The sequence below is a fragment of the Odontesthes bonariensis genome, chromosome 17, assembly GCF_027942865.1.
Source record: "Odontesthes bonariensis isolate fOdoBon6 chromosome 17, fOdoBon6.hap1, whole genome shotgun sequence".
Lineage (NCBI taxonomy): Eukaryota > Metazoa > Chordata > Actinopteri > Atheriniformes > Atherinopsidae > Odontesthes > Odontesthes bonariensis.
The window spans coordinates 34519327-34625169 of record NC_134522.1 but is presented as its reverse complement, the minus strand read 5'-3'; the positions used below and the strand labels follow the sequence as shown (position 1 = coordinate 34625169).

The 105843-nt window shown below is 42.0% G+C and overlaps 1 protein-coding gene across 3 annotated transcripts; it reads right to left on the bottom strand.

Moving 5' to 3' along the window:
• Positions 1–7211: 7211 nt before the first annotated feature.
• On the bottom strand, positions 7212–100243 carry mdga2a (MAM domain containing glycosylphosphatidylinositol anchor 2a). Of its 3 annotated transcripts, none has more exons than XR_012766800.1 (18): positions 100013–100243; positions 90425–90564; positions 86543–86717; positions 82968–83164; positions 79762–79894; positions 67909–68181; positions 60362–60691; positions 50943–51257; positions 48166–48438; positions 46849–46997; positions 44301–44478; positions 32799–32819; positions 32353–32508; positions 17188–17358; positions 16961–17091; positions 13773–13872; positions 12018–12343; positions 7212–9376 (listed from the first exon to the last, which is right to left on the bottom strand). XR_012766800.1 is itself a non-coding variant. In XM_075448243.1 (18 exons), exons 1-18 carry the CDS (start codon positions 100128–100130, stop codon positions 9316–9318), a joined length of 3006 nt encoding a protein of 1001 aa, XP_075304358.1. In that variant the 5' UTR covers positions 100131–100243; the 3' UTR covers positions 7212–9315. The 3 variants fall into 3 exon arrangements, 1 of the variants encoding a protein (XP_075304358.1); XM_075448243.1 differs by having other exon boundaries at positions 12259–12343; XR_012766801.1 differs by lacking the exons at positions 7212–9376; positions 12018–12343; positions 13773–13872; positions 16961–17091 and adding an exon at positions 18406–18511 and having other exon boundaries at positions 17278–17358.
• Between the last annotated feature and the right edge of the window lie 5600 nt (positions 100244–105843).

Genomic DNA, 105843 nt, shown 5'->3' with positions numbered 1-105843 from the left:
AACAACTTGGCTGAGTGATAACACAATCTACGAGGCCCTGAGGAGGGACCCTACAAAAAACCACAAGAAGAAAGTCACAGATTACCTTCAAGACTTGGAAAAGGACAGACTTTGAGGCTACGGCTACACAAAAACGTTTTTCACTGTAACCGATACTTTTGCTTATCGTTTGGCTGTCGAGGCCACACGGAACCGGCGTTCCCACTACCCCAAAACGATAGTTTTGGAGAACGGGTTCCAGAGTGGTAAGATCTGAGAACTGCGTCGTTTCGTTTCCATTGTTACAGCTAAAACGGATTCGTTTACATCTGCGTCACAGCCACATGGCCAACGCCAGTGACGTTTACACATACGTCAGTGACCAGAACAAAAAGCGGCTTCTATTCAAAATCCGGAAGAAGAAGACAACACAACAAGGACAGACAGCGATCATCATGGACCCCACAACATTGATAGTAGCACTGCTGCAGACACTGCTAACTACAGCGGCGTTGTTGAAGGAACAACGTGAGCTTCGCGCTGGTAGAAGTAGGGGCGTACACGCATGCGCATTGCTTCTTCTATTGTTCTGGTGTAACCGGTGGGGGTGGCTTACAGCGCACCTAGAGGTGTTTCGTGTGTACTGCATTGTTTTCAGCAAGCGTCGCGTTTCCATGTTGACACAGAAGCTTTCCTGTGTGGTCGCAATAATTTTCGTACCCGTTTTCAAAAAAACCCTCGTTTCGTTTTCGTGTAGCCGTAGCCTGAGAGTCTGAGGAGGAATCTATGGACTAAAGATACACAAGGAGCCATTAACAGCAGCATCAGTGTGGTCATCCATAACAAGGCGAAACACTGCCTCCAGCTTAGAACCCCTGGTGGCAAGCACTCTGCATCATATACAAACATCCATAGACTTTGTCAAGAAGATCCAACATCTGAATCCAACATTCTTCCTGTTCAAAGGGAGTCGTTCCTTTCCACAGTCGCCTCAGGCACGCTCAGGACGGGAGATTGGACTGAAGACAAGTTTTGGTGCAATCTGTTGGTTTCCTTAGCTAGGAAATTGTTTTTGAATTGGCTCTATATGAATGAATTGGATTATTTTATAAATAATTATGATTACAATTAATTGAATTCCAATTGGCTTGAATTGGACTTTATTATCTAAGTGCCTTGAGATGACATTTGTTGTATTTGGCGCTATATAAATAAAAATTAGTTTAATTGAATCTGGAACGGTCTCCAAGTGAAACCATTGTGCTTCAACGTGACCTCACTTTTTACTTGTTAACCGATTTTCAGCAGGAGTGGAGACTGTCAGGAAATGGCTGCTGCACGATGACTCACTGACCAACAGAACCGACTTCACTCCCGATCAGATCCGTGTCCTGTTGAATCTTTGCCTCTCCACTGCCTACTTTAAATAAAATGACTGTTTCTACAAACAGAAGCACGGCTGTGCCAGGGGATCTCCAGTGTCCCCTACTGTGGCTAATCTTTGTATGGAAGTGAAGAGCAAAGCACTGAGCTCATACAAAGGAACAGCACCAAGCCACTGGTTCAGATGTGTGGACAACACCTGGGTCGAGATCAAAACTCAAGAAGTGGAGGCTGTTGCAGAGTACATCACTTTAGTGGACCGCAACATCAAGTTCCCGAGGGAGGAAGCTAAAGACCACAAGCTGCCTTTTCTGGACTGTGCTGTGCACATTGAAGAGGATGGAAGTCTTAACACTGAGGTTTACAGGAAACCCACACATGCAGAACAGTACCTGCTTTTTGACTCACATCATCCACGAGAACACAAACTGGCTGTCATCAGAACTCTACATCACCGGGCTGAAAGTGTACCTACCAACATCAGCACTCCAAGAAAGCTCGGCCAACCTGTGGATACCCAAACTGGGCCTTTGTCAAATCAGTTAAGAAATCTGGACTGTTAGAATTGGCTTGGTTCTTAGACATTATGTATTCTTTTTCTGTATTCCTCTGATGAACCTATGCTCCCATTTTGTACTTGTCCGGCGTGATCAGATCGCATGACGTCATCACAGCGCCGTAGAAAGCAAACTAGGTCACCTGGAGCGTATCATATAGATGAAGTTGTGCTAAATAAAAAGATACCAAGCATGGCAACCCTTTTTTTGTGGTATATAACGGCAAAATCAAAAGTATTCAAAAACAACCAAAATAGGCTCAGACCCCAGAGGGTTAAATAATAACTGGGTCAGATGAAGCTTCTCTATCGTGTCAGATAGGACTGTTACAATAGATACACGCCTAAAACAACACTCACACGTTGTTTATGACATCCCAAGAACACGACGTGGACAGTGGTTGGCCCGCTCATGTCTGTCTCTGTCGCGTGTAATAACAACCTCTGTGAGATAAAGGTGAACATAAATACAAAATATTTCTGGATATTGGGGCTCGGCTGACGGGTTTCCTGCGAGAGCTCCGTCACTCTGAGTCCGGCGCCGCCATACTTTACCTGTGACCAAGATGAATACAATGTCTGAACTGAAGACTTCTCCGGTTTGTTCTTGGGCTTCCAATGAAAGTATTGGGCTAACAGGACCAAAGCACACAGACAGAGAAGCTACGAAGAACAGCTGACAACATACTGTAATTCCTTATGTGGCAGGAGTCTCAGAGAAACTTAGAAGGATCTTCTCCAAACATTCCAGTGCACTTCAAACCCACCAACACCCTCAGACAGAGAGTGGTTCCCCCAAAGGAAAAAACACCCAAACAAAAACTGAGTGGTTGTATTTATAGATTTATAGAATGCGCCGCTGAGGGTGGCAGCACTTTGGAGTAGCTCTGTACCTGACATTGAGATTTTTTCTTTTTTCTAAATTTCATTCCTGTTTTTTCTTGGAAGAAATTGCATTTTTTAGACAACTGTTCCTTCCTGTCTTGGATGCTGTGCAGCTGGATTGATTTTTCCCAATACTTTTGTATATTTAGCTCTTTTGTTATGATGCATAACCATAGCAACAAGGTGGTTTACAACAGGGAGCAGCTGATTAACATTGGAAAAGCAGAAATAATTCAACAACTGAAGCCAGAAATCCCACTGGAATTGAAGAGGAGGCGTCGTGGATGCAGAGCAGGAGCAAAGAGGAGAGAGAGAAAGAAGAAGTTCAAACCATCTCTGCCATCCATCATCATGGGCAATGTAAGATCGTTAGCTAACAAGTTGGATGAACTTCTAGCCTTGAAAAGGACTCAGCAAGATTATCGGGAATGTAGCATTATGTGTTTTACTGAGACATGGCTGCAGGATCATATCCCCGACTCCAGCGTCTCTCTGCCGGGCTTCCTGACTGTACGAGCAGATCGAGATTTAAAGAGTAGCAGGAAAAGGAAAGGGGGTGGATTGGCAGTGCTTGTCAACAACAGATGGTGTCACCCAGGACATGTTACTATGAAGAGTCGTCTCTGCAGTCCTGACATTGAACTATTGGCAGTAAGTTTTCGTCCATATTATTTGCCAAGAGAGTTCACCAGTGTTGTTTTGGTGGCTGTTTACATTCCACCCTCAGCTGTTGCCGACACTGCATGTGATGTCATCAGTTCCGTTGTTGCTAAGATACAGACACAACACCCCCATTCTTTTGTGGCAATATCTGGTGATTTTAATCATGCCTCACTCTCTGCTACACTGCCAACTTTTCAACAGTTTGTCAGCTGCTCTACCAGAGAAAACAAGACATTGGATTTGTTTTACACAAATGTCAAGGATTCATACATTTCCAAATCAAGACCTCCCCTGGGTAAATCAGATCACAACCTTGTTTTTCTCTGTTCAGCATATAAACCCCTTGTCCAGAGACTACCTGTCACAAAAAGGACTGTTAGAAAGTGGTCACAGGAAGCTGAAGAAGCCTTACAGGATTGTTTTGATGCAACCGATTGGATTTCTCTTTGTAAGACACATGGAGAGGACATTAATGCCATGACTGAGTGTGTGACTGACTATATAAACTTCTGTGTGGACAATACCATCCCCACCAGAACAGTGAGATGCTTCCCTAATAACAAACCCTGGATCACCAGTGAGCTAAAGGAACTATTGAACAAGAAAAAAAGAGCCTTTAGGGAGCGAGACAGGGAGTTACTGAGGAGTATACAGAAGCAGCTCAAAGTCAAGATCAGAGAGAGCAAGGAGGTGTATAGAAAGAAGCTTGAGAGTAAACTGCAGAGGAACAATATCAGCGATGTGTGGTCAGGAATGAAGAAGATCACAGGCCTCAAGCAGAGGGAGGATCGGATGGATGGAAGTCTGGACAGAGCAAATGAGCTGAACATATTCTTCAACAGGTTCAGTTCAGGAACAAGCTCACCATCCTCCCCTCCTGTTCCCAGCCAAAGAGACATCCCACTCTCCTCTGACCCACAGCTTTCCTGTAACATCTCCACCTCAGTCATGGATTCTTCTGCTTCCACTAGTTTGTCTTCAACCAAATCAGGAGATGCTGCTGTCCCCTTTGCCTCCCACTCCCACTTTTCTGTTTCTAGAAGTCAGGTGAAGAGGCAGTTGGAAAGACTGAACCGGAACAAGGCTGCAGGTCCAGATGGTGTCAGCCCCCGAGTCCTGAAGGCCTGTGCAGAGCAGCTCTGTGGGATTCTGCAACACCTTTTCAACCTTAGCTTGACCCAAGAGAAGGTACCACTGTTGTGGAAGACATCCTGTCTGGTTCCGGTACCAAAGAAAACTCATCCTTCAGTCATCAATGACTACAGACCTGTTGCCCTGACATCCCACATCATGAAGGTCCTGGAGAGACTCCTGTTGACCCACCTGTGTAAGCAAATCAGCACATATCAGGACCCCCTGCAGTTTGCTTATCGCCATGGAGTTGGAGTTGAAGACGCTATCATACACCTGCTTCAACAAACCCACTGTCATCTGGACAAAGCAGGCAGCACTGTGAGGATCATGTTCTTTGATTTCTCCAGTGCATTTAACACAATTCAGCCTGATCTGCTTCGTCTGAAACTCCAGAAGACTCAGATGGAGGCCTCAACAATCACCTAGATTAATGACTACCTGACAAACAGACCACAGTTTGTCAGACTGAAGAATTGTGTGTCTAACCAGGTGATCAGCAGCACAGGAGCACCACAGGGGACTGTACTCTCACCATTCCTTTTCACTCTGTACACTTCAGACTTCCAGTACAAGTCAGACTCCTGTCATCCACAGAAATATTCAGATGACTCTGCAGTTGTCGGGTGTATCAGAGATGGACAAGAAGCTGAGTACAGAAAGCTGGTGGATCGCTTTGTGACATGGTGTGGGAACAATCATCTCATCTTGAATGTTAACAAAACAAAGGAGATGATTGTAGATTTCAGGAGAAACAGGGTCAGATCAAACCCTGTTTCCATCATGGGAGAAGAAGTGGAGGTGGTTGAGGAATATAAATACCTTGGTGTTCATCTGGACAACAGACTGGACTGGAGACACAACAGTGAAGCCATCTACAAGAAAGACAGAGCAGACTGTACTTCTTGAGGAAGCTAAGGTCCTTCAAGGTTTGCAGCAAGATGTTGCAGATCTTCTACAAGTCTGTTGTTGAGAGCGTCATCTGTTGGGGCAGCAGTATCAGAACCAGGGACCTAAAAAGACTCAACAACCTGATAAGGAAGGCTGGTTCTGTTCTGTGGACGACTGTGGAACCCCTGGAGACAATAATGCAAAGAAGGATTTTGCATAAAATCAAGAGAATTATGGACAACCCTGAACATCCTCTCCATGAGACTGTTATCGGAAAACAGAGTCTCTTCAGTCAAAGGCTTCTTCAGTTTGGATGCAAAACGGACCGCTACAGGAAATCTTTCCTGCCCACAGCCATCAGCATCTATAATAACTCCTTGATTTATTGAGTTACATCAACATTTAATTTCCCTCTGGGATAAATAAAGTATTTTTGAATTGAGTTTGAATTGAATTGAATTGAATTGTATGTAGTGCACAGCTTTGTCTCTCCTCTATAGGAGAGCCAGCTCCTCAGGTCCAGACTCAGCAGGGCACCTCCATCTGAAGGAGAAGGGACACTCTGAGGACAGTAACGTCCACATTCTGGACAGAGAAGACAGATGGTTTGAGAGGAGTCAAGGAAGCCATCTATGTTAAACTGGAAAAGGCATCTTTAAACAGAGGAGGTGGTCTCAGGTACCACCTTCCAGCACCTACAGAGCAGCATCGTCTCTCCTTCTCAGGCAGCTTCTCAGCCATTCCCACCTTGGATCCTATGACTGAAACTCGCCCTTTCAGGCAGGCAAACATGCACATTGGGCAGGGTGTTCAGTGACACATGTGACTGTAAAGATCCTCTCTGCTTATCAGCTGACACTCCCCACCATCTGGTTCAGAACTGAAGAAGCCTGTTGGATGAGAGGTGAAACGTCTTCAAGATCCAAGAAGAAGTCCATTCGCCCTTATTCCAGCTCTTAGGATCATCAAGTAAAGGTCTCCTCACCAAAACAAGAATCCATTCTAAACCAGCTCATGGCACCTTCAGTTATTATGGTTCTGTTCTCTGGAACTCTGTTCAAATAAAACTCAACTGACAAATGCGGTCTCTGTGCTGGGGCCTTGTCTGGAGCTCTTTGAGCTGGTTGTAGAAAGAAGAATGAAGCACAAACTTGTCAACATAATGGAAAACACTGCACACCCTTTCTACAACGCAGTGAGAGCGTGTTTAGTGTGATCAGCCACAGAAGCTTCTTCATCTCCGCTGCAAAAAAAGACCAGTTAGGACATCATTCCTCCGCACTGCAATGGCCTTATGTGGTGATAATCTGTAATGAATGTTCTTATTTTAGAACTTTAATTGAACTTTTCCTTTGGTCAGGAATAATTTCCATCCATCCATTTTATATACCTGCTTAATCCACTGTTAGGGAGCCCATTCAGCCCATTAACAAGGTCCTTTTCAATCTCATTTACTTTTCTTTTTTTTTGTCAAAGTGTTTGTACCTAAAAATGTGGTTCTCAATGCCTCTCTAAAAATTCCGAATATAACCTTTGTATTGTGTCCTTGAATGGATTTTTGGATAATATGAATTCAAATGTTGAGAAACTCTGTGGTTTCAAAATGACAACAAACAGCTGACCATCATCAAGACTATTTTCATTTTTTATAAAACTATTAATATACAAACCAAGATCTGTAGGCTCCTTGTTACAATGATACAATTTTACTAAACGGCAAAAAAAACAATTCAATTCATAAATGAAATTAGGTAAATAAATCAATTTTATATCTTTTCAGGATAAAATGAAAACCAGGTCAGAATTATTGCTCAAAACAAAAAAATTAACTATGACTAACTTTAAAGGTAACAACTAAAAATAAAATGTCCTCATGATGCAAGTTAAAACTTAATCTTCTTTTTATTTGTTGGAGTATCTAAAACAGCTGAATATCACCAGAAAACATCTAATCAATCAGTTTGTCTACATTTTCAAAACATAGTCGTGTCCCAATCCAATGGCAAACTGTCCATAGGCTGTTGTTTTCTGCAATGCAGCGTTAATGTCACATGATGAGAACTGCAACCCATCAGTAGTAAAATATGTATTCAGTGATTTGTTTTCCATAAGCTATCCAACTTCATCACTCTCAGGGATGTAGAGTTTGAGCCTAACCCAGCGGCTGCAGCCATTTCGTTTTTTGTAATTGTCCCACCATGCATTTTATAAAACCTAAACCTAACCATGTACTTTTATCACCCATCCCAACCTGGAGAGTGACAGCGCAGTATTAAGGAGGGAATCCCCAGCAGGAGGGACGTAGAACAGTTCAGGGGTCGGTGAACAGGATGAGTCTCAGGCTCGTGTGCTCTGCAGTCCCCATCTGGACGAGTGGATGCCATCACAGAGACAGATTATGGAGATGTAGGATGCTGAGGTACTGACAAAAACAAACTTCAATCGCATCAACTCAGCAACAGAGTAACTGTAGCAAAGTGCATCTTTTATGGGGCAGCTGTGGCCTAGTGGTTAGGGAGGTGGACTTAAGATCAGAGGGTTGCAAGTTCAAATCCCACCATTACCTCTCCCTACACCTCTATCCATGGCTGAAGTGCCCTTGAGCAAGGCACCTAACCCCACATTGCTCCAGGGGCTGTAACCAATACCCTGTATCTAAATAGCTGTAAGTTGCTTTGGATAAAAAGTGTCAGCTAAGTGTAATGTAATATGCAGTGGACCAGTGGGCTGTTCCACTTTCTGACTCGGGATTGGTTCGCTCAGAATTCTAACAACATAGTGATCTTTATCATGCTAATGTTTGATCTAGTTTTTCTTTTCCATGGTCAGTGATGAATCTTTAAATTTGTCAGAATGCCTTTCTACACATTTGTATCTGAATGATTCTTTTTAATATTCAGGTTGACTTTGTTATATTTGCCATTGACTTTAAAATAACTATCTTACCAGCATGAAGTCTGTCAAACCTGTCCACCCTCCAGTCTCCCAACAATGTGAAATAAATAAATAAAATAAATCACTCTTCAAATGGAATATTTTTCTTCAGTTTTTACACAAATCTTGAAATAACAAACAACGACTGAGACCACCTCTGCCCTGGTTGGAAACAACAGAACTAAAGATATGAGAAGGGTTGAAAGTTGATCTATCTTTATATGACAGGACCAATGTCAGCTTTGATTTCACATCACACTTGGTGTCCCAAAGGTCCGGCGGATTTTCTAATTTAAGGTAACTGAAGGTGTCATGGAGTTTCAAAGTCTGCACCACCTTATGAATCTTCTTAAGATGAAATACTAACACAGTTCAGAAATACCCAATGCTTGAATCCAGTTGGGTGAGAGCCAAAGATTGTCCAACAGGAAGTCCTTTTATTTTGACATATCCAGTCCCAGACCATAAAATAATCTTGGTGAAATCTTCTTTTACTTTTTAAATAAGTAGGAGAACTTCTTGTCCGTATTCAGAGTCTCTTACCTGGCCAGGGACCCTTCGTCGCCGTCTCTTTTTCAAAGCCATTCACTTTGTTCATATTTAATCAAAATAAAATATTTTCATCTCAAAAAAGAAAGAAAATGTAAGAAATTGTCCCTCTGCATACAAAAAGCAGGATATTTATTTTAGATTATTGGTTATTTTTTTTCCGATAGTTAGGAAAGAGCAATCTCCAACAGCGTTTCTGTGAAGACAAGCAGGTCTTGGTCAATATTTCTCTCTGTGTTTGAAGGCACTTCACGTCATGGCAGAGGGTGAACTCTTCTTCTCTGTCTGCCGCAGACAGACAATCAAAATATCATAAAAAAATATAACATTTAAAAGTATCTGTGTCACTCAAAAGAAAGAAAGACTGCCGTTTGCCTGTCCATCTTGCAGTACAGTACTGTTGATCTGTGGAGTAGGATGATGGAGAGGTGTGAAAGGGATGATGAGTTGGGATAGTGGGATGGGGAGGAAGATTGACATTCAAGCTGTTATTTCCTCTCTTATAATCTGCTGAACTTGGTGACAAAAAGGTCAAATTGTTCCGATATAAAGCTGAAATCAGATGAGGGGCGGGTTTGTCAGTTTGTTCACTTTATAAACTCTGCCCATCTCCATGAACCCTTCCTGACCTGATTACACTAACTTCCACAGGAGACATTCAGATGAAGAACATAGCTACAGGTCACCCGTGGAAGCGCTCCGAACCCAGAGAGTTGGGTAAAATGTGTTCTATCATTAATGAAACAAGCAACAGAAAACTGAATCTGAAACGCTTTCTGTGCAGTTGCTAAACATCTTGGAAGGTCAGCCCTAAGTGGTTTGAATGATGGGTCTGGACCAGGCCTTCCAGCTAACACGCACCCCAGAATTTCTGTAAACATTTCAAGCCACACATCAAAATCCTTAGAGTGCGCTCTAATGTAATATAACGTACACTGGTCAGACCCAACTTATATGACATTTTCTACTCTTATGTAGCATACAGCTGCTCAGGGGCGGTTCTAGGGGCCGGCAGACCGGGCAGGTGCCCGGGGGAGCATCGCGGGAGGGTGAAAAAAAAAAAAAAAAAAAAAAATTGTCAAAGCACCGGGTTTCGCCCGGGGCGTAAATCAGTGTCGGACCGCCACTGCAGCTGCTGTAGGTATTCAGAACCAACAAATCACTGACTTCCTCCTCATTTTTACGCCTTTTTCAGCACAGCAGCTTTGTGCTACAGCACGGATGGATCGATGGTGGAACTCAAACCTTTTTTTCAGCCCAAACTCTTCTTGGAGAATTCTAGAACCCCAATCAGTTTTTGAACGCTACAGCTTTTCTGGAATTCTGAAGACATTCTTGTGCAGTGGGATTATTTGAGGCTTTTCGACTCGACTTAACCATTAGCAGGTAACCGTCCAGGCAGATGGCTGCCCTTCCTGAACCTGGATCTGCCTGCCACAAGTCTCTTCCTGTTCTTTTCTCCACTGTTGCCTGCCAGTCTGTGCAAAATCAGAATGGGCGAAGAATAAAATTGAAGATTAGATGTGACGCGTTCCTTTTGAACTTTTTTAAAATACATTTCTAAGGGAAGGTGCTGAGAAAAACCACAGGAGATCATTTTCTGGCTGTTTTACTCGGCTAATTTAGTCTGTGCGTCTTTCTTTAGTCTTTTTTTTTCAGTGTTTTCAGTGTTCACCTAGTTTGTGTCCATCTCATGCTATTGATTTTAATTGTTGCTGCTGGATAGCCCAATTAGTTGAGCAAATGGCCCGTTTAAGGAGAATGAAATGGACTTTTACTGCATGCCATTCCCCTTTGTTACAGGACAGGTGTTACTGATGGGATACAAAAACTTTGTGCTCAGCTAGTTTACAGCTAATATCCGTGTAACTGGTTCATTAGCTGTTCAAAATGAATAAACACTCAGACAATCCAGAAGTCAAATATGTGGACATGCACAAAGAGAACTGGTTCTACAGAAGCTTTTCATTCTTATCATTTTGTGTCTTCTTGGTGTCTGCTCGGAGAATGTGCCACTTGTGTGCAAAATAACTGAATTGACAAAAAGAGGCATTCTCACTCCAGATTAAAGGATAAGAACGGTTTTTTGACATTGGGCCCTTAATTTCACATTATAACATGATGTTCTGCTCACCCCTGCTTGTTGTTGAACATTTGGAGCTGTTCCGAAGATATTCGAGAGGCGTCTGGCTGCTCTCTTGAGATATTCGGCCATGAAACGGTTTCCTATGGGCAAGCTTATACAGGCACAAACTATGCTGTTTATAATTTATTAATTACTGTACACTAGCACTGATAACGTGGAGGTGCGTCGCTTACTTAAAAAAATCCAGGTTATTGTAATTTAGATTTTTTTGTCGTAAAGTGGGTGTTACTGACTCCTCGTCGTGCTACTGCCACAGGCAGCCCACAGACCTGCTGCCTATTTATTCATTCGGCTAAAATTCAAAATTAGTAACCCGGATTTTTTTAAGTAAGCGACGCACCTCCACGTTATCAGTGCTAGTGTACAGTAATTAATAAATTATAAACAGCATAGTTTGTGCCTGTATAAGCTTGCCCATAGGAAACCGTTTCATGGCCCAATATCTCAAGAGAGCAGCCAGACGCCTCGCGAATATCTTCGGAACAGCTCCAAATGTTCAACAACAAGCAGGGGTGAGTAGAACATCATGTTATAATGTGAAATCAAGGGCCCAATGTAAAAAAACCGATCTTATCCTTTAAGTCTTCCCTGAAATAACAAAATGGAAGGCACACAGACATCCACATAGAACACAACGTCTGATGACATCATTGACTTCACATGGATCCTAAAGGAATCCGGCTTTCTGGGGAGGTGTAAGGCAACAAAGTAATCCTACAATCTGTCCCGTGACCTTTATGCAGCTCCCTGTTAATTGTCCGATATAAACATATCCATTTTAGACTTTATTTACACAATGTAAATAGTTTTTGGAGCAGATAAAGACATATTGTTTTAGCAACATTTAGCACTGAATTCAAACAAACTGACTTATGAGTGGACTGCTGACTAGCTACTTACCTAGTTAGTTAACAACATTATTTTGAAAGCTTGGTCTTCTCTTTTTTCTAGTTTTGGATGAACTGAGGCTCTCCTTCTGCTTTTACTCTCTGCTGAACTACAATTAGCATGCCCTGGACACCAAGGATGAAACTGGATGAGGAGATTTAGGGACCAGAGGATTCAAACGTTGTGTGTCCAAACTGGAGAGGGGTGGAGTGGGGAATGAGGGGTGGGGGTGGGGTGGGGCGGGGGTGGTCACCTCTGCCGGCAAATCAGAGCCAAACTTAGAGTGATGCAAAGTTGCCATATACAGTGTGACGAGGGTGGGGCAAATGACCTGAGATCTGTGTGGGACAGAAACAAAGAGAAAAGGATACATTAAATATTTCAAAGAAGAAAATAGTGTCACTTTCAATCTTTGGAATAAGATATAAAATCAACTTTTTTATAAAATTCAACTTCTTTTTTTCAACCTTCAAATAGTGGCAAGACCACATAACATATCTGCCTTATGTTGTATCCTGGGATATTTCAAAGTCTGAGACTGTAAGCCTCTGGGTAAAAATAAAACAAACAACAACAAAAAATAAATAAAATGGAACCTTAATGCTTAGATTTTGTAAATTCCTAGAAGTCCACAGGATCGTAATTATGTTAATCCCCATTTCTGAGTAAGTGAGCCAAGATAATCCCTTGCTTTGATATATTCAGACTGCTCTAAATATGTAGCTAGTATATTATTATTAATTCTATTACTATGTAATATTTCCTATCTATCTATCTATCTATCTATCTATCTATCTATCTATCTATCTATCTATCTATCTATCTATCTATATAGTGTTTGTAGATGTATGTAAACATAATAGACTTTACCACAGCACTGTATAAATGAAAGTGCAAAAAGGGATAAAAAAAATGTATTCAACACTTCCATCCATCTAGCTTTTTGACTCCATATGCAGCAGCCGTTTCCTCTTGATTATGAAATTCTCTATTCAATATTTACTACATTCAGATTGAGAAATAATTTTATTAATTGAAAAACACCACTGCTTTATAAACTATTCACTAAAACTTGGATTAATGGTTGCTAATAATTCAAAGAACTGCAATTTTAAGATAAAGCTTAATTTTGGTTAATTAAGTTTTCTTATTTTCACTATTCACTCTGCTGTGTCATAGTACAAGTTCATGACAATGTTTTGGTTAGGTTCAACCAAAACTCAAGATCAAGAATTAGGTCTGGCATTAAAACTACTAGGTTAGATTTAAGAACCAGAGCCATGTGGTCAGGAAAAGACAGTGGTCAGGTTTTTACCATAAACATGGCTTTTTATGTAATGTTTGATTGAATATGAGAAAAAAAAATGATCAAAAGGTAAACCTTACATTAATAAAATCTGAACAGAAGCTGTATCTCTTAGACTGAAGTCCTCAATTTTGAGAGAATTTAATAAAATCAATAAAACAAAATATTATAGTCAGGATGTAAAATTCAATAACCCATTAAAATCTTACTTAAAGGTGTTCTGAGAGGTTTGGTTGGTTAAAAAATGGATGAATCAAAGTATTTCATAGGAATACCTCTGCCTAAATTTAGAAGCTTGGTGTATTACCAGCAGTAAGGATGAATTAATATGCAATTTAAGGGGATTTAATATTAGTAATTAGTATTAAGATACTAATAGCTCTTCATGAGAACAAAACATGATAGAAAGAGCAACGGTGTCTTTGTATTTTGCTTTATTGCTACACTGTGATGGTGCTCACTGTTTGGTGGAGGGTCTTTGCATTCACCCTCCTCGATCATGACATCATCGATAGCAATATCTCCTTCGACACCAGAGCCTCGGACTCCCTCCATCACCATCTACAAGAAAGAAGAGAGCAATTACAGTTTCTCAACTTTTCTTGATCAACTACGTGTAATGCAGTTGATGCAGTTTGTAATAAGGTACATATCAAACCATATGCACTTTATTACATATGGTTTGATATTCAGTCAGGATCATCGTCTCCACACCCATCAGTTTGAAGACGGGCATGGATAACGTGATCTTTTGGATTAGATAGCCTTCGCAAAGGTGGAACCTACCTTGCATGGAAACACACGGCTTTCCTTTTAGTGTTCCAAACACCTCCGCACAATCACCACCTTAACGTGGTGGAGCGGTTTGAGTATCCCCATGATCCTGAGAGCTGTGCTGTCGGCGGCGTTAGCCCCTGGTAGGGTCTCCCATGGCAAATTGGTCTCAGGGAAGGGGTCAGACTTAGTGAAATTCAAAGACCTTGATGGAGCGGCACCAGAGGAATTTAGTTACCTTGTCCGGAGAAGGGAAACCGGGGTTCGGCTGAATGCCTCCGCGTTGGAGTTCTCCCCGGTAAGCGAGAGGGTCGCCTCATTTGCCCAGAGATGCTAAAGGCTCTGGATGTGGGGGGGCTGTCTTGGCTGACACGCCTCTTCAATGTCGCATGGAGGTCTAGGTCAACACCTATTGAGTGGCAGACCAGGGTGGTGGTTCCCATTTTCAAGAAAGGGGACTGGAGAGTGAGTTCCAACTACAGGGGGATCACATTACTCAGCCTCTCTTTATAACCAAAGCAAGAGCTGTCCGCATTCTTGGCACTAATTCGAACTTGTTTGCAGTGCGTGTTGGACTCCGCCAGGGCTGCACCAATCCTGTTTGTGATGGATATGATCTCAAGGTGTAGTCATGGAGAGAAGGGCGTCGGGTTTGGGAACTATCGCTGCTTTATGCGGATAATGTGGTTCTGTTGGCTTCTTCAGCGCCCTTAAATGGTAAATGGACTGTACTTGTCTTCTAGTCTTCTACTCTAACTGACCACTCAAAGTGATTCAACAGTACATGCCACATTCACTCACACTCATACAGCACGTCTTAGTCTCTAACTATGTGCTTTGGTACGTAATGTGGGGTTCAGTGCCCAAGGACGCTTCGACATGTGGCCCGGGGAAGCCGGAGTCGAACCACCGACCTTCCGATTGGTGGGCGACTGCTCTTCCTCCTGAGCTATATCCGCCCCTTTCCTACCTGAGTGTGAAGCGGCCGGGATGAAGGCCAGCTCTTCCAAATTCGAGGCTTTGGTTCTCAACCGGATAAAGATGAATGCTCTTGCCGGGTTGGGGATGAGTCCTTGCCTCACACTTTTAAGTATCTGGGTATCTTGTTCATGAGTGATGGCAAGTTGGAGGGAGAGATGGAGAGATGGATTGGGTCATTTGGACTATATAAAGATGGCTGAATGATATCAAAGACAGGCAAGGTGATCGTGACTAAAGGGGTTGAACTACCAAAAGGCACCATAGCAGATGTTCTGGACTGCTACAAATATCTTGGGATCCCACAGGCGAATGGCAACCACGAGGAGGCCACAAGGAAGTCAGCCACAACCAACTACCTAAAAAGAGTAAGGTAGGCCTTGAAGAGTCAGATAAATGGAAAGAACAAAGTCAGAGTCATCAACACATAAGCCCTTTTCAGTCACCAGATACCCCACTAGCATAATAATGTGGAGAAGGAGGAGATAGAAGCCACTGATATCAAGACAAGAAAGCTCCTCATAATGCACGGAGAGTTTCACCTCAAGTCCAGCACCCTGAGATTGTGAACTACGCAATAGGAGGGAAGCTAGAGCCTAGTGAGTGTCAGAGCCACTATTCAGGATTAACCAACAAAGATCTAGGAATACATCAGGAAGATGGCCAACAGTGATGAACTGCAAAGTGCGTGTCTCAGTAAGCTGAAACCAAGGGGAGGCAAGGAGGAAGAGGAAGAATCATCATGGAAGAATAAGCCTCTACATGGCATGTACCACCTACAGATTGAAGAAGTGGCTGATATCGACAAGCCTATCAGTGGTTTGAAAAGGCTGGTCTGGGTTAGGGTTAGTACTGAGGCACTATTCATGGAAACTTAAGAACAGGCCTTGAGCACAGCAATAGAGGCTGTTATCTACATCACCACACAGGACCCCAGCCAGGTGTAGTCTGCTCAAAGAGCCCTCTGAGACAGTCCAGTACAATGTGGTGGGGGTGTAAGATGCAGGCAGGTACGGCATACATGAAACGCCTTAACCAAGTGTACAGGAACATCTGTACCAAGTATGGGTTGGAAGTTTCAAAGTCAAAATGGGAGATACCTCCAAAGGTAGTGGAGAATGACAGAGCTAAGATCCTGTGGGACTTCCAGATCCAGACTGATACCCATGTGATAGCTAACCAACCGGACATTGTGGTGGTTGACAAACTACAGAAGAAGGCAGCAGTGACAGATGTAGCAATTTCATGTTACAGTAACATCAAGAAAAAGGAACATGATAAGCTCTAAAAGTTTAAAGATGTGGGAAATGAAGGAAACAGTGGTACCAGTGGTATTTGGAGCCCGACTGTGACCCTGAAACTGGGAGAATGACTCCAGCAGATCTGGGAACAACATCAGAGATCTCTGTCCAGAAGAAGCAGTTCTAGGAACAGCTGAGATACTGCGTAGAACCCTCAAGCTCCTCAAGGTCTCTGGTAGAGGACCCAAGCTTGAAAGGGGAGGGGGGGGGGGTACTGCCCACAAAGATGAGTGTGGAGCTATTATTTTTTAAACTATAATGAATATAGTAATATCACTAAACACCGCAATATTTTTTATCTTTGTGAAAAGTCAACCACCAGAACAAGGATCCGAACGTGACCAATTTACAAATTAAACAAAAAGACAACTATCCATCGATTGATTTAAAAAAAGTCCACTTTTCATTTTTCCCATTTGAACAATACAAATTGAACAAAGCACTGCAAAGTGGATTATCTGTCACTTAAATAATAAAGAGAAACAGTTTAAAGTTTAACAAAATTTCATCGTCCAATAAAGTTCCAGTATCTTTAGTTTGTCTAGCATTTGAGTAAATGTATCAGTAACTATCCACTAGTTGAATATAGTATGTACCTGAAAAGCTGTTGTTGGGTGAATGTTGACCCTGGCCTGTCGCCAATGGTCACCTTGATTACCATTCAGACTCCAGACTGAAGTGTCCTTCACCTTACGACCTTTCTGACGCAAGAAAACGTTCAGAGCTCCTACAGGACAAAGAAACTGTTTTATTTGGGAATTTATGTTATTAACATCTTATATGTACAGCACCTGAGACAGATGGCACCCTGTTGCATTCTTACCTATGTGTTTCCCATACATGTGGTAATAAAAGGCCAAGCAGTAGGTGGGGTTGTTGCTGACAGATGAAAGAGGGGTGGAACTCTTGGAGTTTATGTTGAAGGTGGGAGACAGCAAACGGGCTTTGTCACCTTCCAGCCTTGGCCTTGATGTCTCAATGTACATATAGAAGCCTAAGAGACCACAAAAACAGGTCAGGGTTAGACGACAGCTTTGGGAAATAATTAATTCCAAACGCTCAATCACAGGACACGATTGCGCTGCACTCACAATGAGCAGACTTTTAATGACTTTGAGTGAGGCTACTTCACTTTGTGTAACATCTTACTCTACATTCTGACAAACCTGACGATTAAAGCAAACCTGATATTCCTTCTTGTGAGTGCGAGGTCCCCAGACAATAAAATGGACAAACTTGGAGCACTGACTAAGCCTCAGCAGGGAAACTGGGAATGCCTTATTAAGCGTTTTACATGGATGTAGGAGCATATTTCAGACGACAACGTTGCACCTGACATTCAAACTATTCGAGCAGACAGACTGCTGACCAGGACTGCAGTGCTTGTTAACAACAGATGGAGTTATCCTGGATATGTTACTGTGAATCTCTGCACTCTAAACATTTTGTTGAGTTTTTTCACCCATGTTATCTACCTAGAGTTCAAGTGTGCAGTTTTGTATACCTTCAGCCTCCACTGATGTCGACTGTGATGTCATCAGCTTAGTTGTCACAAGGCAACAAACAAAACACTTGAATGCATTCATCGTACCACCAATTTTCCAACAGTTTACCAACTGCTCTACCAGAGAAAACAAAATTCTATGTAAATAATAGAACAGCTCTTTGCCCCTTCTCCATTCAGCAACGCAGACCATAACCTGGTAAGTTTAAACTCCACATACACACTCATTATTCAACAGAAAAATGTGACCAAAAGGTGGTCAAGGTGAGCTGAAAAAAGAAAAGAAAAGTCTCTGAAGGGGTGCTTTGAGGCCACAGACTGGCATGAACTGTGAGCCACAGGAAAATAGCATCAATGATATGGCTGAGTGTGTGACAGGCTATATCAACTTCTGTGTCAACAGCTCCATCCCCACTGGGACAGTGAGATGCTTCCTCAACTATCAACATGGGTACTATGACATAAATGGATATGATGATCAGATATATTGTGACGGAAACAACCAAGACAGAGTGATAATGTTTAATGTCAATTCACCTTTCTCTCTCGAATGCTCACTCCTGTTTGTTTTATTCAGTAGCTGTTTTCACTCATGAACTACAGGAAAACAGGTCATCAGACAGTGTCCTGGATATGATGTTCACTGTAAAATGAGAAATCTGGTTATTCATATTCCTGAATAGGCTCCATGCCAAAGTGCACCACATCCAGAGCACACTGAGTATGCTCTGCTACCCTTCTTTATCACGCAATACACCCATATATAATACTCAGAGTGGTCATATTTACATTTAACGTGTATTGACTGATTTGTAAAGTTATCTCATCCATCAAGTAAAACGTAGGAAATGATTCCACCTTAAGTGCTGCTAATTCCTTCTGAGCTGCACAATTAATCTATTGGCCTACTGGAGACAATGGAGACAATATACGGATATAATCTTTAACATGAGAGCATAAATTTGTTCTTGTTTAGATTAATGATTTGCAACATGAATATAACAATGTTACATGTGATTGGATGATCTGTTATCGTTAAACTTGCTTGTTAACTTATTATTTAAGTTTTGTCAAAATCGCCCATCTGTGATGATGACTCTAAATCACTTAAGTAAAAAAGACGTTATTCAAAGCGCAGTTAGTTATAACCTCTTTCAAATCATTTCCATTTCTTTCCTTAACTGACATTGGAAATGTGACATCAAACACAGATGAAATAGGTGACCTTGGAGATTGCAGCAATAATATTGGACGGGCAATAAAATTTATTTCACTGAGAGAACACTCCGTTGGCAAAGCCTGCAAACAGACGTTGAACTGTTGGCTGCAAGCTTTTTTCCCATTTTGCCTAACAACAGAGTTACCTGCCGACCTATGTGATGTGACACCATCAGTTAAGTTGTTGTCCAGCTACAAAAACACCTCCCCAGTGCATCCATGGTGATCTCTGAAGATTTCACCTGCATTTCTCTCTCCGTTACACTTTATTGATCTCTTTTTTTTATTTTATTCAACAATTATTTTATTCTGAATTGCTATCTATCTATAACTATATTTTATACAGCAACAATATAGTTACCCCTTGAGGATTATTAGTATTACTCAATTGAACTGAACTGAATTATATTGAATTAATGTAATAATATGATAAGAATGACAAACTCGGGCTTCTGGTTAGGATGCCTCCTGGACGCCTCCCTGGTGAGACACGTCCCACTGGGAGGAGGCCCCGGGGAAGACCCAGGACACGTTGGAGAGACTATGTCTCTCAGCTGGCCTGGGAACGCCTCGGGGTCCCCCCAGAAGAGCTGGAGGAAGTGGCCGGGGACAGGGACGTCTAGGTTTCTCTGCTCAAGCTGCTGCCCCCGCGACCCGATCCCCGGACAAGCGGAAGATAATGGATGGATGGATGGATGGAGAATGACAAACTTCTTTTCATTACATTAAGAATGTCTCACGTCAACTGCTGGAAAAGTATGCTAAGTGCCATTTTGTATTATTTTCTTACTTGTACAAGCAGGTGATTTTTAGTGCAAACTGCAGCTACTACAGGATCCACTATTTTACATGAATCCATCACATAACTCGCCCTTCACTGAATGGTTTCAGAGGTCAGCTAGGGAAAGGGCAAAGGCAAAGTTACAATCAATTACCAAATCTTATTTTTAGTTACTTGGCTAATTACAGTAAATGCTGCATGATTAAGAAAAAGGAAAAACAAGTTCCCTCAAGATTGTCCTGAATCAGGAGCTAACTGTGTTGCTATGGAAAAAAATATTGATGAGACCCTGGAGGACTGTAATTAGATGATGAGTGAAGCTTAATTTGTGGCTCTGTGTTACAAACTATTATGTAGCCGTATACTCTAGGTTTTAGGTAGAGCAAAATTAGATCGCAATCATATTTAGGTCATTATTGATGATCTACATTGCCAGCTGTATGAACACTACAGTCCACTAGTGGCGGTAAAGCTGGGTGATGACCACCAAGAAAAAACCTACTACGTCGGTGATTATGGAAGTGGTTTGGATTCAGTAACTTGTAAGTTAATACAATGTGCAAACTGTTGGTGAACGCCAAAAACGGGAAACACAACTAATATGTTTAATCAACTGGAAAGGTATCACCCCAGCGACCACGCAAAAAGCATAAAAAAGCAGGCCAATAGATACAGGAAAGCATCATCTCATCATTTATGGCTGCTACCCCGTATGAAAAGCATTCAAAATGAGGCAGAGAGATCACAAGAAGTATAATATTTCATTGAAATAGGCATGATTTAAATGTACAAGTCTTGTGATCCAGACTTTTATTTGGAATATGTAATTATGTTACGTTTGTGATTATGTTACATTTATAGTTTCTATTAAACTACAAGGGGAGAAAACTAGCATTGTATTTTTGCACAGCTGAGTGTTTATATGGTGTCACTTAGCTTTGGTTAATAACCTCTGTTCTAATATTCAACTATATTTGTTTTATGTTGTGGTCATTGTTAGTATGTTTTTGAAACTGACAGCATTAACAAACTCTATATCGTGATTAAGATTGATCAATATAGAAAATATTGTGATAATATTTTTTGTCATATCGCCCAGCCCGAGTTGTAAGTGCTACAAAAAGAATACATCTGTAAGAATAAGAAAATGAATTGGGATATATATGAAATTTTTTTTATAAAGAATGAAGGAATGGGCTGCAGCCTCGAAAACACTCCAATCAGTGCAATCAAAGCAGGCTTGTAATTCCACTTTGGTGTCGTCGGTCCATCTCCTCACCGTCTTGACCACAGGCTTAGCAGATTTCAGCTTCTGCCTGTAGGTCGGGATAAGATGAACCATTCAGTGATCAGAGAGTCCCAAGGCTGCACGAGGGACAGAGTGGTACGAGTCCTTTAACACAGTGTAGCAATGGTCCAGAGTGTTTGTGTCCCTGGTGGGACACTTAATGTGCTGTCTGTTCGTGACTGAGGTTTGCTCCGTTAAAGTCCCCAAAACAATGAGCAGAGAGTCCGGGTGTTTTTTCTCCACGTTGTATATCTGGTCGGCCAGGTGTTGGAACGCCTCAGTAACACAGGCCTGAAGAGGGATGTAGACTCCGACCAGAATAAACGAGGAAAAGTCCCGCGGTGAATAAACCGGTTTACAGTTTATGAAGAGTGTCTCCAGGGGAGGACTGCATGATTTGTTTAAAACCTTGACATCAGTACACCAACCTTCGTTGATGTAGAAGCAGATTCCAACTCCCCTCGTTTTCCCCGTAAGCTCCGTTCCATGGTCCGCTCGGTGCAAGTGAAATCCAGGCAGGTGGAGAGAAGATGTGCTCACCGAGTCAGGTTTCGGTGAAGCACAAGGCAGCAGATCTGTTTAAGTCCGTGTTGGTTGTGTTGAGGAGCTGCAGTTTGTCCATCATGTTGGCCAGAGAGCGGACGTTAGCCAGGTGATTACACTGGAGCGCAGTGCAAAACCCCCGCTGCCTCAGTCTGAGTAGCGCGCCGGCCCGCTTCCGATGTGTCCGGCATACTCGGCGGAGTCAATAGAGAGCTGCTCCTCCAACAAGTAGCTCTGTAAAACTTACCGGGTCAATGAAAACTGATGAGAAAACTTTACTGGTAAAACTTTATTCCAGTGTTTATGAGTTCTTCTCTGGAGTATATGGCCAGAGAAGGAGCACAAAAGACAGGAAAGATTTGAAGGAAAGGCATTCCTAAGTTATGTCGTATGTACACAGTATCTCTTGGCTAAATGCCTAGACTAGACACTAGCCTTGAGATGCTCCCTTTTAAAAAGCAGGCTCCCGCCCTGAAAAGGCAGGAGTGTGCCATCGGCTAATTGGAACACACATTTCTCCAGATCAGATGCATCTTTTCTGTAAATTTGAGACGGACCTGACGACAGAAATAAAGATTTCTATGTTCGACTAAGTCCGTGTCAGCAGAGTTCTTCACCACTCATTTCTACATCGGCCTCGGCGACCTTCCCTCATATTTACTACACTATGATGGAGGATTTCCGGAAGGGTGGGACAGTGGACTGGGACCCGTTTAAAGTCCTGGTGAAGAGTCCAGCCACTTGGTCTGCGCAGTCCTTCATCACACATGTGGAGACGCCGTCAGGTCCAGCAGCCTTCCTTGGGTTTGCGCCTCACCTCATGCTCCTCCACTATGAGGGTGAGATTGCCACGGGCCGCAGGGTGAAGTGTGGCTGCGTCTGGTTACTCTGCCTCGAAGTCGGCAAAGAAGAGGTTCAGCTCCTCTGCCAGCGAGGCGTCCCCTTCAGCAGCCCCAGAGTTGGTCCTGTAGTTGTTGAGGTGCTGGACTCCCTGCCACACCTGCCTGCTGTTGTTGCTATCCAGTTGGTCTTCAATCCTCCTCCTGTAGTCCGACTTGGCCTCTCTGATGCCTCTCCTCAGGTTATCTCGGGCCGCGCAGTACAGAGCCCTGTCACCAGACCTGAAGGCAATGTTCCTCTCACTCAGCAGCCGCTGGACTTTCCGGTTCATCCAGGGCTTCTGGTTGGGGTAGACCCGGATGTGCTTGTCCAAAGTGACAGTGTCTATGTAGTTCTTAATGTAACACAGAACACTATCCGTGAAAACTCCAAGTCTGAATGTTCAAAGATGTCAGTTTGTCCTGTCGAAACGGTCCTGTCGCTGCTGAGAGGCACCATCTGGCCAGTGTTTTACAGTCTTTGTGATGGTAAGAGCAGTTCACCTGAGGGGGACATATGCAGGGATTAAATGCAGGGAAATGTGATCAGACTGGCCCAGGTGAGATAGTGGCCTAGCTCTGTAGCCTAGCTTGATGTTGGAGTAGACCTTGTCCAGCGTATTGGCTCCTCTAGTCACACATTTCACATGCTGATGCAATGTAGGGAGCACTGTCTTTAAATCTGCATGATTAAACTCCCCTACTAGGATGTCCACAGCGTCAGGATACATGTTCTGATGAATGCTAATTCATCAGGTAGATGTCCGATAGCCAAGTTAGCATTAGCGTCCAGTGGGATGTAAATAGCAGTTTTCATGACCACAGTAAACTCCCTCAGGCCTGCATTTAATAGTCACATTCTCCAGGTCTGGGGAGTGGTGGCTGTCAACAATCACTGTAATCAGAAGAATACAGGCATCCTTCATGCTGTTATTAGTTGCCACCTGTAGCCTCAATTCATCTTGTTGACGAGCGATCTGGCGTTCGTCAGAAAAAGGCTGGGAAGCGGTGGTCTGTGTGGCTGCCTCTGTAGCCTAGCTAGGGCGCCGACCCTGCAGCCTCGCTTCTGCTTCCTCTCCCTGCGTCGCCATCTCACTACGGGGATGGTAACACACAGAGCCGGGGCTCCTTGCTATGTGCACCGTGATCTTGTGTGAGCGGAAAAACTCGGCTGTAACACTCTGCTCATTGCAAACTCCAATCTTAAGGAGATCGTGCCACCTGTAGATGTTGTTCGCCCAACAGAATGTATACAGGACTTAAAACACCACGTACCCAAATAGCCAAACAAAGTACAGACCAAAAAAACACTGAGCTGCTGCAACACTGTGCACCGCCATCTTGATCTTGATCCTGGTCAAGCCATCAAACTCAAGGTCTGTTTCTGTTAAAAGTGCTCCATGCTGCTGTGGTCCACTGGCCTGAGCATCCTCAGAACAAGAGGTCGACCGCTAAGGGTTTGTGGGAGTGTCTGGTGGCTAAGCCTTGATTCCTGGGGCTCGGCTAGGCTCAACCTGCAGAAGCCACAGGATACCATCTTTATGTTCACCACCTGTGGGCAGGAAGTCAGGTGCAGTGTGAGCTGGGTAGCGGGATAGACAGGGGCCTGGGCATGCCGATTTAAAATATATGCATATTGGCTACGAGTTTGATTTAAGACAAAGGGTAATGATTGATTTTTTAGTTTTTTTTGTGGCCAGAACTTCCATTGATGTTTCCAGGAGCTGTGGCAGGAGTGGTCATTGGTACATGTCATAGCTGCAAATGGAGGAGCTGGTGGTAGAGACCAGTAGCGAGAGAAGCTTTCAAGATGGAGAAGGAAGCCTTTTGGGCTTGGTTGTCCATGGGGTAGCTTGTGGTCATCAACTGCCAGGGCAACAGGCCTTCAGCAGGTAAAAAAAGTTCAGACAGGCAGTTGCTATTCACAGGAACTATTGCAAATACCCAGTACATAGATAGAAATAGTAGATAAGTGAATTATCTGTTTTAATCAATGAAGACTCATACATTGAACTAAGATACAATTACAAAATAGATTTGTCAGAGGCAACATTGGCTGAAGATCTAGGGATTGTAGTGTCATGGATAAGGACTATTACAAAACTTCTAATGCACACCAGCGAAAAAAGGTACTTGACTTAAGCTTTAAAAACCTTGAAGTCTAGATATGAAAATGTAAAGTACACCAGCTGGATGACAAGATCTCAACTGCTGTGCCAGAAAAGTTTGATATGGAAAGGAATGTTGGAATTCACTGGGATATTAATTGGACTAAAAGTGTTTATATTGGCCACTTTAAAGTCAAAGTCAAATTTATTCGTATAGCACATTTCATGTACAAAACAATTCAAAGTGCTTTACATAAAATAAAAGCATTGCAGCGGGGAGTGGAAGAAGGATTAAAAATATAAAAAAGAATATAAAGAGAAAAAAATAAAATAATTAAAATGAATTAAAAACAAGCAAAAGTAAAAGATACCGTGCCCCTGACGCGGCGTCGCTATCGCGGATTATCCTGATATATTATCTTTTCGTTTAGCACTAGCTATTGCTAACAGCTTAGGTTGTAAAGACGGTATAAACCAACTTCTAAGGAGTTGTTGCTGTTACTTTTTTAAAGATTACAAATATTCATATGCCATTACTTTAATTGAATGCTCACTAGTTGAATGGTTAAGTTCTGTAATTCGGATAACCCAGAGAAGTGGAGTTAAGGTGTTTTTAGCACACCAGTCCTCACCTCATAGGCAACAGCTGGCAAGACCTAAGGAAGAAGGCCCAGAGACGAGTGCAGTGGAGGACAATCATCGGTGGCCTATGCTCAGGCATGAGTGAGAGTCCTCACCTCACTCTTGTTGCTACATTAAAAGCTATGTTATGCTCTCAGTACGTTAATTTTGCATTATTGGCTTCCTAATAAAGATGGGGGGAGTGAATCCTCTTGTGCAAAAAGAAATTATTAAAACAAAAACTTTAACTGAACAAAAACATCAAACTATTAAATGTGGTTTGCTGAATATCAGATCTCTCCTTTCGAAGTCTCTGTTAGTGAATGAGTTGATTTGTGATCATCATATTGATATATTTTGTCTTACAGAAACCTGGCTGCAGCAGGAGGATCATGTTAGCATTAATGAAGCAACTCCCTCTGACTGTTTAAATGTTCACGTTCCTCGAACCACAGGCAGAGGAGGAGGAGTGGAAGCTATTTTCAGATCAGGGTTACTCATCAGTCCCAGACCCAAGATTAGTTTGAGCTCTTTTGAATCTCTGATTCTCAGTTTTTCCCATGCAAAGTGGAAATCCCAGAAACCTCTTGTGTTTGTTGTTGTGTATCGTCCACCTGGCCCTTATTCTGAGTTTCTGTCTGAATTCTCAGAGTTTTTATCCCAGTTAGTGCTGAGTACAGATAAAGTCATTGTAGTGGGTGACTTTAATATTCATGTAGATGTTGAAAATGACAGCCTGAATATGAGCTTTAATTCTATATTGGACTCTATTGGATTTTCTCAGAGTGTACACAGACCGACTCACTGCCTTAATCACACCCTTGATCTTGTGCTGACTTATGGCATTGAGAGTGAACAGTTAACAGTGTTCCCTCATAACCCTGTCTTATCTGACCATTTTCTGATAACCTTTGAGTTTACATTACTTGACTATACAGTTTCTGAGAAGAAATTTACGTATAGAAGGTGTCTATCAGAGGATGCTGTAACCAGATTTAAAGAATTAATTCCATCATCCTTTTCTTCACTGCCATGTGCAGATATGACAGAGGACGACTACCTAAACTTTACTCCAGCAGCACTTGACTCTCTTGTTGACAGCACTATAGTTTCAATGCGTACAGCACTGGACAGTGTTGCCCCTCTGAAAAGGAAGGTAATCAGTCAGAAGAGGTTGGCTCCTTGGTATAATTCACAGCTGCGTGCTTTAAAGCAGACTGCAAGAAAGCTGGAGAGACAGTGGCGTTCCTCTAATTTAGAAGAGTCTCAGTTAGTCTGGAAAGATAGTTTAATAACGTATAAGAAAGCCCTTCGTAAAGCTAGAACTGCTTATTATTCATCATTGATAGAAGAGAATAAGAATAATCCCAGGTTTCTTTTCAGCACTGTAGCCAGTCTGACTAAGAGTCCGAGCTCTGCTGAGCCAGTTATTCCTTTAACTCTCAGCAGTGATGATTTCATGAGCTTCTTTATTAATAAAATTGTTTCTATCAGAGAGAAGATTGATGGAGTCCTTCCCACTATTATCAGTGATGTATCATCAAGTACAGCAGCTTTAAAAGTATCTTTAGAACCTGATTTGTATTTAGACGGCTTCTGCCCAGTTGATCTCTCTGAACTAACAACAGCAATAGTCTCTTCTAAACCATCAACTTGTGTTTTAGACCCAATCCCAACCAGACTGTTCAAGGAGGTTTTCCCATTAATTGACACTTCCATATTGGATTTGATCAATCTGTCTTTGTTGACAGGATATGTACCTCAGACTTTTAAGGTTGCTGTAATTAAACCTTTACTTAAAAAACCTACTCTTGATTCAGAAGTGTTGGCTCATTATAGACCTATATCCAATCTCCCTTTTATGTCTAAAGTTCTTGAAAAAATAGTTGCAGCTCAGCTTTGTGATCACTTACACAGAAATAATCTGTTTGAAGAGTTTCAGTCAGGATTCAGAGTGCATCATAGCACAGAAACTGCACTGCTGAAAGTTACCAATGATCTCCTCTTAGCCTCTGATAGCGGACTTGTGTCTGTGCTTGTCCTGTTGGATCTCAGTGCTGCATTTGATACGGTCGATCACAGTATCTTATTACACAGACTTGAACATGTTATTGGGATTAAAGGAACTGCATTAGGCTGGTTTAAGTCATATTTATCTGATAGATTTCAGTTTGTTCTTGTAAATGAAGAATCTTCCTCACACACCAGAGTAAGTCATGGAGTTCCCCAGGGTTCTGTGCTTGGACCGATTCTTTTCACTTTATACATGCTTCCATTAGGTAACATTATTAGACAGCATGGCATAAATTTCCATTGCTATGCTGATGATACTCAGCTGTACTTATCTATAAAACCAGATGAACCCAATAGGTTGGTCAGACTACAAGCATGTCTTAAAGACATAAAGACCTGGATGACTCAGAACTGTCTGCTTCTAAATTCAGACAAAACTGAAGTCGTTATCTTTGGACCTGAGCGTTTCAGGGAGAAATTGTCTAGCTATATAGTTACTCTAGATGGTATTTCCTTGGCTTCTAGTTCTACAGTGAGGAACCTTGGAGTTATTTTTGACCAGAACTTATCATTTGACTCCATATAAAACAGGTTTCTAGGACTGCCTTCTTTCACCTTCGTAATATTGTTAAAATCAGGAACATCTTGTCTCAGAGTGATGCAGAAAAACTAATTCATGCATTTGTTACTTCAAGATTGGACTACTGTAATTCTTTATTATTGGGCTGTCCCACATATTCTCTGAAAAACCTTCAGTTGATCCAAAATGCTGCAGCCAGAGTTTTGATGAGAACTAACAGGAGAGATCATATTTCTCCAGTTTTAGCTTCTCTTCATTGGCTCCCTGTTAAATTCAGAATAGAATTTAAGATTCTTCTCCTTACATATAAAGCTCTTAATGACCGAGCTCCATCATATCTTAAAGATCTCATTGTAAGATATTTTCCTAACAGAGCACTTCGTTCCCAAACTGCAGGTTTACTTGAGGTTCCCAGAGTTTCTAAAAGTAGAATGGGAGGCAGAGCCTTCAGTTATCAGGCCCCTCTCTTGTGGAATAAGCTGCCAGTAAATGTCCGGGAAGCAGACACCCTTTCCACTTTTAAGACCAGGCTTAAAACTTTCCTTTTTTATAAAGCTTATAGTTAGGTCTGTTGAATCTGATAGTGTGTCTGCTAGTGTGTCTTGTCCTGCCTCCACCTCTGGCACCCTCTATACTTTCATTACCCCCTACCCGAACCAGGGTTTGAATCCCATTCCCGCTTATCTTACCTCTTTTATTTCTCCCCCTACCCGAACCAGGGTTTGCATCCCCACCCCGCTGTGACTGGTGTGCAGTTGGTGAGAGGCTGAGGTAGCTTGTGGCTGTAAAAAGATGGTTGTTGTGGTGTGAGGAGCAGATCTATATAGGGAGTATAGGGAATTACTCACTGAGTCTGGTCCTTTATTTTATTATTTATTTTTTCGTTAGCACAAGTTTCTTGTGTTTACCTTGAATAGGGATGGCTCAGGTAATCCTGAAACATCCCATAGTTAAGCTGCTATAGGCCTAGACTGCTGGGGGGCCTCATCTGTCACACCTTTCCTCACTTTACTCTCTTTATGTATATGTGATATTATTGTGGTCATTAACTCGTGTTTCCCTGTTCCAACAGATATCCTTTGAATGGTGTTACAGTGCCGCCGCCGCTGCGGCCCTCCCCCCCTTTCTGTCTTCTCAAACCCCAGCTGGTCGAGGCGGATGGCCACCCTTCCTGAGTCTGGTTCTGCCAGAGGTTTCTTCCTGTTAAAAGGGAGTCGTTTCTCTCCACAGTCGCCTCAGGCACGCTCAGGACGGGAGATTGGACCGAAAAACAAAAAGTTTTCAGTGCAATCTGTTGGTTTTCTTAGCTAGGAAATTGTTTTTGAATTGGCTCTATATGAACGAATTGGATTATTTTATGAATTATGATTATTATTAATTAATTGAATTCCAATTGGCTTGAATTGGACTTACTATCTAAGTGCCTTGAGATGACATTTGTTGTATTTGGCGCTATATAAATAAAAATGAATTGAATTGAATTGAATTGAATTGGGTGAGTAGCTGCTCACTCTGTCCCTTCAAATAGTCTCGTCTTTGCAGAGATGTTTCCGTAGGGGTGAACGGCCATTGTGCTTAAACCAAGAGATTTTTTTTTTTACCAAAGCCTATATTATTCATTTCAGTAAGGAAATTGGAAATTGTATCAACTTGTTATAAAAAAAGCACAATATATCATTTTTAAGATTGGATTGGAAGGGTACACAGAAATATGTAAATGTGGAAATTACCATTGCAACTAAATAGAGACACCCATAGAAAATGTTCCAATTAAAGTAAATAGAAATGTATTTGCATGCTTGTATTGCATAAGTGGAGAACAGTCTTAAGAGGAAAGGCTTAAAGAAAGAGGGGAGGAGACCGATTCTTCCTTCGGGGAATGTAAGAAGATAAGTTCTTATCAAAGCCAGTCTCTCAGTCACCTTAGACCCATATCAGTTTGCCTTCAGAGTGAATAAGTCTACAGAAAATGCCACAAAGACTGACAGTGCTCTGTCTTCAGCTAAAACTTCAGCTTTTACAGTGGACGGTTGGTCCATAAAAGCTCACAGATTTAGGTATTTTGTTCCCCATCAGACCAGTGACTTCCTTACTGTCATCTAAAACAATCAGACTAGGCCCACACATCTCAACCATCTTGACACTCTGCACTTGTGTCACACAAGACTGTGTGTTGAGCTTCCTTTGCTAAACCCATGACTACATCCCCATCCATCCTTTCAACACCATCATCGAGTCAGTAGATAACACAACAGTCATTGGACTTAATTCACTAGGTGACGAGACTGCCTACATATAAGGAGTCCTGAAACCAGTGCTCAGAGAACAAACTTACCCTCACATCCTCAAAGACAGAAGAGCTCAGCATAGATCAGAACACACTACACATCCTTGAGGACAGAGTGGAAAGAGTCCTTTCCGTCATTGGTACACACATTGCAGAAGATGTCTTAGACCACCAGCGCCAAAGCAACAATCAGGAAGGAAAAGCAGACACTATTCTGAGGATCCTCCTGCAGTAGAAGCATCCCATGGTTTTTAAATTGCTGCTCAATAAATTAGGTTGTTACACTTGATTTTCAGTCTTTTTTCAGGCAAAATAATTCAAATTAGTAGTGCAGACTCACTTTGGATTCCCAAAACGAGGAGTTATTGAGGACAGTTACCTAGGACAGTCAAACGCATCAAACCATCCCTCTGTTTAGGTGAACATTTGTGTTCCTCTTTATTGTTAATGACCTCAGTCAATAACAATGAAGAACATGTCAGAAACACATACACCAAAAATGTGTAAAATTCAGTGTAAATTTCAACTTTGTAAAACATGCAACCAAAAACCTTTCCTGGTTGCAGCTAACCGTATTATCAATCAGTTTGGTCATTTAATATGCAAAACCTAATCTGGCACCATAAAAAAATCCCCAGACACAGATTTTCAAGGGTTCACGGCAAAGTGTGCGTGCTAGTTAAAGACAGGAAACCTGGGTGGTGCTATTACTTTAAAAAAAAAAAAAAACACTTTCTGCCCTCTTACTTGCCTTTGTTCAACCAGATATACAGAGTTCTGATTTATTTGCAAAAGGCAGACTTTTTACCCATATTGTACATCCATTCAAATATTGTTTCAGTATTGTAAAGAGTTGGTTATAGTTAAGCATTTGTGAAACCAAAAAAGCTCCTATGTTCTTTCTTCAAGGGTTGTTTTAATAGATGACCAATTCTAAAAAAAAAGATAGATATATACAATTATTTCATCAGGTCTATTTCTGTTGTAAGAGCAGCAAGTAATTCTGAGATCTGAAATGCACAACTCTCACAGCAAGGGGTCAGAACAGGCTGGTGTGGTGAAGAACTAAAATGTTTTTCATCTCTTGTATTTGATGAATCACTGATCAAACTTGAAGGTTTAGCTGATTAATCCTGGAGGCACAGAGAACACTGAACTAAATGCTTTAAAGGTTTAAAGGTGTGAAAAATCTACACACAAACTGACTGACAGTGAATGCACAACATCAGTGTCCACTGAAGTGTGGCTTCTTCTGACCAGATTAACATTAAATAAGGGTTGTTCAGAAAAAAGAACTCTCTGAAGACATTTTCTTATTTTCAGAGTATACTCTCAGGGTATCTTAATGCACAGTTGACAAAAAGAGGGATTTAAGAATAAGAATATGAAAATGCATTAAAACACAGCTGTAGCTCTAATGGTGCTCATCATCCCTGTGTGACACAATTCATAAACAAAACTATATCACAAAGTTTACAGTCCTCAAGATCATTTCACTAATATTACAGCTAAAGCCCAATTCGCACGGGATAAGTATTACCTATGGACCCCCCGTAATTCGTAATAATTGCGGAGAATGTCTGAGTTCTTAGTCCTGTGCGAATGCGCCATGTCCGTGATTTGTGGGGTAATAATTCCGCCGCGAATTACCTACTGTATTTCGGCGAAACACAGAAGTCCTGTGGTAATTTAAGTCCCGTCTGAACGCACACCTGTGTGTTCAACCTATGTGTACAACCAGGTACAACGGGGCAAAACAGGAAGTTACGACAATTACGGAATATCCGCTCATGATGTCTGTGATTTCAGTAAATTACAGACTTTTGCTTGTCCCATCCGAATGCGCCACAAAAAATTACAGAGGTGCGGGGGTAGTTGCGAATTACCAGTGATCCATAGGTAATACTTATCCCGTGCGAATTGGACTTAAGACAGTAAAGTCATTTTTTAATGAAATTTTACATGTTTGAATATATGTTTGGATCTTTTTAATGGGAAAACATATCAATTGCATTTTATGTCTTGGGAGAGTCTTTATGTCGCCACATTTTGGAGACTTTGGGAAAAATAAAGGCAGTCTCCATCAGGTACTTGAATAGGTTTCGAGGTGGTTTATGTTGAAATTTTCTTTTTTTTTCATTACGTAGGTGTGTGGAGGTGTGTGTACCCTGTTTGGAGCCAGTGTGGTCGGAGTTTGGTCCTGTGTTTGGTGTGTTTTTGGTGTTCCGTGTGGCAGCACTGCGGCGTGTCCAGTCAAACTCGTCTTCTTTGTCCTGAGAGAACACACACAACGCCTCGTCCTCAAAACCACACTGGAACTCCCCTGAACACACACACACACACACACAAACACATATATACTTAATAATAAGACAACACATGTTACAAATATTAGAAATACAAGAAAAACAGAACATTTCTGATGCCCAAAAGGATAAGCTACCTGTAAGACTCAACTGAGGTAACAGAAGTCTACCGACAGTGCAGATTAATGACAGACTCAGGCTTTAACCAGATACTCAATATAAAACTCCTATTGGAAGTTAGTTGTTTGAAACTAGAGTAGAACGAACAGGGTTGAGTATGTGTGTATCAGAGTGGAGAGATACTTACTGAGATGCGGGTTAACGGGAGCTGTGGAGGATAAAAGAGCAGACCAGCATCAGACCCATTACACCAGCAAATCTCCACAGAAGCAAAACATTCAGCTTCAGAGGTTTCAGTTGCAGAAAAACATTTCAACACACACAAGAAGCAGATGTAATAAAGACAGGGTGGAGAGCAGTGAGGGAAATACGACTCCATGGGACATATTTTTTTTCTTCTTAATACTTTTTTTGAGGGCTTATGTTGAATCAGTAATACTTGTTGGGTTTAGGCAATAAAATCCCTTGGTAAGGGGTTAGAAATCAAAACCATTTAGTTTGGGTAAAAAAAAAAGAAACAAACAAAAACATCATGGTGTCACGGCCATGGGGTTTTCCCCATGTTTTTAGTTTTATGTTGTATCATGTTTTAGGTTTCATGTCTTGGTTTTTGAGTTCTTGTTTTTAGTCTTGCCATTGTTTTTCCCCTCACTTCCCATGCCTGATCATGAGTTCATTCCCTTCACCTGTCCATCGTTCCCCAGCTGCACTCACTCACCCATCACTCTCAGTTCACCATTTAGTTTCCATGCTCCCCTTTCAGTATGGGATTTCTTTCCCCGATCTCACCATTCCCTTGTCACGTCAAGCCACGCAAAGATAAGTGTTTATTTTTTATTTTTTTCCATGTCATGTTAAGTCTTTTGTTTTGTTTTGTTTTGTTGTCACAGTGATATTCATGTTTTATTTTCCACAGATCAGTTTTGATATCCGGCTCAGCCGTGCCTTGTTTTAACCTTTGTTTTATAAATAAACCAAGTTTGCTTTCTCACCTCTGGAGTCCGCATCCGTGTCCTGCCAACCCACCAATACCTGACACGTGGTTAGTGGAATACTTTCTGAAACTCCAACATAAACTTAACAGACGCATATGCCGCTTATGTCACAAAACTCCCAACAACTAGAGGTTGCATACAGTTCAATTCATTTTTATTTGTATAGCGCCAAATACAACAAATGTCATCTCAAGGCACTTAGAGAATAAAGTCCAATTCAAGTCAATTGGAATTCAATTAATTGTAATCATAATTATTCATAAAATAATCCAATTCGTTCATATAGAGCCAATTCAAAAACAATTTCCTAGCTAAGGAAACCAACAGATTGCACTGAAACTTTGTTTTCGGTCCAATCTCCCGTCCTGAGCGTGCCTGAGGCGACTGTAGTTGCCTGCATAAAGAAATGACTGAAGGGGTAGTTCTTTGTAGGAGGAGGGTTTTAAATCTTCGCTGGACTTTCAGTAGCACTATAAGAGTCCTGGTAATGCAAAGGTTTCACCATCCTAATTGTCTTGATTGCCATTTTAAACCTGCGAATAAAAGGCATGTGTGGTGGGAATTGCAGGGTTTATCTGGAGGCTGCCAATGTACCACAACATGCTTTTTTTTTTCACCCCTATTTTTCTAAAATAATATATCAGTTCATCATGATACAGATTGTAAGACAGCCTGGAACATGTTGTTTGGTGCTGAGCTAATGCTTCATGATCAGCCAGAACAAACTGAGTTCTGTGTGTTTCTGTACGTCCAACACTGTGTGGACGGGTTTATGCCGAGTATGTTTCAATTCCTGTATCCAACACCACAATGCAGACATGTCATGTCATATGCTGAGCTTTAGAAGGGTCATGTAATGTAGCGGCATCTGGTGGAAGTGTTTAACCAGATGAACTTCCAGCATGAATCCTTGCTGTGTTTCTATGGGAGATAAAAAGATTTTTAGTGTTTATGTCATCACATTAACTCAACAGCCCAGAGCAGAGCATTTGAACGTTCTTCGACCTTCCTCTTGCACCTTTTGTGTCCTGTGTCTGTCTTCCCCTGCATTTGATTCTGGTTACTTTGTTGAGTACTTGTGCACCTTTTGTTAAAGGGGATAGAGAATCAAAATCATCTTTTTCACGTTTTTGGTGTTAGTTCTGAGTCTCCCCGCTGTGGGGAGTACACACGAAGTGCCAGCAAGTGTCAGAACCTCTGTTTCAAGTACTCCACCTTTTTTGAATTGCCGCCAGAAAAAGTGCCAATCCGTTTTTGAGCAAAAGTGACGTCACTTTTGGCACAATCGCCCCCCCACACCCAAATCCACAGCCACCCCCTTACAGACACGCCCCTTCGGCGAGAAACAGAAACTGGTGTGCCTTCCAAGGCTGTGAAAGCGGACTACGATCCCGGAAAGCAATGTTCGCGATCAATGGCTTTTATTTATTTTTAACAGCATCCCCAGTACATACAACCGCCGACTTTTCCTTTGCGCTGCGCATTTCACGGAGTACAGTTTCACAAACCTTGCACGATTCTGAGCAGGCTTCAGTCGGAATTTAATGCTCAGTAGAGGGTCAGTTCCGACAGGGACAGACACAGACTGCAGCGAGGTGTGTCTCGCTCCGGTGATCACCTGCACGTCTCCAGGACTATGGGGCGAGCAGGTCGGATCACAGCTGACCCTTCTCACCCTGCACATGGACTATTTGCACCGCTCCCCTTGGGGAGGAGGCTTCGGTCCCTTCGGACCAGAACCTCCCGTCACAAAAACAGTTTTTTCCCCCTTGCAGTTGGACTTATGAACACTTCATAATCACCTCATAACCTGCCCCAGTCACTTTACCATCATTAAAATTGCACTAACGAAGCTGCACTTTTGTTGCTCTGTATATTGGATACTGTGTATTGTTGTACACACCTTGTACATTTTATATTAATATATTTTTATTCTTTATTTTTTATTATAATATCCTATGTTACATGTTTGCACCTTACGCTGCAGCAAATTCCTAGTTAGTGAACACTGTTCACTAACAATGGCAATAAAACGAATTCTGATCCTGATGAGCTTTCTTTCCAGTCAGTGTATTACTCTATAGCTCTGTTTTCAGTGAGAGCAAGGGCAGCCAATCAAGCATCGGCAACCGAATAGCGCCAACACCTACCTGCATTTCATAATGAGGTTGCCAGATAAGCTCTGAAACGACGCCAATAAGGGAAAAAGACGCATTCTAAACCCAGCATAGTAACAGCTGTTTCAGAGAGCCTTTTAGGGAGGTTCTGAGCCATTACAGACCCAACCAATTTTTTTTGGGCTACATATCACATCACAGAACAAGGATTAATGCCCCCATTCAACCATTCTCTATCACCTTTAAAGAAATAAGTGTCTGAGATGGACGTCATATGTTGTTATTGAAACATGTTTGTTTATAGTTGTAACGGTACTCCATGATTCTGAGGAGAAAGTAAACGTAATTGTGGACATCTGTATGAAGAGTAGATACAATTTGCTAATCTCATAGACAAAATTTAAATCACAGTAGAACATAAAAACCATCCAATGCTGAAGGCGAGAAATCGTACTACTTTATATAAAATATCGCCTCATCTTGAATTTTATGAAAGCAACATGTCTGAAAACAGTTGGAACAGGTACATGTTTGTCACTGTAGTATCCCCTCATCTGTCTGTGAATGTCTGGGAACTGAGACCAGCTGCTGGACCTTTCAGAGACGAATGTTCTCCCATTCTGGTCTGATAGAGGATTCTAGCTTCACAACAGTCCTGGGTCTCTTTTGTCTTAATTTGTGTTTCATGATGCAGCAAATGTTTTCAGTCGGTGAAAAGTCTGTAATCAGGCCTGGACTCTTCTACCACAAAGCCATGCTGTTGTAATAGATGCAGGATGTGGTTTGGCTTTGTTTTGCTGAAATATGCAAAACCATCTTTGAAAAAGACGTGGCCTGGGTGGGACTGTATGTTGCTCTAAAACCTGGAAATACCTCAGTCCCAAAAGGGCCATTTATATTGACAGTATCAGCTGCGTGAACACAACACAGCGCCATTCAGACATCCAGTCAGTGGTGATTAGGGATGGGAATTGATAAGATTTTTACGATTCCAATTCCATTTTCGATTCTGCTTAACGATTCGGTTCTTTATCGGTTCCCTTATCGATTCTCATTTGGAGAAAAAGGACAACAAACCGGTCGATTAGCATCAACTTTTTTTAGTTTAGAAGTAACACGAGTCATGACCTTACAAACCCAACAACAGTGAGGTCCACATTGGTCTATCATGGCCTGGGTAATTTAAGTCTTCCCTGCTCTGGTGAAAGGAGAAGCTGGAGGTAGACGTGAACTGGGGGTAGTACCACCAGCCTCTGGCTCTGAGCCAGTCAGGCTCTGTCTCTCATGATTTCATCTAAATGTAATGCCTGAGAAGGCATTCATTTAACCTTAACCGTTACTAACAGCAGGTTTTACAATGAGGGAAATGGCGCTGACATGATAGGCAGTGTTTGTTAGTTAGTTAGTTACCTGCAGTGTTAGCTGAGGACATGCTAACGTTGCTAACATTGCTGGGTTCAGATTCACCGACGTTAATCATTCATTCATAGTTATTGCATATTGGTAGTATTTCCTCCCTTTGGTGAAATATTCACTTTGCAAGTTGCCCTGTTGTCGTCTTTTTTAGGGATGTGTAATCAAACTTTCGAGCATTTGTACCGCTTGGGCGCCATGTTTACTGTTGACTGCTGGCTGCACTGGACTCGCCACGCAACGTTGCGTGGTGACGTCATTCATGCTGGAATCGATAAGGGAATCGTTTGCAAAATCGCCAAACGATTCCAAGGAATTGAAACGCAGGGAACCGGTTCTCAACAAGAACCAGTTCTCGATTCCCAGACAATGATTTCTGGAAGTGTTGCTAAGCCATGCAGTGATTTCCATTGCAGAATCATGTCCGATTTTAATGGAGCGCCGTCTGAGGACCAGATCAGGGGCATCCAATCCTGATTTTCAGCTGAGTCTCTAGTGCACAGAGATGTCTCCAGAACTTTGGAATCTTTTGAGGATATTATATGGTGTGAGGAGCAGTGATGGCTGGCATTAGGGGGGTGACTCTGGGATGCCAGTGGTCATTGTCTAGCCTCCTGGAGGTGTCGTGGGCCCAACTAGACGAAACACTGATGAAAGGAGGTTCCCACCTGATGACCCCAATGACATGTTGGTCAGCACTGCTCACTGGTCTATATAGGGAATTACTCACTGAGTCTGGTCCTTTTTATTTATTTATTTTTTCTTTAGCACAAGTTTCATGTGTTTACCTTGAATCCAAATCTAGCCTAGCTAGTGACTGTTGTGAATAGGGAAGCTGACAACAAGGGAAAGACCATGTGACAGATTGGAAAGACAGCTGACAGGAGGCAAAGACCCCAAAGGTGCTGCCATGGGCTAGCAATCCATGGTAGCGGTAGCGAGGCCTAGCAGCTTTGTTACAACCAACATAAGCTACAAACAGATTAAAGAGAATACCCCTAGAGTCAGCGAGAGCAGGGGCGGAAGATGACTCACAGGCAGACTACATAGCAACTGACACTGGAACGAACATTACTATGAGGTGGAGATGTGACTCAGTGAAGGATAGGGGCACGGACCTATTCTCTAGGGCTTGAACTGGGCAGAATGGTTCTCAGAGGAAAGAGAGCGTAGTTGGACATAATAAAAGTGGTAGGCTAGGCAAGTAAGCTCCAGGTTTGTCCTTGTGGCTGGCAGAAAGTAACATCAGTTAGAGGCCTTAAAATGCATCAGGGAAGAAAGAGATGTGTGGTAAAAGAAGGGCAGTGTGGCCGAATCGATCAGTACTTTTTAAGAAGTCAATCGAGTAAGTCGGATGAAGTCCAGCGGCAGGTAGAAAACCACAGTCCGAAGGATGTCAATAACACAGCTACGGAAGTGGAGGAGGTTCTAAGAAGGGATGCAGCTGATACTGAGGTGAACAGGCCAGTTAAAGAGAGAAATATGGAGCAGAAAGCTAGAGTTAAGTGGCCTAGGGCAAATAGTAACAAAGAATGGGAGGCAGTCAATAAAGATTTGTCAATAATATTAGGTAGGTCAGGAGGAAATGCGAGCGATAGGCTAGAGAAGATGGGAGATATAATTTACTCCTATGGTGTAGAAAGATTTGGGGTGCAAGATAGAAAGAGGGTTGAAAGAGTACATTTAGTTAAGTCTAGATGGCAAAAAGAGATGGAAAAATTGATTAAGGAAAGAAGGAATTTAAGAAAGCAGTGGAAAAAAGCTACAGAAGAAGAGAGGGAATTAATGTTTTGCAGGAAGAATTGAGAGGCAGGCTAGCAATACTCAGAAGGGCTGAATGTCTTAGGAAAAAGAGAAAGAAAGAATATACAAGGATGGCATTTTACAGGGACCCGTTCAAGTTTGTTAAAGGATTGTTTAACCAGGAAAAGGGAGGGCAGCTTAAGGCAACAAAGTTAGAGGTGGAAGAGTATCTAAGAAATACATATTCAGATCTTGAGCAGCGTAGAGTAGCAGGCCTTCCACCTGACATGCCACCATTAGGAGAGATAGCTCATAAGATGGATGTTAGACCACCTAGGTGGAAGGAGGTTGAGGAGGTAGTCAGGCGTGCAAAGGCTTCATCGGCCCCAGGGCCAAATGGAGTCCCCTACCGGGTTTATAAAAGTGCACCTGATATCCTAAAGTTTTTGTGGAGGCAATTAATAGTTTGGGAGAAACAGGTTATTCCTAGAGCATGGCGTAGGGCAGGAGGCGTTCTTATTCCAAAGGAGAAAGAGTCCTCGGCCCTGAGTCCGTTCCGGATTATCTCTCTCCTAAATGTAGAGGGGAAGATTTTCTTTAGTGTAGTTGCACAGAGATAAGCTAGTTATTTAGAAAAGAATAGCTTAATAGATACTACTGTGCAGAAGGCAGGAATACCAGGTTTCGCAGGGTGTTTAGAGCACACTAGCATGATTTGGCATCAGATTCAGACAGCCAAGATTGAGAAAAAAGACTTGCATGTTATATTTCTTGATCTAGCAAATGCATTTGGTTCAGTGCCACATAGCCTTATTTGGGAAGCATTTGAGTATTTTAGAGTGCCTGTAGTAGTGGTTAACGTAGTAAGAGCATATTTTCAGGATATTAGACTGTGCCTAAGTACAGCAGGTTTCACAACAGGTTGGCAGAGGCTAGAAATAGGCATTATGGCAGGGTGTACGATTTCTCCATTAGCATTTACAATGGCGATGGAGATAATTATTAGAGCTTCCAAGTGGGTTGTAGGTGGAGAGAGATGTCAGGATGGCATGCGTCTTACACCAATTAGGGCATACATGGATGATATGACGTTAGTGACTACAACAGTGCCATGTATGAAGAGAATACTTGAGAGACTTAATAAAAATCTAAAGTGGGCTGGTATGAAAATCAAACCTACTAAGTCTAGAAGTATCTCAATAAGTAGAGGGAAATTAAGTGATAGAAAGTTTGTAATAGATGAAGAAAACATTCCAATAATTAGGGAAAAGGCAGTAAAGAGTTTAGGCAGGTGGTACCAGGCAGACATGAATGATGGAGAGCAGGCAGTGCAGTTTCGGAAAGATGTTGCTGAGGGACTGGATAGAATAGATAAATCAGAGCTTCCAGGAAAGTTGAAGCTGTGGTGTCTGCAGTTTGGATTGTTTCCTAGGTTGATGTGGCCACTGTCTGTGTATGAGATTCCATTATCTGTTGTAGAGAAAATGGAAAGATTAGTTAGTTTTTATATTAGGAAGTGGCTAGGTGTTCCTAGATGCTTAAGTACTGTGGCACTGTATGGGAAAGGCATACTCCAGCTCCCAGTATCTAGTCTAGTAGAGGAGTTTAAATGTACTAAAGTTAGGACAGAGCTCCTGTTAGCTGGGAGTAAAGATGTGGTAGTTAGTAAGGTGGTTCCAAACCCAACCAAGGGGAGGAAGTGGAAACCAAGATTGGCAGCTCAGGATGCAGAAGCAACTCTTAGACATGCAGAGATTGTGGGTAATGTGCAAATAGGCCGGGGAGGCTTGGGGCTTGGCCCAGGCAAACCAGTTTGGAGTAGAGCAGGTCCCGAGGAGAAGAGAAAGCTAGTTGTTGAGCAGGTTCATAGACAGGAGGAAATGTTAAGGGGTGCAAAGGCAGTGGCTCAGGCTAAGGAAGGACGGTGGTTGAATTGGGAAGGTGTAGAGAAGAAAAGGCTTAGTTGGAAAGAACTGTGGAGTATGGAGGAAAGGAGTATTAGATTTTTGATAGGGGCAACATATGATGTATTGCCAACTCCCCTGAATCTAAAACTCTGGGTAAATAGAGACCCGTTATGTTCGTTATGTTCAGGTACTGCAACTCTAAGGAATATTTTGTCAGGTTGTAAGGTTAGTCTGTCACAAGGCCGGTATACATGGCAACATGACCAAGTATTAAGAAGCTTAGCTGCAGGTATTGAAGATAAACGAAGGCAGGTAAACTTAGGAGGGTCTAAGGTGAAGAGAGGGGCAATTCAGTTTGTTCAAGAGGGGGAGAAAGTTAATAAGACGATAAGGAGGCACGGCAGCTTGGAGGATGCTAGTGACTGGGAGATGCAGGTAAATTTAGGAAATAAGCTTTTTGTTCCCCAGGAGATAGCCTCTACAAATTTAAGGCCTGATATAGTTTTGTGGTCTAGGAGTAGAATGAGAGTCTATTTCATAGAGCTGACTGTTCCTTGGGAGGAATTAGTAGTAGAAGCATATGAAAGGAAAAATCTTAGGTATGTGGAGTTGGGGGCAGAAGCAGAGCAGTGAGGATGGAAGGTTAGAATCTGTCCAGTGGAAGTAGGATGTAGAGGATTTGTTGCAAAGTCTGTTGTCTCATTGTTGAGGGAGCTGGGTGTAAGTGGACAGAGTGTGAGGAAAATAGTGAAGGAAGTGTCAGATGAGGCAGTAAAGTCCAGTCAGTGGATTTGGATAAGAAGAAGCAATAGCAGCTGGGGGGCCAGCAGGGGGAGCACTTAGGGAAAACAGACTCTTGGAAGAAGCAAAGAAGAAATTCAGGATATTTAAGTGGAGGGTTTGGCCCATGTAATCCTTTTGAAATCAGGCGGCCATTTTGGGTGAGTTGGCTTTGAGTGAGTTGTTTGTCTTAGTTTTTGCTGGCATTTTTGCTGATTATAGGACTGTTTAGGTGAGTTTGTCTGCTGAATCTGCTAGTGTGTCTTGTCCTGCCTCCACCTCTGACACGTCTATATTTTCATTACCCCCTACCCGAACCAGGGTTTGAATCCCCACCCCACTGTTACTGGTGTGCAGTTGGTGAAGAGGCTGAGGTAGCTTGTGGCTGTGGGAGGAAAAAAAAATATAAAAATAAGATGGTGGTTGTGGTGTGAGGAGCAGTGATGGCTGGCATTAGGGGGGTGACTCTGGGACACCAGTGGTCATTGTCTAGCCTCCTGGAGGTGTCGTGGGCCCAACTTGACGTAACACTGATGAAAGGAGGTTCCCACCTGATGACCCCAATGACATGTTGGTCAGCACTGCTCACTGGTCTATATTATAGGGAGTATAGGGAATTATTCACTGAGTCTGGTCCTTTTTATTTATTTATTTTTTCTTTAGCACAAGTTTCTTGTGTTTACCTTGAATACTGTGATGATGATGGAAGTCTTCACATTTATACATTGAGGAACATTTTTCTGAAATTGCTCCACAGTTTGTAGATGCATTATTTTGTAGATTGCTTAACGTCTGCCCTTCTTTACTTCTGAGAAGCTCTGCCTTGATAAGGTGCTCTTTTTATTCCCAATCATTTTACTCAACTGTTGCCAATCAACCGAATTAGTTAACGTTCTAATTTGTTTCTTTTTAGTTCCACTTACTTTTCCAGCCTTTTGTTACATCCATGCCAACTTTTTTGAGATGTGTTGCTGCCATAAAATTTAACTTAAGCTAATATATTTCACAAACTAGAACATTTCTCACTTTCAACATTTGATATGTTCTATTCTATATTCTGTTGTGAGTGATTGTTTTGAGATTTAAAAAAGGGTAAGGCTATTTGCACCCCTGGTACAATTAGCACTGTATGCTGATTGTACCCTGGTGCAAATAGAAGTGAATGCTATTCGTACCCCGGTGCACTCAGCAATGTGTTCTATTGATAACCCGTCTGGTGCAAATAGCAGTGAATGCTATTCGTACCCCGGTGCACTCAGCAATGTGTTCTGTTGATACCCCGTCTGGTGCAATTAGAAGTGTATGCTATTTGTACCCCGGTGCAATTAGAAGTGTATGCTATTTGTACCCCGCCAAAATGCCTCTGACCAGGGCTCTACGCTAACTTTTTTTCCAGGAGCACTCGTGCACCTAAATTAAAAAAAAATGCCTCTCTTCCTCTACACATATTTGATCTTGATCGCGAAAATGGAAACATTTCTCAAAACATGGACTTTCTATCCAAACGTGAGGTGATCAATAAAGGGATACCAATGCCAGAGGTCAAAGGTACATGCTTCAAGCAACAGGGCATGAGATATCTCAATCTACTACTCGCATTCAAATTGAACCCCAAGGATGATTATGAAAAAATAAACTGAAATGGCAGCTAAAGTTTTGTTTCATGGTTGCTTTGGTTATATAGCTAATAATCATAACTTTAAGCTTAACGAAAAATGGGAGAGGTGATTTAGCATGAAATGATAGCTAGTTGAACCACTGTCTCCCGTATGGAGGATTACGTCGCTATCCATTAGGCCAGAGATGTCCTCAGCTAAGAGTTAAGAAAGACATCTATATTTCAATTTAAAAATATATTAGTGCCATCAGAATTCTTCGCTTTCTGATGAAGAAAAAAACGAATGTCCGCAATGGCCTTTGTGCTCACGAGCAAGGTGTTTTTGGTGGTAATTCACGGGGTGTGAAGAATCACAGATCTATAAAGAACCTTCTTTATAGATCAGTGGTGTGAATAGTGTAAGGCTATTGTACCAGGGGTGCTAATAGACATTCAGAATAATGTATGCTATTTATAGCAAAGTGTGCTATTTACACCCTGGTGCACTAGCTAATTGTTGCAATCAAAACTTCCGTTTGAGAACTGAATTGTTTTTCAAATTGCGCGCCTTCTCTGCAGAGACGTTGGTATGCGCACTATCACTTCTCACTGCCAAAACGAATCGGGCAAGAATCGAACCCGGGACTCCTGCATCTTTACCCAAATCGCTTACCACTACGCTAGTTGATCCTATAACATATCTGTGGTGTGCAGGTAACTTTATAGTTAATATGGCTGAACGTCATGATCGCGAAATTTCTAAAAACTAACAAACTGACGGTTGTAATGTGTTCACTGAACATCGATTATGAAAATAAAACACGTTTCCATCTAGTTTTTAATTGGAACAGATATTAGTGCCGAAACCTAGCAGTATTCTTCACTTTCTGATGACGAAAAAACGGATGTCTGCCATGCTTTTTTGATCAAGCCAGCAGCTTTTATTTTGGTGTTACGTCACGGGGTGTGAATAGCTCAGCTGTGTGGCCAATGCTATTTGTACCAGGGGTGCAAATAGACACTCCGTTTAAAAAATCATTGCTCTGTGCTGTGCTAATCAAAATGACCCCAACCAGAAATGTTAAGCGAGTGTTCGAATAATAGATTTATTCGTAAATTTACAAGAAAGCTACATACCGCTGTACGTGATGATACGTTCAGTGGCATCTCCCTCCCCGTAGCGGGTGATGGGGGTGAGGCGGACCAGGTAGGACTCGGGTTTGATCAGTTCTGTCAAGTTGTATGTCAGCAGTTCACCCTTCTGAATGGTTCCCTCCATAGGAATTTCCTGCTCCCACCAGCGAGACTGACCCATCTGAGAGACAGAAAAAAGGGCTTTTGTACCTTTCAGGGACCTTCAACCGAAGCAAGACCCCAAGTTTTTTATCAGAATGCTAAATTCCTGAAAACATTGCCTGTGTGAATGCAGTTCGATTTGATTTCACCACAATCACAGAAGTTAAATAAACAGAGACAACAAGAACAAGCCATCTCAAACTGAGAATATATACTTTCATCCGAATAACTATCACCATATTTAAATCAGATGACAAAATATTATTATTAAAATGGATGTGGATCACTGTCATCAGCATTGTTCAATGAATAGACTGATCACACCTGCTGGTTCTGTGGTTCGAGTGGAGCTGGAGTCGGCTGTGGGCCATTGGACTGTATAATAACAATAATAATAAATATCAAACTTATATAGCGCTTTTTTGGACACTCAAAGACTCTTAACGCATGCAAAAAAAAAAAAAAAAAAGCATTAAAGGAAAGCCAGTTTGTACAGGTGGGTTTTGAGGAGCGATTTGAAACAGCACATTGGGGAGGGGGTGGAAGAAGGGGGGCTACTGCCCTACAGATCCATAGCACTTATGGACAAAATGTAGGACTGTGAATGCCTAGAATTCTAACTCGTGTCACTTTATCCTGACAGTACTTTTTCTTTTTACTGTTTGCTAAGTGCTGCTGAGTCCACAATTTTCCTTTAGGATCAATAAAGTACCTACCTAGCTACCTACATCAAGGCTTGCTTTTGCACACCACAGGGCTCTAAAGGTCTGCTATCTGAAGTGAACCATATCATACTGTGGAAACAAAAAGAGCATCTTTTCTCCATCTGGAAACATGTGAAATGCCAAGTTCACTGCTGATTTTGAATATAGCAGAAGTGAGCAAGCACTGAGAGTGAACCACTATTAAACTATTTGGTGCTATACAAATAAAAATGAATTGAATTGAATTGAATTTCAGATTTGCAGTCTGAACAGTGCTTGAGATATGATATAATAATGAATTTGTCAGTGTTATGCTAACATTATCGACTACCATACAAAAAATAAAAAAACTAAATAAAAACAAAACAAACAAACAAAAACATTAATTCTCTAAAATCAGCTTTAAGATATCTGTTGGCTGAATATAAGACCAAATGCCAAAGCCTCCATCCCCCTTTACAGAGAGCACTGCCCAAACACTGGCCAAATGTGATTAATGGCCACAGGAACCTCAGTCATGGTAACCTGTTCCCAGCATGTGATGACAGAGCTAACCACCACACCAGCGTGCAGCCCGATTTCATTCTACTCTCTTATTTTTATTTTGTTCTATTCAAGTTAAGTTTAGTTAATGATCCAATAGTTGCTTTAATTATTTGGTGTTGGAGATGTATTGGAACTGGTGATGGGGTGGAGAGCTAATGAGTTGGTTTTTTCGCCTTTGTGTTGTGTAAAGTAATTTGTTTTACACGTCACTGTATGAAAAGTCCTACACAATAAAGTTTGATTGATTGATTGATTTAAAGAGGTTGTGCCTCTTGCAGTTGGGGGATTGTTGTCCAAAAGCTGGGAATAAGTAACGTTTGGCTAAGCATGTGGCAGTTTTTGTTGCTTGAAATCACTGATGGATTTTCTGACTTCTTGAATTTGCTGCTGTATTTTTATCTGCAAAGCATCCACGATGGAAATCTTGTGATGTGCAAAACCAGAGACTGATTTTCTGACACAGCATAAATTCATCTCATGCATGATATATTCATTGCCATCACATAATAATAGAAATATCATATTCATAACTTACAGCAGTTCTTTGCAGCAATTCTATCAAAAATGGGAATCTTACATATAGTAAGATTCCATCCTGAATTTCCTTGGAGACTTGATGCAGCAGTCAATTGTTACCATGTCTGTCACCTCCAACAAGTTCTTGTAAAGGTGTGGTCACACCAGGACATATCCCACATATCCATATTCAACCAGGACAACACGCTGAGATGCTGACAACAACACTGTGTGTGTACAAATTACATTCCCCTAAATCTCTGAGATTCCAGACACACCAACACTCTACTCAGAACAGAGTAACAGCACAGTTGTCTACAAATAAAGATTGGAATATTAAAGCCAGTAATGATAAGTACCCTTTATATTTGGAGTCTTAATCATCCTGCTGGTGGTTAATCTAAGAGCAATGAATTACACATCTTGCTGCTTTATCAACGAATCACATTGTTGTGTAAAATCATGTTCTATTAGTAACATTTCTTTTAGTTGACAAGTGGATGTAGCAGGGTTTTTCTACAAAGCAAATTGGAACTCAAGTAAGGAACATGTACCCAAAAATTCTATCAAATGTTTTTGATCACAGGCATGTGATCTTGGTGTCTTTGGCTGACAGTACTTACCTGCCTGATACCAAGTCTGTAGGCCAGGATTCGATCCACAGCATTTGGCTCCATCTGAGTCCACTGCAGCTTGAAGCTGTAGACTTGAGGTCTGTTCTGCCATAGATTGTTGTAGGTATCATAGTAAAACTCTGGAGCATAGGCTTTCCCTAAGAAGACATAGGGGTCAGAGGTCAAACAGGCTGGAAATGTTTGCCATTTATATATATATTTAAAAAAAGCATATAGTCCATGCCAAAATCTCCACAAAAGCATCCATTGGCAAGTGAATATAAATAAATAGATGGATAAAAACGTGATATAGATATATTTGACAATGTCTCCAAATTACAAATCACAGCCCATATAGAAATACAAATCCTAAGCTGGAAAAGTAACTAAAAAGAAACAGCAAGAGGAACATGTTGCAACTAATTATGTTAACTGAGACACACCTGTAACTGTGTCACAGGTCAGTGAGTATAAAAAGAGCACCTTAGAGAAAAACTGTTTCTCACACACAAAGATACACAGAGAGGGGAGGGGAGGGCATGTAGAAAGACTTAAGTGTGGCAAATGATGTATGCTTTCCAGTGGTTTATTGAGTAATTGTTATGTGTCAAATATTTTGGGACAATTTCAGACAAGTCCCAAAGTCCTGTCTTCTCCAGGAGAAGTCCAAAGAAAGTGATAAAGGGCAAGTTCTAGGACTTTCAGTGGAAACTGAGGACATGTCAAAGTCAACTTTTGTAGTTTGATTTGAGTATACAAATAAATACGCTTTAAAGTCATCTAAAACAAACTCGTGTTGTAATTTGACAAAGACAAGGCAAAATTAAGACACAGATCCACATTAAATTTTGAATTATTTAAGTCAATTTGTGTTCAGGTTTCAAGCAATTCACAAGAAGTCCAAATCAAGCAGGGTTGACACAGAGATCATCAAGTCTGATTATCTCAAGCAAATCAAGAAAGATATCAAGTAATACGAGTTAAGTTTCAGACGTCAAGTAATTACAATAACATACAATCCAAAGTCAAGTCTTGTTCATACAAATATCTGTATTCAAATCCAACCAAGATGTCAAGTCATTCAAGAGCTGTCCAAGTCAATTGTAGCCGTCTGTGGTCATAAACGTACTAATATTGTCTCAACTAATCCAAGTTCTACTCAACTGTACTCATCTCAAGATTTTAAACACGAGGTCATGTTACACCTTGCCTGAGACATGTAGAATTATTGAGCCAAACCACTGATAACGAACTGTGTTAATACATGTTTTCCAAAGCATGCAGAACCCTAATGAATGAATGAATATAAAGATCAAGCTTTCTCACCTGTAACGAAGAAGGTGCAGCGTCCTGCTCCAGCCTCATTGGTGATGTCACAGGTGTATTTGCCGTAGCCCTCTCGGTTTAGAGCTTTGACTTGGTAGGTGGTTTCAAGTCTTTGGTCAATGAACTCTCCAACGGTGAGGAGGCGAGAGCCCAGCTTCCACTCGTACTGCAGGAGGCGAGCGGGGTGAGCTTCCAGCAGGCGGCAGGTGAGGCTGAAAGCCCGGCCCAGAGCTTGGCGAATTTCTGTGAACACTGGCTCTACTGTTGGAGGGTCTGTAACATAGAGAGAAATAAGATTGAACAGCTGAAAACGGGATAAAAAAAACAAAATGATCATAAGTCACACAAAACAGTTCTTTCTTCAGGGTGTCATGGTATATGGGTTTGGTTGGGTTCGATTTGTTTGCCCTTTCAGTTTACTTTGACCGATGTCTTGATAAGATCTTCTGGTTTCATTGAGTTATTCTTGGCTTTTTGTCACAATTTGAGTTTAACTCAGGTTTGTACCCAAATACAAGACAATTGAGAGAGGCGAAGACGGGTAGATGGTCTTTCATTTTTTCCCCCTCTGTCCTGTCCAGCATCATTGTAGCAGAACTCTAATCTGAATTCCGCAAACACATTTGCTTTGCCAATGGAAGCTTTATGAATGTCGCTGTCATTTTGTGATGAATATAAGGTTTTATAGAAGTCCTTAAAATGGGTGTTATATTCTTCTGAGTCCTTACAGAAGTGATTGTTGTTTTCTCTTTGTTTATCTTCAACCGATTGGCTAGGAATCTTCGAGATTTGTTGCCATGTTCAAAGTTCTCTAAACAAAGCCTTTGTATCAGGAACTGTGTTTTTTGTCAATAACTTAATTTAACTCGAGTTTAATTTTCCTTGTCGTGTAGTGCGCTATAGGTGGTGCGGGGCCTATAACATTTGATGGCTTTTTTTACATTAATTTTACTTTTATACTTTAAGTAGTTTTGAAGCCAGTACTTTTATACTTCTACTTGAGTAAAAAGCTTGAGTTGATACTTCAACTTTTACAGAAGTCTTTTTAAACTCAAGTATCTATACTTCTACTTGGGTAATGAATGTGAATACATTTGACACCTCTGGTGTATACACAATCTGTCAGAGACGGCAGTACAATGAATGCCATAATATTTTGACAGGCTTGCTATTGGAAGGATCCCAGTTCCAGGCCTGTTTCAGGTTAAACAAAGGAGTGCTTTCAGAGGGTTCAGGGAGATGATTATTCATGCAGAGCTTTTAGGTGACAGCAGACATCTGTTTCAGCTTTGTCACTATGACATTACTTGTGATGGTGCTATAACTACCAACATTAAGAGGTCAGTCAGTCTGCTGACACAAGTGGACTTTTCTGTCTTCAACTAGTTCCCCTAACAGCACAAATCAATTTCTCTCTGAAAGATACTTCCAGTCCTTTGCTGGTCTTTTAAAAAAAAAAAAAAAAAAAGCTCGTAATAATAATAATAATAATAAGGCTATGTCTATTATGTGCATGTGTAATTACATATTCAAAGTCTTCACCATCAAAGTTTGTCTTTGGATCCATATTTCTTATAGTTAAAGGACAAGACCGTTTTTTTGACATTGGGCCCTTGATTTCACATTATAACATGATGTTCTACTCACCCCTGCTTGTTGTTGGTAATTTGGAGCTGTTCCGAAGATATTCGAGAGGCGTCTGGCTGCTCTCTTGAGATATTCGGCCATGAAACGGTTTCCTATGGGCAATGTTATACAGGCACAAACTATGCTGTTTATAATTTATTAATTACTGTACACTAGCACTGATAACGTGGAGGTGCGTCGCTTACTTAAAAAAATCCGGGTTACTGTAATTTTGAATTTTTGTCGTAAAGTGGGTGTTACTGACGTCATCGTCGTGCTACTACCACAGACAGCCCACAGACAAACACACACAGACTTTACGACAAAAATTAAAAATTACAGTAACCCGGATTTTTTTTAAGTAAGCGACGCACCTCCACGTTATCAGTGCTAATGTACAGTAATTAATAAATTATAAACAGCATAGTTTGTGCCTGTATAACATTGCCCATAGGAAACCGTTTCATGGCCGAATATCTCAAGAGAGCAGCCAGACCCCTCTCGAATATCTTCGGAACAGCTCCAAATTACCAACAACAAGCAGGGGTGAGTAGAACATCATGCTATAATGTGAAATCAAGGGCCCAATGTCAAAAAACCGGTCTTGTCCTTTAAACCCGTCCAGATCACCCTTACACTACATAACAGCAGAGCTGAGCATTGTTTTTTAAAGTGTATAGAACTCTGATACTGTAACATGTCATTGTAAGGAACAAATAGACAAGAAAAAAAAGTTCTTCCAACATATTTCAACACTTTAAGGGCCTGAGCTGGTTAACTTTCAGGGGCCTTATACCTCAGCCAGCATTCAGCCATCAGGCACGTCTGGAGCATCGGAGAATGCAGTCTGTCATGTCTTAGACTTCTGTTAGACTCCAATGTTTTTCATCCAATTCATGAAGAATCTGCGTCGTGTCTGTCGCTGAGAGAGTTCACTCTGATTGGCTGTTCACCATAATGAAGGAAGTGACAGCAGTGGGAGCAAACGGCTCAACATGTCGAACAATCTCTCTTCGTGTTTCATCTGAAGACGAGCAACACTTCCACAACAACATGGCCATGGAGAGCAGAAACTGAAGACTGAAAAGAGTGCAGCTTTGTGCAGCTCTGTGTGGTGCGTGTGTGTTTGTGTTCGTGTGTGCGTTACCCACACTGCACCAGCAGCTGGATCAGGGCCTCTCTTGGTTTGACGTTGAAGCCGTTGTACTGGCTCGTCTGGCACCGATACGTCCCGCTCAGCTCTTTCGTCACGTTGCTGATTCTCAGGATGCCATCGTAGCTCTCCATCTGAGGGGAGCCATCAGGCATCAGAGCTGCCACTGCTGCTGCCGCCCCGCTCTCCTCCACCCGAGACCACAAAATGATTGGTTTAGGCTTTCCAGAGACCAGACACTGCAGATCTACTGTGTCGCCCTCCTGTGTGATCAGGTGAGACTGCCCCTTGGGGATGCTGAGCTCAGGAGGAACTACAAGGAGAGAGGCAGGATAGTCGATTTAGGATTGCAAATACTGTTAATGTAAAGAAGTGTTTTTCAGGGGTTGAGATTTGCTAAAATGTAGCTAACATGATGCAACTGATTGTGAGTCTAAATTTGCCCTCATCACGTTAGTTCTTTCTTTACTCTTTCACATAAATCAACATCACACTAAATGTATAAATCAGGTCATTTTTCACTGGCCAAATACGAAATTTAATTAAATGTTTAAAAAAAGTACAGAAGAAAGCAAACAAAACCAGGATTGACGCTTGAACAAAAGCTTAAACGAGGGCTGCAGAATAATGTCCAAAAACCTGCAATGCAGAGAGCTGATCAAATATCATGTTAATCAGACAATTTATATCACGACATCATAATCAATGAAATTACATTTGTGAGACGTAAAATGATCCTATGTCTGCATTATTTCACCATTAGCAGTTTTTCCTCCTATTTAGTTTCCCGAACTCATCTTAATCCATGTGTCCATTTTACATTCCTGTCTCTGTTTTTACTTTCTCATATGCATTTCAGCATCAGATGATGGAGGCTGCCTTATTTCAGATTCAGTCATCTATATGGACTTATGTCCATACATATCCAGTAAAAATGTCATAGTTCTGCTGTGACTATTGCCCAAGTGTTCCCTCTCGGCGGGTGTGTGTGTGGGTATATCTTTGGCAGAGGTGAATCACAGCCAGGTGGGATGATTGGCGCACCTATTCTACATTCTCCATCAACTTCTGCTCATAAACTCTGGTCTTCTTGCCATTCCCTGCCAGAAAGTCGACTCTTCCATAGTGGTAACTTGGCCAGCTCTAGCTTTGCCCAGTATAAACTAAACCTGAGTTCTTAGTGCCTGTTGTAGTAAAAACTCTTCTGAGTCTTGCCGAGTCACTTGCCCTGTCCTTCTCTTCCGCAGTTGTCCTGGTGCCCTAATCTGCAGTCGCTCTGCCTCAACACTCGCTGCGCTTCTCTGGACTGTAACCTATAGACGCTTCAGGTTGTGGATCAATGAAAGGCTTTCTATTGAAACTGCTGACGTGTGCTGGTGCTCTGTGTTGGTTCAGTGGGTACGTTTCACAACCTTGACATAAAAGCTATCTATACTAAGAACTATGCCTATAATGATGGATGCGTTATATTTACAAGTGGATGGTGGAGTGCACACAACAACTATGGTGATGATAGTGGCAAACATCATTATTGAGATCAATTTGATAAATGATAAAAGCAATTGGCCACCAATCATTTTACAGCTCAGTTCACCTCAGCAGCGAGAACATGACCTAAGTATTAATCTTATTATCATTCTTTATTGATAATCTCTACAGTAAGTAAAGTACAGATATCCATCACTTTATTAATATTGTGTTCACCACGACAAAGGATGCTTCTTTCTTTTCAAAGTCCTTCAGTTACAGACCTGGATAAAATTGCCTGAAATGCATAACATTTTATTTGAAACCCAAATTTCTATTTTAAGATGCATATATGCTTACAAAAAGGGCAAAAAGGGCCCGGCTGTAGCCACCAGACCATATACCAGCACCAACTAATAAACAGTATGAACAGTGTACACACTAAATGTGTGTATGCGTTCGGATCTCTGTTGGTGTTTTTGTGGGAATGTACGTGGCATCGGTCAAGGTTGTTGTCAGGGCTGAAGTGAGAAGAAAGCGTTTCCAGTTTTCCCTGAAAGACGGTGTGTCATTTTCATGGGGAGCTGTTCTTTTTGCCATTGAAAGCTATTCTGTTATTGAATCGATCCACTGATCCAAACTAAGTGATTTCTTTATTTTTTTTATTTCCAATTTTGCTGAATCATTTTCTTGGTGATAGATACGAGCTGTGCTGTTTGGAGGTCTCCCAATAGGCACAGTGATGTCTGGAAGCTTTCGTGGGAACATCACCCAGAACTCACTGGTGAGCAGGCCCAGACTCAGGCCAGCCCATGGTGCTTTCAGGGCAGACGTCAGTCGACTTTTATTTTGAGTGATATGTGTTCTATAATTTTTAGAAGGGATTAACTGTGGATTAATGTTTGCTGTTGCTGTGAATTTTCTCATAAATAGCTGTTGGGAGTGGGAGGGATGGATATGTCCTGATTCCATTTGATTTTTGGTGCGTATATGGAGTAATATGCTTTGGATTATGATTTATATAATTTAGAAATCAACTTTTAATAAGCTGTGATTTGCATTATCACTTCTGAAAATCAACAGTCTTTTTAATACAAACAGTATGTATTGTATTTTCAATTCTATATCTTTGGGCTAATTCCTTAAATTAGGGATGTCCCGATCCAATCACGTGATCGGAAATCGGAGCCGACCACGTGGTTTCTGACTCGATCGGAATCGGACGTTTCATCCCGATCAGGGATCGGATATATAGCCTATTTATTCTTGTTTTTAAAAAAAAAAAGTTTTAATCAGAACTATAATATTTCATGGGGCGGTCCGTGGCGTAGTGGGTTGAGCAGGCGCCCCGTGTACAGAGGCCACAGTCCTCGTTGGAGCTGGCCCCGCATCGGACGGGCCTTTGCTGCATGTCATTCCCCCTCTCTCTGCCCCCTGCTTCCTGTCTCTCTTCACTGTCCTGTCCATTGAAGGCATAAAAGCCCCCCCAAAAAAAGTATATATAAAAAAAAGAACTATAATATTTCAAAACAAATGGGAAAAAATAACAGCTTAGTATTTACTGTTATGTGGTGGTACAGAGTCAGACCGTCTCAACCATAGACATAATATACGTAGACGCTTATCACAGATAAAATCGCAAAGAGCTTTAAAAGAACAAATAAAGAACAGATAAACAACCCCATAAAACACAACCCTGTAAAAACAGATAAGCAGTAAGCTTAACCAGAAGCAGTTTTAAAGAAATGCGTCTTCAACTGAGACTTAAAGCGGTCTACACTATTGGCAGATCTAATGTTGGCAGTGGGAGGGTTCTGTCCCCACAGGTTTTCAGGCCGGTGCGTGAGACAGACAACAGGTTCTGGTGACTGGATTCAAGTGAAGGACCATTTTATTGAGTGATGAAAACAGAGCGTTACAGTAATCAGTGCGGGATGAGATGAAAGAATGAATGAGTATCTCCATGTCAGCCTGGGAGCCCTCAGTTTGCTAATGTTACGGAGGTGGAGGAAACATGGTTCTCCCAGTGATTTTATGTGTGTGTTGAATGACAGAGAATAGATTTCTCACAACAGGACAGACTGAAGATGATAAGGGCCCAAGATGCTGCATTATTTCAGGAACCAAGTTATTGGCTATAATTAGAACCTCAGTCTTATTAGGATTTAAATGGATGAATTTATCAGCCATCCAGTGCCTTATTGCTGCAACACAATTTAAAAGTCTAGCAAGATTAGACGTCTCAGTTTTCTTAAATGAGAAGAGGAGCTGAATGTCGTCGGCATAGAAGTGATATGTGACATGAAAACTGCGTATGATATGTCCCAAAAGTAGCATATACAGAGTGAATAGTATCGGCCCCAGCACTGATACTTGAGGAACACCACAAGTCAGGGGTGAGGTATCAGAGAGAAAGTCCCTGAGAGAGACAGTAAAACTCCTGTCCTTAAGGTAAGACTTAAACCAGTCGAAGGCTACACCTGATATGCCCTCTCACTCACGTAGTCTATTTATCAGGGTATTGTGATCAACTGTATCAAACGCCGAGCTAAAGTCAAGGAGTACTAGAAGGGAGCAGTGACCAGCATCAGAGGCCATCTGGATGTCGTTATGGGGCAATTATTTTTCCTCTGATAACTGCTTTACTTACTCCCTACAGAGGTGATGCAGACATTTCTGGGGAAATTTAACTATCACAAAGGATGTCTTCTCTCTTTCTATCAACCTCATAAATTCTGGTAACAAAGCATTAAGGTGCCATATGGTGAACAATTTGCAGTTCTGTTCTCAAGAGCCGCATTTGGACAGAGCCGTTCTAAGAACGGTCCTCCTCGAATTCCGTTCTAATAACTGCCCTTCCCCAGGGGAACTGTTTCATTTTGCATTCGTACATGAGTCGGGACCTTGATAGGGACTGATGGGACCCAACCGTCTGTGACAGCGACGTGTTACTTTAGCGCCACACTCAACAACAAAAAAAAAACAAAACAAAACCGGCGAAAAGTAAGGAGAGAAGAAAAAAACACCACCAAGAAGCTAACATGGAGAGCGGGGAGGCCACCGTGTTCATGGTCTGTATGATGGTGATATTAATCATGGACGATCACATCGGGCGTCTAACATGGAGGCTGGAAGAGCTCACAGAGAGAGTCAGGAGACGAAGGATGGAGCGCAGGCCATACTTCTTGGTTTCATGAAGGAAGGAAGCAGAGCGCCGCAGACAAAGGAGACCACGTGGAGGTTTAACTTATTAAACACGCCAAGGTTGTGTCTGTGTCGTATGAGGAAACATTTCAGCCTGACAACATGACAAGGGGCGGAGCTACCAACCACCAAACACCTCCGTCAGATGTGTTCCTATAGAACCCAGAACAGACCCAGCTGAGGAGAAGGAGCTGAAATGGTTCCAGGAACTGAGGGCCGTGGTCCCGAGTTCCTGTATGTCCGAATGAGGGAAAAAACAGGCCCCGTTCCTGAAAAGGTTCCTACAGTGGGAATGCTCCTAATGTTAGATACACAGCTACATGGTTACTGTTGTTAACTCAGTATTATGGTATATTTCCCAAATGTTGTTTGTGCATTACTTATGTAGTCCAATTGAGAGTATGACCGATACTCTGATGAAAAGTATATACATTTTCTGTCTGTTGCATGTGATGTTATCCAATTATCACCAGTACCAATGTCGGTTTATTATGCATCATTTGATTCAAGATGGCGAGGCGCACAGGCGCTGCAGCTCAGAGCTTTTGACCCATTCAGTGCTGTTTTTGTATGTCATTTCCATCACTGAGACTACGGCTGGAGGACAGCAGACTCATCTGGGAATGCTGCACTCTGAACGTGGAGGAGTAAACTATATCTTTACCGTCCAACATCAAGCACAGCACAGACACCATCACCACTGACAAACGCATCCGGGCATATGCCAACCAAAAACCCTGCATGACAAAAGAGGTCAGGACCCTGCTTAGGAACAGAAACACCACCCTCAGGTCTTGTTATGTGGAACTGTACAGTGCAGCCTGGGCGAACCTGAAAAGGGGCATCAGACAGGCCAAGATGGATTATGAAAATAAAATTGAGGACCAACTCCACAGCAACAACTTGAGGCAGGTGTGGCTGGGGGTCCAAAACATCATAAACTACAAACCTAGATTAAACGCTGTGGATGCTGTGCTGACGGAGGAGCTGAACTGTTTCTTCGCCCACTTTGAACAAAAAAAAATACCAGAAGCGGCTACATCGTACCCACCAGCCAACACCAGCCACATCTTAACGGTACGAGAGCATGATGTGACGTGCAAGCTAAGAACAGTAAATCCCAGAAAGGTAGCAGGACCTGATGGGGTCACTGGTAGGGTGCTGAAAGACTGCAGACCAGTTCACACTTTTCAAAAATATTCAACCTGCCCTTAGCACCCTGCCTGAAGCCCTCAGCCATCATCCCTGTCCCAAAAAAAACCGCCATTAGCAGCCTAAATACCTTCCAGCCAGTGGCTCTCACTCCACTCATTATTAAGTGTTTTGAGAAACTGGTGAGAACTCACGTCATTCTCCCACCCCCAATCGACCCCCACCAGTTTATGGACAGGGACAACAAATCGACAGAGGAGTCAATGTAGGGCCCCACCTTTCCCGAGCACTCAACACCGATTCCCCACAGGGATGTGTGCTGAGCCCCCTACTGTACACTGTCTACACACATGACTGCACCCCCACTAACCCAAGCAACTCCATCGTGAAGTTCGCAGACGACACGACAGTGTCCTCACAGGGGGAGATGAGTCTGCATACAGAGATGGGGTGGAATAACTCATCATAATATTGGACTTCAGTGTCAGTGTAGGTGGTGTGAAGAGGACACGGATGCGAATATTCAAAAAAAGCAAACTTGATTTATTTAACAAAAACAAAGTACCAACAGAAAGCGCGGCTGAGCCGGATTCAAAAACCTAAACTGTGGAAAAATATTTAACAAAACAAAAACACTTGGCATAGCATGGAAAAACACTTAACTGGGTCGGGTCATGGCATGGAGGGTGTTGACGGGGAAGGATCTCACAAAGCAATGAGGGGACCAGGAAACTAAAATACTGTGGAGGGTGATTAGGGATTGAGTGCAGCTGATGGGGAAAACACAGGTGAGGGACGTGAGGCTGATGGCAGGGCAGGAGAGGGTGGCTTGACATGAAAAAAAACTAAACACAAGACCTGAACCTAAAACATGAGAAAACTAAGAACTAAACTAAGACATGACTAAAACGTGAAAACCCAAGCATGGCCTAAAACATAGTCCCATGACATTCAGGAGAAACAGATCAGACCCTCAGCCCAAATACATCAATAGGGACTGTGTGGAGGGGGTCCCTAACTTTAAATTTCTCTTTAGAAGATCTGTACAGGTCCCGCTGCCACAGAAAAGCCCGCGGCATCCTGAAGGACACATCCCACCCAGCTCATCACCTGTTCCAACTGTTACCCTCAGGGAGGCGGTACAAGACAATAAAAGCCTAAACAAACATACATATCCCACAGCTGTTGCATTAATAAATGAAGGGGGGCTCTTTTGACCCTTCAATATTTTTCAGCTAAAACAGATGTGCAATCTACAGTATTTTGGTGCAACCGAAAATATTCTTAACTATGGTGCAAAATCAATCATTTTAAACTGTGCAATATGACATGAAAGTATCGCTGCTGAATGTACATTTCTTGTCCATGACAGTCTCTTGTGATGGAAGCATACACGTCTTTATATGCACATTATATATATCTTTATACTGGTCTATTTATTAGTTATTATTTATCTTTGTACATAGGTACACAGTTAGATTGCTCTCTTTGCACTGAATGGGACTGCATTTCATCTTTTATGAACCATAGTCAAAAGATTTGGTCTACTTTTGTATGTGCATGAGAAAACTTGATACTGTTCACATTAAAATTTGACAAATGAGTTTCCTGTAGAAGATGGATATCTGCCTAAATCTTAAGAAGGTAGGTCAAATCTTTTGTCATTTTAGCTTGAGGGTCGATGACAAATTGTTGATTAAATGAGCAAATAGGTTTAAATTTACCTAACATCAAAATTTAGGAAATCTTAAAAAATAAAATGAAAAAAAACACACTAGTGCCAGTGGAGTAATGAGTCAGCACCATGCTCCATTGGAAGATACTTAAAGCGGTATCTGCACGTCACATGACTGCTATTCATTAAAGGGGACATATTATCACTTTTTGCGGTCTTTGTGTTCATATTTGGGCCTCTACTGTTCCTTTAAACACTCCAAGTGCGGAAAAAAACCATCCATCCATTTTCTGTAGGTCAGTAGAAAGACTTTGGTGTCAAGAAAAAAATGCTGCTGTGAGCCATTTGGATGGCTCCCCTATTGTGACGTCACAATACGGGAATTTGCATATACCTGTCGAGTCCCCACCCACTCCCCACCCTCTACATTAGTTGAAGATCCGCCATCTTGTATCGAGCATCGAGCATACGAGCGCAATGGCCACGAAAGGAAAATCACACATGAAGTGTTGTGTTGTTGGCTGCACCTGTGGTGCGTTTCTGGAGACCCAGGTGTCCAGCAGCAGCTCTAGTCTCTGCCGGTGATCCCTCCCGGTGGTTTTCACAGCCATGAACAGGTCAGCCTGTGTGAGCTGCTCCACCGGCTGAGGGGGAGCGCTCCTCCGCGCCGGGCCGCTCACCGCTCTCCTCTCCCGGGCCAGCCGCCTGAAATAAGTTGAAAAACATCCGCGCCCCCTGCAGCTGGCAGCTCCTTCTGGTGTCCGCCAGTGAGCACGAGCATCCCGGCCACCAGCAGACAGTTGATCGCGGTGACAGCAGCGCGAGGTCCCGCTGTTGAGAAAACACTTCTTTTCTGTCCATGAGCGAAGTGGTGAACCCATCCACGCAGTGAACATGTGGAAGCCTGCCAGGGGGACCGAGGCTCGCCTTCAGCTCAGCGGGACCTCGCGCTGCTGTCGCCGCGGTCAGCTGTCTGCTGGTGGCCGGTATGCTCTGATCACTGGCGGACACCAGAAGGAGCTGCCGGCTGCAGGGGGCGCGGATGTTTTCTCAACTTATTTCAGGCGGCTGGCCCGGGAGAAGAGAGCGGTGAGCTGCCCGGCGCGGAGGAGCAGCTCACACAGGATGACCTGTTCGTGGCTGTGAAAACCACCGGGAGGTATCACCAGCAGAGACTGGAGCTGCTGCTGGACACCTGGGTCTCCAGAAACGCACCACAGGTGAGTCAGGCTGGAGACTGCAGAAGCTCTGCACTGAAAACAAATGAACCCTTAATTCATAGGGGATAGATAGATAGATACTTCATTGATCCCGAAGGAAATTCAAGCATCCAGTAGCAAGACATAATAAAGCAATAAAAATGTTTATACAATTATAAACACTTTAAAAACAATCTAAGAATTTAAAAATACACTCTCAGAAAATAAAGTACAGAATTGTACCTTTAAGGGTACGATGGCTTGTCACTGGGGCAGTACCCTCTGAAGGTATAGTTTTGTACCCTTATACTGAAGTAGCCTAACACAGACTGTCTATTGTACCCCAGCATGTAGAAAAAAAAGGTACATATATGAACCTTTTACCACTTGAGTACATATATGTACCTTTTGGACCCTCAAAACAAAAGGGTAAACAGTACACGCAGCCGGAGGCTTCTCATGAGCGGGGCGTGGCCAGCAACAGCTTATTTTCATAAAAGTGACAGAGCCCTTTAAACGGCTCAATTTGGGAGAGACTGAAACTGGCAAGAATAGAGCTGGTGAAATCTCTTTATGTGAGAGTGATTTTGTGCAAAGAACTTCATGAACATGTTTTGTATACAGTAGCCCATAGACCAATTCAAACTTGTTTAAAGAGGTAAAATATGTCTCCTTTAATGTGCCAATATGAACACGTTCGTGCACAAACAGCGGACTCACCTGTGGTGGAAGAAATGTTGACATCAATACTGATCTCTGGGATCCCTCCGTTCCTCAGTGATGCCACGCAGGTGTAGGTGCCAAAGTCAGTGAACTTGAGGTCGATGATGTCAAGATTTGTGGTTCCTGGTGAGACGGTGCTGCCTGTGTGGCTGATGACCATCCGCTCAGAACTTCTAAGAGGGCGACCATTCTTCATCCAGCCAAACTGCAGCTCCTCTGGGGGTGTGGCCTCCACCTGGCAGCTGATCTTAACCTCCCGGCCGATCTGAATGTTGTCTTCATTGTGATACGGGTCTGGTGTGATCCAGAACCGACCTTTACGAAGACCTAAAGAAGTGAACAGATTAAAAAACAACTTCTGACTTGAGAGGGGCAGATTTGTCAGAGTTTGGGGTGTAATGGAAGAGTAACAGATACAATATGACAGTTTCTTCAGCAGTAAAAGTTTTAAAGGCAGGTCACAGCAGGACCAGAGGAAAAAGTGTTCTCACTATTAAATTAAATAAAGCTCGATAAAGGGGCACCATCCTTTGAAGGAAAAAAAAAATTTAAATCATTTATTTTAAAATTAAGAAAAAAAACAACAGGGAACATCGGTTAACATTTGAGTTACTTCATCTAAATGTCTGGTTACTTAACTATCTTTGCTACAGACCACTAGGTGAAAATGTGGCTCCATAGAAAAGTTCGTCATTTTCCTAAATAAGGATTTTTTTCCTTATTATACCAAGTACAATCTTGAAAAAGGTATCAAAATGCAGCTTGTGATATCACTGAAAACCTTAAAGAACCTGTACAAAAGGTATAAAACACATTTAACAGAGTTTTAAAAATCCAACTGAAACTGAATCTGAAGAAAAAAGTTGGCAGAGGTATGACAGATCTGTTTCTTGTCTTGCATGATCAAAGCATATAGGTGTCACCTTTGATTTACATGTCCAGATAAGGAGGAAGAAACGTTTGGTCTGGTTTGGGATTCCTTTGTTCGTTGAGGGAAAGCTTCGCTAGTTGGCATTAGGGCGTTAATGTTTTCCACATAAGTTACAGGACAGGCCTGGTGGGAGAGAGTCCCCCAAATCATCTCCAAAGGACAAAGGTTGTGGTAAATAGAGGACGGTGTCTGTCTCTTCCTGGTATGGAAATCTCCCATCTGTGTCTTTGAACAAACATTACCACACAGGAATGTTACTGGGGCCTCCCAAAGATTAATTTCATATTAAATCCACACTTGAGTTCACTACACATAACGGGACTCTTAAATGAGATATAAGTAAAGGTATGTCGGAACTTGTCAGATTAATTGCTTAGCGTGTCTACAGGCCTCGAAACTGAAGGTAGGCAGGCATGTGGATTAATGGTGAAGCCCACCAATGGCAGTATCCAACTTTCTTTTCCAAACACTAATTGAAGAAAATGAGATCCCAAATTGTTCTGAAATACCAACACCTGAGGTGGCATTTAATCATACCCACTTGAAACACTACAGATTAATGGCCCACGTAATGTATCCTACTCTTGGAAATTGGATCTTGGTTGGGTGATTGTTCATGTTGTGTGCACTAGAGATGTTCACAAACAAGCCTTGGTCAGTTTCTCATAGGCTCTGTCAATAGAGGAAATCCAGTTCCTGGACATTGCAGACAGTATACCAAGAGTGCACAGTGAACACACAGTAAATGTTACTCAGCTTCATGGTCTGGCCTAAAGATCGCCACTTCCAAAGGTTCAAGGCCAACAACCCTGAGAAGGAAATCAGAAATTTTGGTTTTTGGAAATTGCCCTTGCCTGGTGGTGGCTATATACCGTCTCAGTACTACTTCTACTACTTCTTTATTTATAAAGCACTTTAAAACAACAGTAGCTGCGACAAAGTGCTGTACAGACGAAAATCAATAAACATGCAAAATATAAGACAACAGAAACAATAAAACACGATAACAGAAAGTAAGAGCAAAAGTCTCAACATGTGTTAAAAGCCAAAGAATAAAAATGTGTCTTAAGATGAGTTTTAAAAGTGGACAATAAAGGGGCACTTCTAATATTGAACGGCAAATCGTTCCATAGTTTGGGAGCGGCAACACTAAAAGCTCCGTCTCCTCTAAGCTTTAGTTTAGACCTCGGTACCTCCAGGAGCAGCTGATCAGCTGATCTGAGGCAACGAGCGGGACGATAATGGGTGAAGCAGCTCAGAGAGGTAAGATGGGGCAAGACCATCTAAACTTTTAAAAACAAATAAATGAATCTTAAAATGAACCCTAAAATGCACGGGCAGCCAGTGGAGAGAAGCCAGGATAGGGGTGATGTGCTCCCTCTTCTTAAAAGCCGAGCAGCAGCGTTCTGGACCAATTGGAGACGCCTGAGGGAAGACTGGCTAACTCCAAAGTAAAGAGCGTTACAGTAATCGAGCCGAGTTTTAATGAACGCATGAATCAAAGTTTCAAAATCTTGTCTTAAAAGAATTTGCTTAATCTTTGCCAGCTGCCTAAGATGATAGAAACAGGACTTGACCACTGCTCCAACCTGGCGATCTAATTTAAGATCACTGTCTACTTTAAAACCCAAATTGAAAATTGTGTGCTTCAAATAAGACGTCAAGGGGCCCAGATCAATAAGGGATGTTTCACGGAGGCTGCTGGGACAAAACACCTTCACTTCTGTTTTCTGGTCATTAAAATTTAGGAAATTTAAAGCCATCCAGGCTTTAATGTCTTTAAGACATAGAAGTAGGGGCTTGATCGATAAGGCTCCTTTTTTTAGTGGCATGTATATTTGACTGTCGTCAGCATAATAATGAAAGGAGATCCCATGCTTTCTATTACTGTTCTATTATTCTAGTATTGAACCCAAATGAAGCATGAGGATTGAGCCCTGTGGAACCCCATAAAGTAGAGGAGCAGTGGAAGATTCAGAACCAGCTAAGTTTACAGACATGGTTCTGTCTGACAAATAAGACCTAAACCATTTTAATACGGTACCACTAAAACCAAGTTGGGTCTGTAAACGAGATAGTAAAATATTGTGGTCCACTGTATCGAAAGCAGCGGTTAGGTCGAGCAGAACAAGAACAAGAACAACATATTCACCAGAGTCATTTGCCCTGAATATGTCATTAAAAACTCTCACCAAAGCAGACTCTGTGCTGTGCTGAGTTTTAAAACCTGACTGAAAAACCTCCATAATGTTGTGTTAATCTAAAAAGGGCATGACCTGAGAAAGAACAATTTTCTCTAAAACTTTTGAGATAAAAGGCAGCTTAGAGATTGGCCTAAAATTAGCTAAAATAGTTTGATTAAGGCCAGGCTTCTTCAGTAGAGGCTGTACCACAGCATGCTTAAAACTTACAGGGACAACACCTGACATCAAGCTGCTGTTTACAATAGCAAGGATGACCTCACAAGGATCACAAGGAGAACCCAGTGGCTTAATATGTTCAACAATATCCTTTAGAAAGGTCAGATTCACTGGTTCAAATTGATTAAACACAGCTGGACAGGGGATCAAACAAGAAGGGTCACAAGCAGGTGGAGAAATGAGGGCTCTTGCCGCAACAACCTTATCTATGAAAAAGTGCATAAAATCATTACATGTTTCAGAAGATGCTTCCAGGCAGACAGGTTGTGGGGCATTAAGAACAGAGTCCATCAATTTAAACAGCACACGAGAGTTATTTTGATGGGACACAATAATGTTAGAAAGATATTCAGTTTTAGTGTCTTTAACTGTGTTCTGATAATGATGCCATCAGTTTTTGAGGATCTGGAATGAAACCTGCAACCAGCACGATCCAGTAGCTAAGGTCAGAGACATGGTGCGAGACGGTGAGATTCTTCTCAGAAACACCAATACTTCAAAATCCATAATACACATAGATCCAATCATCTGAGCAAACAGAGAAAATTTCTAGAATCCAATTTCATCAGAGAGGAATAGCAGTGTAGAAATGTTTTTGGAGTGTTCATTGGGAATTTGGCTGTACTGTATATGTGAGCACGGGGAGAAAAAGAGAAGAAACCATGTAATAAGTTGGACAAAGCAGTAGCCAGTGTCATCATGAAGCTCTACATACATAAAAAAGGTGTTTTCTGAGATGGTGGCTATAAGGAGTAAGCAGGTATGTTGATGCTGAAAACGTGTGTAGTGTTCTTGTTTTCTCTTCTAATTGGGTAAGGAATGAGCAAATTGATAAAGACCATCATTGATAAGAGACATCCATAATGGCAGTGGAATCAATAAGATCTTATAAATTCTCATCCCTATTTACTTTCTATACAGCCAGATTGTGCTCAGGTACATTTACAATTAGATGAGGTTTTATGTATTTGTACACAACCAAGTTCAAATACCTGGCACAGCACTTTGCTGCAGCAGTGGCAATATGTACGGCAGACAACACCGCAGACAACCCTGCAGACATTGCAAATCCACCTATTGCAGCAAATCATCTAAGAGATGCAATATGGTTGGAGACTCGTTATGTTCAGGTACTGCAACTCTAAGGCATATGTTGTCAGGTTGTAAGGTTAGTCTGTCACAAGGCCGGTATACATGGCAACATGACCAAGTATTAAGAAGCTTAGCTGCAGGTATTGAAGATAAACGAAGGCAGGTAAACTTAGGAGGGTCTAAGGTGAAGAGAGGGGCAATTCAGTTTGTTCAAGAGGGGGAGAAAGTTAATAAGACGATAAGGAGGCACGGCAGCTTGGAGGATGCTTGTGATTAGGAGATGCAGGTAGATTTAGGAAATAAGCTTGTGGTTCCCCAGGAAATAGCCTCTACAAATCTAAGGCCTGATATAGTCTTGTGGTCTAGGAGTAGAATGAGAGTCTATTTCATAGAGCTGACTGTTCCTTGGGAGGAATTAGTAGAGGAAGCATATGAAAGGAAAAAGCTTAGATATGTGGAGTTGGGGGCAGAAGCAGAGCAGCGAGGATGGAAGGTTAGAATGTCCAGTGGAAGTAGGATGTAGAGGATTTGTTGCAAAGTCTGTTGTCTCATTGTTGAGGGAGCTGAGTTAAAGTGGACAGAGTGTGAGGAAAATAGTGAAGGAAGTGTCAGATGAGGCAGTAAAGTCCAGTCAGTGGATTTGGATTAGAAGAAGCAATAGCAGCTGGGGGCCCAGCAGGGGGAACACTTAGGGAAAACAGACTATTGGAAGAAGCAAAGAAGAAATATCTAAGGATATTTAAGTGGAGGGTGTGGCCCATGTGAGCCTTTTGAAACCAGGCGGTCATTTAAGGTGAGTTGGCTTGTATGGCCTTGTTTTTGCTGGCATTGTTAGTAACTGTAGGACTGTTTAGGTGAGTTTGTCTGCTGAATCTGCTAGTGTGTCTTGTCCTGCCTCCACCTCTGGCACCCTCTATACTTTCATTACCCCCTACCCGAACCAGGGTTTGTATCCCCACCCCGCTGTGACTGGTGTGCAGTTGGTGAGAGGCTGGGGTAGCTGGTGGCTGTGGGGAGGGAAAAAAAAAAGAAAAGATGGTTGTTGTGGTGTGAGGAGCAGTGTTAACTGGCATTAGGGGGGTGACTCTGGGACGCCAGTGATCACTCTCTAGCCTCCTGGAAGTGTCGTGGGCCCAACTAGATGAAACACTGATGAAAGGAGGTTCCCACATGATGACCCCAATGACATGTTGGTCAGCACTGCTCACTGATCTATATAGGGAGTGTAGGGAATTATTCACTGAGTGTGGTGCATTTTTTGTTAGCACAAGTTTCTTGTGTTTACCTTAAATATAGTTTACTGGACAAGTATTCTTGTCTCAGCCTTGAGACATGCCACCACCAGGGCAGACATTGGAGCTTTTGGAGCTGAAATCTGACCACAGATGACAACCTTGTCAATGTGTATCAAAATCTTGGATCTCAGCATGTCAACCGATCTCATGCTGAACCTGTCTTGTTCAAGCTGTTAGTGATTTAACTTACATCATTTAGTCCTTCAATAAAAGAAAATGTGACAACTCTGAGGATTATAGGGGTTAGGATCAGAGTCGCACACCCCTCACTGTGGATGTCCTCAGGCAAGGCACAACAGTCAAAGCAATCCAGCATAAGCCTTTGAAAAAGAGCTTCTTGCTTTCAAGAGAGCATCCAATTTTGGTTGTTTTGTCCTTTGAGATATGTAGTTGGAGCCCGCCTTAAAACGGAAAACTCAAGATCCTAATGAGAAATGTCATTGCTGTCCATCTTCGTTCAGTTATCCGAGGTATGAATCCTGGACATATTAACTTCAGTCAGTGATACGCCTGAGTAGTGCATGAGAACAGAGAAAACCAGACTGACGCGCCCCCCCTCTACAAAAACTAACAAACCCCTCAGAACAGGTTTTCCCCTTTACCGCCCCCATAAAACCTTTGTTCACATGATGTGTCTCGAGTTCTTCAGAGCGCCGTCGCTCCAACCCTCTTATATACATGTCTTGCTAACAAACTTATGGCCTCAGAGAGATCTTATAACAAACAGAAAATAGCAGCTCGCTGGCCTTTTTGTATAAATGTCACTTAGCTTTGCACATTTGGTTGCATCTTCTCCAATGGCCTTCCTCGTCTCTTTTTACTGTTAACTTTCAACTAATTTAAGAATTAGCCAACAAGCATGTTACGCCTGAACCACTCATCACATTGTGATGATTTAAGAGGGCACAGTTCCTCAGCTATTAGGATCCCTCACATCTGCTGCTGTTTCACAGAAAATGGGTCTCCGTTGTGTGCTGCAGAGCAGCGGTACGCAGAGTACAGACACCTTTTTTTCTTTGTTCCCCCATTTTTTTCCCCCCTTTTTGACTGCAGCACACTGTTCCAACAGCTACGGGACCCACTGGGAATTCTCCATTTCTATTTATGTTGCACTTTTCAAATGCAACCCAAATCACTTTACAAAGAAAAAAACAACAAAAAATTAATAAATAAATAAACTTCTTCAAGACCAAAACCTAAATATAGCAAAATGCAAATAACAAAATATCAACTAAACTTATCAAAGCAATTTTCAAATAACAAATATTTATGAGAATAGTAAAAGCAAAAAAACAAACAAACATTGAAAGTATATGAAAAACAAAATCAGAGTTTGAAAATAATTCATAATATTTTTTTTCTTATATTTATGCATAGTGACATATTAGCATCTCTAGATTTGACTGAATAACAACATCATAAACATGTTTAATATGAGAACAATAGTAATACCCCTGTCAAAAGTGTATAGACTGTCAAACCAGTATTTGTCAAGACATCTTGGTCTGTAGCTGTACATTTCATTTTAAGACATGCATGTGTAAATTATAGCAGTGTGTGAGCAGCAGTTTTTTTTTTCTAAGTTGGAAGATTTATGTTGATGTTTTTCATTTGATTATCCATTTTAGGTAGTGTATGTCTAAATGTAAAAGCAGACATTTAATTATTCACTAAAGATCTGATTAATCTATTACTTTGGGGTGTATTGGTGGGATATACTCTGCCATTCTGGGTCACAAACCAGCACATTTAGGGCTGAGAGAAGTTTGAGTTTGAGAAGTTTAGACTGAAGAGTTTGCGTCTTACCTCTGACAAGTATGCTGGAGGATTTTTTAGCAGGGTTCCCTACATTGTTGGATGCCACGCAGGTATAAGTGCCTCCGTCGTCCATGTTAACAACAGGGACGGTCAATGTGCCACCACTGACCATGCTCCTCTTCGGAAGTTCCTTTCCTCCCAGTCTCAACCATCTCAGTTTTGGGGGAGGATCTCCATCGAACACCACACAAACCAGAGTGATGGTCTCTCCAGGGTTCACCACCAGAGGGTTGTCCAGAGGGAGTTTAATAGAAGGAGGAGCTGATGAGAAAGAAGAGGATGAAAGGCAATTAAAAAAAAAAAAAAAGAGTTTCAAGTTAGTTTTAATTATCAAGATTTTACCAAGTATGGAATCAGCTAAAATCATGAATGCCCAGTGGGCAATAACATCAAACTGGATATGCTGTCAGGGTCTGTGGTATTTTGTTGCATTTCTCCTATGTATTCCTTCTCTGCGTGGCCCCTGCTTCTCTGCGTGGCCCTGGCTTCTCTGCGTGGCCCTGGCTTCTCTGCGTGGCCCCTGCTTCTCTGCGTGGCCCCGGCTTCTCTGCGTGGCCCCTGCTTCTCTGCGTGGCCCCGGCTTCTCTGCGCGGCCCCTGTTTCTCTGCGTGGCCCCTGCTTCTCTGCGTGGCCCCGGCTTCTCTGCGTGGCCCCTGCTTCTCTGCGTGGCCCCGGCTTCTCTGCGTGGCCTCGGCTTCTCTGCGTGGCCCCGGCTTCTCTGCGTGGCCCCTGCTTCTCTGCGTGGCCCCGGCTTCTCTGCGTGGCCCCTGCTTCTCTGCGTGGCCCTGGCTTCTCTGCGTGGCCCCTGCTTCTCTGCGTGGCCCCGGCTTCTCTGCGTGGCCCCTGCTTCTCTGCGTGGCCCCGGCTTCTCTGCGCGGCCCCTGTTTCTCTGCGTGGCCCCTGCTTCTCTGCGTGGCCCCGGCTTCTCTGCGTGGCCCCTGCTTCTCTGCGTGGCCCTGGCTTCTCTGCGTGGCCCCTGCTTCTCTGCGTGGCCCCGGCTTCTCTGCGTGGCCCCTGCTTCTCTGCGTGGCCCCGGCTTCTCTGCGCGGCCCCTGTTTCTCTGCGTGGCCCCTGCTTCTCTGCGTGGCCCCGGCTTCTCTGCGTGGCCCCTGCTTCTCTGCGTGGCCCCGGCTTCTCTGTGTGGCCTCGGCTTCTCTGCGTGGCCCCGGCTTCTCTGCGTGGCCCCTGCTTCTCTGCGTGGCCCCTGCTTCTCTGCGTGGCCCCTGCTTCTCTGCGTGGCCCCTGCTTCTCTGCGTGGCCCCGGCTTCTCTGCGCGGCCCCTGTTTCTCTGCGTGGCCCCGGCTTCTCTGCGTGGCCCCGGCTTCTCTGCGTGGCCTCGGCTTCTCTGCGTGGCCCCTGTTTCTCTGCGTGGCCCCGGCTTCTCTGCGTGGCCCCGGCTTCTCTGCGTGGCCCCTGCTTCTCTGCGTGGCCCCTGTTTCTCTGCGTGGCCCCGGCTTCTCTGCGTGGCCCCGGCTTCTCTGCGTGGCCTCGGCTTCTCTGCGTGGCCCCGGCTTCTCTGCGTGGCCCCTGCTTCTCTGTGTGGCCCCTGTTTCTCTGCGTGGCCCCGGCTTCTCTGCGTGGCCCCGGCTTCTCTGCGTGGCCCCTGCTTCTCTGTGTGGCCCCTGTTTCTCTGCGTGGCCCCGGCTTCTCTGCGTGGCCCCGGCTTCTCTGCGTGGCCCCGGCTTCTCTGCGTGGCCCCTGTTTCTCTGCGTGGCCCTGGCTTCTCTGCGTGGCCCTGGCTTCTCTGCGTGGCCTCGGCTTCTCTGTGTGGCCCCTGCTTCTCTGCGTGGCCCCTGCTTCTCTGCGTGGCCCCTGCTTCTCTGCGTGGCCCCGGCTTCTCTGCGTGGCGCCGGCAAGGTAATTATCATTATATCAGTTGAAATGTGTATACTAATCTTAGTATAATTGTATCGATTTGTATAGACCTTAATTGGAAAATTCTCCATCCTACCAGCATTTTCACAGCCGACACAGACGGCTGCTTTACAATGTGTACTCTGCGTTTCCGAGTTCCCCGGTCTGTTTATTTTAGGCAAGTTTGAGCTAAAATAAGGTGTGGGAGATATATGGCGAGGCCATTGAGAAGGGCTTCTGGCCAGCCTCAAGGATGTTCTGGCAAACCATTTGGCCACTCAGACAGGGAAAGCAAAGCCCGCCTCAGACTGTGCCTGGCCTGGAGAACCTGGATGGGGAACTGCTGACCCAAACTGAGGACGGTGGAAAGAACCCTTTGAGGATCTCCTTAATCCGCCCAACATGTCCTCCACTGAGGAGGCAGAGTCTCAGGACTTCAGGGAAGACTCATTTATCATTTTGGCATGTAGGCTGAGGTAGTTAAAAACTTTTTGGCAGGAAAGTGCTGGGGATGGATAAAGTTTGCTCCAAGATACTGAAGACACTGTGGGGCTTTCTTGGATGATACATCTCTTCAATGTTGCATGGAGGTCTGAGACAACACCTTGGCAGCAGAAACCTAAAAGACTCGGCCACAATTCTAAGCCTAGATGCAGAAAAGGCTTTTGGCAGGGTGAGCTAGCTATATCTCTTTGCCTCCCTAAAACAGTTTGGATTGGGACCCATTATATACCACTCCAACAGCATGTATTGAATCTGTAAGATGGCGGCGCGTGCGGACGCAGCGGCCCCTCTCTGTCCCGACGATGTGGTGTATACATGTTTGTCTTTCATCGGTGTGTTTGAGTGATTTATGTTCTCGTCGTGTTTGTCCATCCCGAGGCGCACATACCGCCGGGGGACTCTTTTTATCAGCAAGTTAAACCTGGCACACACTAAGGAGTGTTAAAATTGGCTTTGTTCCTAGACATGAATTCATATTCTGTATTTTACTAAATAATCTATGTTCCTAGTTTGTACTTTCCCACTGCTCATATAAACGCAATGTATGTCCAAGGTGACATAGTGGGACTAAATAACTGGGTCAGATAAAGAATCTGGGAAAGCAGATGCACGCTTAAAGCAACATTCAGTTGTTTGTCTTATCCAAAGAACATGACGAAGACGGTGTTTGACCTGCTCATGTCCAATTACACTCTGTCGAGTGTAAGTCCAACCTCTGGGAAATAAAGGTTCATATAAATATGAAATGTTTCTGGAAATCGGGGCTCGGTCTGACGGATTTCCTGCGAGGGCTCTCTGTCCCTCCGAGCCCAGCGCTGCTATACTTCACCTGTGACCACCAATAAATACTTTGTTTAACTTGAGATTTATCCGGCTCGTTCTTGGGCTTCCAATGAAAGAATCGGACTAACAAGAGCCTCTCATTTCCCTGTTTTGTCATATTTCCTGTTTGATAAGTTTGATCAGAGATGAGACAATGTCTGAGAATATACACAGAACACAGCAGCAGTTGCTCACAGACAGGCAGACAGACAGGCAGACAGGCAGACAGACAGACAGACAGACAGACAGACAGACAGGGTGGCAGACAGACAGACAGACAGACAGACAGACACAGACAGACAGGCAGACAGACAGGCAGACAGACAGACACAGACAGGCAGGCAGACAGGCAGACAGGCAGACAGGCAGACAGACAGACACAGACAGACAGGCAGACAGACAGACAGACAGACAGACACAGACAGACAGGCAGACAGACAGACAGACAGACAGACAGGGAGGCAGACAGACAGACAGACAGACAGGCAGACAGACAGACAGGCAGACAGACAGACAGACAGGCTGACGAGAAACAGCCTCAAACAAACACGTGCAGTGCAAAGAATTTAAGAAGAAGTTTTAAAACTGTAAGTGGCACAATCTCATGTCTGATGCTGAGAGGATTTTTTAAAACTAATCTGCTTTGTATTGTATAATTCAAATCCCTTTCCTCCCAATCTGAAGTAAAAATCTGAGCTTAAATAGAATGGGGGTAAATTTGACTTTGGGTGGGCAAAAACTGCAGTCTGGGGCAGTTTGAGAGAGAACCGCAAGGCCCGGGGCGATAACAGTTTGAGAACAGAAATACTTTCATCTTGATTTATATGTTGTAGCTGAGAAATGATGAGCCTTGAAAGTAGTTTACAGCATAGACACATAATATAGGTCGAAATTTAGAGTGGTGACATCGTCACACTATAACTCCCAGCAGTCCATGAACAAATAAAAAAATCCTAAAACTTTACCAAACAACAGCTCCACAGCACATGGCACCACATAGGAGAGCCAGCTCCTCAGGGACACTCTGAGGACAGGAACGTCCTGTAACGTAGTTACACTAATACTTAGTTTGTATTTATTTTTATTTGATGTCACTTCACTAAACTCTCCTGTCATTTCAGATGCAATTTACTAATTTCCCTCACCTAGGTTTCCTGCCCATCTCCTCCTCACCTGCAGTCTATTTGCTCATTAGTTCCTCAGTGTAAATATACTCATCACTTTCCCTTGTTCCCTGCCAGATTGTCTTGTGTTATTCTTTGCCAAGCTCTCCAGCGTTTTCCAGTCCTGCCTACCTGTTCTGACCTAGTTCTGCCTTTCCTGGATTCCTGATACCTGCCTGCCCCTTGTCGGAACGTTTGGTTGTGACCTGGACTGTTTTTTGGACTGAATAAACGGATCTTCCCTTGCTAACCGCCTGCCTCATTGTCGTGCTTTTGGGTTCTCCTTTGCGCGCACCAATAACCGTGACACGTCCACATTCTGGACAGAGGAGACAGATGGTTTTAGAGAGGAGTCAAGGAAGCCATCTATGTTAAACTGGAAAAGGCATCTTTGAACAGAGGAGGTGGTCTCAGGTACCACCTTCCAGCACCTACAGAGCAGCATCGTCTCTCCTTCCCAGGCAGCTTCTCAGCCATTCCCACCTTGGATCCTATGACTGAAACTCGCCCTTTCAGGCAGGCAAACATGTACATTGGGCAGGGTGTTCAGTGACACATGTGACTGTAAAGACCCTCTCTGCTTATCAGCTGACACTCCCCACCATCTGGTTCAGAACTGAAGAAGCCTGTTGGATGAGAGGTGAAACGTCTTCAAGATCCAAGAAGAAGTCCATTCGCCCTTATTCAAGCACTTAGGATCCACACATGAATGAGATTCCAACTGGGAATCTTTTTGCTGTGAGGCAACAGTGCTAACCATCACGCAATGATGTTAGACATCTGCAGTACACCCAGAACGCTGCTGCTCGAGTCCTGACTAGAACCAGGAAATACGACCATATTAGTCCAGTGCTCAGGTCTCTGCACTGGCTTCCTGTCGCTCAGAGAATAGACTTTAAAACAGCTCTGCTTGTGTACAAGTCTCTTCATGGTCAAGCGCCAAAGTACATCTCTGACATGTTAGAGCCATATGAACCAACTCGGGCTCTGAGAACCTCAGGGAGGGGTCTCCTACCTCAGGGAGGGGTCTACTGCTGGTGCCCTGAGTCAGGGCGAAACAAGGTAAGGCTGCGTTTCACTTTTATGCTCCTAAAATCTGGAACAGTCTTCCAGAAGATGTGAGACAGGCCTCAACTCTGACAATGTTTAAATCCAGGCTGAAAACAGTTCTGTTTAGCTGTGCATATGACACCTGAAAGTATTTTATTTGCACTCTTCACTTTTAAATTAATTAATTAATGATTATTTTTTATATTTTTTATTTTTCCCCCTCTTCTTTGATTGCTTTTAACTGTGTTTTAATTTTTATCTTTTAAATGCCTTGTCTTTATGTAAAGCACATTGAGTTGCCTGTAGTATGAAATGCGCTATATAAATAAAGATGCCTTGCCTTGCAATCATGTAGCCCTATCTGTACTCAGCAGCTCCGTTAAAACAGGATTCTTTGTTTTCACATTCATGTGAAACTGATGTCCTCATGATGTGCTGTCTTTGAGGCTGTGTTCTGATCCATGACTGAGGTGCAGCATGACGGTGCAGAAAGCTGTGGGCCAGGAGAAGGTGGAGGAAGGGGAGGAGAACGCTGGACGTAGTTTAGAACAGAACCTATTGAAAATCCTATTCAAGTTCAAACCTGCATCAGTCTCAATCCTATTTTCCTTAAAACCACCTTTATGCAATGCATAACTCATGTTGTTCTCCTTCAATTTGTTTTCCAGGATTCTTTTTGCTCAACAACAGATTCTCCAAATGGACCCATTAGCCGCTTTCGGACAGACCGTTCTAAGAAAGTAGTTATCAGAACTACCCTCCTCGAATTTCGTTCTGATAACTATCCTTCCCCAGCGGAACTGTTTCAGTCTGCATTCGCACATGAGTCGGGACCTGATAGGGACTGATGCGCCGCGCGCAGCCGTCTGCTTCAGTGATGTGTTAGCCGTTAGCCGTTTAGCGCTACATTCAAACACAAAACAAAACGGTAAAAGTAAGGAGAGTAGAAAAAACACCACCAAGAAGCTAATATGGAGAGCGGGGAGGCCACTGTGTTTATGGTCTGCATGATGGTGATATTAATCATGGACAATCACATCAGGCGTCTAATATCGAGGCTGGAAAAGCTCACAAAGAGAGTCAGGAGACGATACTTTTTCATTTCATGAAGTAAGAAAGGAGAGCAGAGCGCTGCAGACAAATGAGACCAGTGTAAGTTTAACTTATTAAACACACGCCGGTTGTGTCTGTGTCTATGAGGAAACATTTCAGCCATGATAGAATTACATGGGGCGTAGCTACCGACCACCACACACCTCCGTTAGATTCGTTCTATAGAACCATGAAAAGACCCGACCTCGGAGAAGGAGCTAAATAGTTATAGGAACTAAGGGAGAAAGCCCTGAGTTCCTGTATGTCTGAACACGGGAGAAAACGGCCCCGCGGATTAAAAGGTTATTAGAACTGCCAAAGGTTCCTACAGTCCGAAAGCGGCTATAGTGGAAGAAAACCTCCAACAAACCCGTGGCACATTTTGAGTACCTGGTCATGCCTTTTGGCCTGATGAAAGCTCCGGGTCTTTTTCAGGCACTGCTCAATCACGTCTTCAGGAAGCTACTCTTTGTCTACCGAGTACTACTTGAGAAAAGACTGTTTATGATAGCAAAGAAAACCAATTCAAACGGAATAAGTCCCATTTCTGTGCAGATAAGGTGGAAGCGGTAGCAGGGCTCTATGAGGTGCCACCAGGGACATAAATCAGAATTAACTTCCATATACACATATGAAATTAAGACGATCAGGACCCTGTCAAATGCTACAAGGCTTGGGCAGCAACCGATCACTTCAACTCCAGCTCCGGACTCGGTGGATAGCCGCTTAGCATCTCTTTTTCCGTCCTGCCAGCGCAGCATGCCTTTGCCAGCTGCAGGTTCTCCGTTGAAGCCAAAATAAAGTTGAGTAATGCCGCTGTTTTTGTGCGGTATTCAGCGGGTGGCTGAGCAATTGTCGTTTATTTTATTTCATAAAATACCGGCAGGAGATTGCACAAAATGCACGAAGCTAACCAGAATGACTTCTGTTTAAAACTACAACTCCCGGTTTAATAAAACACCTTCCTGTTTCAACTGAAATGCACAAATATTTGACATAATGTATATGAGAGGTTTGACATATGTGTATGAGAGGTTTGACATATGTATATGAGAGGTTTGACATATGTGTATGAGAGGTTTGACATATGTGTATGAGAGGTTTGACATATGTGTATGAGAGGTTTGACATATGTATATGAGAGGTTTGACATATGTATATGAGAGGGTTGACATATGTATATGAGAGGTTTGACATATGTATATGAGAGGTTTGACATATGTGTATGAGAGGTTTGAAATATGAGTATGAGAGGTTTGACATATGTATATGAGAGGTTTGACATATGTATATGAGAGGTTTGACATATGTGTATGAGAGGTTTGACATGTATATGAGAGGTTTGACATATGTGTATGAGAGGTTTGACATATGTATATGAGAGGTTTGACATATGTATATGAGAGGTTTGACATATGTATATGAGAGGTTTGACATATGTATATGAGAGGTTTGACATATGTGTATGAGAGGTTTGACATATGTGTATGAGAGGTTTGACATATGTATATGAGAGGTTTGACATATGTGTATGAGAGGTTTGACATATGTGTATGAGAGGTTTGACATATGTGTATGAGAGGTTTGACATTTGTGTATGAGAGGTTTGACATATGTGTATGAGAGGTTTGACATATGTGTATGAGAGGTTTGACATAATGTATATGAGAGGTTTGACATATGTGTATGAGAGGTTTGACATGTGTATGAGAGGTTTGATATGTATATGAGAGGTTTGACATATGTGTATGAGAGGTTTGACATATGTGTATGAGAGGTTTGACATATGTGTATGAGAGGTTTGACATTTGTGTATGAGAGGTTTGACATATGTGTATGAGAGGTTTGACATATGTGTATGAGAGGTTTGACATAATGTATATGAGAGGTTTGACATATGTGTATGAGAGGTTTGACATGTGTATGAGAGGTTTGATATGTATATGAGAGGTTTGACATATGTGTATGAGAGGTTTGACATATGTGTATGAGAGGTTTGACATATGTGTATGAGAGGTTTGACATGTGTATGAGAGGTTTGACATATGTATATGAGAGGTTTGACATATGTGTATGAGAGGTTTGACATGTGTATGAGAGGTTTGACATGTGTATGAGAGGTTTGACATATGTATATGAGAGGTTTGACATATGTGTATGAGAGGTTTGACATATGTGTATGAGAGGTTTGACATGTGTATATGAGAGGTTTGACATGTGTGTATGAGAGGTTTGAAATATGAGTATGAGAGGTTTTACATATGTGTATGAGAGGTTTGACATATGTGTATGAGAGGTTTGACATATGTATATGAGAGGTTTGACATATGTGTATGAGAGGTTTGACATATGTATATGAGAGGTTTGACATATCTATATGAGAGGTTTGACATATGTATATGAGAGGTTTGACATATGTGTATGAGAGGTTTGACATTTGTGTATGAGAGGTTTGACATATGTGTATGAGAGGTTTGACATATGTGTATGAGAGGTTTGACATATGTGTATGAGAGGTTTGACATAATGTATATGAGAGGTTTGACATATGTGTATGAGAGGTTTGACATAATGTATATGAGAGGTTTGACATATGTGTATGAGAGGTTTGACATATGTGTATGAGAGGTTTGACATGTGTATGAGAGGTTTGACATATGTATATGAGAGGTTTGACATATGTATATGAGAGGTTTGACATATGTATATGAGAGGTTTGACATATGTGTATGAGAGGTTTGACATATGTATATGAGAGGTTTGACATGTGTATGAGAGGTTTGACATATGTATATGAGAGGTTTGACATATGTATATGAGAGGTTTGACATGTGTATGAGAGGTTTGACATATGTGTATGAGAGGTTTGACATGTGTATGAGAGGTTTGACATATGTATATGAGAGGTTTGACATATGTATATGAGAGGTTTGACATATGTGTATGAGAGGTTTGACATATGTGTATGAGAGGTTTGACATGTGTGTATGAGAGGTTTGACGTGTATGAGAGGTTTGACATATGTATATGAGAGGTTTGACATATGTATATGAGAGGTTTGACATATGTGTATGAGAGGTTTGAAATATGAGTATGAGAGGTTTGACATATGTGTATGAGAGGTTTGACATATGTATATGAGAGGTTTGACATATGTGTATGAGAGGTTTGACATATGTATATGAGAGGTTTGACATATCTATATGAGAGGTTTGACATATGTGTATGAGAGGTTTGACATATGTGTATGAGAGGTTTGACATATGTATATGAGAGGTTTGACATAATGTATATGAGAGGTTTGACATATGTATATGAGAGGTTTGACATATGTGTATGAGAGGTTTGACATATGTGTATGAGAGGTTTGACATATGTGTATGAGAGGTTTGACATATGTATATGAGAGGTTTGACATATGTGTATGAGAGGTTTGACATATGTGTATGAGAGGTTTGACATATGTGTATGAGAGGTTTGACATAATGTATATGAGAGGTTTGACATATGTGTATGAGAGGTTTGACATGTGTATGAGAGGTTTGACATATGTATATGAGAGGTTTGACATAATGTATATGAGAGGTTTGACATATGTGTATGAGAGGTTTGACATATGTGTATGAGAGGTTTGACATGTATATGAGAGGTTTGACATATGAGTATGAGAGGTTTGACATATGTGTATGAGAGGTTTGACATGTGTATGAGAGGTTTGACATATGTGTATGAGAGGTTTGACATATGTATATGAGAGGTTTGACATATGTGTATGAGAGGTTTGACATATGTATATGAGAGGTTTGACATATGTATATGAGAGGTTTGACATGTGTATGAGAGGTTTGACATATGTGTATGAGAGGTTTGACATATGTATATGAGAGGTTTGACATGTGTATGAGAGGTTTGACATGTGTATGAGAGGTTTGACATGTGTATGAGAGGTTTGACATATGTGTATGAGAGGTTTGACATATGTATATGAGAGGTTTGACATATGTGTATGAGAGGTTTGACATATGTATATGAGAGGTTTGACATATGTATATGAGAGGTTTGACATGTGTATGAGAGGTTTGACATATGTGTATGAGAGGTTTGACATATGTATATGAGAGGTTTGACATGTGTATGAGAGGTTTGACATGTGTATGAGAGGTTTGACATGTGTATGAGAGGTTTGACATGTGTATGAGAGGTTTGACATATGTGTATGAGAGGTTTGACATATGTGTATGAGAGGTTTGACATATGTATATGAGAGGTTTTTACTAGTATATATGAAAGGTTTGACATATGTGTATGAGAGGTTTGACATATGTACATGAGAGGTTTGACATATGTGTATGAGAGGTTTGACATATGTGTATGAGAGGTTTGACATATGTATATGAGAGGTTTGACATATGTATATGAGAGGTTTTTACTAGTATATATGAAAGGTAAAGCTTTTCACTAGTATATATGAAAGCTTTTCAGTAGTGTGTATGAGAGCTTTTGAGTAGGTTATATAAGAGGTAAATGTTTTCACTAGTTTATGTGAGAGCTTTTCACTAGTGTTTGTGCAAGGTTTTGAGTATAGTATGTGGAAGAGTTTAATTTCACATGTGTATATGGAAGTTAATTCTGATTTATGTCCCTGGTGGCACCTCATAGGGCTCCCTCCGTCTGCAGCCAAACACATTTCTGTTCAGCTTTCAGTGAAAACAACAAAGACAGAAGTCTTTCCTGCAGGAACAACAAATCAGCACGGTAATTATTACAACAATCCAATCCGAAAAAATAGTCAACCCTATCAAAATACATAAAACAATTACAGCATCAACCAAATAGATTTTTTGACGAAAGCATAAAAAAAAGATACATAGAAGCAGATGCAGTGTTAGCTGAACCGAGTGCCTAACATGATGAAATGATGGCATTCTTTCACAATAATTTGTTGTTGCACCGTGAGAACAAACACTGGCTTTTGAAAAGTAGACTGTGGCTTTTAGGAAATGTGTTTGTTCAAAAGGGCTGCACGGGGGCTCCTGGTTCAAATACAGGCTGGGGCATTTCTGAGGGGAGTAAGTTTCCAAAAACAGGTATGTTAAGAGAGTCGAAGTTGACATTAAGAGTGCGTGTGAATGTGCATGTTTGTCTCATCTGTCTCTGTGTGGCCCTCACCCTGCCTCTCATTCAATGCCAGTTGGGATAGGCTCCAATAAGCATGTGGAATAGAAAATGGATGGATGGATGTTTATTGAAAGTAAATATTCCCAGAAGTATATGAAAAGATTTGTTAGTATGACAACACACTGATCTTTTCCCTGCCTGGTCATACTGGAATGTGCACCTGTGCGTGTTGGTGTACCTGTCCTGTTGTTCAGACTGAAGTGGGTACTCTTGTCTCGTATGCCACAGACGTTTCTGACAGAGGAGATACAAGTGTAGTCGGCATAATCCTGGAGACGGAGATTCTTCAGCTTCAAGATCTTCGTCTCTCCCTGAAAGACACACATCACACCTTCATCCTTGCAAGACTTTAATATTCATTTTGGCTCATACTTTCTGAAAATGTTTGAGTTTAAAAAAAAAAAAACTCAATTTAAAGCTGTCTTGTTCATCTCAAGTCATTTGTGTTGTACTGTTAATTCTTTATGAAAAAGGGGGTAATAAACATTTCCACAGCTGGGGTTTTCTTTGGTACATTGCAGAAAACACAAAAACAAAATTCTATTTATCTTACACTGATGATTGATTCTCAGCTATTCTATTGTGCTTTTATCTTTCTGTTTTTTTCTTTAATGTTCAGGCTGTCACACTTACTTCTGGTTAGGTTACTCTTAAGGCCAAAATACATTGTGACTGAATGTCACACATGAAAACAGACACGCCTGTTTTTCTCTTTACAGTGAAGAGGGAAGCGGCACAGAGACGCTGGCTGATGCACCGAAGTGTGACACTTCATGCACTGTTCTGTTCCTGCATGGCTGCTGCTGAAAAACATTTTTTTTTTTAACCCATTAACATGAGTTTTTCTTACCAGACGAGGTTAATTCAGGTTAAGCTTAAGTGTGAGGGATCACGCTGGAACTGTGACAGCTCGGGAGAGTGCTGCTTGCTGCTGTATCAGTTAGTCTGCGCAAACTGACATCAAAAGTTCAGGCGGAGTAAGAAACATGTTTATTAGTTATCAAATTCTATGCCAAGTGTTTTGACGTGCGAATGGCAAACTTGCTTTCTGTACCATTCAATCCTAGTAGTATCTGAACTCATCTTTGGTTGAGTAACTCGTTGCAATAAAAGAGCCATCTCTTTTTCATCTTCTGTGATGTGTCCCTTGCCTTTCTGAGTTTAATGGCTTCAACAAAGATTTTACTTGCACATCCAGACTGTCAAAGCATTCTTTTCTGCTCCATCTAAGCGTTTTTGGCAGCTCCCTCTCCTCACATCCAGCTATCGCAGTCTCTCATGTGCATAGAAAAGTGGGTGAGAATAGCTATTGAGGTCAAGACATTTCACAAGCAATACAACTAATGATCCAGTCATTACAAAGACGATGTGGAAAAAATGTTTCAAAAATCTATATATTTTTTTACTTTTTACTTTAAACACAATACCATAAACACATCATAAATAAATTAAAATAGAGTTTAAAATTAGAAGAAACAGAGTAAAGAAATATTTATATACTAAATGAAATATCCAAATTTGATGAATGAAATTTACAGGAATTAATACAATGTAAACAAATTTGTATTTTTATATACAAATTCCCTCTCAGTTGGGTAAGCCAAAGCAAGGGGTCAAAGTTTGATTAAAAAAACATTTTAGCACTGCATTGGACCATCTTTTACTCCTTAGACAGACTTAGCTGCTAATTCTCCTTGCTGTCTGCAAACCCAGAATTCAGTCTTGGAGAGCATCAGTGCTGGAGTGAGTGAAAGTGTTGCAAGTCACAGAACAATACAGTAAATCAGAGAAATAAAGCTTTATAGCTTTATAACTGTCTTAAAGCGGGTGAGTTCCAAACCACAAATAAACATCCACACCTCATGTTGTCAGCCTTGTGCTGAGCGAGTTTAAACTTGAGTGTAGTACAGGCATCCACATAGACAGAGCAGAGATGGGACAGGGATTTTAATTAGCTCATTTGGTAATTGCTACATTTTATAGTCCCATTCTCTCATAGGCTGGCGGCTACACACACACTGCCTAAGACCTGACTCCCAGAAATGTGTTGAACATAACAAACTGGGAGGAAACTACTGGCAGGTAGGAATTTACAGGTAGTCATTTCCTAGGATCCCGAGAGGTCTTTGGTGATGTTATCTGCAGAAAGACTGAGAGGTGTTCATTTAGTTTAAATTCATTTTAAGGAATATTCTTCATGGTGTGGTCTTAAAGATATCAAGGCAAGATGTCATGTTTTAGTACTGCTTTATTTTCAATGTTTTAGCCTATAGTTGTGCACCTGCTCCAGCCCTCCACACAAAGTCCAAAGAGTCTCTCTGCTCTCACAGTCCGCCAGCCAATGGCAATAACACTAATTTACGCACTTATTTGTTTTCTAAATTGTCTTCCCATCTGTCTAGGTACCTAACTTATCGCACTTACTCTAGCACTAGTTATGCTCTTAGCTATTTGGTTTTGGAAGGAAATGCACTTATGATTTCTTGTGACCTGAAGTTCTTTTGCCTACCGATGTAGAACACACTTATTGTAAGTCGCTTTGGATAAAAGCGTCTGCAAAATGACTGTAATGTAATTCACAGCAGTGGTATTTAACAGGCCACTACCCAATTACCCGACTGGACATTTCACATTCACATACAGAGAAAATATAGACTCTCAATCTGCAGAATTTCAGTTGTTGTGACCGAGGCTTGAGCAGTTTGTTTATTTAAAGGTTCAATTGTTGCATTCATGAACCTGAGGCTGTATATAAACCCAGAGAGATTTGAATATTTGTTTGGCTCCAAACTGAAAATGAAACTTTAAACCATATTTGGTCACATCTATGTGCAGACCATGTCAGGATCCCTCATGGCTGTCAGAGGCAGGATGAAAAAGAAATAAGGAATCTCAAGTCTGAACAGTCGGGAGATAAAATGCAACAATCCCTCTCACAGTCTAATGTTCAATATTCAGTCATGAATCATGAATATTGCAGGAAGCAAAGTCTCACACTGTAAATAGCTTGGTATTTCAAGTAAATGAAAGTCAGTACATCTTTTCAAATCACATTTTTGGTTGAAAATTGATACAGTGATAGAGTAAAGCATTTTTTAAAGAGTCAGATAAGAGTTGTAGAGATTTTGAGATGATGAAGTTTGCATCCATCATTGCTTGAGTGTTGACATGTGATAAAAAAATGAAACCGTGTCATAATTATCTTATATCTAAGGCTTGTTTTTATGACATTTATCACTCTGATGGGACAAAAACATTCGCTGGTCCAAACAGGCCCAAATGAGAAATATGCAACATAGAAAAGAAAAGTAGTTCAGTAAATCAGTACACAGCCTACTCCTGTTGCTAAAGATAGTATCAAATTCTGAATTGAAATCTCCTCACCTGTGTAAAAAATGGCTTGTATATCTCCACCCCCGAGTCCGATCCCTGTGACAGCACCTCCCTGCCTCTCCTCCAGGTGTAGTGCGCAGGAGGGTTGGAGTTAGCAACACAACGAAGAAATACCGTCCGTTCAAAGTAGAACTGTTCTTTTGCTTCATCGATGCTCTGATGCACTGTTATTTTTGGATTATCCAAGTCTAAGAAATAAAATAAGAGAGGGAAGGGATGAAGGAAGATTTTTAGGAAAAATACACTGAAAGAAAAAAATCTCACCTTTGATCGGTCTGGTTCTACTCCCCTGGTCGATGCCGTCATCTACCACACCCCCAAGCCTAACCTCTCCTTTTATTCAGATTTATCTCATTTTTTAACCCAGTTTTATGCCATCTCACCCTCCACTCTCCTCCTTGGTGATTTTAACTTCCACATCGACAATACCAATTGCAAATCATCCACAGAATTTTTGCAACTGCTTCAAAACTTGACACACGAGCTCCCCCACCCACAGCCGTGGCCACATTCTGGACTTGGTTTGCTCCACCGGACTCACAATTCATCAATCTCTGTATCTCCGACCACTTGGCTATCACCATGGACACAGACATCTCTGTCCCCGCCCCAAAAGAGAACTAAGATCTCTTTTCTAAATCTAAAATCTATACCCCCTCAGCTCTTCCTCGATAGCAAGTAGAATGTCAACCTTCCCTCCCCCTTTGACTGACAGGGGGGAACATTCTGTTCACCCGTCCTGCAACACACTCTCCTCCTGCATCGATCAACTGGCCATCATCAGGACAAAATTGGTTTCCTTCACCAACACAGCTCCCTGGTATACTCTTCAACCGTACAAAAGCCCGACTTCCATTTTCTTAAATTCTCTGATAAAGGCCACCAGGCTGAATGGTTAGTTTATATGGTCAGCATTAACTGTTGAAATTGATATTAGTCAACCTTGTCCTGTCTATGACTAAATAGCGTCATAAATAAATAATTTTGTTAAAGGCTCATCTCACTGCGCTGCAGGACTGAGAGGTTCAGGAGGTCCTTTGTCCCCACAGCCATAACACTTTTTAACAGTGACTGCTGACATGTTTACTTTATTAATTTATTTATTATTACTTTTATTTTTGTTTATTTGTTTGTTTATTTTTGAATATACAATCATTGTCAATATTTCAATTGAGCTATATGACAATTTGAATCTCTCCCACAGGGGATGAATAAAGTATTTTCTATTCTATTCTAAAGTACTGCCCTGTATGCCAAGGAAATTCTTTATGACATTAACTAATCTGGCAACAATATTAGCCTTATTATACAAATTACCAATTCAAATTGTATGACTGTACTTTCAGTCAAAGTAGCCATTCATGACACAATTAGAATGGTGTCATAATACCAATGTCATCGTAGTTGATGTTGCCAATTTTTTACATAACACAAGTGATGCGAAATGTAATATTGTCACACAGTAATAAACAGTTTCTTTTAGTGCGATAAATAGAATTGTTATGTAATATTTATGACAGCTTTAAAACAAGTTATGCTGCCTGAGACAAAGTCAAGTTTTCATATCAGTGACATCTTATGCCAATTTTGCATTAAAATTGCCAAATGACAATGAAAACAGTCGTAAACATTATATGAAGGTTACACACCAAGAAATCTCATTCATAAAGCTGGTGACAGGTGCCGTGTCAAGTTGATAAGAATATTATCAACCCAACTCTTTAAATAAAGTGTTACTTACAAATCAAAGAAAAATATAATAAATAAGAAAAAAATAAATAAATCAGTAGGCTACATGAATTATTTTCTGGTGCTTTCCCGTATTATCTAGTTGGTTCACTTAAAATAAAGTCAGATTTAATAGGAGGGTTTTAGTTGACGTCACTTCCGTATTTTTCTAAGCGCGCGAACCCAAGTGGTGGGCAACCTGAGCTGGAGCCCATTGAAAACACTATGTTTTGTCTGCCACTTTTTGCCCAAAATGCCTCAGTTTTGTGCCGTTTTTGGATGTAGCAATCAGTCTAACTGAGAGAAGGGAAAGGGTTACTATCGAGTACCTAAGGTAATCGCCCATAGAGGTGAGAAATGGAAAAAAACTCACAGAACAACGCCGCCAAAAGTGGATAGTTAACCTACGTTTACAGACTGGAGGAGCTGAATCTGCAAATGCTCGTGTCTGCGGTGACCACTTCGTCAAAGGTATGTGCGAAATCTAACTGTTTTGTAGTAGTGCAGTAAAGTATTATGTTGTTAAATGCCAATCAACAGTAATGTAATACGGGCTACGTTTGGGCTTTGTTTTGAAGGCTGCCCCAGCGCGTTGCTGGCTACTGAGTCAGTGGACTGGGCTCTGACGGTCAAGCTGGGTTACCAAAACACAGAGCTAAGACACCGTCATCGGTGTTTCATGCGATCTCTGAGAGTGGTTGATCTAAACAAAACAAATTTGTCACGTCGTCACAATCTTCACGTTTCAGTAGTATCCACGAAGTGCTTAAGTGCTAACAGCGCACATTAGCTCCCAAGTTCTTGACAACAGAATCGCTCGCTCTCTCTCTCTTGTGCATTAGGCTAACAAAGACACAATGTCAGCATTTGGATATTTGGATCTCGGCATTTTATCAAAACATGAATGCCAACATTCAAAGCTCGGCATTCAACATGTTAAGTTCTGCTTTACTGCCCAGCCCTGCACTACACACTGCATTTTCCATTGGGATAATGCACCATAAACAACACAGAAAACAAACTTACCCTGGCGAACACCAAAACACAATCATTCTGTAGACGTTTTACTCCGAGTTTGCTGATCCATCCGCTGTGGTAATAGTTGTATGCTTCCAAACTTTTGTGGGCCTTCATCTGTTGCTTGGTGTGGTAAGACGTCTGGAGAACCAGGTAGCTCGTCATGTCCACAGCCTCTATTTTCGGCAAATCGTTCCGGTTTTGCGAAAATTCGGACATTTTCATTAAGTATGTGTCATGCCCAATGTATTTCTCAACTAACGCCAAATACCTTTCCCTATGTGCCGGCTCCAAACCACTACAATATTCACTCATCTCCATATTCTCCATGTTGTTGCTATGCTGTAGTCAAGCTTCCTGCCCACCAACTGAAATTCGCGCGCTCCCTTGATGACGTAACTGAAACCCTCCTATTCCTCTGTTAAATAACGTATCTCTTTTAAAACATTAGACCGTTTGAGATATAAGGTGTCATCTTTCATTTTTCTGAGTCTGGATGCTATTGGTCAGCTATGAACTGGCCAGTATCATTCATTGTTCTCATTAATATTCTGATATTTGCATTTTTGATTGCTTCAACCTCTATCGGTGCAGATACATTTGCAAAGTTGTGAGCATCAAATCACCTCTTGAGGAACCAATAAAGTATTTAGAATATTTAGTTTTGAAATTTGTAAGGACTGTTGCAGACACTATAGGGCAGTTTCTGTAGGGTAATACGACACAGATCAGTAACAAAACACCTGGAAAAATCAAAAATATTATATATATATATATATATATATATATATATATCCAATGTGTGAAGTGTGTGTTCTTACAGTAGACATCAACTCGCATGGAGCGGATGGCTGGGGAGCCCACTCCATTTTCAGCCTTGCAGTAGTAGCGCCCCCCCTGATGCCGGCTGATGGTCTCAATCCTCAGAGTTTCGCTGTGCAGCGAGGAGTTTCCCTGACAGTCCGAGGCTCCTCCCACTGTCTTAGTCCAACGAATCTGCCCACGAAGTGTAGGGTTATTATCACATGCAAATGCAATAACCATTTACAGTGACTGTGAACAACTGTCAGCTTGAATTTATAGTAATGCAAAAAAGTTACTTTGGATTTTCAGCTTCTCCTTCATGGATTAGTCAAATGAGTCCATACTCATCCTTTTGCTGTACAACGAGCTCCAACATCCAGCCAAAGTAAAAAAGAACTGTCTTCCCTCAATTGAAAAATAGCAGCTCTGCAACATCAGGGGTCAAAGTCCAAAACCAGTTTGAAACCAATTCAAAACTAGTTCAAAGTGCAAAACCAGCCCCAAAACACCACTGTGTATGTATATGTGTGTATGCTGGAGTAGAGTGTACATGGTGATGACAAGACTGCCATAACAGAAGGAGACAGGGAGTTATTGAGGAGTGTACAGAAAGAACTGAAAGTGAAGCAAAGACAGAACAAGGATGTGTTTAGGAAAAAGCTGGAAAGTAGGCTCAAGCAGAGCAATGTGCAGGAGGTGTAGTCGGGGATGAACATTTTACCAGACTGCAAGGAGAGGGAAGATCAGAATGATGAGAACCTAAACAGAATACATCCATATATTTTATATATCTGCTTAATCCAACTTAAGGTCGCAGGGGGGCTGGAGCCTATCCCAGCAGTCATCGGGCGAGAGGCGGGGTACACCCTGGGTAGGTGGCCAGTCCATCACAGGGCCACACAGAGACAAATGAGACGAACTACAACACACACACTCATACTCACTCCTAGGGACAATTCAAAGTCACCAATGAACCTAGCATGCATGTTTTTGGTGGGAGGAAGCCGCAGTACCCAGAGAGAACGCACACGTACACGGAGAGAACATGCAAACTCCACACATAAAGGCCCCAGCTGGGAATTGTACCTGGAACCCTCTTGCTGTGAGGTGACGGTGCTGACCACCACACCACCATGCAGCCCCTAAACAGAGCCAACGACCTGAAAATATTTTCATTAAGTTTTAAATTCTCCTCCTCTGCCCCTAGCCACAAAAGCCTCATATAAACAGTAAATGATGACACAAGTGCTTCACAATATCTGAGTCATAAATCCTCAATTCTATTCACCCACGACCCAAACATGCAGCAGTCCAACTGCATGCCCTGTCTTCACCAGTTGACAGCACTTAATTTTCATAATTTACTCCTCACACTGTAAGCGAGGTATCAACATTTCTGACATGCAGTGACTACATGTCAGTTGGACCTGACTCCCAGAAACCTCTTTCAATCCTTTCCTACAATTGTACCAGAATTCCCATGTGATGAATACTTTGCTGGCCTCAGATGTTTTTCCAACTGTTTTTCCAACAAAGAGGTAATTGAAAGAGCTGTTCTTGAACAGATCTCAGACTTCCCCTTGCACAATAAAGTCCTTGATCCAAAACAGTCTGTCTTCAAAGGGAAATTTACCTTTGAAGACAGACTGTTTGTGACAGAGACCCTAAAAACTGCCCCAGTCTTCAGTTCTCATCTTGCCAGACTTCTCTGCAGCCTTTAACATGGTAAATCTTACCATCGTAAACCATCATTGGCCATCTTACTAGCAGTTGGGGATCTCAAACAAGGCACACTTGAATTATTAGATTGTAATGCACTGGCCTTTCGTTTAAACTGTCATGGCAAGGACAAACATCCACATTATATTGCCTTACTCTCAGGGTGCACATATGTTAAGTACTGGGACCCCATCTCTTTGGGATTGTTCATCTGTTTACATGGCTTTTTGAATCATCGCTTTGCAAACCATGCCCAGCTGTACGTCTCATCCCACCCAGATGACCCCAGGATTTCAGCATGAATTTCAGCTAGCCTCTCTGACATCCCCGTGGATGAAGGAACATCAACCTCATCTTAAAGGATAAGAACGGTTTTTTGACATTGGGCCCTTGATTTCACATTATAACATGATGTTCTACTCACCCCTGCTTGTTGTTGGTCATTTGGAGCTGTTCCGAAGATATTCGCGAGGCGTCTGGCTGCTCTCTTGAGATATTCGGCCATGAAACGGTTTCCTATGGGCAAGCTTATACAGGCACAAACTATGCTGTTTATAATTTATTAATTACTGTACACTAGCACTGATAACGTGGAGGTGCGTCGCTTACTTAAAAAAAATCCGGGTTACTAATTTTGAATTTTAGCCGAATGAATAAATAGGCAGCAGGTCTGTGGGCTGTCTGTGGCAGTAGCACAACGAGGACGTCAGTAACACCCACTTTACGACAAAAAAATCAAAATTACAGTAACCCGGATTTTTTTAAGTAAGCGACGCACCTCCACGTTATCAGTGCTAATGTACAGTAATTAATAAATTATAAACAGCATAGTTTGTGCCTGTATAAGCTTGCCCATAGGAAACCGTTTCATGGCCGAATATCTCAAGAGAGCAGCCAGACGCCTCTCGAATATCTTCGGAACAGCTCCAAATGTTCAACAACAAGCAGGGGTGAGTAGAACATCATGTTATAATGTGAAATCAAGGGCCCAATGTCAAAAAACCGGTCTTATCCTTTAATCCCTCTCAGACTCAGCTTTTGGTTATCCCAGCTACTTATTCCATTGACCACAATATCAACATAAAATGCGCCTCTTCAACCATCTCTGCCGAAGGTAGTAAGAAACCTGGGCATCATCATGGATGTTATCAGATGTTATCAGACCAGATATCCTTCTCTGACCATGCTGCATCTGCTTCTTGATTGTGTTACTTTGCGCAGTACCACAAAAGTACAGGCCATGGGTATCTCCTCTCATCTCAACTACTGCAAAGCTCTTCTTCCAGGTCTCCCTGTGTGGAAACCCCTAAGAAACAGAACAGACCACAGCAGTGTTTGATTTCAAACCACAAATGCTTGCCTGCAGAGTGACTGCAGGTTCTGCACCCAGCTATGTAAACTCAACCACACAGGCCACTCAATTAGATAGTGCTGCTGTCCCCTACAAGGCCATCAGACAGTCCTCATTTGTGGTTCCATGGTGGTGGAATGAGGTACTGACAGTTGGGGCATCCCTCTCCACCTTCAAGAATCTATTGAAGACTAAGCTCTCCATCTCTTCTCTTCTCTAACACTAAAAGACATCTTGCCTTGCTCCGGTACCTAAAAGATCTCATCCACATACATTTTTTTTTTTTAGAAAATTCTTAAGGTATTGGTGAATGAGGCCAATTGAGCTGCTAACTTGACAGACACAGACTGACCAGTGTAATTTAATTGTTCCCACCTGTGTTGTTTTGACTGAAGACAGGCTGTTCACTCAGGTCTCTCAATCACAAAAGAGATTCTCAATGACTCCCGGTGTTTTGTAAGAGATATGACGACTATGAAATAAAACAAGTTGCCTGGGTGTTCTGCTGTAACATAATAATAATTAAACCCCCCCCCCCGTGTTCTGTCTGCAGCGGTGCTGTAGAAGAAGATGTCTGTCAGTGGAGGTTGCAAAGATGGCAATGTTGTTGTGACTTTTGTGATAAGTATCAAATATCAATTGGTTTATGCAACCCTACTCACTGTGTATCCTAATAGAAAATCACATACATCCTGAAAAATAGATATGCTGCGTTCTTGTAGATTTGTAGTTTGCTCATCTTTCTTCCAAATATCCCCTTTTAAGGGCTTTTACACAAATACAACCCCTCATACATCCAGTATTCCCAGTGTACCCAGAGTAGTGTTACCTGTGGCCGAGGGTGTCCAGTCACCAGACACTGGAGCTCCAGAGTCTCTCCCTCTCTGATAGTGTAAACCCTCTCACTGTAATGCTCCTCTTCCATGTTACAGGGCTGACCTGAGTACACTATTTGCACTGTAGGGGATGCTGTGGACAGAAAAATAAAGACACACACATAAAGAGGGTTAATACATGGAAAGTGTGGGGGGGGTTTGTGTATTTTTAGTCATTTTGTGTTTCTGTGATTGTTTAAACAACAAAAAAGGCTCATGTGGTCACCTGATATAAATACAACTGGGATGTCTTAATACAAAACAACAATGCAGTCTTTATTTGATGATAATACCTCGCATACCAGGCTGTATATCGATGGCTTTATGTGAATGCCATACATTTGTGGTCATTCTGGTTACTTAGGGTACAGTAAAGTATCATTACTAATTACTTTCACACACATTACAAATGGACAGAAACTGTCAAGATTTTTATTCTTTTAACATTAAACTATAAATATTTCTCCCTCCCAAACAATTCCTCCTCTTCCTGAGTCTGAATCTCTGAGAATCTCTGAGGTAAAGGGTGTATTATCCATTATCTTAATCAACTTGTGACTCTTCACTGGTGTTGTCTCAGACCTCCATGCGACATTGAAAAGGTGTGTCAGCCGAGACAGTCCCGCCATGTTCAGAGCTTTAGTGCTGGAAAGCTTTTTAACAACCTCAGCGACTTCCACTAAGTTGATGGACGAGTCTTCCCAAGTCCTCAGACTCTGCCTCTTCAATAGAGGACATGCTAGCCGGCTTGAGAAGATCATCAAAGTACTCCTTTCACTGCCTGAGAATATTCTCAGTTGGGGTCAGCAATTCTCCACCGAGGTCAAATACAACCTGAGATGGACCCTGCTTACCCTGCTGAGTCGTCGAATGGTTTGCCAAAACAGCCAACTGAAAGTCCTTCTCCGTGGCCTCCCTGAATTCCTCCCACACCCAAATTTTAGCTTCAGCAACCAACAATTCTGCAGCCCTTTTAGACACTCGGTCCCTGGGAAAACCAAGCCCAAAAGGCCTCCTTCAGGTTGATGGCTTCCCTCACTGCTAACATCCACCAGTGGGTCCTCCGGTTTCCGCTGCAACAGGCACCAACTACGTTCAGGCCGCAGCTCTCGGAAGCTGCATCCGCAATCGAGGTCCTGAATATTGTCTATTCAGATTCCATGACCCCAACCTCCCCCGTATGTGCACTTGTTTGGGCTGAGCAGATCTTGCCAGAAGTCTCCCTCACCAACCGGTCCAACTGACCACCAGGTGGTGAGCAGTTGACAGCTCTGCAACCCTCTTCACCTGAGTATCCAAGACATAGGGCCACAGGTCTGATGACATGACTACAAAGTTGATCATCAACCTTTGGCCAAAGGTGATCTGGTACCAGGTACACTTATGAATAACCATATGCTCGAACATGGTGTTTGTAATGAACAATCAATCAACACAGTCCAAGTCCAATATCGAAACACCACTAGGATTCAGGTCATGGAGGCTGTTCCTCCCAATCACGCCTCCCAGGTCACTCCATCATTGTGGAAAGCGGAGCTGCTGTTTGGTGCATAACAACAAACAGTCAGAACCTTCACGCCTGTGACCTGCAGCCACAGTGAGGTGACCCTCTTGCTCACTGGGGAGAACTCCAACACAGAGCTCCCCACACCCACATGATGCTTGTTTCCATGGGCAACTCCAGAGTACGAGAGAGTCCAGCCCCCCTCCAGGAGTTCATTTCCAGAAGCAACGTTTTGTATGGAGGTGAACTCCTTTTCCGGGCGTGGTGACTTTAATAGTGTGTTGCCATCCAGGTCTTCGAATCGCTCTTAGTCTGAGACTAATTTACCATGGGAGACCCTTCCAGGGGCTAACGCCCCTGACAACAAAGCTCTAAGGCTCATTAGGACACTCAAACCCCTCCATTCTATGGAATCGCCCACCGTCCCCAAATCTCATCATTAGTTATATAGTTCATTTTATATGAGAAATAAATGAGTGCCTGTATGAGCAGCAGTTCTTTATGTTAATCTAAAAAACAAACTTCAACAAAACACAGAGTATACCACGACAGGGAATTTCAAAGCAACCTTAAACGCTCAAAGAGCCATTTGGACCCGTTTTCCACAGAAAAGAAAAAGCCAGGAGCCACAAAACCCTTTTGACTAAAATGAAGATAACAGTGAATATAAAGTTTTTTTTTACCTTTATGCTATGTATATATATAAAAAAACTCAAGTGTGTTGCATTTATGAAATCAATAAATTGCTACAGAGAAAACAAAATTTTATTTCTCAATGCAACAAAAACTTTTTGAACTCTGAAAAATGGTTAGCCATCGGGAGTCGATAAATTGCGTGCCGGCGGGTGTCGCACATCGGCTGTTGTGACGCATATTTTGAGCCACAAAAAATTAAGTTTTATTCATTAGTTTTATTTTAATGTTGCAAGGTCACCATCATTTTTTTTCTTATACTTTGTTTTTAACTTTAAATGAGTCAAGCACCATTTTAATTTTGTTGTAACTTTGCAGTGACAATGACAATAAAGTCTGATCTTACAATCTTCAAATTTTGAATTACATTACAACTAACGAAGTAAAAATAAAACAAATTTAAATTAAATACTTAAATTTAATTATTCATTATTTAAATGATTTATTTTCCAAAGCCACAGGGACCCGAACTCTGACCTAGGAGAAACCCTGCATTCTACGTGCCCACCCAATGCCTTTTTTTGCATTTTTACGAATCACAGAGAAAATCATGTTAACAGCAGTGAAACAGAACAACCAGCCTCCACTCTCTGAATGTAAAAAATATTGCACAGATGTTGTGTCCTAATCTCCTCTTCATCCTTTTTACTCTCCTTCCTTCCTTGAGCCTCCATTCTCTCCTTCCTTTCCGGTGTTGTATGTATTGGCTGCTTTATCCCCAACACGGGTCACTAGAATTTCTATTTGATGGACTTGACAGAAATGTCATCAGAGCACACTTTAGGATAATAAGTAATAATAAATATCATATGATATGACTCCATCCCCTTTCATCTGAGAAGCACATGATTACAGATAATCCGACAGGGATCTAACGTTGCACAGAAACAACTAAGTAGAAAATACACAGTCCCACAGGTATCATCCACAGGAAAAATATGTTTTAAGACCATGTCTGCTGGTCAAATGATTTGGAAAATTATTTTTTTTCTCAAGACCAGTTTGATTTTCTTTTGCATTAAAACATTCACAACAGCTGCGTTCCAATAAAGGTTATCAGCACATTGCTAATTCGCATATCAGTGCTGACAGGCAATATAGCAAAACCATTTCTTAACTGCTGCAGATATATTCATGTCACTCAACAGACACACACAGCATATACAGGATTTTTCTCATTGTATTCATGTACCAACTACAAGTCACCAATATCACTCAGTGGGTCTACATGGTGAGATTAATTCCATTATAGCTATAGTTGGGTTATGCTCCTTATTTGAGCATAACTCAATTCTCCTTGGATATCTGGCGGTGAATGAATGGGATCAGAGGCACAAAGCGTGTCATACCCCGGTATGATAGGTGGCGCTGTACCCATTCCAACTGTTGCTAATAGAGCCACTTCCTGTTGACCTCTTCACCACCAACAACAACAACAAACTCAGGCATTGGAGAAAGATGGAGAACGCAGAGCCAGATGAAGCTACGTCCCTCTACATTTGGTCTGTGATGAGCTGCTTGTTGCACAAACTCGATGCCCAACGGAGCATTCTACATCGCGTTGTTTCTTTCTTTCTGACGGCGACAACAACAGGAATATCGTCTCCTTTGACTTCCGGGTCACGACCCCGGGAAAACATCTGGAGCATGCGCAGAACGCAAAGTCTGATTCACCACGTGCTTCAGCGTCTACAAGCAGGTTTAGAGTGACTTTCAACAGAGTTATCTGGGGGTCTTAATCCGATCCAATCCAATTTCTTGTCCGATTAAGGTGTCTACATGCACTTAATAACTCAGTCTGATTGTAATTTAGCCAATAATCCGATCCATGTAACCCCACTGAGTGAATCAGTGGGAGATGGTCCCATTAAGGGGATAGTAGGGGACAGCAGCATATGTAGTGAAGTACGGTAGGTGATGTTAGAGAGCAAGCATGTTGTTAACAAAAGGTCATTTTCATTACAGAACAATTAATATTTTATATCTTATATTAGGACCAAATTTCTCTTTTGCAATGTATTCTTAATGTAACAAGGATTCTCAAGAAAAAAACAACAAACTTGTTTATATCTATTTAAAAAATAATTTAAAATCTATGCTACACTAAAATTAATGGGTTTCAGTAAAGACCTCTTTGTATAATAGAATTCAGGGCTGCAGCAAACAATTATTCTGGTATTAGTACTTTATAGATTATACCATTGATTAATCAAGTAATCAGTTAAGACAAATGTACATTATAAACTAGCTTTTCAATGTAGACACAATTAGTGTAAATTAACCCCCAGGCTTGTTATTAACAAGGCAAACAGTGCTGCTATGCATTTATGAAACATAAATTCATTGACAACATCCATATAAGTACGTTGAGTTACATAATACATTCTGTGTTCTCCATTTATGGCCAAACTCACTGAAGAGTGAGCCAAAGGCAACTGCAAGTCAGAGAGTAACAAGCTGAAACACTTCCAAGTGGTGTCACGTTTGGTGTGATGCGTGGCGTGGAGAAGGTAGGACACGGATGCAGATATTTCCAAAAAAAAACAAACTTGATTTATTTTAAAGAACAACAAAAAGTGCGACTGAGCCGGATTACAAAAATTAAACTGTGAAAAACAAAAACCTGACAATAACTATGATAAAACCAAAGGACAAACCTGACTTGGCATGAAAACTGTGACAAGGAAGACTGAATGCCAGTGAGGATCTGGCAAAGTGAACGAGGAAACCTGGAAACTAAATACTGAGTACTGAGTGCAGCTGAGGGGAAAAACACAGGTGACGAGAGTGAAGGTGATGGCAGGGCAACAGAAACATGGCAAAAACTAAAAAAGGAATTTGAAACTTAAAACTAAGACATGACAGACACCTAAAACATGACGAGACTGTAAAACATGGCAAAACTAAAAACTAAACAGGAACTAAAAACAGAACCAAAAACTTTCTTGTCTAATACAACACTCTAAGGGAGTATATTTCCATTAAACGGCATCGAGTTGAACTAGATGGTGTAGTTTAGTCAGAACATAGGGCTTTACAAAGGGCTGTAACAAGCAGAGCAGTTGTTAATAAGTGGAAACATAAAAAAAAAAGAAAAAAGAAATGAGTAGCTTTTGCTGAATAGAAGTGAATAATGGCAAGGGGTTTTCACAAATTCTTTTAGGAAAGTGCATTCAAATGAAGTGAATGCACACTTTACCATCATAAAACAAAAGGTCTGACAAAAGCTTGACACCGATATTTAGCCCCACCCATGGCAATGACTCTAAGCTCTCAGCTTTTTGCCAAAATACAAACATTTCGCCAATGAGCGTCCAATACTGGCAGGTAAGGGCAGGTTTTCTGTACGATGGCAGTCCCCAGTGGAGGCTCCTATGGCCTGACTAGTTCCACTTCAAGTAATGTTTTATCACAGGATAAAATACAGCATAAGAATCTTAACCTTAAAATGATGTTTTTAATTCTATATTCTTTCAACAACTTCTTGACATTATCAGCAGATGGAGTGTGCTCAGTTGTCATTACATGATTTTGAAGGTATAGCAGTTACTCTTTCAAAGTGAATCTTTCTTCCCCTTTAATGCAGAGTAATACTGCTTTGACTTACCGCAGAAGGAAGATGTTGAAAGTTTAAAAATCACACGAAAATAACGATCAAATTGTTCAAAGTTTTTGTGTTTACTGTATGCTCTGAAGTTGTTACTTTTTCCAAAAATCAAATGTGATGAAATTCTCCGACTGTATTCAAATGTCACCCCCCCATCCTAAACATGCACAGGATGCTCTGAACTCCCGTGGTCTAATGCCCCTTTTCCACCGCCGAGCTAGCCCTACTCTACTCGGTTCGATATAGCACGACACTACACGGCACCAGTACCATTTCCTTTTCTACCCAAACCGTGACCTGGAAGTGGGCGGAGTCGGCCCGTTCACCACTAACGTGACGTCGGTTTCAGGTGACTACAAAGTGTCACGCCGCGGTTAGTCAAAAGTAAACACAACGATGGAGGCACTGGATGACATCGAAGCATTACTGCTGTTGTTGATTGTTCGGTGGCATGTAGTCACTGAAAACGCTCACCTCGCTCACTGTCCTTGGGTTGGCTTTCCTTCTCTGGTCTTCCATATTCGTATTTCTGTTTACTCTCTGTTGCTCTCGCAGGTGTGTTTTCAGACATGGCGGGTGATTATTTAAAGCTCCCCGAGCTTCATCGTGTGTATGACGTAATTTCACCTGACCAATCAGTGGACAGCACTGATCACGTGACGTTTTAGTATCGACTAGTACCGACTAGACCCACCTCTGAAGCAGGTACTAGCCGGTACTAAAAATCGTAACGGGTCCCACCTTCAACCGGCGGTGGAAAAGCTCCCAATCAGGGTAGAGTGGGACCGTGTAGAGCTGTACTGTTACAAAAATGTTCGGTGGAAAAGGGGCATTAGGCAGGGCCATATCCAGCCCTGGAGGGCCGCTGTCCTTGCAGGTTTTAGATGTTTCCCTCCTTCAACACACCTGATTCCCATCAATGCATTGTTAGCAGGCTTGTGCAGAACTTAACAATCTTTCAAAGAGATCCATTTCATCTGAATGCTCCTCAATGCAGTATAATAACAATACTTTAAGGAGGTTTGAGAGAGACTATAGGGCAAAGCGCCAAAGAGCAAAGCGGTAAATCAGATGAATAAATGTACTAGTTTTGTTGTAAAATTAGGGCTGGGCAACGATTAAAATGTTTAATCTAATTAATCACATGATTTCCCTGATTAATCACGATTAATCGCATTTGTACGCAGAATCCCAAAATGAATCCAAAAGTAGTGTATAGCTTTTAGCATTTAGTTTTATTTTAAATGTGCTGCCATATGAATGAAAGTGCCATAACATTTGTTGTGCAAACACACTTTTAACATCAGCATCTTTCTGTAGTTTTTATGTAGAAGCCTCGCTCCACTGTCTGTTTCCTTGAATGACTTGCTGCTATCAGTTGTGTGTTTTGCCTTTAAGTGATATTTTAGACTGGAACTACTACGCTGAGAAGACAATTCAACTTGGCAGTGTTTACAGATGACTTTGGTTCTGTCGACTCCGCCGTCTGGAAGAACTTTAAAATGAAAACGGCCGAGTAAAAGTTCCGTACCCTTCTCCATGTTTGGTGGATCCGCCGATTACTTTCTTTTCCTGTTCCGCAGCAGACAGCAACAGACTTTTACAAAATAAAAGCCTGTGAGCAACAGACTTTTACAATAATAAAATAAAAAAAAAAATAATAAAAAATAAAAAAACAACTGCGTTAATGCACGATAAAATATTTATCGGCGTTAAATAATTAGCGAGTTAACGCGATAATAACGAGTTAACTTGCCCAGCCCTACCAAAAACAAGTCAACACATCCACATTCTCACAGAGAGGTTCTCCATCTTTCCATTCTATAATAGTCAATGTTCTTCCAATGAAATAGGTATGTATGCGTGTTTTTTTTGTTTGAACAACAGTTAGTTGAAGTTATTTTTAGGCTAATAAAATGACATTTTATTGCTGACCCTCTGCCCAAAGGTTGCAGCTGAGAAACATCCCATGCACAGCAAAGTAAGAAGAAAGCAGGGCAATCACAGTGGAGGAGAATGTCTTTAAAGAATACAACACACACTTCTGCTGCGTTTTAAGATGATGACTCACAGGGATTATTTTTACGCTTCAGTGTCCTTTTACGTCTGAAGTAACAACATACTGTATATCACATTAAGGTAACGTGAGGACAAATGAGCTAACTCCATCTGCTGCTAAAGAACATGACATGTACATGAAAAAATACAAAATAAAGCTTGCAAGTGAACAATAAATTCTATATTTCTTTTGTCAAACTCGTGAGAGATTAGAAATAAGAACAAGAAAATAACTGGAAGAAATTGTGGGAAAGGAAAACATTGGATTTTGTGGAAAATAACTCTTGTATAGAGTATCAACACAATGAGCTGCTGTACAAGCATCAGAATGCAAGTTAAAAAATGGATGGAAAATGGATATTGTAATTTCAACAATGAAAAATGTAACAGAGATTTCATCCTTTGACCATCATCAATGGATTTTTGCCCAATTGTCTTTGTGTTCTCTAAGTATGTAGTTACTTCCTTTGACTTTCCCATTACGAGAACTCCATATGCTGATGAAAACGGTAAGATGAAAAGATTTTTCACCATTTCTTGATTTTTGTAAAAAATCTTTACTCTGGCTTCCAGTCAGTCACAGAATAGATTTTAAAAGCCTGCTGATGGTTTACAAATCCCAGAACGGTTTAGGCCCAAAATACATCTGTGATATGTTCAGGGAATATAAACCCAGCAGAGCTCTTAGATCCAAGGACTCAGGTCAGCTGGTCCAGTCCAGAGTCCAGACTAAACATGGAGAAGCAGCATTTAGCTGTTATGCTGCAAACAAGTGGAACAAACTGCCAGTGGAGATTAAACTTTCACCAAATGGAGACATTTTTAAATCCAGGTTAAAAACATTTCTTTTCTCATGTGTCTATGCATGAAATATCTTTTAACTTATCTAGACTGTTGCTTGTTTTTAAATTCATTTAAATGATTTGATTTGTTTCTCTTTATATTCTTTTATGTATTTTAATGCTTCTTCCACTCCCTGCTGCAATGCTTTTATTTTATGTAAAGCACTTTGAATTGTTTGTACATGAAATGTAATATATATAAATAAATTTGATTAGATTTTTTATTTGCTTTATTTCAAAAAGTCACTTTTAGAAAAAGCGAACAGAAATTTGAATTGATGACTTGATCCCACATTTTGATTGCAAGTGAGCAGACTTGAGCTGCCAAAGTCAGCCTGAGATGCAGCTGAAAGACCCAAAAGAGCTGGAACTTGATTACTGTAGGAGTCTCACTCTGTGCCGGGTCAACAGTGTCAACAGTTTATGAGTGGAACACTTAGAAAGCAAACACATGTGGTGACCTGTCATAGTAACTTTTTTCAGGGGGTTGGTACAGTCATAAGTTTACACAGAAACAGAATAACCACACAGAGCTCTGACCACACTGTTTAAGTTGAATCAAAGAGTCCATCAGGGATCCTGATGTCATTGCTGGTATCCACAGGTGTGTGTGTGTGTGTGTGTGTGCCTGTATTACCTGCCGTGCCCTCGGGCCAGGCATGGCTGTGGTGGGGCTGTGTGAGCAAAGCTCGCTCTGACACACGCGCGCACATATTCAGCATAAACGCTCTAAATCCCTCACAAGGTCAAGCTGCTGTTGGTGGTATTCAGGGTCAAACGTGCTGCAGCCATATAAAGCCTACGTCAGTTAAAGATGGAAGTGTGAGTGTGTCCTTACCGTATACACCCTGGCCGTGCACGCCCTGCAGGCAGCTGGTCAGCAGCCACAGGAGTCCAAAAAGCACACCCATCTTCTCATCCTCCTCTGTCCGCCTCGCCGCTTCTCCGCCCCCCATCCCGACCCCCACCTACAAGAAACGGATTGTCAGTTCGGTTCCCCGCAGACGCAGCAGCCCGAACTCCCTCCGAACTCCCTCCTCCTCCTCGGCTATGATCGGGGCCCTTCCGATCTGGGCTTTCGACCGGTTCTCATCCACAAATCCTGAAGTGCCCCCACAGCCCCCTGCCGCCCCCCCAGCCCCGGTGCCGGTCAGATGAGATGGGTGGGTGGTGTTCCGCTCATAACGGTTTAATGTTGACTCAGAGCATCAGAAACAGCTGATCAGCAGAGATGAATCAGGTGCTTCAGCCACTGTCTCCTTGGTTGTGACATTGTGGTGAATTCAACGGGGAAAAAAAAAAAAAAAAAGAAAAGTCCTCAGTATCCCTCAGTCGGTGTTATATAAAAAAAGTCCCAGCGGCCCGTTGGCCAGGAACGGGGAGTTTTTACACCCATACATCCGTTACATCCGACAGCAGATCAGCAGCACCGGCTCCGCGCGGCTCAGCTCCAGCGGTTGGTTGCGGCCCGGTGTTATGCCGAGAAGTGCATGCCTGCCGAGAAATGCCGAGAAGTGCATCCCCAATTCGCGGGAGCGCGCGTAAACCGTTTCAGGCGTGTGGATTATTACATTTTTCCAATAAAGTTACAGTGATGATATTGAGCTGACAATGGTTTTTCATTCGTTCATCTTTTTTCTTCATGTAGATAAATAATAGGCCTACATGTACATTACACTTATGATAATCCCACATAAGCATCTCTTTCACCTATTATTATATTATTGTACAAATATTCCAAAGTAAGGGCGGTGACTATCACTTTTGCAGTAAGCCAGAAAGCCGGTTGGAGACATTTTCTATGAATATCAGTCTTTACTCAGTGTAGCCCAGATAAAATAATCCAAAAATTAACCTAGAACAATGAAATTTGACTATTTTCATTTAATTTTAGAGACAATTTTGGACTGCTTGAAATACGCATCTGTTAATTTAATCAGGTAAACAATTTCTAATGTAGTTATATCACTCCATTCCAGACTCTCTTTAAAGCAGGGGACCAGCAGGGGATGCATTTTTCGGCATTTCTCGGCAGGCATGCACTTTTCGGCATAACACCGGCAGCAGGAGGACGGGGCTCGTGTTGGGATGTCACGATTTCCGGTGAGGACGCAAGAAAAGCAGCAGTTTCTTTTTTTTAAATACATTTATTCATTTATTTATTGTTATTGAGTGGCTGCAATGTAGAAGAAAATGAGACGAAGGAACGGTACCACAGTGGTATTTCACATTAGGTCAGCGGGAAAGAAAAATAATAAATAATAAAAATGATAGTGATTAGAAAAATCTGAATAGACTGCCCGGAAGTAAACTCACAGCACACATACTGACCTGAGGAAGTATAGGAAGCCAAAAGACGAAGTAAATACGTGTAGCACCCGTAAATAAATGAATAAAGGGGGGGAGAGAACAACGGGATTGGTGGGGGTGGGGTGGGGGGATACATTGCTTACAGCGGGGACAGCGCGGCTTCCGGGATTACAATTTCAAAATATAATACTTTAAATCAAATCAAATCAAATTTATTTGTAGCACATTTCATGTACAAACAATTCAAAGCGCTTTACATAAAATAAAAGCATTGCAGCAGGGAGTGTAAGAAGCATTAAAAATACATAAAAGAATATAAAGAGAAACAAATAAAATCATTTAAATGAATTTAAAAACAAGCAGCAGTCCAGATAAATTCAAAGATATCGTGCAGATTTCATGCATAGACACATGAGAAAAGAAATGTTTTAACCTGGATTTAAAAATGTCTCCATTTGGTGAAAGTTTAATCTCCACTGGCAGTTTGTTCCACTTGTTTGCAGCATAACAGCTAAATGCTGCTTCTCCATGTTTAGTCTGGACTCTGGACTGGACCAGCTGACCTGAGTCCTTGGATCTAAGAGCTCTGCTGGCTTTATATTCTCTGAACAGATCACAGATGTATTTTGGGCCTAAACCGTTCTGGGATTTGTAAACCATCAGCAGGCTTTTAAAATCTATTCTGTGACTGACTGGAAGCCAGTGTAAAGATTTTAAAGCTGCTGTGATGTGTTCAGATCTCTTAGTCCGGGTTAAAACTCCAGCAGCAGCGTTCTGGATGAGCTGCAGATGTTTAATGCTCTTTTTGGGAAGTCCAGTTAAAAGAGCATTACAGTAATGGAGTCTACTGGAGATGAATGCATGGATGAGTTTCTCCTGGTCTTTTACCAAAACATTTAAATGTTTTAGGGGTGGCCTCAACAAATATTCCGATTGATAGAAAGCCGTCGCTATTAAAATAATAATAATCACAATTTATAAGTATGTGGGACTGATATTATTGGGTTAGGGTTAAATTTGACAGACCACTGAACCCACTGTAGAGCAAACATTACCAGCCAGTGCACTGAAAAAAAAATCTTCGAGAAACAACAAATAAATGACTCCATGGCTGCCAGAGCTGTTCATCAACACAACACTTGGTTCAAACTTTTCTCTTCGCTCATTGTTGTTTTCCCCTCCTCTCATCATCAACACCTGGCACCTGGATATTGAAACAACCTGAATCATTTAGAGCAGGGATCCGCAACCCGTGGCCCCGGGGCCGCATGCGGCTCTTTCATCCTTAAAGCTTCGAGCATGGTTGCTGCGATGGCTTGCGAGAGCAGAGTTAATGACGTCACGGTTTCGTGCCGGCCATTTATAGTGGCACAGTCAGGAGTTGCAATCTTCTCCGTCACAGAGGTGTCGCTGCTACGTAAAGATTACCGCTAACTACTCTACAACGACAAAAGTGGAGAAGAAAATAATACCCGTCATCAATGATACTGCTGCAGTATCTGAAAGATGAAATGCTGCTTAGAACCTTGCCAGCGAAAAGGCAACGAAAGAGAAAGATTACTTACATAATAGCTGATGAGCGGGGCAACCGTGGCTCAGTCGGTCGTCCAATAACCGGAAGGTTGGCGGTTCGATTTCCACTCTCGCCACTCAAAAACAGCTGGAGGGGTGTCAGTCCACTTCCTTGTCAGGGCCAAGGTGCCCTTGAGCAAGGGCACCTTATGCATGACAATAAATCTGATCTTAATCTTAATGAGCCTGCAGAAGTTGAAATTTCAAAAGGCATGATGATGCCCATCTCACCTCCAAATTCCTGAGCATTCTCACCCATTACTTAGCTGATGAGCTTTTGAAATTTCATTAGGTGTGTTCTCACCATTATAGTCTGATATAGTACTTATAATATTTTTATAGGACTTTTAAGTGTATTGTGTTACATTTTCTTTATTTGTTTGTTATGAAATAGTGTGCTTCAATGGACTCACTTGGGAATTATCGTTACCTTTCAGGATGCAATAATGATAATAATAGATCTGTTTTATATAGCGCTTAATACTCAAAGCCGCTTCCACATCATGAAATGACATCGTTTATTTATAAATAAGTATATATTTTAAAGAAGAGCAATCTTGATGCCACAGTACTGAACAACTACCGGCCCATATCAAACCTGCCATTCTTAGGCAAAGTCCTAGAAAGAGTTGTATACCAACAGCTTAGTGACTTTCTCCTGTCTAACAATGCTTTTGATACTTTCCAATCAGGCTTTAGGCCCCACCACAGCACTGAGACAGCTCTGATCAAGGTTACAAACGACATCCGCCTGAACACAGATGCAAGTAAAGTCTCAGTCTTAGTTCTGCTGGACCTGAGTGCTGCCTTTGACACAGTTGACCATGCGATCTTATTACAGAGGTTAGAAGACTGGGTGGGAATCTCTGGTCGTGCTTTAAACTGGTTCAAGTCCTATCTGGAGGACAGGAAATATTTTGTTGAAATTGGTAACTGTGTCTCAGACCAAATGGCTATGACCTGTGGGGTTCCCCAGGGGTCAATCCTGAGACCCCTATTGTTCAATCTGTACATGCTTCCATTAGGCCAGCTAATACGCAGCTTTAATGTGTCTTACAACAACTATGCAGATGACACTCAGATCTACGTGTCACTGACGGCAGGAGAACACGGGCCTGTAGATACACTGTGTCACTGCATGGAACAGATCAGTGTGTGGATGCAAAACAATTTCCTCCAGCTAAACTCAGACAAAACTGAAATCATTGTCTGTGGCCCACAGAAACAGAAAGAGAAAGTGTTATCAGTCACCTTGAGACTCTCTCTCTAAAACCTAATTATCAAGTTAGAAATCTCGGGGTAATATTGGACTCAGACCTGAACTTTAACAGCCACATTAAATCTCTAACATCAGCAGCTTTTTACCATCTAAAAAACATTGCCAGAATCAAAGGAATAGCATCTAAACCAGACTTAGAGAGACTGATCCATGCGTCTGTCTCCAGCAGGTTAGACTGCTGTAACGGCCTGCTCACTGGGCTCTAAACGGGCTATAAGACAGCTGCAGTACATCCAGAACGCTGCTGCTCAAGTCCTGACTAGAACCAGGAAATACGACCATATTAGTCCAGTGCTCAGGTCTCTGCACTGGCTTCCTGTCGCTCAGAGAATAGACTTTAAAACAGCTCTGCTCGTGTACAAGTCTCTTCATGGTCAAGCGCCAAAGTACATCTCTGACATGTTAGAGCCATATGAACCACCTCGGGCTCTGAGAAGCTCAGGGAGGGGTCTCCTACTGGTGCCCAGAATCAGGACTAAACAAGGTGAGGCTGCGTTTCAGTTTATGCTCTTAAAGTCTGGAACAGTCTTCCAGAAGATGTGAGACAGGCCTCAACTCTGACAATGTTTAAATCCAGGCTGAAAACAGTTCTGTTTAGCTGTGCATATGACACCTGTAAGTATTTTATCTGCACTCTTCACTTTTAAATGAATGAATTAATGATTATTTTTATGGGTTTTTTTGGAATGATTTTATTGCCTTCTTGTGATTTTATTTAGCTATAAAGCACTTTGAATTGCCTTGTGTACGAATTGTGCTCTACAAATAAAATTGCCTTGCCTTTCCTTGCCTATATAAGTATATAAGTATAAATATATGTAAGTATTTTACATGACACAACCGTCAGCCGTGAGCCTGTTTTGGAGTTGGTCCATCTGGTTTGTCGTTCTCCACGCGCGGCAAGTTACAAATTTCCACTGGTGCACGACAACGCGGCGCCTTTTCATGGTGCGCGCCAGGCAAGAATCGTCATTTTGACGTTACGCGTCGTCCGCAGCGTGAGCGATGCGTCAACTATAAATCTAGCTTTATGCTGCGGCTCCGCGTGGCTTGGGAAAATAAATTAAAGCTGCAGTCTGCAACTCTTTTTCAAGCATAATGCCTGGAACTGTCCGGGGATTCTGAAAGTAGTACATTAAATACCCCAATACAAAAAAAAATTAGTTCTCTAGGTCCCCTATATGTCCCGCTAGGTCCCTCCAAAGCCAGCAGGTTTGTTTACAAAATTGCAGACCGGACCGGTAAAAGGTAACCAATCGGGTTACGAGCTGGGCTCTGCTGCCTGTCAATCACCGATTGTGCACGCACGATACAAGGTAGGCTCGTCCCCACGCTTATTTATCTGGACTATTGAACTTCATTACGGGCTAGTCTACTTACTGTGTCTTCCATGACATGACAAATGACAGGTGAGTTGATGAATGAGGAGTCGTGTACGCGCATCTGGCGTGCACATAGACGTGCACGAGTTCTCATGTGTTTTGATGGGGCGGGACAGGAAGTTGAAT

Coding starts and splice junctions, on each gene's coding strand:
- mdga2a (XM_075448243.1), bottom strand. CDS start 100,130: ATGGGGGGCGGAGAAGCGGCGAGGCGGACAGAGGAGGATGAGAAGATG. Junction 48,439..50,942: donor GATCCAGCTGCTGGTGCAGT/GTGGGTAACGCA, acceptor TCTATGTTACAG/ACCCTCCAACAGTAGAGCCA. Junction 44,479..46,848: donor ACAGACTTGGTATCAGGCAG/GTAAGTACTGTC, acceptor TCTGTCTCTCAG/ATGGGTCAGTCTCGCTGGTG.